Source organism: Natator depressus, chromosome 9 (genome assembly GCF_965152275.1).
Source record: "Natator depressus isolate rNatDep1 chromosome 9, rNatDep2.hap1, whole genome shotgun sequence".
Lineage (NCBI taxonomy): Eukaryota > Metazoa > Chordata > Testudines > Cheloniidae > Natator > Natator depressus.
The window spans coordinates 29,731,789-29,839,936 of record NC_134242.1 but is presented as its reverse complement, the minus strand read 5'-3'; the positions used below and the strand labels follow the sequence as shown (position 1 = coordinate 29,839,936).

The 108,148-nt window shown below is 39.8% G+C and overlaps 1 protein-coding gene across 2 annotated transcripts; it reads right to left on the bottom strand.

Moving 5' to 3' along the window:
• Window positions 1-30,151: 30,151 nt before the first annotated feature.
• PLOD2 (procollagen-lysine,2-oxoglutarate 5-dioxygenase 2) lies at window positions 30,152-107,361 on the bottom strand. 2 transcript variants are annotated; one of them, XM_074963814.1, is made up of 20 exons: window positions 107,020-107,361; window positions 85,055-85,146; window positions 82,723-82,859; window positions 75,763-75,926; window positions 71,557-71,669; window positions 68,998-69,061; window positions 68,099-68,196; window positions 65,776-65,877; window positions 60,534-60,659; window positions 58,515-58,636; window positions 46,789-46,893; window positions 44,606-44,731; window positions 43,214-43,355; window positions 41,913-41,975; window positions 39,843-39,956; window positions 39,357-39,422; window positions 33,785-33,889; window positions 33,383-33,529; window positions 32,880-33,005; window positions 30,152-32,173 (listed from the first exon to the last, which is right to left on the bottom strand). In XM_074963814.1, the coding sequence occupies exons 1-20, from the start codon at window positions 107,132-107,134 to the stop codon at window positions 32,018-32,020; spliced, it is 2,283 nt and encodes a 760-aa protein (XP_074819915.1). In that variant the 5' UTR covers window positions 107,135-107,361; the 3' UTR covers window positions 30,152-32,017. The 2 variants fall into 2 exon arrangements, with proteins under 2 accessions (XP_074819915.1, XP_074819916.1); XM_074963815.1 differs by lacking the exon at window positions 41,913-41,975.
• Window positions 107,362-108,148: the final 787 nt, after the last annotated feature.

The window sequence follows — 108,148 nt, the reverse complement described above, 5'->3', positions numbered from 1 at the left end:
GAATAAATGTAGAACTACTAAGCTGTGTATCAGATTCATTAACCATATGCTGCCAAAAACTATGGAGATCACCTTTTAGTTTAAGTGCTAGGGACTCATTTTTTTAAGTCAGTGGATCCAAATTTTATCCTCATGGCCACCATGAAGCTGTTAGTATTCAGCCTAGTGATAAGTCAAGTGTGAAGGGCCTTCTCAGAAACTGCAGTTTCACAAAATACTGATTCATGTAGAGTTAATTTTACAAGATATCTGGTGCTGCACCCTTGCCTACATCACAGCTAGAACTGGTATTGCTTCCTAGTAGAGTACTAGGAAATATCCTTAACATGATGATCATATAGTTATGTCCTAATTGAGCTTTTTGACTTTTAATAAAAATTTTCTAATAAGGGGCAGTAGGTATATATAAAAATAATAAAATTAAATGCTTCCCCTCCCCAAGCATCCTTTCTGCTTTGAACATTAGACATAGGCCCCTAGTAATTCTCAGATTCTGGAACCATGGAACTTTGCATAGAATCCACTCCTTGCTCCACAAATGCAATCCAAAAATCTAAGCTTCCATAAATACACACATACATAAAATAAAAATAATTTTAAAAATAAGTTGTTCTAGCCTTTATGGTTGTGGAGAAAAGCTAACATGAACCAAGTGTAAACTGAGGAAGTGTTAACTACATGAATCTGCAGAGCACCCGGAAAATAGCTCTGAGAGTGTCCTGTTAATCTCCATTGGGTACAAATACTTAACCATAATGTTGACAATGTAAGGACTTTGTGGCCTATGTAACTGGCTACCTGGGAATTCCCCTGGCATAGATTCCCTGGCTTAGGGGACATGTCAAAGGTGAAGCTTAAAGAAAGAGGGCATGCTGGAATGCTGCTGTACTCTTGCAGTCCTTGGGTGCATTCATGGCTTCTTTCTCTCGGTATGTGATGAGACTTCATTATAAGTTTTATTTAAATTCTTCATATTCTTGAATATATCCTAACAGGATCTCCAACTACTAGTGTCATTCAAGTCTGAAATCAGCCTATTTATTCATCCCCTTACACACAGGCATGTTCTATAATTAACCACTGCAGAGCTTTGATGCCTCCTAACATTTAGGTTATTTATGTATATGAATCTGCATAGAATAGTTTGTATTTCTCTTTCTTTTCCATTTAACTTTGACTCATTCTTCACAACACACATTTCTTATTGGCTACAGATGACAAAAGGCAATTTACAACAGTTTACAGATTAATCACAAACACAACCAAACATGAAGTCAGTCTGAATGCAGACTGATACATTATTAAATATCTATAGTCTATAATATGTTTAAATTAGCTAACTTGTTTCAATTCATTAATTTTTCAATTAATAAATTGTACACCTACTTTAGCAAAGCCTGTTAGCTTTTAACTGTAGCTCAGTGTTGCCCTCCTGTGGGCTGAAAAACGGCCAGGCTGTTGTGTTTATTTAAGGCATTCTAAATAGTACATTTGAACCTCAGGTTTACACCTAGAGTGACAAGATAGCAGGTGTGAAAAATCGGGATGGGGGTGGGGGATAATAGGAGCCTATGTAAGAAAAAGCCCCAAATATCGGGACATCTGGTCACCCTATTTACACCTCAGGAACAGAGGTTGTTCGTAGCTTTGAAATGTTTGTAACTCTGAACAAACGTTATGGTTTTTCTTTCAAAAGTTTACAACTGAACATTGATTTAATACAGATTTGAAACTTTATTATACAGAAGAAAAATGCTGCTTTTAACCATCTTAATTTAAATGAAACAAACACAGAAAGTTTCCTTACCTTGTCAAAAAAAATTTTAAACTTTTTGCTTTTTTTGTTTTTAGTAGTTTATGTTTAGCACAGTAGTACTGTATTCGGGTGGGTTTTTTTCCCTCTCTCTACTGCTGCCTGATAGCATACTTCCAGTTCCAAATGAGGTGTGTTAGTTCTTACTGATTAGATACATTTTCACTTTTAATTTGATGAAGTCCTTCTGAAAATGTTGGAATGGGATTGTCCGGGAAAGGCTCTCTGTTATGTTTATTTATCATTCATAGCAGTCCCTGTAGCACATTCACAAGTTAAATCAGCGAGCTGGATTGGGTGAATTTGGGGGCAATTTTAATTATGAACCCTGGAGAGAGCTAAATACAGTGATATTTAGTAAAACTTGTAAGCATGTGTGATAGGCCCAGTCTAGTCACTGGCATGCAGAGGATTAATTCCAATCATGCTTCCTTGTTCCCCTCACCCGCTCCCCCTAGTTCTTGTGCCCAGTGGTAGGTAAAGAGGCAGGACCTGAGGATACAAGTCAGCCAGCTTTCCTAGCAGAATGGCTGCTTTGGAGACAAAGTAGATGACACTTTTGGAATTACAAAGACTCCCCAGCCAATCTCTACACAACCGAGGCAATAGTCAGCAAACAAGAAGAAAGCATCCAGTCTGGGCTAAATAGGAGCAGTTTGTGCTTCTTTGTTGTATATATTGCCCACTGATGAGCAGGAGGCGTGATAGCTGTGAGGAGGAGAGGATACCAAAAGACTTTTCTCTTGCTATTCAAGATGCTTAATCCCTCTGTAATTGCTAGGGAGGAAGCTCTTGGCCTAGCCATGTTTTTCAGTAGCAGAGATCGGGATCTGGAGGAACAACTGACTCACACTAGACACAGCCAAGACCCACAGGATGTTAGTGAAAGGAGGAAATGCGGGTGGGGGCGGGGAGGGAGCCAGAGCACTAAACTACCCTCCTATTTGTCAAGTGGAACAAAGGCTCAGGGTTCTACTGGGCTCATCAGTATCCAGAATGCCCATGTAGACTGGTGCCTCCTTCCACTTGCAGCTTGCATCCTGTCCTCTCCCATGTGGATCTGGCCACAATGAGCCACATGCTTGACATTGTCAGACTTGATTGCTGTGACTAACTGTATCTGCAGATGAAGGTGGAGGTGACAGAGGATCCTGCATGTATAGAATATGGCAGTCCATCTCTCCAGTGGAACTGAGCATGAGTACGTCTTTCCAGTGCACAATGCTCTCTATCTGCAGTTCAAACAGAGCTTTTTTCCAATATGAAAAAGGTAAAATGTATAATACTCTGTGAAGCTCAATCTGCAAATGTAAGTTACCTATGCCATGATTGTTCACCATAATGATGAAAAATGAATAGTTAGATAGGGAGAGAATGGAAGCTCATCTTCGTCTTTCTGACAATAGAAAGTACCCAAATAAATCACTGAGATAGGTGGTATTATTATTATATTATAAAATAGTTTAGATAGAAAGAATACAGTGAGCACAGTGTCAACAGGAAACTGCACGCTAGCAGATGCAGTTAGCTGGTGTCACAGAATAGGTACAGTTGGTTCGGGAAGGTATTGGTTCAGAAAAATTCACTTAGGTTTCTTGAGTCCTGGTGGAGGATGCAACCCAGTAGCCTCTCCAGATGGATGGGTGTGTAAGTCAATCAGAGAACAGGTTTCCACTCTAATTATATTTCACTGCAAATAAGATTCAGAAAACTGCAAGCACCATGCTCTGAATGTGAATATTCATTACATTTTGTGGAAATCTACAGCACATATATAACAACTAATCCACTCACCTGTTATAAATAAGTACAGTTATGTGTTTTGTTCCAGTGTGTAGCCCGATCTATAGATTATGTATTAATTTTGTAGATATTTAGGAATTCTCAGTTATCACTCTGAGGTTTGACAGGTTCTTGTCCCTAGATTAAAATTATTGTTTAGTTGGGAACCCTGCTGCTCACAGCTGCAACACTCATACTTTAGGAACCCTTCTGTATTAACAATAATTTAATATATTTAGCAAAGTCACAAACACTCTAGTTTAACTCAAAGTAGATAAGGTAATACAGACCCTACATCTGAACATCCATATACTCACAGCATCCATTGTAAAAGAACCTGAAACGTTAGCCATTATCTTCCTTATCACCGTCACCTTCCACATCATTGCCACCAGCCATCATTCTGGCATCTCCCAAGGGCTAAATCTCTCTCTCTCTCTTCCCTCCTGCACACAGGCTGGGATACTACTTTTATAATATGTTACGCTAATGCCATTATGTCTAATGCATATTCAGGAGGGGTTTCTCACTTCATCCTTATTTGTATTTCCTCACCCTACTAATGTTGGGTTACCCTTCTCCTATAGGTTAGTATATTAATGATCTCAATTTATCATATATGTCAATTTGTTGCCATGGCACTCTTGTGGTCAGACATCTTCAGATGTTCTATCCTAAAATGTCCAAAAGCTGGTGTTAGCTCATGTTCCTGTGGTTGGCTAGTGTTGTTATGGACAAACTTTCCCTCTTAAACATTTTATTCCCAGTTCCCCAAAACTTAGGGGTAAACATTTGGCTCTCTGTGCCAAAGTACATAGGCCTTATGCTAAGTGCTGAAGCCTTACAGGATACCACTGATGAATAAAATAAAATAAATGTTAAAGCTAGCTCTATGGGCTACAGGTGCAAGAAACTCCAAGAAGAACATGGGACTAAAGCAAAACAACAGACCTGAAGAGCCCTGAACTTTAGGGAAGTTCATATCTGAACCTAGGAATGAACTTCAGGCCTGACCAACGATGAGGCAAAAAAACCTCCATGTCCAAACCACTTCAAATTTGGGGAAGATGAGATCTGACATTTGTGGCTTGAGCTCATGTCTAGTTACTATAGAGTCAAAGGCTTTTCTCTGAGGAAAACTGAGTGTTAATAACCAAGGGAAGATCCAAGTACAAACAAGGACTTATGGAGAGAGGTCCAGAAAAAAACATCTGGAAGCAGTAGTGAGCTGTGGTCAGACGTTTTAGTGCCAAAGAAGAAACAATAGTAATGGCAAGGGAGTCCCCCCCCCCCACCTCCCCAAATGCAAAGAACATCAGCATAGGAACTGTGTAGAATGAAAGGTTAGTAATGGAAAGAAAGTGCGTGCATGAATAGGGAACATCTGCTTTAAGAAGCCATTTGAAAATCAATTATGAAATAGCAGGGGAAAAGACAGCAGTTTAGTTTGTAGTAGGTCACGGTCAGGCTGCCCATTAAATGGTAATCATCATATGTATACGCCTGCCTAACTATCCCATAAGATTTCTTAGCAAGTAGCAACTAAATTTTATAAGCCACCCGCTACTCTTAATTGGTAAACAGTATTTCACTTGTGGAGCTCTGAAAATCTGAGCATCACAATGAATATGTTAATGAAGCTTCAGGATAACGTAAGAATTTCAAAATCATGAAACCCATTTGAAGTCAACAGAGATCCATGTTTTACACTAATAGGAAGAACAACACAATTACATTTAAACGAGTTCTAGAGAGACCTAAGTTGATTTCTAAAGACAGGAACTGAAAGGTTTAAGGGAAACGGTGAAGCTAGGGCAAGTTTTTAAAAGTGACATCCGGTACTAGATAATCCCTGACAGTTCCTAAAAATACAAGTGTTGCTTCACTGTATGACATGATCACTAACCAGTCCTGAGTGCAGAGAGCTAAATTCCAGTCTTGTGCAATTTCCTTAATTTCATCTGAATTGAAGCTGTTTATGCTAGCTCTGATGCATCCGATGAAGTGAGCTATAGCTCACGAAAGCTTATGCTCAAATAAATTGAGTATGCATCCGATGAAGTGAGCTGTAGCTCACAAAAGCTTATGCTCAAATAAATTGGTTAGTCTCTAAAGGTGCCACAAGTACTCCTTTTCTTTTTGCGAATACAGACTAACACGGCTGTTACTCTGAAACCTTCTTGATATGCAATCCAAAATGCTACCAAAATAGGGAGTAAAGAGATCTGCTGATTCTGCACAGTATACTGTTTAATGTTAGGATTTATCTGAATTTGCTATACATTTAACTGCAGGTACAGCATATACAGAGGATAGAAAAAGTATATTTCCCAATCCTGAGAAACGGGGACAGAAGTACAGTGGAGATGTTCCATCTGTTCCAAGATCTAGGGGGAGAAGATTGGGAGGAAACAGGAGACTCATGGGATTCTCCTCCTCTTAGTTTTTTGTTTCCCTGTTTGTGCACCACAGACCTATGAAGAAAGCCAGATGGGTTACTGTTTCTCCTCTAGATTTAACATTCCAGGCCAGTATTGCGTGTTCTATGTCAACAGGGATAATGTTCTTGTCACATTCTCGGGTGCAGCCCAGACCACTGACGGGTTGTGTCACCACCTGTCCTGTAACCCTGGGTGCCTCACAATGCTTTGCTGCTGTAGCTCCCAACCTGGGCCACTCACAACTAGCCTAAATATGTGTCTCTAGCTGCAGCCCTGACCCCAGCAGCTTGACAGATATACCAATCACACTCAGGCTTCTACCAGTCTTGGTTACTGCACATACTCAACACACACTCTGTCCTGGATTTCCCCCAAAACCTGTATTCTGCAATGTCCAGCCCTCTCCTGGACAGTTCAGATCTGTAAAGAGTCAATATTCAACAGCTGAGTTACCAAACAGTTCAGTTTAAACACAGTACTGGATTCAAAAATAAAACAAGTTTAACATCAAAACAAGATAGGGTTTTAAGTAAATTCAAGTATAAGAGATAAAGTTAGAAATGGCTATAAGCAAATAAAAGTGAAAACACACATCTGGAAATCTAAAACTTAATCTAGTAAATTTTGGTTCAAGGCCATCTGAAACAAAGCCTATCTTGCTGGAAGCCGGGAGCGAGAAAGTGACTGAGCCTTTCCTTGGTCAGGATCTCTCCCAGACACCCAAAGGTTCTGGCGACATTTCCTTTTTAGGTGAAAGAGAGAATTTGACATCCTCTGCCACTTTTTTTTTTTTTTATAGCCAGTGAACCTTTGACTTGGAGTCTTCTGAAGTTACCCTTCACAGTAAAGTTTAGTCAAGCAGTAAGGAAGGCAACATAGAGACTAATGGTGAAGGAAGTTCCCTGCACTTTCTTCCCCCACCGGTGTTTGCTAAAATGCAAATGGTTCCGTTTTCTGCTATCTACTACCCTTGCTGTTTGGAGGATCTGTTTATTACTTACATGTATATTGAGGTAAACACACATTCCTTTGTTTAGCATAGGCCTGTTTAGCAACTTTTGCCTAGGCAGGGCTGTGTGGTTTTGAACATGTACTACTATCATCATATAGGGGGAATTCATAACTTTACATATAATGTTGCTACATGTATTTCACTGAGATATTATTGACCAGCAAGTGATTAGTTTTCAGATGATACCTCAAAGGGCATATTTTGTATGAACATTATTGCAGTGGTGTGTAGGGGGTGAATACAGGGGTGCTTTCAGAACTAGTTCTGTACATGCCTTTAATCTGAGGTTCCTTTACAAGGGCTACAAATACAGAACACAGGAGCCAAGTCCACTCAGTCCCCTCACACAGAAGTTAAAGACTCCATAGAAACCCATTGTCCATATATATACACACTGTGACAGGGTCGGGCCAGATGGCTACAGGAGAGTGATCCTATTGGGATCCAGGAAGTGGTCAGGCTGCTAAAGGATCCCCCAGCATAAGAGGGGGATCCACAGGACCTGGAAACCAAGTAATTCCAGGGGACAACTAATGAAACAACAGGGACAGGAGTGAGGTCAAAGGGTCAAACTAGTTGAACCAGATGGGGACACTGAGCAGAGAACCCCGGACAGCGCCCACTGCTCCTCGAAGGTGTCAAGGGAGTCAGTGGATGCTGCCCAGAGGAACTCTGCCCGGATACGCAAATGGACGGAGGATTGAAAATAGGCCCCACAGTCACAGGAGACTCCATCGGCCAACCTTCTCACCCTGGTTTTATAGATGGCCATTTTAGCCAGGGCCAGGAGGAGGTTGGCCAGGAGGTACCGTGACTTTGTGGGGCCACGGATAGGGAGTGCATAGATAAGGAGGTGAGGGGAAAAGTGCAGCCAGAAACGTAACAAAATATTTGTGAGGAGCCAGAATAGGGGCGGCAACCTGGCGCACTCCAAGTAAACGTGCGCCAAGGTCTCCCTCACACCACAGAAGGGGCAGGTGTCCGGGACGGGGGTCCAGGAGAGTGATAGAAGGCAGATATATTAGCCCCAGGTTAAGCAGGTCCCTTTTCCCTGGGTAAGATAACAGGGGCAGTTCCAGAACAATCAGGAACTTGCTGGAACCAATTAAGGCAGACAGGCTAATTAGGACACCTGGAGCCAATTAAGAAGCTGCTAGAATCAATTAAGACAGGCTAATCAGGTTTAAAAAGGACTTCACTTCAGTCAGTGAGGGGTGTGCAAGGAGCTGAGAGTGAGAGGGTGTGCTGTTGGAGGACTGAGGAGTACAAATGCTATCTGGCATCGGCAGGAAGGACCTGTGGTGAGAATAAAGAAGGTGTTGGGAGGAGGCCCTGGGGAAGTAGCCCAGGAAGTTGTAGCTGTCACACAGGTGTTACATGAAACACTGTAGACAGCTGTGATCCACAGGGCCCTGGGCTGGAACCTGGAGTAGAGGGCAGGCCCGGGTTCCCCCCATCTCCCTGTTGGATACAGGAGGAGTTGACCTGGACTGTGAGCCCCACCAGAGGGAAAGGTCCCTGGCCTGTCCCCCGACCCACTAGGTGGACCAGCAGAGACTGTGGGGATTGTTCTCCTTCCTTTTCCCCATGCTGCCCAGTGATGGAGGTTAGCTGAGTGAACGGCAGGTTTGAGACACTAGCAAAAGTGGCCAAACTGAGGGCTGCTGTGAATCTCTGAGGCAAGCAAATCCGTCAATAAGCGCAGGACCCACCAAGGCAGAGGAGGAACTTTGTCACCACACACACACACAGTGTAGCTAGTACTGCCACTGAACGTGCTTTTCACTGTCTGTCAAGATGCTTAATGACACCAAGCACATTTTCTGCCCTTTTGTGACCCTGCTGGAAGTCAATTTGCTGGTTCTGAAGCTTTGCAACATCAGCTCAGCTCCCCAGTTAAAAAGCCATATCTGAAGTGCCTATATCCAAATTGCAATTAAAAGAGCATTTAAAATGCGTACATTGATTTATATTTAAGAGCATCCTTCCTTGGTTGATAGATATTTTGCATATGTGTATGCACTGGAATTCTGAGCAAAGATGTACTGCAGGGACTTAACTACAAGGCTGGAACTGATGAGTAAGCAGCTGTTTCATTAGCAGCTGTACAGGTCTTGATTTAGAGGTTTCATTCACTTGGAGCAGAGGAACATCTATTGTGCCTGATGCTATAAATGTCGGCAATGAGTAAAAACTGAAACATGACATTTTCATTGTTTCCTTCTAGTCTTGTCATTCTGGACCAATGGAGTTGAAAGAATGGTACGAGACACTGATTCTCTAACAGTGGTGCAGTAGACATTCCTATTCCCTTTCTTTCCTCTTCAGTGAAAAAACTAGGTAGGGGGTAGTAGAACATGAAAACAAAATGGGTCACATCTTGTTTTGGCTCTACAAGCTCTCTCCCCTCCCCCCCGCCCCTCATGGTGAAATCCTGCCCAATGCAAAACTGGATTATACCCTCTTATCCAGGTTGTTAGGCCTAAATTCACACAAGGACAGGATCGGTCTCTTTTTAGAATAAATATACCAGGGATTACAGTACACTAAGCAAGACTGTATTGTAGTGTTGACTATTAGAATTTGCCAGGATTTTTTTTATGTTTTTTGTCAAAATATCAATGTGTCACAACAGCAAGTTTTCACAGACCCATACCAGATTCAATTAAACTTTCATCAGGAAAGGTTTCTCAGAACCAGGATGGAATTTCAGGTCACATTCAGAGAGAGACAGAGAGAGACAAAGAGAACATTAAGCTCACTCCAGAATAGCCAGGTGATGAGGGCACTCACCTGGGATGAAGGAGAGCCAGGTTGAAGTCTCTGCTCTGCCTGATTAAGGCCAGGATTGTGAACTTGGGTGTCCCATATCCCAGATGAGTGTTCTAACCCCCAGGCTGTCGGCTGCTCTGGGGTGGGTTTTTGCTTTCTCCCCCTCTCATCCCCTTTTCAGGGGTGCATGGGTCTCTCACATTTTGCACAAAAATATTTGTAAGGTCTCGTTTTCATCTTAACGAAGAAGAACAGGAAAATTTTGGAAGTCTCAAAATTTTGCAGGATGGGACAACCATTGTAATAAGTTTGTAAATTGTTGCTGCATCTCTCACGCTTGCATCTGAGGACAAGTCTTCATCCCTGTCTGTTAGCGTTCCTTGAGGAGATGGCATTTTCTTTCAATGTAAAATCAAATATATTTAGCCTTGTGGTTTCTGGTGCATTAACTCTTTAGAAGAAGCAGAAACTTAGCTAGCAAGCAAACAAGATAAGTTAGACTTATCCTATGTAGGTTCTTTCAGGCTACATTAGGAATTTGTTTGTATTCCAGTTGGTAATAGGAAGAATGCCCTCACCCTGAAGAATGTCACTCAAAAAACACAGCAGCTCATCTACGCTGTACCACAGCTCACCATGATCAAATTCTCTCATTGCTCTATTCTCTGAACTGGCTCAGCATCAAACTCAAAATCCAAAGGATAGGGAATGGCCCATTCTAACTGCAAGAGTGCCTCTCTTCCCAGATAATGACCTTCCTCAACAACGAGGTTTCACTGGTACAACTGAAAAAGGATTTGTGAGCTCCAGAGACAGAGGGTGAAATCCTGGCCCATTACAGTCAATGGCACAACTGTCATTAACTTCAACTGGCCGAGGATTTCACCCAGAACACTTGTGGGAGCCAGATGTAGTCTAGAAAAACATACACAGGAGAGAGACAGGAATAGCCACAAACTTCAGTATTCAGATCAAAATGTAAAACCCACTTTTTCAACTTTGCTTTCCATCAGTAGTTCTTTAAACCCACATACTTAGCTAAGCCACCCACTGAAACACTACAGGAGTCTTCACTTCATGTTTAAGGGTTGTTTTTTTTTTAAACTTGGTTAGAGGGATTAGGGACATCTGCCAAAGCAGAGCTTTTTCCACATGAAAAGTATTCCTGTCAGAACATAGGGTCTTGTCTAAATCAAAATTTTCTATAAGATTATTTTTAATTGAAATCGAATTTTTATTTTTTTGATTGGTAGAATCAAAATGAAAAAATATCATATTGACATGGTGAATTGTTTTGATTGAAAATACTGAAGTTTTCCATTTTGATATTTCCAGTTCAAAACTTCATTTTGTGAATATGTTTGATAACTCAACTTTTTGCTAAAATTTGTTAATTTCCTACAAGAGGGAAGTTCAATTTTTTTAAAAAACATCTCTATACCAAAGACAAACTTTTGACATTGACATTAAATATCCGATGCGACTTTGTTTGTCCAGTTCTCCAGTTTTTCTGGAGAATGAGTTAACAGAAATCTTCATAGTAATTAGTGGTTTAATAGAAACTACAGATGCTTTTCATATTTCAGTCATACCCAGTTCATACATATCAGAACTTGTTTTCATTCTTTATGAGTCCTAACGTAATAAAAGCTTGAAATGGGGAAAAACCCTTATGAACAAAAATGTTTCAGAGAGGGAAAATATGCCACATATGGGTATCTAGGAAAAAAAGAGGGTCTGAAATCTGAAAGACTAAACAGCTGCCTACTCCAGAGAGAGGGAGAAAATGTTAAAAGAAGGGAATGTAGCACCTAGACACAGAGATATTCAGCAAGGCCAGTGTCATTAACAACAGAGCTCAGAAATGAACCCTGCAGCAGGAAAAAAACAAAAACAAAAACCCACTAGCGAGGAAGGACTGGAGAAAGATGTCGACTCTCAAAACTCATTTATAAGAAAAAATGAGGTTTTTCAATATTTGTAGTCAGTTCGCTTACTACAGTTTTTCTAGTGTGAAAGCTTGCTGCATACCTTCTCTGCAAGTAGAAATTAAGATTGTTTAAATATCTCAGACAGCTGTATACAGCTTTACTTTCCACAGCACAATGGTTTCTAGTCATTAGTGTTTTTATTATAGTAGCACGTTGGGGTCCCATTGTGGTAGGTACAAAAAATAGTGGCTGAGAAGTAGGTGTCGTGCATAGAGCACTGGACTGGGCTTCAGGAGATCTGGATTCTATTCCTGGCTCTGCCACTGACCTGCTTGGACATGTGACTTCATGTCTCAGGATCCCATCTATTAAAAAAATGCAAATAATAATATTGGCCTGCTTTGAGAAGCACTTTAAGTTCTACAGATGAAAAGTGTTGTATGAGAGGGAAGTATTATTATTGTCAAAGCCTTTATTCAGCTCCACAGAGGGGTAAGTATTCCTTTACTCTCCTGCTCAGATTGTGACTCCAGCCATGGTGGAGAAATTTGGGGCTACTCACCTATTAAAGCAAGTAGGTAGGGAAAGTGTGATGGTTCCCAAGGTTCCCTGGACTGAGTCACCTTGTCCCCCCACCTCCAGCGAGAGGAAGACTTGTTCGTGCTTAACTGGATGTCAGCTCCCTGACAGCTTCAGTCTGTTAGCCAACCAAACAATCTCCTCTGGGCTATGCCAGCCCTTCCTTTGCCTTGCAGGTTAGCAATTGGTGCACCCCAGTCCCTGAGCTCCTTTGAAGCATTTGCCTGTAGTTTTCAGCCCCTTTTCCCACTGGACACTCATTCAGGTTTGCTCTCCCCAAGGGAGAATGATCCAGCTTGAATGATTCAACTTAAGATCAGCTCCCATCATAATATCACAGCAGAGAGATTTATAGTGAAAACAGTCATAAATTTATTCTCAGAGGTTAAGATTTAAAAGATAGTGAGTAAGGATAATGGAAAGAGATACTACATATTAAAACAAAATCATAACACGATTCCTAGAGAATAAACTTAACTTTAACCAGGCTACCCATCTGTATAAAGAAGCTCCTCTCACCCTAGATGTCTTTTCCAGCATTTCAACCTAGCCTGCTTGAGATCCACATGAGTTCATATTCAGTATGTGGATCTAGTTTGCCACAGAACCCGGGGACGTAGCATACTGAGGGAGAGGCTGGACAATACACATCCTTCCCCTTCCCAGAATCTGAGCCTGATCCTCTGACCTCCTAAGTGAGTCCCCAACCACCAAGCTAGAGTCATTGCCTCCACCCATACATGCACACACCATTTCACCTGATGATTAGTCATGTATTTTATACAAAAATGAAACCCTATAACCTAGTGGTTAGACCACTCAGCAAGGAGGTGGAAGCCTAAATTCAAGTCCCTGCTTTCATGACTTTTCAAGTATTTTATATAAAGTGATTCAAGACTTGGGGAACCAAGTAATTCAGGGTTCACAGGGCAGGACAAAGAGTGAGTTATGGTTTTGAATAACTTCAGCTGTGGCCTAATGTCTTAAATCCAAAGTCATCCAAATCCAATACTTATATATTTTACAACCAACCAGAATCATCAGGAAAATGGTTGCATCATTTTCTGTAATATTAACCACTACGGAGACTTCTATTTACTGAGATAATACAATTAAACACTAGTGAACCTGTAAATTCAGTACTTCAGTGACCTTCATATTTGAAATGGAGACGTTGTGAGAGATCCTAGGGGAAAAAGAGAGGTACACTGTGGATAAATTACTTAGTTATTTTGAGATCTTTAGTGGAAGCCTGCCAGGAAGGAGAAGATTCTAACAAATATTGTTCCATGGTTTCTTAGAAGTGTTTACATAGATGTTGAAAAAAATATCTTTCAAACAAATATTCATAGCAAAGTTTACATATATTGTCAGAAGGAATCTGCCACTAAGCAAAAATTAGGCGCATACTTCACTAAAGGGAGAAGACTACATTCCTTGACAATTTCTAAATTTAGTATTTGTGAAGTGCTTATAGGTTGAGACCATTTTCTTCTGTAAAAAGATCTTGAATGAAAGATTTTCCCCCATGGAGACCATATTACTATTGTTGTCCTTCACTTCCTATCCTAAGTTGCTGCTGGAACCATTGTGTGTTCTATTTGTGATGTCTGCATTTTAGGGGCTGATCCTGCAAATGCTTACACACCAGAATAATTTTACTCATGGGAACAGTCCCATCAAATTGACCTTCAAGACTATAAGCTCTTAGAGGGAAGCACCAAGTTATCCTTGGTCTAAGTACTGTCCTGGAGTACTTTATAATTATAGTGTAAGAGTTGAGAAAGATCCAGCCCACCTGTCAGAGCAGGAGACACCAATGGTGCATCTCCTCTTAGTACCTGTTATGTACTGTTGAGTGTTTTTTATGCCCCTCCACCCCCATCAATGCTGCCAATAACTGGCTAGTGCCTCCATGTCCGTTAACCCTGCTCTGCATGGGAATTTACTTTCACTTTGCAGCCCCTTTGCACTGTCAGAGTGGTGTAAAGGACCCTTAGACCACCTGAGAATCAGGACATGTTCAATAATTACTGAAAAACCAAAATATTATTGCACAGGAGTTCACATTCAGCATGGATATGGGCAGAGGTGGTGACCAAGAATGCTGATGGAGGGATAGAAGGGCTGGGTAATGCACATCATCCCCTTTCCCACTCAGTGGAGATTCACTAGCACTGTGCAACAATAACTTTTCAGTAGTATCCCCCTCTGTCATTGGATCCCCCTTTAAGGGTAGTCTCCAGGGTGCAGAACCCACCAATAGATTCCCTAGTAGCAAGCTCTATAGCCATGAGATCAGAAATGCAAGGGTAGGGGAACAGATCGTGCCAAACATAACTGCAGTGGAGGCATGGAAAGGCTCCAGGGCCTGTGCCGCACACAAGCATAGGTGCTCATCATCTGCTTGAAGGAGCACTTCGTTGAGTGGCTGAGTTGATCACCTGGAACAAGACCCAGAGTGGGTTTTTCCCCCAAATCCATAGGCTAGAAAGTAATTGTGTGTTTTTCAATTAGTCAGAGATACAGTGGGTAGAATTCATAGGCTATGTAATTTAGAGGGTAAACCTTCATTTGTTTTGATTATAAGCAACAAACGTTAGGGTTCTACATATCGATAGTCTTGTCACAATGCGAAGTAAAAAATGAGGGCTAATAGCCCCCCACCTACCCCAAGAGAGGTCACAGCAAAAACAAGGGTCTTATCTAGACTACTGCTTCAGTCGATGTAACTTACGTCGCTCAGGGGTGTGAAAAATCCCCGCCCCCCCCCAAGCAATGTAAGTTACATTGACTTAAAGTGCTGTCTATACCATGCTATGTTGGCCTCTTGTTGAGGTGGAGTAATTACGTTGACGGGAGCTCGTCTTCAGCAGACGCCCTGCATCAGCGTAGCTGCAGCAGCGCTGATGTAGCGCAGTAGTGAAGACAAGCCCCGAGTCTCTCTTAGTACAGGACTTTCTAACTTCTCAAACACTAAGGACTTCACAACACTGTAATAAAGTCTGAGAATTGGTGGCAAAATAAATAAATAAATAAATAAATAAATAAATAGAGGGGAACCTAGCAAAAGATATAGCAAAATACGAGAAAGCCACAAGGAATACCTGCCTAACAATGATCACAATATAAAATAGTAGAGACTCCACCCCATTCATTCCTTAGCTCTACAGACCTTTGCTGGCTGTGCCAAAATGGAAAGCAGACTACAGACTTGTTTGGGGACCGCCCAGATGTAACAAGATACTGGCGAGAGAAGTGTCCGTCCCCCGTCCGTCCCCCCACCCCCCCGCCCAAAAAAAGTCTTCCTAAGAAGCTAGATAACCAGACACATCTTCACAGTGGATACCCAGAGAATCCCAAAATTTCTCCCTGGATAGGAAGACGAGAGGTGATGACAATGCTTCTAGTCATACGTGTACAGTAACACACGGCCTCTGGAAAGAAAAGAATTCACTTAGCTACCCAGAATGGCAAAAATCAAACAAGATCAACATACAACTCTCCCTGCAGGACAATGGGGGCAAATGCAAGGAAATTTAGGTGTCCTTTGAAGACTGTATATCCTTTTTAACTGGGATTATTAAACTCATCTAGCTAAGCATCTGATTTACAGCAATACATTTTGGATTGTAAATAACGCAAAGACTCAACAAGACAACTTTCAACTCACAGTGCCCCATGTACTAATGCATTTTCTGTGTATTACTAATTCCTCTGCCTAAACATGTCTGGCCTTAAATTATTTCATTAGAATACCAAATAGTTGCTTAACTACCCAAGGGTATATTCTCGGAATAAACTTCTGAGATCTGAGCCAGGAGAGGAGGTGGGGGTGTCCCCCAGTGAGAACCAGAGATGCAGGGAAGATGGTGTTCCAGTACCTGCTGCTGGTTATTGTTTAGATGAATGTGATAGTAAGAAGTTCTGGAGCCTGTAATTTCAGGGGGAAGAGAGCCTTAAAAAGATGCAAGACAGGTCAGGGAGGGTCTCACAATATTTCCCTGATTTTTCTTTCTTTCCAGGAGTAGCCTGTGTGGGTGTCACATGAATTATCCCACTTATATATTTTAATCCCCCACCACTCGGCTGTCAATGTGTTTAATTCTACAGACCACCAGGAAGGGATCTAGGGATCACAGTTGGTCTGACGAGCTCAGTTCAAGAACCACTTGTCCAGTGGTTAAAGCAAAAGACTGCAGGGCAACCTGCCTGTTCTGAGCAGTGCTGTCAGGTGACACTGACCTTTCCCAGTTTGTAAACTGGTGAGGATACCCACTTCATTGTGAGAAATTATGCTTGCAAGCTACTTTGAATATCTGTAGAAGTATTGTTGTATTAACTGGAATTGTATCACCCTCTGTCAAACAAGACTGTATTACTACCATCTCAAGGGAGGTGTATATATGTAAGAGCTACAAAAGTGCTATACACACACACACAAATGAATCCTTAATAATCAGGGTCTTTTATTTGTAGAACTAAATATTTAGAGAGAAAATATCATGCATAAGAGAATTAGGCTATTTGCAACACTAACACATCCCTTCAAATTGAATGTGCCAGTTTGACCACAGGATGGCAGAAGTATAGAATCAAAGCATTATTTTTAACTCCACTTGTTCCTTATCCGATGAAAGGTGTATATAGCAATGCCTTTTGACTTACACTGCCTCTGTGTTCTCTTGCTCAGTAAACTAGGCTAAATACGTCAACCTCCGCAGCCAATTAAGAGAAGGAGTTGCACTACAAAGTTTATGATCCTTACTCTAGAATTCAGTCAAGAAATGTCATTTCCAAGAGGTAACGGAAGTCAGAGGCTGTACAGAAGCTCAGTAATTTACAGGCATGATGCAACAACTGAGACTACTATTTTATTTTCCATATCAAGTATTGTTTTGGTTGCAGATAAACTGGAATTACCATGGTTTATTTTGTATTTAACAGATCTTTGTAACATTGCCTGTTAGTAATTCAAACTAACCACTGAATGAGAAATTAAGACTTTGTCGTCGTGGCATGTTTGCTGAATACATATATGTAAGCTTGCATCTGGGCTAACAGGATGAATAACCAGAGCAGAACATCAGTCAAAGAGCATGTCACGGAAATATCCAAAATGTAGTCTCAAATTATATCCCAACTTTTATGGGTTGATTCTTGGTCCAACTTTAGCAAATTCATGAGACTTTTGATGGAATCCTGCCCTGAATTTTTGTAAAAAAGAATACTAAACACCAATGACAAAATTCAGAGAACTTTGCTTGGGTTTCATGTGTCCTTCTGAACTCACTGCATCACAATGTACTTAAATTTGAAGACAGTAACAGTTTAATTCAAACAATTGTAATGATCCCTTAAAATAGGGATTGTCTGAGTGAAGTGCAAACTCAACATTTTGCCAATCAGTACGCTTTGTGTATCTGTTTCCATTTCAAAAAGCAAAGGAAAGGGTTTTTTTAGTCTATATTTGGTCTGAAGGAAGATAGTACTGCAGTGAAGAGGGGACAGCAGGGAGAGAGAAACAAGAGACAGTGGAAGAGTACAGCTATTTCTTATTAATGAACATGGAGAATTCCTTAGTTTACGTACTTACAGAGTTGTACTCTCAATTATGCCAGCTATGCCTCTGAGTGTTTTTCCTCTGCTGCAACACCTTACCATAAAGAAAAACTGTCCTAATTCAAAAGCTGAGAGGTTGGGAAGCTAGCTGGAAAGGATGAATATTCTTTGTATCGAGTTGTGCAAAGCAAGGGTTACCAGCCATTTTTAGTAAAGCCACAGGTGTCAATGCAAAGAAGAAATGCTTTATCTACAACTGGCTTCCAGGAGTTTAAAATAAGTAAACAAGTTAAGAAAGAGGTAAGGAAGGACTGCAGTTAATCTCTTTAGCAGTGGACAACAGACATTTTAGAAAAAGATGGGTTAAAGTGAGAAACTGGCACAAGGTATGGAAAAGTGCCATTCACCAGCCAAGTGGTATTGGAGAGAGGAAGTGTCTTAATATTCCACTTGCAGTTTCCATGGAATGCACACCTAGCAATTAGCAGGAGCAGGATGTAAGTATAACAGACTAAAGTCATTAAATACGGAAGTCAAGGAAGTAGGATTACCAAAGTGAAGGCAAATAAAAGCTAGGAAAAAGCTAAAATTTCTATCAATCACCTTACATACCATCATCAAAGACATAGTCAAAGGATCCTGTGCAAGTGATTGAAGAAATATTTGTTGGGAATCAGGTTTCTCAGACCAAGGCATTGTAGGCAAAAAGAGGCTTTATTAATCTCTGAAGAGCTGTATTTCTTTGTTCACCAGAGATTAGCAACTGGATTGACAGGGCTGTCTCTGTACTTCATTATCGCTATTTATGATCAGGCTAAGTTGTGTAGAATTACTTATGGTCTTAAACCATCCCTTTCACTTCCATAAAAAAGCTCTTTAGATGTTCTGTAATATCTAAGCTCTAGAGTTTTGAGAGTTAAGATTATTACTGCGTCATCAATGGAATTTCCTTTATTTTATATGTTAGTGTAAATTGGGTTTAGCCACAAAACCAGATATCCCTGAGAGAAAGAAAGCAGGCAAAAATGAGTTTCTTTTGATAAAACAGGCCTAAATAGTTCTTTTGCATCACCTGTAAGCTTCATTACTTGTGGAAGAAACAACCCTGTTGTCAGCAAACTCTTCTTACCTCTTCCCACAGAGAATGAATAGATAAAAATCCAGTAAAGCAATGTCTACATGAAATGAAACCTTTTGACAGGTCAAAGTCCTGTGGAAGATATTCGAGCCAAATAAGCTTTTTAGGTTTCACTCTTTATAGTACAGAAGCAGCATTACATACCCCACAGCATATGAAATCATCAGCTTGAAGTTAAAACACTTTAAAAAGAGACACCTAAAGCAGAATATTTATATACGGAGAAGATAAAAACCAATCTGCATTTTTATGAGATACATTCATATACAAATAATTCCTTATCTTTTCTTCACAGACCAGTCTGCCTGTATCGAATCCTAAGGGCAAAATCTTAGCACAACTGTAATTAGTGGCAAGACATACACTCACTTTAATGTGGCCAGGATTTCACCCTAGGCCTTTTGCAACTCTAAATTCTGTTAGATCATCTAGCCTACCTACTTGCCAGTACATGGTTTGTACCTACTGTATATGGTTTCATTCTGGACATGTATGAAAGAAACCCAGATCCAGGATTGCTCCAGCCTGTGCTTATCCTCTGCCCAGAACATCATGCCTTAAAGCTTCTGACTGGGAGGGAGAAAAAGATACCCATACAGGTGCAATTTTTAATATTTATAAAATATACTGTTATCCAGGAGGAATAAAGATTCCTGACCAAGCGGCCCTGGATACAGTCCTTGGCACCCAGTCTTAAGATTTACTTGCTAAATATTGGGCTGCTTACAGATGCATAAGACAAGATTTCACTACTTTTTCTTTTCTTTTCAAATAAACAGGTTTTAAAATAGCTGAAAACAATGTACAGGAGCTGGCAGAGTTTTAAGAAAAAGACTTGGACAATATTCATCATAGTGGAATAACAAACACCCTGATGATTATTCTAGTAAAATGTCTTTGCTTATGCTACCTATGAAGTTTATGATATTTCCACCAGTAACATTGGTTTCTCCAAGGTTTTCCCATATACAGCAGCAGTTTCACTGAACTGTGGCAACTTCAGTAATAGTTTCCATCCTCTTCCACATGTAAGAGCAGCAACAGGAACACCACAATAGTCATCTTCTCCCCAGTTTCTTTGTGAATGGAAGAGGATTTGTCACTTTTATTAAACCAATCCTGCAAACCTTTATTCATGTAGTCCTTACTCTGTGCATTACACAAGTAGGCCAAATCAATCTGTAGAGTTCTTTTCAAAACAAGACAAAAGCTTCCCTTATTAAGGACTTTCTTCCTCAATCATTTCCTAAGGGGCTCAAAGGAATTTAAATTAATTTCCAATCCATCCTCAAACGAGGACTACACCCAGTTTTTGGGAATAAGCCTGGCTCCTTCTAGAGGGGTTGCCTTCCTGTTGTTTCTTCAACTAAAAATTCCAGTGTATAAAAAATGAGCCAATAAAATAATGATAAAAACCCAAACAGGCAACACAGGAGGATTCTTAGCTCTTCCAGCTCCCTCCAACTCTCTCTCTCTTTCAAGATTACAGAGTTCCTTATCTACTGTGCCCTACCCAGCAGGCCTTGCAGGAACCCTGAACTATAGCCTCAGCTGCTCTGAGAAATAAAACTCCCAACCTGCTCTGCTCTTACAGTCTGTTGGGTGGAAGACTGGTTGGAAACAGTCAGTCAACTCATTTACTGAGGGGAAGGGCAATTTCAGTTTCCCAGGTGCACTTTTGGGTTTTCAACAGGGATAGCAGCCTCTCAGCACCCACATTCCCTCTGAAAGATATTTCTTCCAGGATACCATAGAACAGTGTAGTTTCCCGCATTAGAATTAAAGGGGTCAATATGTTACCAGTAGAACAGATTGCAGGGAGCGGGGATGGAGGGAAGTTAATTTAAACATTTATTTCCAACAGTAACCAAAAAAACCCAACAACTTTGGGGTGGAGGGAATGTCAATTTTGAAAACCCAGAAATTTAAAGATGAAGTTTTAGTAAAAATTCTCAGTTTTCAGATTTTGAAAACCAAAACAATTTAAATTAAAAAAAATTCTGGTTTTCAAAAAATAAACCAAAATAATTTCATGTAAAATTTACAAGTTTTTAAAAACTTAATGGAAAAATAATTGGCTCTAATTACAATTGCATTTTGGGATCACATTTTGAGTTATCAGGTTTATGAAAAGAAAGTGATGTAACACCACATCAGTTCATAGCAGATATGAACAAATCCATAGTCCAACAGACCTTGATCACCCTTTTTGTTCTGTAAATAGGCTGTTTTGCTATATTTCCTGTGTTTGCTCTATTGACTCTGACAAAGAGACCTCTGGCTTTCCTATGTGGGCTGATTCTGCATGCCGTTGAGCCTCCGATTACTATGGAAGTTGATGGGACTTAGTAGCTGGTCAGTTAGGGACTGATCCTGCTTTCATGAGAGTTTTTCCTTGGGACTTGAAAAGGAGCAGAACCAAGCCTCCAGTAATAAAAGGAACACATCTGAAAGTAGGTTTTGTACAAAATGTGATAATTATACTTATTGCACAGCACCACGTTAAGAGACCATTCTGAATGTGATGGGAAGTTTACATATATGTACATTTTCCTGGCTCATGCTCCCCTTAAACTTCAGAGTTTCCAGAGTGTTAATCTTAAAACCAAACATTGCTACAAATTCCAATATTTCTGGCATTTCACACAAAATGCCCAAACTTTTTTTAGCTCAAATTTCATCCTCTGTGTCCAAGCAAATGATTTGTATTATTTGCTATTGCCAGAAATCCTTTCAAATCTACAGGAATTTCACTAAATCTTCATTCAATTTGTAAGGAAGTCCTTCAAAATAAATTATACTGAGGCATATAAATAAGCCTTCCAGTGTTAGAGGAAATGGATTTTGCTGTTTATTTATGGAAGTTTAATAACGTGAACAGTCACACGAGAGAGAGAGAGAGGATATTCAATAGGACAGTTTCTGTATTATTTGACTGCTTTACTGTTTTCTTTGGGCTCAGACCAGGAGGACAAATAGTATTGGAGACCAAATGGTGCATCTGGAAACCTGTGTAGCAGAATTCCTCATTGCAGCACAAACTCTAATTTCTGACTAGATAAAGGGTGGTCAGTGTTTTAACGGCCAAACTTATGGCTAATATAAAGTTAGAGAAAAGCCTGAAAGTTCTAACTTTCCTAAACTGTAAAGCAAGAACAACAATATGGCATCCTAGATTTTCTTTTAAGATTCCAAACTTTCTTGTAAAATATTAGGAAATCTTTGGAGTTCTATAAAGTGGCATTAGCCTTAAAGCAAATGAATGCACTCACTGTGGAAATGGACAGTGCACAGCATTCAGATGGACTTTTTCTAAGCACTTGGGAACCACAACCCACTGAGCAGTTCATAGGATCTGGAGATTGATCCTACAGCAATAGAAGTTAATGGACAGTGGGAGAAGAATTAATTTCAGTGGGAGAAGCAGCAGACCCTTACTTACCAAATACTTGAATCTGCTCAAAACAGCTGTCCTAGTATGCGTCAATGTTTTTTTAAATTAGGTTAACTTGTTTACCATACAGTTGTATGTGTAGGTTAGTAATTAGACCTACAAGCAGTAAGTACATCAACTCAGTGAGAGCTTTTCTCTCATAGGAGAAAAGCTAAAAGACTATGGGATTTGGCCCCAAATTCATGAATGATAATATATATGCTCACCTAAAGAGTGAGATTTCCTGGAAGTTCACACTTCTAACCAAAAATGTAAAACACCTCAGGAGTGATGTTAGCAGCCTAGGAGTCCTGGCCATTCAATTTTTAAGATTATTTTTCTGGAAAGATAAACTTGGTCAAAACCAAACCAAACCAAACTAGGCATTCATGCTGCGGTTATTTGAGGACTCTGGTACTGCACCTCTTCTGGTTTTTAGTTGTTCAGTGTTCCATTTAGGCCAGTGCAATGTGTCAATGCTTTAATGGCACAGAGGTTACCTCTGCTCTGCAATAAAATTGCTGTATTCCAACCATGGTTTTTTAAAAAAATAGAATTTTGATTCCAAGTGTTTCAACAGTGCTAAATAATCAGATTGTCAAAAGTATTTCTACGTTTCTCTTCCTTTTAGACTGAAAACAATTAAAGGACACCACATTGCCAAAAGCAACTAAATGTATTTGCCAAGACAAAATTTCAAGAGCGTGTGTGTGTGTATCTGAATTTTGAAACATGATTTTAGATCTTTAGCCCTGTATTTAACATACAATATTAAAGAATGAGTTAGACCCAAGCCCCCATTAGCTGTACATAACCCAACTGGGGTTCAGAGAGCAAAGCCCCTTTTAAAATCTTTTCCTGAGATAGAGACAGTGCTGGTTGTTCCAGGAAGGTGAAATGCTGATTGTTTCAGGAAGGGAGGGGGTCGAGAGTGATGGGGCGGGTGAATGTGGGCCTGTAGCTCCAGAGAAGAGGGCTATAGTGAGCAGACCCATATGTAACAAAGCAGCTGAGACCGAAGTCCAGGAGGGACAGAGTGGCTGACCGGGGGACGCCCCAGAATGGGGACCAGTAGGAGCACCATACCAGGAAGGAATCACCTGAAAAGGACAAACTGGAGCTGAACCCAGTAGCACCATCCTCAGAACTGTGCAGGGCTGTGAGCACTGGGGCTTATGACTCCACATTGGGAATAAGGAGAATGGTTGTAGCTAGTTGAATGAGGAGGTTGTTGCTCTGTGTGGGTTTGCAGAGCGCGGCAAAAGGCGGCACCGGAAGGGCTTGTTGGGGAAAGTTCACTGGTGCCAAAGGCCAGGACTCACTCCCAGATTGGAACTCTGCCCAGGAGTCCTGAACTCTGAGGCTAGACGCAGTACTTGGCAGCTATCCATTTATACTGTGGTAGCACTGGGCCTTGTGTTGAATGTAACCCTGTTTGACCACTCCCTCTGTCTTCTCCCCGTCCTTTTTCTCCATTCATACCTCTGTAAATAAATATTTTCCTTTCCTGCATTTGTTGTACTGTTCCAGTATGTGTTTACTCTGGGAGGTTTGGATAGATGCCCCTGGGGTGGAAGGCAAGTTCCCTGCTTCATTCACCTTTTCTTGGTTGGAGCCACCCCCACAAAGTGGACTCCAACTTGGTCACAAGTGGACTTCAGTTACATGTATCTGTGTTACCAACTTTTCTCCCTTATTCTACATGGGGATGGAAGTTCCTTGGATTGCATAAAGATCATAGTCCTCCCTTTTAAAACTGAATAGGATCTTGTCCTACCATATGGATCACTTGGGAACTAAAAGATTTTGAGACCGTTATCCAGCTGGTCTACAGAAAAATTCCCAGTGCCTACCACTGCTTTTTAAAGATAGTTAAATCGTGCCATCTTATTCCACTGGTATGCTGACTTGGTTTAGTCTTAATTTTAAGAATTACCAAAAAAAAGGTTCCAGTACAGAACGGGGAAAATAAAGGTGGCCTTAAAATAAGGCGTTTATTAACAAGCAGAAAGCATGCATGAAGGGCACATAGCCAGGTGGCTACTGATCAGATGTGCAGAAAGCGGGAGGGGCGGGAAAAATCTTCATTGCAAACTGCAGAGCATCCATGAAGCCATTTTGATGAGCCATTTCTTGCCTCATTCAATGGCTGATATTGCATCTACAGGCTTGTATAGGGCTCCTTACAAGGTGGGTAGGATCAAAAAAGCAAAAGAATCTTCCAGTTCCACCCTGTCACCTCCAACCTCCTATACTGTAGCAAACAAAGCTTATGAGAAGCTGAACTCCGTTCCATGTTGGCGCACATGCTACCTGTGCAGCCTCCCAGTCCTTTTCTTTATCAACTGGAAATAGAGTCCTGTTGCCAAGAGGCTCTTCATGGCCACAGAGGAGGGAATTAGATTTTGCATTTAAAATAAATCTCATAATAAATAACAGATGCCTTGCATTTGTCTCTCTTGCTCCTCACTTTCTTGTCCAGTTACACGATACTTTGGATAAGAATAAGCCTGGAGTGGCACAATATAGTTATATCTGCCCTGGAAAGTTGACATCTGGTAAACAGATGACAGGTGAAAGGAATAGCAGTTTAAGCCAGTGGGACATGTGCAAACATGGAAGGGGAACGTAGGGATGGGCCATGATGTCTGTTATTTATTAATATTGTTCTAATTTATATTCTTGCTGTATATTGTAATACATTTAAGCAAAATAGCAGATACACACATTATTTTACATAAGCCTACATGAACACCTGTATTCATTCATCACACACTGATAATGCTTTTCTGTTCATTAAGGCTTTGCTAAGTGTACAGTCTGTGTAGGTGTATGGGCACTAAGTGTCTGTGTTTTTCTTATTGCAGTGGTGCTGTGTAAAGCTTTCTATCCTGCAGCAATGGCATGGTGTATTCTTTAAGAACAGCCGGTCTGTGTCAGACCAAAGGTCTATCTAGCCCAGTATCCTGGCTTCGGAGAGTGGCCAATGCCAGGTGCCCCAGAGGGAATGAACAGAACAGGTAATCATCAAGTGATTTATTCCCTGTCGCCCATTCCCAGCTTCTGGCAAACAGAGGCTAGAGACACCATCCCTGCCCATCCTGGCTAATAGCCATTGGTGGACCTATTGTCCAGGAACTTATCTAGTTCTTTTCAGCAAAGCAACAGTTTAAAGGAGGAAATAGTGATATTTTTATCCAGAATAGGATACCTCAGATTAAAATTAGTGGTGTCAGAGTCCTCAAGTTTCAGGAGACAGTTTGAAAAATAAGTTTGTTCTATATTTAATTTTTTTAGTTTATATATTTAAATTTTAGCTATAAGTGAATTCTCCAAATAGAACTTTAAAAGCCCTACGGAAGTGTCTCTCTAACTCAATGGGTCTTGAACATCTGGGGTAAATGTGGGATTTTATTAGACTAAGACCTTGGATGTCCACACCTGTGTTTCTTGCCTCGCATTCATTTGCGCATGCTCGGAACCACAAGGCTGCTCAGAAATAAATCCACAAGAATGACCCTGGGAACTGCTCAGCCTCTGTTGTGAATCACAGCATGAACAAACATGGGCTGTGCCACAGGCCTATCATTAATTTACGAGGATGAAATTTAGGACATCAGCCCCCAAGATCTTAGACTGCGATTTAGGTGACGCGCTATTTACTTAACTCCTTTGAAAAGCCAAAGCTAAGTAGTACTAGTGCACGTACCGCTAGTTGAGATGAACTGCTTTACACAATGATTCTTACCCAGCCTCTCTGCATGCCTGTTGCTGAAGGGCATCTGTCACCTAAAGGAACTAGAGTATCATTCCCTTACGCATGGGGGAGTAGTCTACTTGCACTTCCTCATTCTCACTCCTCTCTCACATGCACATCCTGTTCAGGGTCAGGGAACAAGCTGCTCCAAAGTCATTAGTATTTGACCAACTCCTACTCACAGCTGGATAAAGGTCTTCGAAATAGCAGGAATGCTGGTTTCAGGCCAAATAAACAGTTTCTGTATAAACTTGCTGTAGAGTGACATCATACTTTTATGCCCTACTCCAGAGACGGTAAATCATCTAAAAATAATCAGAGGAATTTCAAGACTGTGGATGCAGTGAAGAGAGCAGATATATAGGGAATAAGATTCATGTTTCGGACCATGTAAAGGCTTTCTTGTTTTTTGTTTTAAATAAACTGGTATCATAGCAGGCACCACATTGCTCTTGAGCATCAGTACTGGTGTTGTTAATGTAGGGCCAGAATGTCAGCCGGTAATTTCAATGGAGCTACATCAATTTACACCACCGGAGGATTTAGCCTACAGATTGCAACCACTGTGGATTGAAATCCTGGGCTGCAGCTGTCTTTGGGATGTTGCCATCTCCTACTAATACAGTGAACTACCTTCAGCTGAATATACTTTGTCTGCACTTTTTATGCCACACAAGTTACTTACATAAAACCATCCCTTGGAGTATCATTGTAAAAACACGGCCAACTTACAGCTCTTTGCAGAACAAAAAACATTTGAAGTCCCATCCAGAACAAATTGTCAACAAATATTATGAGATAAACAAGGCAACCTTCTCTTTCCCATCATGTTTACAGACCTTGGCATCATCTCAAGAGGCCTATCACTACCCCACATCATCTGCCACGAGTCTGAGGGAGAGGTAGCCATAGGAGCACAGTCCAGTGTCTGAAGTGAACTTTGAGGTTTCCTGAACACTGACACTCCTGTCCCCACTCCCAGATCTCTTTCATAAATAAGTACACATGCTCACAGCTCTTCCTGCTGCGTGTGTGCGCGTGCGCGCGTCGTAGGCAGTTAAATGCACATAGAGCAGTCTATGATCCTCTGCTCTTAAAGCTATATGTTAACTGTAATCAATTAGTCACTTCTCCCCTGAGAGGAAAGGAATCTTCCTGCTTCAGGACTCTTCCCTCCTCTGGCCATATCCTAGATTTGCCTTGCAACACGTAAGATTTTGATTAAAATTTAGTATTACACAGCATGACTTGCTGCATAAAATAAAATGAGTTTCCAGGAAGCCAGGATATAGTGCCATTGGACTGGATCTGCACTCTAACTCTCAACATTATGATACAGTGAAGATTCTGCAGTATGGAATCCCCCTCACTTTCAGTTTTGGCTGGAGCCCCAGCAAAGCTCTTTCCTGGCAGAGCTCCTCCAGGAAGAAAAAAACAACAAAACAAAACAAATAAAACCACCATACTTTGGGCTATAGTAGGAAGAGAGCCTGAAACATAAGGCCGTGTATGAGAGGCCTGAGCTAAAGTAGTGGTCAAAACTTGCTGCTATAAAGCAAGGTTAAGTTGTGAGCAAGAGGCAGGCCCTGCTCACAGAATCTGGCAAGAACAGGGCTGATATTGCAGAAACACATTCTTAAGAGGTACTATGCACAAAAACATACATGTAAACACATTCCAGGATGGTGCCAGAACACCCTGATACCAGAACATTCTTCAAAAGTAACAGAAACATACTGACCCATCCTAAAGATAAGGTCAGGATGACAGCATGATGGATAGAGATGTTTTGATCGAACCAACAGGTACAAGGTAATGGGTGGTGGTTAGCCACATCAAAGCAGTAATACATAACTTGTTTGTATCTGTGGATAAAGATGTATCTCAAAGGCAATGTCTTTGTCTGGCCTAGGGGATTCACTGAGCCGGTCCATTGTCACGGGCATACATGCGTTTGTGTACCTGTAACCATTGAGCCGGGGCATTAGCACCGTGCCTCATTGGCAATAAACCTGACCAAGTTCCTTCACTGAAAACCGAGTCTGTGGATTTACTGGGCGGTTCGCTCAAGGTCTACCGTGCCAGCTATCTATGTAGAGCTAGGATGGCACACATGGAGAACACACACACGCAGCTGAACATCTGACCGCATTGGCTTCTTAAGGCTAATGAATGGATCAGTCAAAAGAAGAGTTGCAGTCAAAGACAATGGGCCGGGGACCTGATGTAAAATGTCATACCTCCATTAAAGTCAGAGGAGCTACAATAATTTACACCACCTGAGTCTCAGACTCAAGATATTCTTTGCCCCAGTTAAGGACAACTGCTGACAGCCTGAAAATGATTATTTCAGAACTAGTGCAATGACTAATGTTGCTGTCTGGAGCTCAGCTACATCACCCAAAAAACCTTCAAGTCATTCAGCTGATAGTTTAACCACTCACAGGGCTCTGGAGAGGAGTGAATCCATTCATGCCATTTATAAGGCTAACAAGCAGCCTACTACTTTCATCCCAGAAAGACACAACCCAGTGGCTCCACCCCCTGCTTTCTCAGCCTCTGGATCCAGGCTGGAGCATATCAGAGATAAAGATAAAAGAATAAAATAAGTATGTTGCTGTGGCTGAAAAGAATTCATACAAAGTTTACTTGCACAGATGAAAATAAATTCCCATCTGAATGTGGTTTTGGAGGGGGTTTGGCAGAGTCCTCCCCAAACTTCTGCATCCTTTTCATTTCTTTGTCTCTATTTCTATAAGACCGACAAAAGGAAGGCTTTCATGTGGATACCCTGCTTTTGATTAACATATATTCCATCCATACACTAAAACCACCGGGGGGGGGGGGGGGGGGGGCTAAACATTCACACTTGAGATGAGGTCAGCGTTTCCACATTACTGAAAATCCATCATTTCTCTTTGTGTTTAACTATGCTCTTATTCCTGGCAGCAACAGAAGAAAATGAAGTGAGTGACAAGCCTATGCTACAATAGCTTGTGGCATGGTGGCTTTAATGAGGGCTACATATGTTTTGTAACCCCCCCCCCCCAAAAAAAAAAAAAAAGTCAACTGATATACTGAGTGTTATCCAGTACTTTGTCCACAAGTAGTGCTGGAGGGTCACAGCAGCTCCCACACCAATAAAGTGGATTAAAAATAGTCAGGCTTGTCATTTTGTTAAAAAATAATTAGAAATTGCCCTCTCTCCCATCACCCCTACCACTGAATCTAGAATTCATGTCCGGTTTATTAGTGAAGAACTAGGCTTGAACATAAGCAACACCAATCAGATAATCTGCAAATGTCTCATCTACTGCAGTTAAAGAGTCCACCTTTATGTCCTTGTACTCCTAGTGTCTTACGAATACTGCCAGAGGTTAGGCTGCATTTTCTCCATGTTACTTATCTTGTGTCTCAGCTCTGTAGTCTGGCATTAGGAGGGTCAGACATCTCTCTCAAGGCTTGCTTTACAGTATTACTCGTGAAAATTCAATTCAAATGAGCTAGTTTACTAACAGTACATTAAAGCTAACAAATCATATCTAAATTCATTGTTAAGACCAAACATTTGTGCATTTTAGATTTTAATGCCCATTGGAATTTGCCTATTCTTCCAATATTTGGTCAATGCAAAGAAGTGAATGAGTGCTCTGTCTCAACGTTGTAACATTCCTATCAGCCTGAAAGAGATTTAGTAACCTCTATGGTTGATTAATAAGGTAAGGACTCTAGTAATACGAGTCTGAGTGAGGTAAATGTGTCTAGCTTGTTGAAAGAGCTCACAGCTGAAAGAGTAAATGAATGAAAATCTAGAAGTTTAATAATCCAAGTCTTCAAAACAAATAAATCAAAACAGAGTAAATCAGTGAAAAACAAAATCTAGAATGTAGAAGCAAAAATTATGCAGAATGAGCTCCAAAAATCTCCCCCCGTGTCCTGTTTTCAAGTATCTCTTTATAAAGAAAGCTTTATTACACTGACCTATATTAAACTGACCCAGTCTGTTTTCCATGCCATCCTAACAGACCACAGGCAAACACTCAGAAAAAAGGTAATTAACAAAGGAAGCTTTCATGCCATAGAGTCCTGATGATTTTCTGAATTTTATCCTTTGCTTAAGTGCAACCTACACCCAGTCAAAGCAGCTCACTCAGGCAAAGGTATCTGCAAAATTGGAATTTACTGACATCAGGAAACTCAATGTGCTGGTGCATTTCTGAAATCTGTAAGCATCTGCTTGAAATGGAGAGAAGTTAGGAATATAAATACAGGAAACGACAACTCAGAGAAAACAAACTGGTCTTAAAACCACTCCGACCGACATACAGTACTGGTGGTGAATTCCCTTCAACACAGCATCAGTCAGGATAGTGGGGGAAAGGTTGCTGCTTAGATCACTACAATACCCTGCTTGCCAAAAAGGATTATTACAACAGGCAGCAGACACACACACTGCTGTTGAAGCTCTTAAAACTTTGCCCATCTTGATAATGACCGAGACACCAATTAATGACAGACATTATTCAAGAGCAACAAGTAGCTAGTGGTGACTACTCAGAATATTTAAAAAAAAACTTTTGCCAACATAAAGTTGATCATGCTCACCATGATACACAATAGTTCCTTTTAAAATTGTTAAATACACTACATTTTAAAGATAACAGTTTGGGATATATTGCCATCTTCACTAAGACAAACAAAAACTGTTACATTAATTTAAAATTACCTTTTATTTTTCACAAGTTTTTAAACACATTGTGCACTCCGGCACCTTAGGTTCCTTGGTTTAGAGTTTGCTTCAAGTTTCTTTAAATTACAAACAGTAGATACAGTAGGAATATTTAAAACTGATTCCTTTAAAATAAATGGTAAGTCAAACCTCTTAGGTTTAAAAGAAAGACTTCACCAATTTCATTTTCCTGATACAAAATTCAAGTAATTTTAAACAGAAAATTGTGTTTACAAAACATCCTGATATTAAAATTTAGCAGTGTTCTGAAAATAGAATTTAAATTTCCAGTATCAACCTGGTGCAACTATACATTACAAAAATAGCTCATTTTAATTGAAGAACACTTGGTAAAGAGAAGTAACCTTAATGGGACAAGTTCTTCTTTAAAACACATACTTGCAGTTCTTGATAAAGCTATTTAAAAAAAAAATAATGTATTCAATCTATTCCTCAAACTTTGTAATGCATATTTTCTTTAGGAGGATATAGATGTTGATATTTAATATAAACTAAGTATTTTAAAAAGTTTTACTGGGGTGTTGCCAAAGTGCACATCAGCACACAAAATATGCTTTTGCTTAAAGCCAAAATTTGTGTGCAATTCTGCTAGGCTATGGGATTCACTTGATGCTAATTCTATATGTGGTTCTTCTACTGGTAGTTATAAAATATGCACAACACACAACTTCATCTGCATCATTTTACTGAATGAAAACCACAAGAAAAGATTTGGAGATAATTTTGTATCTGGGAATTTTTCATAACAGAAAAAAAAATATTCATTTTAAAATGCATTTCTGTTTTCCCTCCCCGCCCCACCTTTCAAGACAGCAGCGTACAAAAATAAACAGGGCATTTTTACTTTGTGACGTAAGGCTCAGAGCAGACATTTGGAAGCGTCCATTTTTTAAAGTTGTTTTTTCAATCTTTTAGCTCAAAGTAAATCTGCTGTCTAGAGGAAGTAATTTAAAGTTTTTTATCACCATCTTCTGGGAGGAAAACTATAAATAAGAGTTTATGTCATAAAGAACCAACCACTGGTTTTGAAGAGGCAGGAAAATAAAGTTAGGGATCAATAAATGATACTGCAATGTATCTTGTTCCATTTAAAATGGGAAGTCCTTCGTGTAAATGAGTAAGTCTTCCTGGATGCATGAAGCTCCATCCTTTCCTGGGTGACTCAATGGAACAGTTGTATCTAATAAATTTACATCCACCTCCCTGTTACAAAAAATCAGAAGACAGATTTCTTAGTTTGGGTTATAATTGCATTTTTCCTTTTGTCCAACAATCAGAATGTTTTATTGTTATTAACAGATACTTAACATCAGAAGTTCTCTATCCATACTAGTAAGGCATACTTCTTAAGGAAGGTTTCCTTTGCAGCAATACATGTGGCAACACCACCTGGTAATAGGGATTTCAGTCCCTCTTATTTTGGTAACCACTGCAGAGCAGCTCCTTTGAACAGTCTTAGTGGTATATTTGTTCCCAACCAATCAGCCATTCAGTAACATTACTGTAGATGACAGATTAGTTAATCACTCTTTCTAGGCCTTGCCTCAGGACAGCTTCTCTCTTTAGGACAGCACGTTAGCCCATGATCAAGTGTTTTCCTTTATCAGGGGTCTAGAGCCAAAGCATCATTCCTCAAGATAGCAGTTTTGAAAATAATCTAAATAATTTAAGTATAGGAATGGAAAAATACACTGCATGCCTTGATGGTCAAAATGGAACAAGTTGTTCTACCTGTGGATGAGTTAATATGATCCAGAGCCAGATTCTACCACCAGCAACACATTGCTACATGTGCTGCATGTCTTCTCCTCTTACACAGGGTCCTAACCACGTCTATTTGGACCCAAGCATGGAAATGATTTAGATAAATTGAAGAGCAGCAATATTTAGTGAAATGACTATTGCTTACCTGAAAATCTTCTCCTCCTTTGTTGAGAGCAATGTTGATGGTAAACGTAGAAGAGTCATGATGAGGTCTGAGGGAACGCTGTCTGTCCGTAGTGTATTTTACAACAAAATTCAGCATGGCATATCCCTGAAATAAATGTGTAGCAATCAAAAGGATTTCTCATCAGTGTGTGAATTTCGAAATCAAATACGTGCTTATTCGTGGGAGCTGAATTTTAAAAGCTACTCACTGGCAAATGTTTGTGCTTCAAGTCCGAAACAGTTACAACATTGGATTTATCTTACCCATCACGACAAAGCAACAGAGCTCAAGTCTGGAATATTTTCAATCAACACACGAAGTAACAAATTTTTTTAAATATATAATAAATAAAACTGAGAAAGGTGTAGCCTCCTCTAAAATATTTCATGAGCAAGAAGATTCTGGGATTAATCTCATAAATCATTCCGTACAAATTAACCACTCAACTCAACTATTCACCAATAATAATTTTAAAAGTTTACCTTTGTATAATAGCCAGCAAAGACTTTTAGTGTTACTGGTGCAATGAACTCTCTAATGAAATGTAGCCATTCACCATCCAGCCCGATTTGCTTCATGTGAATATCATCAGTTGGGACATTTTCATAACCTCCAGATATACGACTATCCTAAAAACCAGAAAGGGCCTCAAAAATGTGGGTTTTTTCAGTACTTATATAATACAGGTTTTAATTTATTTGAAAACTGCAGGCATACAGAATAAAACAAAGGCAATAAAAGTATCATGTTTAACTAAGTTTTCAGTAGTTGCAGACTACACCACCCAGTGCACTTTCTAATGAAGCATTTATTTAAAACATTAAAGTACATGAAGACCTGCTAGAAAACAAGTACTAGTTTTGTTTACAAGAGGTGACACTTACACGATGTTTTCCTCCAGACCACTGTCCATAATGTTCCATTTCCTCTACCAGTTCATCACAGGCAGTCTCCGAAAATATGGGAAACCAATACACATCTGGGCATGGCTATAAAAAAAACCCACAGCATTGTTTTAGAAGTCATATTTATTACTGCAGTAATTTTTAAACAGTTTTAAAAAAAGAGCTAGGTAGATCAATAAAATAGTGCCACTATTTCCACTAAGTCAGAATTCAGATATATTAATGAAGAAATTCCTGATTTGTAGCTGCATTTTCACTGAAGGTGGCAAAAACTAACAACCAGTGAAATACATTGTGTCTTCATTTCACTCTGAAGGGTTATTTATTGTGTTTAGCTTGTGTTCCTGCTGGGAAAAAATGAGTTACAATTACTTTCAGCTCACCTTCATTCATAAAGCATTTTTAGAAATACAGGAGAAAAAAAATTGATCTATAAGATCTAGGATTATTGTCATCTAAAACGTGCAGATCTTTGAAGAAATTATCTTTGGAAGGCAAAACCTGCATAGAATCGTAGGACTGGAAGGGACCTCAAGAGGTCTTCTAGTCCAATCTCCTGCACTCAAGGCGGCTCCGGGAGGCCCCTGACCATCCCTGACAGGCGTTTGTCTAACCTGCCCTTAAAAATCTCTAATGATGGAGATTCCACAACCTACCTAGGCAATTTATTCCATTGCTTAACTATCCTGACAGGAAGTTTTTCCCTAAAGTTCAACCTAAATTGTCCTTGTTGCAATTTAAGCCCATTGCTTCTTGTCCTATCCTCAGAGGTTAAGGAGAACAATTTTTCTCCCTCCTCCTTATAACAACCTTTTATGTACTTGAAAACTGTTATGTCCCCCTCTGAGTCTTCTCTTCTCCAGACTAAACAAACCCATTTTTTTTCCAATCTTCCCTCACAGAGCATGTTTTCTAGACCTTTTAATCATTTTTGTTGCACTTCTCTGGACTTTCTCCAGTTTGTCCACATCTTTCCTGAAACGTGGCTCCCAGAACTCGACACAATAATCCAGTTCAGGCCTAATCAGCACAGCGTAGAGCAGAAAAATGACTGTGTGTGTCTTGCCTACAACACTCCTGAGGATACATCCCACAATGATGTTTGCTTTTTTTGGGGGGGGGGGGGGGGCACAACAGTGTTACACTGTTGACTCACATTTAGCCTGTGATCTACTATGACCCCCTAGATCCTTTTCCACAGTACTCCTTTCTAGGCAGTCATTTCCTGTTTTATGTGTATGCAATTGATTGTTCCTTCCTAAGTGGAGCTACTTTGTATTTGTCCTTATTGAATTTCCTCCTACTTACTTCAGACCATTTCTCCAATTTGTCCAGATGATTTTGAATTTTAAACCTGTCCTCCAAAGCACTTGCAACCCCTCCCAGCTTGGTATCATCTGCAAATTTTATAAGTGTACTCTCTATGCCATTATCTAAATCATTGATAAAGATATTGAACTGAACAAGACCAAGAACTGATCTCTGCAGGACCCCACTTGACATGCCTTTCCAGCTTGACTGTGCACCACTGATAATTACTCTCTGAGAACGATTTTCCAAGCAGTTATGCACCCACCTTATAGTAGCTCCATCTGGGTTGTATTTGCCTAGTTTGTTTAGGAGAAGATCATGCAAGACGGTATCATAAGCCTTTCTAAAGTCAAAATATACCACATTACTGCTTCCCTCTATTCAGAAGGCTTTTTACCCTGTCAAAGAAAGCTATTATGTTAGTTTGACATGATTTGTTCTTGACAAATCCATGCTGACTGTAATTTACCAGCTTATTATATTCTGGATGTGCGCAAATTGATTGCTTAATTATTTGCTCCATTATCTTCCCAGACACTGAAGTTAAGCTGACTGGTCTGTAATTCCCCGGGTTGTCCTTATTTCCCTTTTATAGATGGGCACTATATTTGCCCCTTTTCCAGTCCTTTGGAATCTCTCCCATCTTCCATGACTTTTCGAAGATAATTGTTAATGGCTCAGATATCTTCTCAATGATCTCAAGTATTCTAGGATGTATTTCATCAGGCCCTGGTGACTTGAAGCCATCAAAGATCTGCACGTTTTAGATGACAATAATCCTAGATCTTATAGATCAATTTTTTTTCTCCTGTATTTCTAAAAATGCTTTATGAATGAAGGTGAGCTGAAAGTAATTGTATTTCAGCAATTACTTTCAGATCCTACCACATTTTCACTGGCATTCACTATGTTAGATGTCCAATCGCTACTAAACAGTTTTGTGAAAACTGAAACAAAAAAAAAGTCATTTAGTCCATCTGCCATTTCCACATTGAGTAACAGGCCTACCCTGTCCTTGGTCTTCCTCTGCTTCTAATGTATTTGTAGAATGCTTTCTGGTGACTCTTTAGGTCTCTAGCGAGTTTAGTCTCATTTTGTGCCTAGGGCTTTCTAATTTTGTCCCCACATACTTGTGTTATTTGTTTATATTCATCCTTTGTAATATGACCTAGTTTCCACTTTTTTGTAGGACTCTTTTTTGTTTCAGATTATTGAAGATCTTATGGCTAAGTCAGAGTGGTCTCTTGCCATACTTCCTATCTTTCCTACACAGTGGGATAGTTTGCTCTTGTGCCCTTAATAATATCGCTTTGAAAAACTGCCAGCTCTTGAACTATTTTTCCTTTAGACTTGCTTCCTATGGGATCTTACCTACCAGCTCCCTGAGTTTGCTAAAGTCTGCCTTCTTGCAATCCATTATTTTTATTGTGGTGTGTTCCCTCCTACCATTCCTTAGAATCATGAACTCTATCATTTCATGATCACTTTCATCCAAGATGCCTTCCACTTTCAAATTCTTAACGAGTTCCTCTCTATTTGTCAAAATCAAATCTAGAACAGCCTCTCCCCTAGTGGCTTTCTCCACCTTCTAGAATAAGAAATTGTCTCCAATACATTCCAAGAACTTGTTGGATAATCCATGCCCTGCTGTGTTATTTCTCCAAGAGACATTTGGGTAGTTGAAGTCCCCCCCATCGCCACTAAGTCCTGTGCTTTGGATGATTTTGTTAGTTGTTTATAAAAAGCCTCATCCACCTCTTCTTCCTAGTTAGGCGGTCTGAAGTAGACCCCTACCATGTGTGAATCAGGGATATTTTAAGGGGTCTCTCCTCTGATGCCAAGTACCCACCCTAATATATGGTATCCGCAATGAGCATTGCTTTGGGAGTTCCTATTATCTAGACCAACTAAAGGTTTGTAGGATAGGGAATTTTAGTTACTTTAGTTCGATTTCTCTTAGGTATTCGTGGTAAAACTTCTCCCTTCCACCGCTGCCCTTTAGAGGGCTCAGAGACAGTTACGCACTAATGTGAAGAAGACATGAGAGGAAGATTATTTTGCCCTGGTCTCTCAGCACATCATTATTGACCTTGGACAGCTACCCACTACACATTCTCCTTTTTACAATTTTGTCCATCATACTTTTTTGGGGTGATTACTCAGGGCTGGATTCTGCCCACTCTCACTCACACTAAGCAGTACCTTGCTCCTGAAGTACTCCAGTTGATTACAGTGGAACTACTCACAGAGTAAGGCAATACTCAGCATATATAAGGATGACCGAATCAGGAGCAGTGAGAAGTTTTACAGACAGGGAAGATCCTTGCAGTGGAGTGCTCTGGCAAAACAAATGCTCTTTTAGGACACAGGCCTCAAAATGTGTGGATTTTTCTTAGTTCCACCTGCTGGGATGTTAACCAGTGTCCAGTTTCATTTAGTAGGGACTAGGACAAAGCAATTTATCAGGGATAAATTTTAACCCAAAAGTTAACCCTAAACTCACCTACTCCCAGTCCCATGTTCAATGATAAAGTCCTGCATTGTATGCTCGCACTCCCTCCACTTAACACTGTTGGGTAGAGAGCACTAAATCTCTCTCTCTCTCTCACACACACGTACGTATTTATCCGGCTCCACTTCTTCAAGTTTATAAATATATATTCCTATTCTACAAAACAACAACAGTTGTCTTCAATTCCCAACCGCTCTTGCTGGTGTTCTGAATGTCAAGCCACTGTCAGCATAGCTTGAAGACAAATGAGAAGATATGGTGGAAGTTTGCATGCTTGAATTGCCACGTCAATCAATCCCATCTTCCTTAGTTTGTTTTATTTGGACTCCCCAGCTCATCAGCATGGATTTTATGACTGCCTGATAAATTACATTTTAGTTAGGTCTAGTCTGAAGTCTGCCAACTTGACAGTATGTATTCAAGTTTGGTTTGGCATAAATGTCCATATTCTTTTTCCCATCATTCTGGACCACTCTTTTTTCCCCCCCCTCATAAGCATCCCTAGCTCTTTACAGTTTGCAAGTGTATACTGAGGGTGGACTTGTCAAATGCACTCAGCACTAACTCCCACTGACTTCAATTAGTCTAGAGCTAGGCCAGTGCTGAGCCCTTTTGAAAAGCCCGCCCTAGCTACCCATGCACTCATAAAAACCCTCTAACACATCGTCATTAAACAGAAACTCCATGTGCCAAACATCTACAATGCTGAAAATCAACCCAAACATTGCCCATTATCAACTTTGATGGTAAAATCCTGGCCTCACTGAAATTAATGGGAGTTTTTCTATTGACATCAATAGGGCCAGGGTTTCATCTCCAGCACCAACCTAGTGATTAGTGTCAACTTCTCAGGGACTGAAAGACTGAAAGTCTACATTATAATCAGTTCTGCCATCATCCATGCTACTTGGACATTTTCACTGTTGTCTGGTAAAGTGATCTTTATTTTAAAATAATTTGTATAAGGTCACTACAAGTGCATGTGAAACAACTTGGCATTGTGAAACAGCCAAGGAATCGACAGGGTTTCTGTTTTGTTTTTTTAAGCAGACTAAATACAAGGATCAAACAATTCTGAGGTGCAAATGCTAAGCATTTGGCACTAAAATCACTGCACAGTGGGATCTACTTGTTACAAAGAAGGGAATAAAGAATACATTTTCCAATTGAAACAACTGGGGGAATTTAAATAAAGGGGTGGAACAGAAAGTGAAATTTCACCAGAACGTTGGGATTGACACTCTTCCTCTTGCAGAAAGTTCCATGGGGATCTCTTTTGATCTCAAGTACTCTTCACATCAGTTGTAAGTCTCACTCAGAAAAGAGTCCTTCCAACAGCACTTAGCATCACGTGGGGTACTGACTCAGTAGCCACTCAGAGGAAGGAGTGCCTCCTACCTAATAAATTCTGGCCACCACTTGCTGCACCTCAGTTTTCCTTGGACACCTCCCATCCAACTACTGAAAAGGATGAACCGTGTGAAGCTTAGCAGTAGAGAAAGTTCCACAATGCAAAATTCAGTTCTGTGGCCATTCCTCAAAATCTCTAATTTTGTGAGGTGCTAACTTCCATTTTGTATTAGGTGCATATACACGCTGAGATCTAACAAGATCACAGCTCAATGTGATACGACAGTCGAAGCATTTATTCTATGCCAGTTCATTGAACCAAAACTTAGATAATTTTTTGTTTTTTGTCTCTCTCATTTTAATAGTATTAATACTAACCTGTTCCACTAGATTTTCAGTGAAGATCTTTGAGTAGTTGGGATTTATATAGGTTTCCTTCCAGTCCTGAAAAGAATTATTTGAACAGATTAAACAGCTCACTTATTTCATTTTTTTAAAATGTACAACAAAAAATATAGAAATTAAAAATGAATTTTACTACTCTGCAAATTCCTTTGATTTCTTCCATTCAAATCATTAGAAACAATTAGAGATGTTATTCTATCTGTAAATTAACTCTTGATTCTATTATCTCAGGAAACATTTTGGGATATATGGGTCCATTTTTGACTCAGGCATGCATTTCTTTTTCCAGATTATGAGTCATATTTTATATGATATGCAGATACTGAATTTATTATGATATGCGCGCCTCTTAGTAATATTTGTCAATATATAGTAACCACAAAAAGTTATAATTTTCCATATGGTCATATAATGATTTTTAAAACCTATTAACAGTTTTATGCATAATGTGATATATACCACAGGATTTTCAAAAATCTGCCAGAGATCATTGTTGTAGTGGGAGGTATTGTAGTTGGCAGTTGAAATAAGTCTCCCAAATTCATGTCTGTTGGTAATGTACATAAAGACACCCTGTATCAAACAAAGAAGAAAAATGATGTTAGCAACACTGTAACAATAAGAATGATATTCGGCTTTTAAAATTTTATATATATATATATATATCCCCAAAACACAGACATGTAGCTAAAATATGGTATATATAATTTATATTTTACCTGTATATTTATGTCTCTCTCATACACATGTTTTAACTACCTCTGGGTTTGTTTTTTAAGGAAATCTTTAAACTTTCACATGACTATTTCTGATCACAGCCTGTATTACTGATTCCTGAACATGTGTTTTTACTATGATCCACATTAAAAAAGACACATTTGGTATCATTTGTTTTCTAATCACGTTAAGGCAACAAAATGTTTTGTAATAGTGCAAATATGCAATTGGAAAAGAAAAACAATTTAATAGCTTTTGTTTTTTTCTTCAGTAAGCCTAGAAAGACCATATATTAAAATGTTCAACCCTCCTGAAATACCGGTTTTCAAACAGAACTCTCACACAAATTAAACTGAAAACAAAGTCTGGGGCTGGGGATTTTATCTGAAAAAAGCGAACTATTAGAAAAAAGGTTTAAGTACTGTCAGAACACCAAACACGTAAGTTCTGCGCTGCTTCAGAACATTTATTATTAAGTAATCCTTTTGGTGAATTGTCCTGAAATAAAAATATCTGAAAATACAATGCATGTTAGAATTACGATGAGGAATAAAGAATATCTCAGTGATATAAAGACCAACAATTAAATGTGCTGCTACACTGGTTCATAAATAAAAGCTAGGATATCAACAGGGCTCCCTTGATTAGAATTAGTAGCAGAAAATATTTTTGTTTAAAAGAAATTGGGGTTTCTTTTAGTTTAACTGTTTTTCAGACCCAACCCCATTTTAGAAAGTTTTCTCCATTTTAGATTTGCACAACACAGAGCCATTCTCACTTGTTTGCTTGTATCTGGACCTCAGTTTTAGGTCTGAAAAAGTGTTAAATTGCTAGCATGATAAAACGTGTTAAACATGTGCTCAGTTCTTGGCTCTTATCAACACATTAAATAGCTACAGCAGGGAAAATAAGGAGGGTCTGGCAAAAGTGGCTACCCAATGCTTATCACAAAAAGCTTTCCTATACAGTATACCCTGGGTCTGATTCACCACGTTGTTGCTCCAGTTTTATTCAGTGTAACTCTGATTTCAATAGAGTTACATCATAATAAATATGGAGAAACAAAAATGTCAATCAAGCCCTTTGAGAAGGTAAACTTAAGTTTATTCTGGCTTTAGAACGATTTTGTATTCTTGAAATGAGGAAATACTGCTAGTATCGCTAGGACCAGAAGCAACTTTTTAAGTGTGTCCACCACTCATGTGGTTGTAACACACCATTAGTGCTTGCTTCCTTTTCCCGAAACATGACATTGAAGTAATGGACACACTGAGACCAGTTCTGCAATAGGACTATTCATGGGAGTAAGCACTGCAGAATTTTGCCCAATGGCTGCACAAACACAAGCGGTAGCAAAACTGAACAAAGATTTTACAAATAAGACAGGCTAGACAGGTCAGAGAAACTTTGCACTTTGTCTTTTTTTTGTGATTTTGGGTAGTATTCAGAGAGGTTTTGAATCGTTTAACCAATTTCATTGTACTAATAATGCCAATAATTAAGCTGTAATGGCCTAAATCCTCAAAAAATGACTAGTGACATTGGTTATATTGATTTCCGGGTGCCCAGATTCAGACATCTTAAAAGGAGCCTGATTTTCAGAGCATTAAGAGCTCTCACCATGAAAAATCAAGACTTAAGATGTTTTGATTAGGCACCCCATATCACCAGTCGCTTTTGAAAATGTAACTTAAGACTAAAGAGAAAGGTATAGCAACTTTTACTAAGGTAAGTGGAGAGAGGGGAAGGGTTTTCCTGTGGTAGAATGATACTGCATAATAGTAACAACTAATGAATAAAAAAAAGCAACACCTTTGGGGGTCTGAGCATATGGAATGTTTCCGAAGAAGGGGAGCCTTTTTCCCTTTGTAAACTCTAAAATGAAGGAGAAGCATCACATCAGTTGACCGATATGTGGTCTCTCTCTCTTTGTCAGAGATATATTAGGTTTTAGGGTTCCACAGTTACATTAGGTAAATAACAGCCTTCGATCAAAAGCTGATATTCCAAAATAGCTTTTAAGGGCAGCATGCATCTCCAAGCAAAGCTCCTATGTACATGTTAAAGCTGTATCCACCAGCCCCTTATCTGCTGCAATACAAAAACAAGCACGTACCAGACGGTCTCATAGCACAGGTTGAGAAAGAGAAAGAGAGAAGGCAATTCTCTGACGAGCCACAGAGTCAGATTAGTTTAACAGGAGCACATGGTAAGCACAAAGTGCAATAACTGCTGCTTAGAAGGTTGAAAACAAGAGTATGTTGATTGGGTTGTTCTGTAGAATGAGTACAAACAAATGAAATCATGCCTTGTTATGGAGGGAATAAAAAAAATTATACTTGCCAACTTTTCTTGTTCAATTCAGCAAGTTATTTTTCAATGCTATACTGTCTGGAACTAGCTGTGGTTTACCTCTTATTTGTTTCTGTTCTGAAACTACTGTAAATATCAGTACAAATATGGTTTTGCATATTTATACTCCTAATATAAATCAATCTTCATATTACTGACAGCATAATACAAGTAACACTAAATAGTATAACACCCTTTAATAAGGGTATCACCATTCTGAAAATGGCTTAAAATAAGATTTGTATATTGCCAGCTTCAATCATTAACTTTAAGTATTCTCATTTAAACATAAAACAAAGTGTTCCACCTAACTTGTTATAAGTTCCAAATTGTGCAGATTAACTAAGACATTTCAAGACAAATGGAGATACTCAATGATAGCTGATATATTAACAAGGTGGCCACTGAGTCCGCCTTCATGTTATACAATTGTGCCAACAAGTAAGGTAATTTATAGTACCTATGAATTTTAACTGTATTTAAATAGAAATAAATATGCTGTCAGTGCACCAGTCCACTGGTCTTGAACCAAATGCTTCCACTGTATTCTTTTCAATTATTTAAAAAAAAAAAAAAAAAAAAAAAAAAAAAACCCCAAAAACCCCACAAATGCCAGTATCCCACAAAAAATTGGCTAGTACTTGTAATTAGAAAGAAGTGAACACAATTCAAGACTACATACATACACCTGTAGCAAGCACGTTAAAAAAAAACAACTGCATGTACTATTTAAAAGCAAGCCATTCATCCATCCACCTTACCATTTCCCTGGCATTCCTGCAGAGTGCCATATCAGGATCCAACTTATCACGAACAAAATAGTTTCTCTCTCTCATCTCTGATCTGAGAGTCCGTCCTTTAATTAAGTATATATTAGCCATATAAGGGATATTCCAGACTCCTCTGTAAAAGAAGTCCAGGGGAAAAGGTTTAAGACTATGAAAACTGGAATTTATTGTACATTTTACAATTTGAACATCAGGATTTTATTATTTACTGAAAAGACCAGGCAAAGTTCAAGGCAATGATGTAAGGTTCCCAAGGTATCTGAAAAGCTACAGCTGGACTTGAAGGGAGCATAAGCAGCAATTCAAATTTTATGAGCTTTTATCACGAAGAAAGTAATTCTACCAAATTCCTTAAAGTGGGTTTTAAATATATAAACACGTCCCTTTTCAGACTAGGTCAAGGCTATCAATGAAATTCCTTTATATTATAGCATTAAGTTACTCAGTGGGATGGAGAAAACTATTAAACAGATTTTATGTTAGTTTAAACACCCAATCGTAGCTTCTCATAGACCGTCTGACTTCTTTACACTGATACCCGGCGAATGCAACAGGCCATAAATTTAATTCAGTTGAGCCAATATCAACAAATAGGCATCTCCATAGGACAATGCACTGCTCTACAAGTTTTCTGTTTCCCAGAGGCTGATCTATAAAACCAATACATAACTGTAAAGGAGTATCAGGCCAATAAGACCTTTTCGAATTGCCAGTGTCAAGTAAAGGGCCATTGGCACATATGAGAATCAGGCCTCAAGTAGTTTAAAGTACGTTCATTTTGGGGAAAAGTTACGGTATGTGAAATGAAAGTATTTCTCATCTGCTTTGACTTTAGTCTAACATTTCTGGGCTGTTACAAGGATGGAAAGTAGACAGCATATAATGGAACAAATACTGCTGTATCAAAAATGGTTATTAATTTTAATTTCAGCTGCTGATTAAATACTGTGCTTGTCCAGAACAGATGGGGAAACACTACTTGTTACACATTTGATGAAGTGTCACTAGATTATTTTTTGGCATAAATTCACAGTATAACTTCTTCAATTTTTGCAATTAATTACAGTTCATTTTCATAGCATAATCATATTCAGTACTGATGACCATCACTTATTAATTGTGTGTGCTGTGATACTACCTAGGACCTCATTGTGCTGGGCACTGTGCCTTTCTATTCCAGGTTGCAGAAACAGAAAGTAATCCTGGATTATTGAAGAAATTCATCAACGTAACTGACATTAACGGTTCAGAAATTCTCTCTCTCTTTACATGAAAAATATCAGTATTTGCTGGGCAAGGAAAGAATATGTCACTAAGTACTGTCCAATGATATCTGGTGTTAGTGATTAGTTTAAGTTAACTTACACTCTGTTCCCTTGGACAATATCCACATAATCTTCTGAGCGAGCATAATAGCCATCAGGGCTCAAAGCACCCCAAAAGTTGGACCATAGCTTCCCATGGCGAGTTACAAGTGGAGCAATTATCTTCCTGTAAAAACAAAATATTCCATACGAAAATAAAACATGAACTTTGATTCTGCTAGCATTAAAATAGTTGTAATGGCTGCCTGTGAACATCTGCAGTGTATCGATGGTGCCTCTCACTTCTGCACTTTTTGACACAGCACCAGAATTGAAGGACCATCAAATCTAGAAGCAGCCATTCTACACTTGAGCTGAAGGGAAATATTTTCCATTAACTGCTAGTTTCCAAACCTCCAGCCACCCAAAGGTGAGAGCAACAGACAGGAATTCAGCTGCCATGCCCAGGATCCCTATAAATCATGGAGTTTTCAGGCAGAGGAAAATACTCTTGTCCTCTTTCTGCAGACAGAATTAGCACAAGTGGGCAGCCTTTAACAAAAGCTTAGCTAAGGATTTTTTTGTAGAGGCAACAAAAACAAAAAACGAAAAAAGCAAAAAAAAAAAGTAGATGATTTTGAGGACGGAAATTATTCCAAATGGAAAAATAACTCAGCAGACATTGAAAACAGGTGAGAAGGGAAATGTGAGGTGGCTAGAAATGGAAGCAAAATAATGGAACTTCTTTTATAAGTACTGTCCCCGGGTAGGCCTGTTTTGTGAAGCTTATGCTACTTCTGTCTGCACTATACTGGGTCCTAAACTTCTCTTTTACAAAAACAACCAATTTCAGCGAAGAAGTAATATAAGCAAAATGACAAGCCAGCTACGCCTCTATCTACAACTCCGTCCTCGTCATTAGGTAAATGCAAGTTTCCAACATATGGTGATGAAATTAATACTCTGCCTCTTTGTCTGACCCACCTGAAAAGCCTGGCATTACCACGCACGGCCAAATCCAGTGTACTTTACTCACATGGGAATTCACGAATTTTCATGAGTAAAGCAAGCAAGATTTGGCCCTAAAGCAGGAAAAAACCCAATATGAGCTGTGAATAGTAGTCAATATTGGATCTTTTCTGGAAATTGTGAAAAGCTAACAAATATTATTTGTATTCGTATTGGATGTCAACATTTAGTTTGTCTTGTATCTTGTGAAATTATTTAACAATGAGAAACAGCTTGTAAGAGCAAAAACAACGATGTTCTATCTCCAAGAATAAATCTCTTTTTTTAAAACTCCAAATACTAAGACTGAAACAAGGGGGCTTTTTTTATGCCTGAATTGTACAATTTCTGATCAGTCAGTCTTGGAAATCCTGCTTCATTTAACAGAAGGCAATGACACCACACAGCTGTCTTCAGAATGATTTAGATTCTTGGATGTTCAGACTGGGAATTGCTGTTTGTGCATATTCTTCTATGCAAAAGATTTTGCGAATGGTTAACTCCCATGCTTAGTATAAAGAGTGATAATCAGTACATCTTCCTGGTCAACATGAGCTAGATTCACAAGAGGACTTAGGTGCCTAGCTTCCCCTTTAGTTGCCTAAATTTCAGAATCAGGCCCCATTGGAATTCACAAAATCCCCATCTAGTTGCTGCTGAACCCTGTAGGTGCCAAAACTTGCTTGACACCTACCTTTTTGTAGTAAAAGTTCCCTAGGTGCTTATGTTTCTGCCTCTGCACATGCACACTGCATCCTCACTCTGGGCATGCAGATGCCTAAGCCCCAGAGTGATTCCTCCACCTAACTGGCCTGCAGGGCCCAATCCAGTGAGCATACTCAGTTCACCTACCTTTTTCACTTCAACGTTTTCAAGTGAGAAAGTGTTTCCATTAACCAAATAATTAGGTCTGATTATTTTTCCCCACAGAACTCAGCATTCCATTAAAGCAGGTTTTTTTGGCAAACAAGCAGCCAAGATTAATTACAGAGTTAAAGATGTTTGCCACTGGAATGGCTTAGTGGTCTATTGGCACCACATAGTTTGCAGTAACATGATCACCTGATGCTCCCTCAAGTAGAGTGGAATGCTGATAAGCTCCAGAGGGAATTGAGCCAAACTTCTCTTATAATAATGCAATACCATAGAAGGGACAAGTAAAAGGGGATCCTGGAGAGCGCTTCCAGACTAGAAAAAATGAAGATCCTCAGTCTGTAAGACAAAGTTATACTGAACCTGTTCTGCTCTATCAGAAGTCTTAAAGTCTTCGGGTTTGTCAGCACAACATCCGCATCTATGCTGAAGTAATAGTCACATGCTTTATTCTGGCGACAAATGTCCCTGCAAAGAGAGAAAGCAGCTCTTAGCACAATCAGTACATCCTCGTGTGATGTTAAAAATAAGTTTATGTGAAAAACTCAAGCACATTTAATAAATACTTGATAAAACTTTTCCAACTTAGGTGCCTAAAATTATGTACTTAAATCTATTTAGATGCTTAAATAAAAGGGGTCTAATTTTTGAAGGTGCTGCGCAATCTCCAGGTTCTGTTGTCTTCAGTGGGAACTGTAAGTGCTCAACATCTCTGAAAATCTCCAGTTTTCATTTAGGTGACTAAATATGGATTTAGGTACTGAAGTTTGGGCAACCAAGTTTGCAAATGTTGGGTTCTGTATTAAGGATCATTTAACTGGGTGTCTAATATAATCTCAACCCATGAGCTTTGCTTGAACAAAGGAGCTACATATGTGATCTGCTGATTTGAATGGTGAAAGAACTCCCTTCCAGAAAGCTGTTAACTAAAGCCATTAGCAACATTGGGGGGGGGGGAGGGGGAAGAGGGGGAAATCAACTGAACTTCTTATACCCAGTTGATTAAGCAAAACGTTTTATCTAAAAGAATAAGAATGTAATTGTTAAAATACTATATGCACCAAAATCCCAACTGAGGTGACCACTGATCAGTGTAAAAAAGGGAACTCATGTCTACACTGCTGTGCAGTTTGGACCACAGAGGTATGAACTGCAGTGAGTACAAAAGGGCTGCACTGTAACTCCCCTGAATGGATGCTTCAGGCGCAAACTTAAAAGTTGCTAGTTCACACTGAGGTAGTCCTGTCAGAGTTCACGTTCTCGTCTGCCGCTTCCATACAGGGGAGTTACAGTGCAGCAGTTTGGTGCATGTTGCAATTCAGACCCTGGTAGTCCAAACTGCAGGGCAGCACATACGTGCCCTTAGGAGGTCGTCTTTGAAGCAATCTATCACCTAAGTTTCTGATATCAGAAAAGGAGGAAATAGAAATTTCTGCATGTCCCTGTTCTCAGAAAAGTTTCACTGAAAGGAGGAGGAATATTGTATTATCCTTTAATATAAATGTGACCAATTACAAGCGCAGAAGAATTTTTTTTTTTTTTTTTTTTTTTTTTGGCAGACAACTCTCAGGGCCAAGTTCGGGTATCGGTGAACACAGCTCCATTGAAATCAGTGGAACTGCAACAATTTACATCACCAATGAATTTGGCCCTGATGTCTCTATGGGAATGTGTTATTTTAAAAGATGGAATATCACTCTGAGGCAATAGCTTCCCTATGCAGCTTACATTTATTGTGCTGGCTTGTACGGTCTCACTACAGATTCCATCTTACCTGCACACATTTTATTTCACTTATTCCACTTTCTGTAAAAATTCTAATAAATGCTACTTTTGTTTAATCTAAATTGAACTGAGTTTTGACTGATATCTGGGTAAATTAATGGTGATTTTTCATGAAGCCAACAGATCTCACAAGAGGAGTCAATGAAAAGTGAATGTAACAGACTACAAACAAATCAAAGCATGGAGAAGACTGCAGGTCTTTTTTTCCAATGCAGAACCACAAAACTATATCCTGTTCAGTTTACCATGGAATTCAGCCTGCGGTATTTCTCCTGCAAGCGTTCTTTATCAAGGACTGTCACCCTTTTGATTATCAGGTCCTCTTGTGCTCAAACTGGTACCTCAAGATCTTTTTGTGGAACTGCACTGGAAGGTAAACGACATCCTTCTCCATTCCATTCCATTGACTTAAAACCAAGCTAGTCACTTAGTCAACACACCGTTGCAATAATCATTTGAGCTGAATTTCTAAAATAATACTGAGTTAACAGGAAGGATATTCAATACAATGAAGAATTCATTGAAGAAGAGGTTTTTATGCACAGGTCCATGGTTAACAGTCTCGGGTGAAAGTACTTAACCAGCACTTCCTTCATAGCCAATTTTCCATCATATGAATGTCCTACATGTTTGTATCAGGTTGTGAACTATGATTTCTGAATTCTTTACACTCATTATTTCCATCTGACACTGGCAGAGTTTATTTCAGTCTATTAATTTGCTCTGTCCAAAGCTTTGTAACTCTGCCATAAAATTCATTTGGCTTTATTATTAGAAAATAAAGTCTCAGATAAATATCACAGGGAGTTTTCTTTTAACCAACATTTGAAAATAATCTATATAGATTTATTTTATGTAGCATATAATTAAAAACAAACAGAAGTAGCAACTTTAGATTCATTTTTGAGCAGACGTAATTGGAAAAATTAAGTCTCTTCCAATAAAATTTTGCAGGCAATTTGTGGGACTTCAACTTTTTTTTATTTTTACAAAATAAATTGCCAGAGTATTCTGTTAAAATTGGCTCTGTCTAGTTTTACGAATCCTTCTGTACTGTATTCAAATATATTCATCTAAATGACAGGCTATTAGACATTTGAAAAGCTTCCAAGTTAACATATACCAAAATACTAGTGATCTATTTGGAAGCCTTTAGAAATATTCTATTACCTTAAATATAAAGGGAATTCATTTGTAATAAAAGTTATAGGAATATTTTTAACCAACAAAAACCCCCACAAGAATCTTCAAAATTAATGCAGCAAATCCAGTTGGGACTTCCTGACCTTAGTCTGAATCCTTCCATTTTTTAACTCTTTCCTTCCATTCTCACTATAGTATAACAGGCTGGATCGTTAGGTTAGAGCTTCACTTTTAATTAAGAGTTTCCTGCATTTCTGGAATTTTTGTAGGAAGCATGGTTCTTACCTATTCACTTGCAACCACCATCAACAAAAACTTCTATAAAATTCCCTAGCTTTGGATTATACATACCATGGACTTATAAAATTTCTCAATACTAATAAAGGAAACCTGCTCATAATAATGAAATTCAGATTTACTTTTCTGAGGCTTTCAACACAGTCTAGAAGCTCTCCCTAGGAAACACAAATGGTCTTTGATAGTCTTTCTGCTTCAGGATATTACATTTTGATAATAGCCTAGTCTTTAAGGACACAGATATGTAAGGATAACACGTGACCCTACTCCTTAATTCAAGTAGGAGATAGGGATAGCAGTGACAAATGGGCTGCTTGCTTTTCAGAGCTGCTTAACACCACTAAAATCAAATCATATCATTTTTGAAGAACTTTATTTCCCTGGCCTCAGTACATTTGCTTAGATTTATCTTAGTAGTATAAACGTGAAAGTTGAAAAGATTTTTTTTTTTTGTACACAAGTTCAAGAAGCTGTTTTAAAGCAGCGATAAGAAGTGGTCACTAGGAGAAGACAAAGATTCTGAGAGAGGATTAATACTACTGTTTAACTCTGCTTGTGAAGTACTGGCTTATCTGTGACAGTGAGTATATCTTAGGAAAAGGAAAAATGTTGCTGTTCTTTTGTGAACAAAACTTTCCACTAAGACCATGTGATCCTAACCCACAAATTGTTGGGAAGAGACATAATCTGTTCAATTTCCTCTAGCAAACAGCCATTTAAAAATCTATAAACATGATTTGTATTTGAAATTGAAGCAGTCTATCATTTTCTGTCCTTCACAGTTTGGAAAGAGAATTGCAATTCTGGAATAGATGACAAGTTTTAGGACAGGGGTTGGCAAACTTTTTGGCCCGAGGGCCACAACGGGTGGGGAAATTGCATGCAGAGCCGTGGCAGGGCGTTCGGGTGTGGGAGGGAGTGCGGTGTGCAGTAAGGGGCTCAGGGAAGGGGGCTGGGGTGCAGAAGGGGTACGGCATGTAGGAGGGGGCTCAGGGCAGGGGTGCAGGGAGGGGATTCAGGGCAGGGAGTTGGGGTGCAGGAGGGGTTCAGGCTCCAGCCCAGTGCCACTTAGCTGGAGCGGCTCTGGGGTGGCAGCAGCATGCCCTGGGGCCAGGGCAGGCTCCCTGCCTGCCTATCTGCCCTGGCCCCGCGCTGCGCTGCTCCCGGAAGCGGCTGGCACCACGTCCCTGCAGCCCCTGGGGGAGTGGGGACAGAGGGCTCCGCACACTGCCCTTGCCGTGCCTCCAGGTACCTCCCCTGAAGCTCCCATTGGCTGCGATTACCTGTTCCCAGCCAACGGGAGCTGCAGAGGGTGGTGGTGGTGGTGCCTGGAAGCAAGGGCAGCGCATGGTGCCCTCTGCATGCCCCCGGGAACCACAGGGACCTGGTGCTCGCTGCTTCTGGGAGCGGTGTGGGGCCCGCGGCGCCATGGGGGGGTGGGGGGGGAGAGACAATCCCCTGGGCCGGATCCAAAGCCCTGAGGGGCCAGATCCAGCCCGCAGTTTGCCCACCCCTGCCTTAGGACATATTCAGACTCCTCTTTATGAATACTACAGTTTGAGAAACACCTTAAAAATGGTGCCTAGTAATATAAGATGACAACACTTACCTCTCCGCGTGACTTATGAAGGACAAAAATTAACCATCAGTACTAATGGCCATTTGGTGAATGTGTGTTAACCAATGCATTATATAATTTAGTAATTCCTGCTCAGTTGGGAGCTGCATTGAATACATGGAGTGACTTTTCCATAAGATATTAATAGCATATAGTTCCAATCATGCCATAGTTGTGTCACCTAGAACTACACTTGGCAATTTCTGAATATCCTTAGTGAAATCTTTTGATTCCTTCAGAATAGTATATACCAACACTTCTGTCCCAAAAGAGGTAAACATATCTAACCACACAATGGATAAAGGGCTAACTTTTATTTATGAAATTAAGCCTGAAGAGCAGAACTACTGTAGTAGCTCTACTACATCCTGAAAAGCTACTAACACCTGTAAAAATTCCCTGAAGTGAGAGGGGGAAAGTGGGGGATCATCCAATAACAAGATTCTAAGGACTGATAATCCTATAAGGAACTGAAACAAATTACTTCTTACATTTATTATAGCCTGAACATATTCATCCTTAATCTCTAGAGTTTTCTGTTACACCAAAATCTACAATAGCTCGTTAAATCTGGTCTCCAAATCGCAAGGATGAATAAATCCAAGTTCACAGTTGAACTGGAAAGGGTGGAAAAAATGACAGTAAAATATCACACATGTTCCTTGAAGACAAGGTTTTTTTAAAAATGAAGAACAGAAATTCCAAGAGATGTGCATACATAGGCAGAGTGCCCAGCTGACTTTACATCTCCTTTTTTTCCATTATCTTCCCTCCTTCCACTCTCATTTTGCTTCTACAACTGGTGCAAAGAATGTCATTTTGTGTTCCCAATACAGATAACACTCTGGAATTATATCAAAAACCACTGCCATCAATGCACCAACCATACAGAGCCTTAAGGACAGCCAACACTGCCACCCAGTTGTCACAATATCCGAGAGGTAAGTATACAGATGGAAAACAACTCAAACTTATCCCATATAAGACATAAGAGGTAAGAGGGGGGACAATCCTTTTAGGAATCTAACTAGGAAATTAACTTCAACAACTGTTAAGGTGATCTGGCCTCCAATCTCCATGGTTTTGGGAGTCCTACTGGACTCATTATTGATCCAGAACACTCAGATTGCAACACCTTCCACCTTTTCTGGCTATGATTATATCTCCATGATTATATCAACTCCACGTTAAATTTCTGCAATTGACTGTACCTAGTGATGAAAATGGAAGCCAAATGAACACTTCAGATTAGACTATCACACAGTGGATTGCCCCTTAAATGTACTTTTAAAAAAATCTAACACCACATGACAGTGATGTCCATGCTCTGGCTCCTCATATGAAACTAGATGAAACTCTCAGTCTTGGTTCTGATAATGGTCACAATGGAAAGCAGTGGGGTAGGGGAGAGGAATGTAAACCAAATGGGTGAGGTTGGTTAAACTAAGGAGAAGAAGAGAGTAACATTCCTGGAGGAACTGTTATGCAATTCTTAATTTTGTACCAGGGATCAAATAATGGGCACACTAGAAGGACATGGATAGAAGAATGAAAATCTACCCAATATAATGAACGTGCCAAAAGATTGCCAAAAGTAAAAACAGGAAAGTCACAGGACTCCATAAATTTTATACCTTAGAACGGTCGGTAGGACTTTGCATACCCTTTCTCAGGATATTCTTCATAGTGATAAAAAACAAGTAGAAGATAATATGCTACATCATGGATTTGATATAGCCCATGAGTCTATGGATAAAGTTAAGGACATTGGGTCTATTTCTCAAAAAAGCTTGGATACAGAAGTAAGAGTGGTCCATTTGTATGGAACTCTGGCATGTGCACACAACCAACGTTTACTGCTGATAAGGGAAAATAAAATACTTAAAATAGACTGACTAGAAAATAAATCCAAATTAAGATGTCAGAAACTGAAAATAGCCATTCAGTGGTCAAGAATTTTGTGGAATGTTGATTGGTGGATTATTTCTATTTGTTCAAACACATATTCCACACAAGAAATCTGTTTAAGACAATGGGCCAAATTCAGAGGTGAGTAAGAGAATCCTAAGAGAAGCAAAGCAGTAAAAGCAACTTATAAGAGTTGTAAGTATAAGTGTAAGTATCAATTGATATTACAGATACTGAGGTGGCCAGAAGATGTGTTTACACTACTTTAAATCACTTTTGAATTTGGCCCCGAAACCCTCCGATTTTTAACAACTGCGTGAGCATTGCTTGAGCTATACAAGCAAAACTTGAAAAAAAGTCAGATTTGTGAAGAGTCACTCTTTTCAATGCATTCACATTGGAATACTAAAGGGAATGGAATAAAATTCTGAATTCCAGATGGAGAAGAAAAGGCTGAGAGCAAGCAGCAGATATAACCCACAGGGAATTTGTGTCACAAATCTAACCCAAAAGTTTAGTTGGATTTATCAGAGAAAAGCAAACATACATTTTTCAGATGTCACAGGGAATCAGATTAATTTCAGGAGGGAGTGGAAACAGACCTTGAGGATAGAAGAATACATAGTTGAACCTGAAATTGACTTAGAATTGATTTTAGGTTGAATTAAGGTGCTCTGTCAATTTATATTTGCATTACTCACTTTAAAATTCCTACTTTTAATAGTTATCATTTGAGCACAATGCAGTTCTCTGTGTTGGCTTGTATATGATTTTTTACACTTTCCCTTTATGCTACCCATCCCCTGGAGGACAGAGACTGTTAGCAAGGGGCATTTCAGAGGAGAAACAACATGGGCCAAATTATATTTGTATTGCGGTGGAAATAAGTATCCACTGTTATGTATCACATACTCTTATCTTACAAAGGGGAGTTTGATAGAATGCTATGCAACACTGACAAACAGGTAGTTTTGTGGGGCTCTTTTTAATCTTCTGGTGAATGGCTAGTTTATAGCCACCACTACTACCATCCATTTAAATTATTTATAATCCGCTAGATCGCAAAGAGTCTTAGGGGCTTTTGTATGCAGTTCTGCTTTCTGTCACATTATGCTACTGTAAGCTTCATGAGAGGAGGCAGAGATCTCTAAGCTCTGCAACTGAGATCTGGAGCTTAGTGTTATAATATGATATAAGCTTATTACTGAAGATAGCACTTCCCTTTTACACTTATACAATAATATAAATGGGGAAGGGTGGAAGATCCTCTAGAGCTGCACGTACAATAAACCAGTTCACAAGTTTTCAAGTGCAGTATGTAATAGTGGAGAAAAAGGAGAGAATATTTATTTATTTATTTTTTCAAACCTGCAAACCTCAAAAGAACAGCACAGAGTAGACTTCATGATCCTCTCTCTACCTCATAAGGGTAGGGTCAAGCCTAAAGATGGATGAAAGAATAAATCAACTGGAAATCAAAATTAAGGTTCCAGGGATTACAGGTATTTCCTAAGTGATATTTAGACCCATTAATTCAAAAGAACTTAAATGGGGATAGAGGAAGATAGATCAATGATTCTCAACATTAAACTAACAATCTAATTTACCTAGATTTCAGTAAGGCTTTGATACTGTGCCACATGGGGAATTATTAGTTAAATTGGGTAATTGGGGATCAATAGGAAAATTGAAAGCTGGATAAGGAATTGGTTAAAGGGGAGACTACAACAGGTCCTACTGAAAGGTGAACTGTCAGGCTGGAGGGAGGTTACCAGTAGAGTTCCTCAAAGATCGGTTTTGGGACCAAGCTTATTTAATCTTTTTATTACTGACCTCGGCACAAAAAGTGGGAGTGTGCTAATAAAGTTTGCGGATGATACAAAGCTGGGAGGTATTGCCAATTTAGAGAAGGACCGCGATATCATACAGGAGGATCTGAATGACCTTGTAAACTGGAGTAATAGTAATAGGATGAAATTTAATAGTGAGAAGTGTAAGGTTATGCATTTAGGGATTAATAACAAGAATTTTAGTTATAAGCTGGGGACGCATCAATTAGAAGTAAAGGAGAAGGACCTTGGAGTATTGGTTGATCACAGGATGACTATGAGCCGCCAATGTGATATGGCTGTGAAAAAAGCTAATGCAGTCTTGGGATGCATCAGTAGAGGTATTTCCAGTAGAGATAAGGAGGTTTTAGTACCATTATACAAGGCACTGGTGAGACCTCACCTGGAAGACTGTGTGCAGTTCTGGTCTCCCATGTTTAAGAAGGATGAATTCAAACTGGAACAGGTACAGAGAAGGGCTACTGGGTGATCCGAGGAATGGAAAACTTGTCTTATGAAAGGAGACTCAAGGAGCTTGGCTTATTTAGCCTAACTAAAAGAAGGTTGAGGGGAGATATGATTTCTCTCTATAAATATATCAGAGGGATAAATATCGGAGAGGGAGAGGAATTATTTAAGCTCAGTACCAATGTGGACACAAGAACAAATGGATATAAACTGGCCACTAGGAAATTTAGACTTAAAATTAGATGAAGGTTTCTAACCATCAGAGGAGTGAAGTTTTGGAATAGCCTTCCAAGGGAAGCAGTGGGGGCAAAAGATCTATCTGGCTTTACGATTAAACTCGATAAGTTTATGGAGGAGATGGTATGATGGGATAACATGGTTTTGGTAATTAATTGATCTTTAAATATTCATGGTAAATAGGCCTAATGGCCTGTGATGGGATGTTAGATGGGGTGGGATCTGAGTTACCCAGGAAAGAATTTTCTATAGTATCTGGCTGGTGAATCTTGCCCATATGCTCAGGGTTTAGCTGATCGCCATATTTGGGGTCGGGAAGGAATTTTCCTCCAGGGCAGATTGGAAGAGGCCCTGGTGGTTTTTCGCCTTCCTCTGTAGCATGGGGCACGGGTCACTTGCTGGAGGATTCTCTGCTCCTTGAAGTCTTTAAACTACGATTTGAGGACTTCAATAGCTCAGACATAGGTGAGAGGTTTTTCGCAGGAGTGGCTGGGTGAGATTCTGTGGCCTGCGTTGTGCAGGAGGTCGGACTAGATGATCATAATGGTCCCTTCTGACCTTAGTATCTATGAATCTATGAATAATAGCTTGGAGCCCTGTATGATGCAGTACACATTTTCACATGACCATATATTACACACACATTTTTAACCTCTTACATCAGGATACATATCTTTAGTGGTAAGGGGGTGGCAATGAAATATTTTTGAAACATCTCTTGGTATAACTACCTAGGCATGCAGAGAAAAGGCAAGGAATATACAGTGGCTGTCAGAAAAAGATGCAGGACAAATATGTAAATACACAAAGGCCAAAGTCAGCCCTGGCGTTGGGCATGCAACTCCTCTTCACGCCTAACCAAGCGGCACCGGGGACGCATTTGACCTATAGATGCAATCAAAACACTACTGGTATCTTCACTTACATTTAACAGGCTCTAATAAGCCAAAGAGGGGAATGTGGTCGATTAGTCATCACCACTAGTGGGGGGGAGGGAGTTGCCAGCAGACAGGAAGTGTTTATTTATCTAACAATTTAGTGGTTGATTCTTACTTCCAAACTCTGATTGTTTAACCTGTGGTTTAGCTGTGCTTCTGGAGTTGTGTTATTCTATTCTGAAACTTAAATGGTTTTATAGTGAGGGTCCTTTTCTTAATTATTACTATGCCTCCAAGGTAATAAAAGATCCCAGGGAATACCCAACAGCAGGTAAGACTGCCAGAAACACATCGGTAATATGGAAGTGCCCTTTTGGGGACGGAAAATATCTATAATCCCCTAAATGATGTTTAGACCACTAAGTCAAAAGAACTTAAACATGGACAAAGATAACATCCACTGGAGGTTTTAAATCAACAATTTTCAATATCAAAAACAGCAACTAGGAGCCCTGTATGATTCAGTTCCTCTCCCGTAAGAATTGTTTTGCAATGTCCTGAGAATAATCACGATTGCAATTTCTCATCAGAAGTACCATGAAATACAGTTTTAGAGGCCATTAAACACATGGAAGCAGACGTAAAGTTGGAAGTAGCTGCATATACATTTAGAACAAAACATGGGAAAAAGTCAAGAAATCTGTTAATCCTTAGCATCTGATGTAACTCTACACAACCAGAAAAAACAAACAATAGCACTAAGGCCCTCCCCAATACAAATAATCTAAAATAATGAAAGAAAATGTACTTTTACAGAATAAAATGGAAGTAATTGTAAACCCACTGAGTGGGAATGTATATATTTGATATTAGGGAAATGAAATGGATTATTGAGCAGTTTCATCTGAAATTTAACATAGTCTCTGTAGACTGAAATCTCACTGTTACCTAGAGAGACTAGACCAAACCCATAAAATACAGATCAAAGCTCAGGTTCCAGACTACACCCACATATAAAGCTTGGGGGGGGGATGTTCAGAATGGATCTGAACTAATGAAATACAAATTAATGGAACAGGAGCCAGATGCAAAATCTGGGTATGGGTTCAATTTCTGAACCCCACCCTACTCCATACACGCAGAAAGAGAAAATTATGGTGTGTTCATATTCAGATCTCTCTCTAGTTCTACACTAAGTTTAATTTTACTATAAGAAACAAGATGGAAGATGTCGAGTACAAGAATGCATAGAGTTGATGCATCTTTGAATGCAAGCTGTATTTTTTTTCCTTGACACATCAGTCTATATTAACTTTGTTTTAGGTCTTGAGCATATGTGCACCCCTGAAAATAGTAGCAGAAAAAAAATACTTTTTTCAGAAATTAACATATCTATTTAAACTTGAAATAACAGCCACACATTTCATATTGTAATGTAGTATAAAGTTTAACTAGTACTTTATGTTGCATCATTTACCTTGTTTGCATAGCATGCTTCTTTTCAAAATCACGAATTTATATTTGGACAGATTTTATTGCTCATCATATATGCTTAGAAATATGTTCATGTTCCTGCCAGATATACTTCATGAATAATCCACAACATCTGTTCCACTCCTACATAATCTATTACTCCCTATATTCTGAAAGCCTTCATCTGAAGTCCAAATGATAGATAATATAAACAAAGCTAAATCCAAGCCAACAAGAAATGCCTACACAAATGAACAACAGCTTTTTATATTAAAAACAAATAATGGTATACATAATGAGGACACATCATAAAACATTCAATATTCCACTGTGTGTGTCTAAATACAGTGTGTTATTCCATGAAAATCTTTGCTTAAGTGTCTATTTATCCTCTGTTGAAAATGTATAATCTAACTTAACGTTCATATACAATTTAAAAAAAAAATTAATTACATTCCCATGTTCCTGGCTTCTGCTTGACTCAGGTTCTCCTCAGGTCCAACAATTTTTATACTTCTGATAGCCTTCTTGGCTTTCTCCCAAAATTTCTTGATGTGCTTTTCGTGATAAACCTCCTGTAATCATGTTAACATAATTCAGAGTTAATGTAAAATACCAATTGCTGTGCTGTAAGACACAAAGAAGAAAACACTTAATGTCCAAATGCAAATTGTACTATCACAGGAAGAAAGAAGAGGTGATTACAATTTTTGCAGATATCTTCAGAATATTTTCAAGTACTAAAACAAGCTCTTTTGCTGAAGAATTTAGAAAAACCTCTGTGGTGCAACAATGGAATTCGTATAACTATTGTGGTCTAGTATTGGGGGAGTCGCAAACTGTTTAAATGATAATTTTGCTGGATGCATATTTTGCAATCTATGGCCCCAAACCCACAATAAAATCTGCACAGATGAACCCTTATGGCCACGCAAATGCCCGTGGACTTCAGTGGGCTCTGTAGAGATGTAGGGGTCTGCCCACACATATCCAGTTGCAGGATGTGGGCTTAGAGCTTTATAAAATGCACGTAGGGATCAGTGTTTGGATCTTAGGTTCAGTCTCTCACTTTCAGGTTAAGAATGCTATAGAGTTAGTGCCTCTTACTGCTCTCCAATGATCCTGGTTGGCCAGTAGGAGGAGAGCCACAAAACTTACTCTGGCTAGAACCACATCCATCCTTCTGTGAAGTTAGGAAGTTTGTTATGACACGAGGCCTTTTAAATGGATGGAGGTGGAGAAACTGTTTGGACACACTGACTGAAAAAACAGAGTGTTTGTGGGGAGGAAGCAGGGTGGAAGTTGTGCAGAGCATCTTCACCCAAGTTGGTAAAACCAACATTTCTGTGTATATTCATAGAAGTGCTGAATATTTGATAATTCTCTCAGAAATGACTTTCTAATTATTATTTCTCTTGATTGCTAATTTCCTTGGCTATGCCTTACAGTTTTCTACAGCATGCAATAGTTCTAAGCCAACTCTCAGATAACATGGCTGGCTTTAGAATAATTAAAAAAAAAAAACAGCCCACCCAAATTCTCACCAATTTCCCCCCTCTTTATATTAAAAAGGAGGATAACCAACTTTTTGATAATTTCAAAGGCTATTTAACTTCTGATTGGCACAATGAGGCATTTGTTTTGCACAATGATAAAAGCCCATAATTATTACTGGTATATAATCTGCATATCTTTTACTATCCCCCCACAAAAATATTCATAAAGCTTGAGGGCCAACTCCTTATCAAGGCATGCTAGCTATGCCATTGATGTCAATGGACTACATGCCGGTGTAAAGAGAGAAAAATACAGGGACCAATCCTATCATCACATCACTTATGAGCCAATCCTGCGAAGACTTGTGCACATCAGTAACTACTCATATGATTAATGCTACTGAAGTCAATAGGGCGTAAGTCTTGCAGGATTGAGCCCTTAGATAAGTGGTTCATACAATGTGCTACATGGGCCGCATCCAATACTACCTGTATGTCCCTGAAGATGTCACATGGGCCACAGCAGGGTGCTGACTGGGCTGCAAGCGGCCCATGGCCAGAGGTTGAGAATCACTGCCTTAAATGAATAGCAAGGAGCACTCAAAGTAAAAGTCAGCCCAACTGTTCTCTCCTGTGTATGTTTTGGAGACTCATCTCTTTCACTTTAAGGCTGGGAGCTTCATGGAATACAAATGTTATGACAAACATCAGGAACCCGAATTGTAATAAAATAACATTGAGGTCTTGGCCACAGAAAGCAGAAAAAAACTAATCCAATTCAATTAAAGGTTCCAGAAAGTGCCTCTTGAACTTAATCAAATAAACTCCTTGAGAAAAGTGCTGTTGCTCCTATTTAACATTATATCACCGCATATTTTCCATTGCTGCTTACCAGAGTACGCAAAATCTCAATTACATTTTAGCAATTGCACCTGAATAAAAGTAAAACTGGTCCAGATAGTTCCCCCGTACTTACATTATTATGAATGAAGATACTAAGTGGTTCCTTTGGGTAATCCAGAGTCAACAGTCTGTCTAAAAATTTAGGTAGGAAAGGAGTTGGTTGTTCAATGAAAACAGCAATTGTAACCCTTGGATATTCCTAAAAGAAATAATATGTTGACACAAAATACAACCAGGAACATTTGCCTCCTCTCTAAGATGACAACAGCATGAGCTCAGTCCTGCTTTTAGTACAGTTGATCTCAACTCCGTATCTAAAAATCATCATGCTTCTGTGTACATTCACTATCTGATTTTACAAGATACTAACATAGATGTCCAGTAAACCAAATGGATTTAGTTTTATTAGGATCTGGGAAACCTTTTGGGAAATGAGGAGCCTATACAGGAAGGATGAACTCCATCTAAACCAAAATGGAACCAGATTGCTGACATGTAAAATTAAAAAGGTCATAGAGGATTCTTTAAACTGAGGGCTGGGGGAAAGTCAGAAGGTGTGAGTCTGGACAGACACATTCCTTTTGGCCAGGATTTATGAATAGGGATAGAAGTTAATAAAAGTACAGATAAGAACTGAAGAGAAACAGTCAAATGAAAAAAAAGAGGCCCATTTAATTATCTCACATGAAGGCAGACAAATTAATATTGACACATTTTATAAGTGCTTGTATGCAAATGCAAGAAGTCTAAATACTAAGATGAGGGAACTTGAGTGCCTGATATTAAAATGAAGCTATTGATATAATAGGCATCACAGAAACTTGGTGGAACGAAAATAATCAATGGGGCATGGCAATACCAGGGTAGAAAATATACAGGAATGACAAAATAGTTTACACCACTGGAGGCGGGAAAGGATGGCACTATGTGTGAAAGAAAGCAGAGTCAAATTTAGTAAAAATCGTAAATGAATCAAATAGTTCCATAGAATCTCTATAGATAGAAAAGCCATGCTTGAATAATAAGCATATAACACTAGGAATACACTATTGACCACCTGACCAGGATGGTGATGGTGACTGTGAAATGCGCAGGCAGATTAGAGAGGCTACAAAAACAGAAAACCCAATAAAAGAACAGGGGATTTCAACTATCCCATATTGACTGGGAACACGTCACCTGAGGATGGGATGCAAAAATAAAATTTCTAGATACCATTAATGTCTTGGAACAGCTAGTCATGGAACCCATAAGAGGAGAGGAAATTCTTGATTTAGTCCTAAACTGGTCCAAAGAGGTAAATATAGCTCAACTGCTCAATAATGGTGACCACACTATAACTAAATTTAACATCCTTGGAGGGAGGAAAATACCAAAGCCACCACAGGAGCATTTAACTTCAAAAAGGGAAACTACACAAAAATTAGGCTAAGTAAACGAAAATTAAAGGGAACAGTCACAAGAGTTAAATGCCTGCAAGCTGCATGGAAGCTGTTTTCAAACACCATAATAGAGGGTCAAACTATCTATACATACATACATGAATACGCACACCAAATATATATATTATAAAAATATAAAAGAGAACACCCCCCCCTCCCCAAAAATGCCATAATGACCAAACAGAGTAAAAAAAGGTTGTTAGAAATTTAAAACAATATCTATTAAAAATGGGAAGTCAGATCCTACTCAGGAAAATAGAAAGGAGCACAAACTCTGGCAAGTCAAGAGTCAAAGTATAATTATGCAGACCATAATGAATTTGAGGAACAACTATGAAAAGACACAAACACTAACCACAATTTTTTTTTTGAAAGTACATAAGAAGCAGGACACATCACAATCAGTGGGGTCATTGGACCATCGAGATGCTAAAGGAGCACTCAAGGAAGACAAGGCAGTTATGAAGAAGCTAAATGAATTCTCTGCAACAATCTTCACTGCAGAAGATGTGAGGGAGAGTCCTACACCTGAGCCATTCTTTTTAGGTGACATATCTGAGGAACTGTCACAAATTGAGGCAACAGCAGAGCTTGTTTTGGAACAAACTAACAAACAAAACAGCAGTAAGTCACCAGGACCAGATGGTATTCAGCCAAGAGTTCCGAAGAAACTCAAATATGAAATTGCAAAACTGCTACTAGATGGACTATTGATCTGACCAAATATAGTCATTCTTATGTCCTTAACTAAATTCTCTACAAGTTAATTTCAGTCTCAGTATAGCTACTGAATATTGCAAGTCAAGGTTTTAAATTACTGACATATGAAAGAAATGCATATAAACATTAGAAAAACAATATTTCACAAAATAAATTTTAAAAATAGTATGCAAAATCTATAAAGTTAATGTTTTAGCTATAGAAAATATATTTTAGTTGTCTAAAGGAAAACAGACTGATTTTAAAAATAAATTACATAACTGAATTTATGCCACAAAATATTTTACTCATCCATATTATACGAGTTCATTAATGCATGGAAAGCAGCCAAAGACAGGCAAGGCATAACAGCAGCCTTCTCTACTTCCTTATTAACTGATTTATACTCAAGGAACTATTGATGGGTCAGCTATAGTAGATATGCATTGTAGATACATTTTACTATAGTTCATTAAAATAAGAATTTTATAATCATGCAAATAGATGGTTAAAACTTGCTCGTTAGCATTAAGCAAAAGTTATTTTTCTGTTTGCAATTTATGGTAACAAGAATAATTAAATAATTCATTAAAAACAGAAGAGAAGAGAAGTGTTGTAAAGCCAGGCAAAGGCTTTTATACCATTTAAATGCTAAAATTATTTTGGACTTTTGGTTTAGAACAGTAATATTAAATTACAGGAATGTTACATAAAAAGACCACCACTAAAACAAAATTAGGTAACTTTTTATCTAGAACAGGTTTGTAAGTTATTTGAGATAGACATCTAAGCTTTTAGTAATGTACTCCTACACACAAAAATGTATCATTAAAAATATTTTTCTACTTCTAAACCGGACAATTAATATAAACATTGTTAAAACTCACTGCAATGGACTTCAGACAGAAACCAAATATGGGTATAAAAATCTTCAAGTTAGTTCTCTTTAAGCAAGTCTACATTCACTTACAGTGCGTCTGCACAAGATATCAGGATGTGTTGAAATTTCAGTGTCATTGTCCAAGTGAGAGACAAGGTGGGTGAGGTAATGTCTTTTTTATTGGACCAACTTCAGTTTGGTGAGACAGACAAGCTTTCAAGCTACACAGAGCTATTCTTCAGGTCTGGAAAAGGTACTCCTAGTGTCACAGCTAAATACACAAATAGTGTAGCAAAAGTAGCGCATATTCTAAGGAACCATTTAAGGTGAAATAGCCTGTTAACACCTCTGTAGTCATGAGGACAAAAAGGGGGGTTAGCGGATTCAAAAGCCATAAATCCAGTCTTTATTATCGTAACTTTGCTAAACACTAAAAATCATGATCTTACTAAAAAGAAAGCTGGTGACTCACACCAAACAGAAGCTGGTCCAATAAAAGATACGACCTCACCCACCTTTTCTCTCTAATAACCTGGGACGGACATGGATACAACACCACTGCATACAGCACTGTTTCTGGATTTCACACATTATTAAAATTTCCAATCTACTGTCATTCTGGCAGGAACTGCTCTACTGAGACTCGTGTCAGGGTAACTTGTATTGTTGATTACAAGCAAATGTTAACCACTCTATGAAGAAGATTTATCAGTGAAGTGCACATGCTGTAATAAAATGCATCATTAAGCAGGGCATATGTAATTGCTACCAATAATAGAAAGCACACACAAGCAAGACAGGCAATACAATGGATTTTGCATATTTTTCAAATTCCATGGGATTATTCTGGGGGGGTGACACTTCAAGATAGCCCCACATTCTCCAGGAAGAAATTCAGAAGCAGCAACCACATCATCAGCACCAGGGAACAGGACTAGAGGTAGGCAGCTGAGCCTTCCCACCCCCAATGCAAACGGAAGAGATGTGGTCCCATAAGCCCTTTTAAGGAAGCAGCACCTTTACAGCCTCATTATTTCTTATCATGGTCCATCCACCCTCCCTACACCTTACTCAATTGTTGCATCTTGCCTTTAATTAAGCTGTAAGCCCTTCAAGGACAAGGATCTCCTCTCTCATGCACAGCACCACACACACACACGCACAAAGTGCTCCAGTCACCACTGCATCCTTTGCTCATTACACAAAGGAAAACAAAGGACTAAGGTGAAGGAAATCTCCTTGAGGATTTATTTCACAGAGATTCCCCACCACTGTACTGCTTTTTTGGTGGGTGAGAGGGATTTGCCCTCCTCAAGCCAGAGAGAGACCTGAAGGGCTCATCTGCAAATTTGGTGGATCCTGGTGAGTCCCAAGAGATCAGGGCCAGCCACAGAGTTCTTGGGCCTCTGCATTGGTGGTGACCTCCTGGGCCCTCCTCTGCTCATTGGCTACAGTGTTCCAGCAGAGTCCTGCTACCAGACACTCCCACAGGGAGTCTTGGGGCAGCCAAGATAGGTGGTGACGGAAACAGCTATGAAAAGAGAGAGTATGTCACTGGGCATGGTGGGGAGAATGTATGTTAACAACCCCTATTCCTGGCCTATACACTCCTTCCCCTTGACCTCTCCCATTCTCTACCCTCTCCCACAGCATGGGCTCAAGACCCACCCTTCATAGGGGTCCAGAAGGCAGCATGGGGTGGGGGTGAGGGAACAATGACATTGAACTGGTGTGATTCCCCCTTCCACACATAGATAGTCCCTCCCATCCTTCCACAGACTTGTAGCTGGTTGAGGGGCACAATCTGTAATCACCTACACCTATGCAAGTAGGGTTGCCAACTTTCTAATCGCACAAAACCGAACATCCCTGCCCCTCCCCCTCCTCTTCTCTGAGGCTCCGCCCCCGCTCGCTCCATCCCCACCCCATTCATCTCTCACTTTCCCGCACCCTCACTCACTTTCACCAGGCTGTGGCAGGGGATTGAGGTGTGGAGGGGATGAGGGCTCTGGGGTGGGGCTGGTGATGAGGGGGGAAAAAGGCTCTGGGGTATGCCAAATTATAACTAATATGAAAATATTGACATTTGCCACTTAAAATAGTACTACTAAGTTTGTAACTCATGAATCTATTTCCATTATTATTTTGTATAATATCTAACATATGAAAACAGCCTCAAGTGTGCTTGAAATGTAACATTATGTACTGGAGCCTTTTTGTCTCAGAAAAAGCACTATAAGGGCACTGAAATTCATGTATTATAAAGTGTTCAGTTATACTTGAGATATACTTACTTTAACCATTGATAGGTCTAGTAAATCTAAATCACAAACACCACATCCAGTTTCACGTGTCCAAGCATTAGGGATATAATTTCCAAAGTAACTGAGGTGAATCTAGTAAGCAAAAGAACAATTCACATTTACTATATGTAAATGCAACCCATCCCTGTATCTTAACACAGAGATCAACACATCAGTGTTAATCCTCAATATTGGTTTAATAATTTCTGTATAGGTATGCTTTTCTTCCTTTAAAACAAAATACACACAAAAAAAACATCTGCTAAAAGCTATTTTGACCCCTTTTACAAGATACAGCGATAACATCCTCTGGAATTTGTGGTCACAGATTCAGGAAGCTGAACAATTGTGGTGGGCATAATAAAACACATACTGCATTTCACCTGTCTTTGAAAAATGCCATGACTGATGCCATGCCAAAAAAATATTAGCAGAACCAAGTTAGTACCCTTCCTGCAACTGATGGTCACTGGTATTTATGGGAAAATAGAGATGGGCAAAGGGCAAAACTTCCTGGGAAGGGATATATAAAATTTAGAAGATACAGGTGCACAGATGTCAAATGAATTGGACTGAAGCTTTTTCAGCTATTCCAGGACCCAGAAAACAAACAGTGGAACACATTTCACTGATGCACCTGGCTCTCCGACGGGTTCTCGGGCATTTGTGTTGGCAATTTTGGAATTGGCTCCAAATCAGCTATATAATTATTTGAAGGTTAGGCTGTCTAGGGTGCCATATGTTCCTGGATGCCATATTTTATCCATGGCCACATTAGCAAATAAGGTCCCTTCCAAATTCATATTACCATTCTCATGGGTTAATGCCCTACAACCACCCCTATCATACTCAGTGAGTAGGCAGAACATAAATTTCCCATGTGAAAACTGCTCCATGATAGACTCAAATATGTTACAGTTTGCTTCCATTTGTTTATTTCTTGATATGTTTATTTCCCTCTTCTTTATCAGATGTAGTCAGTGGAAAATATTTATCAAAATCAGACAAAAACTAAATCGTTACTGGACTTTCAGATACCTAAAAATAAATCTGTAAGAGTGCTTAGCCAAATAAAATAGGACACCAATACAAAGATAACTACACTAAGGAAAAGCGTAAAGAACACTTTACATTATTGCTATAATTTTGCTCCTACCTTTTAGATAAAAAGTAATCCACTAAATCCTAATCTGAGTTAACAGAGCATGTATAAAATAGAAGTTTCTTGCAAATACTAAGTATTTTAGTTTTGGAGATTATTTCCATGCATGGCCATTCCTCATCTGGTGAACGTTTAAATGTTTTTCTAACCTGTTCATCACATTTATGTATCTCTGCTTAAGCTCTATTGCCACTGAAGGGCACAATCATAGACTATGACAAAATGTTTCAGAGAAACTCATAGTAGGATTATTTTTTTCCTGCGTCAGTAGGTTTTTAGACTAAAATCCTTAAAATGCTTTTGCACCGTGACAGAAGTAGGGTAAACTGCTGTGTGACTATAAACAAGAAACAAGTTTTGTTTAATACAGAATATTTTGGGAATTAGGCTTCACCCGATCCACTTGTCACACACGTTACTTAACAAAACAAAAACGGAAAAATACAATTGTATCTGAGTGTTGACAGCTAAGTAGAGGTACTAATTAATGCCAAATACAATCAAAGCAAATATTTGTAAATGGAAGCCATATGGAAGAAATATCAGCTATCTAATATGTATTTTAGAATTAAGTCAACCATAGTTTACAACATCTAATACAGTAGATATTAATTTTAAAAGATGAAATGCTAGGAGGAAAAAAACTAATAGTCAGTAGTCGCTGGGATTTTAAAATGATTAGTTTTGGCAGGATGGCAGTTGCAGCCTTGAGGCGTTATACTCCACTTCTGTGCCCTGCCTGGGACTTCTCTTCCCCCCCAAAGCCTCTACATACTTCATTTGAAAAAAGCCCCACTATGCATAAATCACCTACTGTGATTATGAATAAAATCTAAGTTCTCTACTTGCTGTTCAGCAATGATGATAGTTCAATGAAAGCATTAGCTTCTGAAATCCACAGCTGCAATCAGTTTGCTAAGCAAAGAGTGAGCAATTGATATAACTTGTTATCAACATAGTGGCAATGGAATAACAGGCTGACGAGTAAATGACCAGCACAATATATGAAACTTTAGCCACGACGCTTATTAACGTTAATCGGAAAGTGAGCCCCTCATTTACCTGTGCTATGCTGAAAGTTTATTTCAGTTTCTTTTGTTGTCTTATTAAAACTGGTTCTTGATAGAAGCTGAAAAAGTGACTGTCACTTACTTTAGTGGGGCCATTTCCATGCAGAGTGATGGGCAGCGTCTCATACACTGAATTCTTTGCTCTTACTCTTCCTTCTTCAAATTTTAGAAGAACTTCATCTACACATTAACCAGCATGTTAACAATACGAATGAAAATAGTTAATTGGAGGATGCTCAAGCGATTGGTGCTGTGTCACAATTAACAGACTTTAAATATATTCTGGTCCTGTAAGTAGTCTGGCCCTAGTCCAGTGCCCTATGTTCAAGTCTTGGCCCTGCCACTATTTTGCTGGGTGAGTGAGGGAAAGTGCCTTTCTGCCTTATGCCTCAGTTTTCCCTCTGTGAAACTGAGATAAGATACTGACCTCCTCAGTAAATGCTTTGAGGTCTGTGGATGAAAAATGGTATATAAGAGCAAAGTATTAATTTATTTATACTACTTATCTAATGGGCATTCTTATTACCTTAGTCTCTAAGCACTGCATAGGTAAATTAGACATGGAGAATAAGGTCTACATCCTTCACATGTTTTAAGAAGCTTTGCTTAGAGCTTATAAAATAGCATAACTTTAACTTTCCATTTACAAAGGAATTCAATTTTGTTGTTCCACAGTTGAAGGTCAAAGGTGGAGGTAAGGAAGGAAGTTCACTGTTAGACAAACCTAGTTTTAGATATACCAAAACTATCAAAACTTTTGCTAGTGATACAGAAAAATCAATTGATATTGTACATATCAGATCTGAGAGGCCCGATAATCTTATTAATGTGTTCATCATGGAGTAATCTCTTGCATACATGTAAAAATTTATTTATTTAAATAAGGGAACTATTTTCACTTTGAAAGCAAACAAAAAAGGAATGTTAACGGCAGACACATATGCAGTACATGCCAATCAATATACGTGCTAATGCACATACCAACAGCTCCATTCAGGGTCTGGAAAATTCTGCACTTGTGGTCCAAAGTAATGTTAATACGTGCCTAAAAATTAAAAACAGCAAAGACACTGAGGTGTTATAGAAGTTAGCGTAGCACATGTTTAAATGTATTGACAGATGTTTACCAGTTAAAAGTTACAGGTTTTTTAGGTTTCATCTGTTTTCGGGATCTAATTGCAAGTTTTTAATCTTTCAATACTCTTCTTTTTCAAAGTCTCATTTAGCTTTACAGCTGACAGTTACTTGCACACGTATTCCCTCCAGAACATCTGATTTATCAGAAAATTGTTTAAATTGATCTAGTACATAAGTAGGGCCCTACCAAATTCACGGTCCATTTTGGTCAATTTCACAGTCATAGGATTTAAAAATCGTACATTTAATGATTTCAGATATTTAAATCTAAAGTTTCATGGTTTTGTGATTATAGGGGTCTTGACCAAAAAAGGAGTTTGTGGGGGGGGCGGGGGAGGGGAGGAAGGAATCACAAAGTTATTGTAGGGGGGTCTGCAGTACTGCTACCCATACTTCTGTGCTGAAGCTGGCGGCGGTGCTGCCTTCAGAGCTGGGTGCCTGGCCAACAGCCGCTGCTTTCTGGCTGCCCAGCTCTGAAGACAGCGCAGAAGTGGGGGGGGTGGGGTTGTGGTATTGCCACCCTTAAAATAGCCTTCCAACCCCCTGCAATTCCCTTTTGGGACAGGGCCCCCAGTTTGAGAAATGCTGGTGTTTTCCAGGAAATCTGGTCTTAGAATCATAGACTTTAAGGTCAGAAGGGACCATTATGATCATCTAGTCTAACCTTCTGCAAAACGCAGGTCATGGAATCTCACCCACCAACTCCTGTAACAAACCCCTAACTTGTGTCTGAGCTACTAAAGTCCTCAAATCGTGGTTTTAAAGACTTCAAGGGAGCATTTTGAACAGTAGTGGTAAGTCCTTGACACTTGATGCCTAAAAATGACGTTTGTACAGTTCATTGTTTCCTTTGCTTCATTTCTATTCCATTTGTTAAATTTGATAGAGAATGTTCTTGTTTTTTTAATTTGTAGCTAATGCTTAGATTCAGTCTTGTGTGCTTTTACCCTATACTGTACAGATTTCATGGGGGGAGATCAGATTTCACAGTCCGGGACACATTTATCATGGCTGTGAATTTGGTAAGGCCCTATACATAAGCAATGAGTTTGCTTTAAATTATGTAAACTCAGCAAATGGACGTCATGACTTTCCAAAGGAATCAGTTTGTCAGTATAAGCTAGAGAGAAGTCTCCCCCCATGTCCTCTCTCGGACTAAAAAAGACTAAAAAGTCATAGCCAAACAGGATTAACATTTAAAACCAAACAATCCCCCCTCCCCCATACACAAAATAAAGCAGATTTCTTCAAATATAAAAGTTAAAACTAAGGTTCTTGATATAATACAGTATCAGTAGCTCTAATACACACAGCTCTACTAGAACTGAAGTTTCTACACTGCCCCTAGAAAATAATTAGGGCTTCTTTGTATATTTCATTGAACACCCCAAGCTCTCCTTGGCTTCAGTGGAGTTTAGGGTGAACAAAGAATTCAGTATCAGGCCTAAAAGGTGACCTGCAAATATTTTTGAAGTATTTCATTGCTGTGAAAAAAACAGCATTTAGCAAGGATCAAACAGGAATTCCGCGCTGCAGCTCTGATTAACTATACCTCTGAAACTCAGGGTATGAGTTAAATTTCTAATTACAGATTTAGGTGCCTGGCTGTAGGAACCCAAAATTAAAAATGTTGATCTAGGCATATATACTTCAAACAGAAAAGATTCATATTCAGCTTTGAATTACAGTTCTTCCTTTGGGCTCTCCAGATTTCCTTACATATTTTGTGACTTGGTTTCACAAACTACTGTTTGATTTTATATACATTTCAAAGGACTTCACCTCTCAGTAAGCCATTTCCTTTATCCCATGTTATAAACTCCAAATTACTTCTGAAGCATGACCTTCTGAAACTTTGGCATGTCATTCTGGTTCCCAGACTCTTCCACGCTGGGACCTCTCTTGCCATACCAGGACCACCCTGTGATCTCCTCATTTGCTGGGACTTGATTGGAACTCCCATTTACCAATATGGGATGGATAGGGGCTTGTGCTCCCCATGCTGAGAATCCAGGCTGTAATCCGATTAATTCCCCCTTTGGGTGGAAAGTTGGAGAGCAAGAGGTACCTGCAGAGTCCACAGGGTCTTTACTGAGATTAATGGGGCTGATCACATATCTCAGAGCTATTATTTTAAGACAATACAGTGATGCCTGCCAAGATCCGCAGACAGCCTGAAACAACACTCTGAATCATGATCCTCCTGAACCCTATTTGTGACCCTCTAGGCTGACAGCCCCTGCAGTACAGCAACCATCTTTGCACTATGGCATTCACAGCTAATTACACAAACTTTTTTCATTCTTAGTAAGTTTGTAGCAGCCTTCTGACACTACAATTGAAGCAGCAAGTTATTTCAAGTAGCAAGAACTACTATTAAGGGGAAAATGAGTCACTACATACCCTCTGCAGTGGGTCAATATAGATTTTGGTATAAAACAGCTGGTCATCATCATTATCTTGCAGGTTCCATTGCTGTACCATTTGGTTTATATATGGAGCATAACCAATAAATCCTGCAATATCACACAAGAGAATTTATTTCTACTTGAAAACTGTCTTTCTGATCATTCCATTGCACGTCAGATGGCAGTGTAACCATTCTCTGCCATCAATTTCCATCTCCAAAGATCTGTCTTCATGGTACATATTTTGAATCGCTTTCACCTGTTTAGTTAGTTTTCCTTATAATGGTATATTAAGAAACATGAAGGATTCTGGGATCTGTTTTAGACGGCTAGAGGAAGAGCTCAGACAGTTCCAAGGTTTGGGTCTGAGGCTACGACTGCTGCTGAGAAAGAAGGGATCCAGCTGTGGAAAATGGCATGAAGCTAAGCCTTAGTGTTGTCAGTCTCTCCTTGCTGGCAGGAAAGTATAAATCCAACATGCCACAACAGTACAGGAAATTCAGCTGAAACTTGCCATACATCACATTTATTTCAAAGACAAAACAAACCAAAGCAGGGGCTAGGTTGCATGGGGGGCGGGAAATGGCATTAACTCTCAAAAGCTGTGTCTATGAAGCTCCACCCACTCATGAGTCCAAGAGAAGCCCAAGACAAGATGCCATGCACAACAGATGGTGCAGGTTTTCATAGTCAACGTATTTCCTTCTTCTCAGCAATTAAATGGTTCACCATGCTGACATTTAAAGTGACAACAGTTCGGCTTCAGAGTTAGCACTTCACTGAAATCAAATAGCAGTAGGTCACACTTCTCTCAGAGCTATTGCTGCAAGCTGCCTGCAGACTCATAAGGACCCGACCTTCTAAGGCGCGTCTACAGCCCAGCTGCCAGGGCAGCAAAGCTACATCATTTGCAGCCGTGCTGCTGTTGAGCTAAAAGGCAGATGCTTCCTACATTGGAGGGAAAGATTCTTTCCGTTGATGTAGTTAATACACTTCTCGGAGAGGCAGTAGGGAGGTCAACACCAGGGTTTAGGTCGATTTAACTACATGGCTCAGGGTGAAAATGTTTTCACAGCTCAGAGCAACATAGCTAGATCAATCTAATTTTTAAGTGTAGACCAGGCCTCAGTTACACTTGGTTTACATTTTGTAGGTCATCTTTGCAAAAACAAAGTCTAAAGACTTTGCTGCTGGTTTTTTTTAAAAAAAGTAAATCAATCATAGAATCTCTAGCAAAAACATGGCAGCCATCAGGGAAAAGTCACCAAGAAGAAACCCCATCCTGGCAGCTCCAGAGCCAGAGTTTATCCAAGCAAAGTTTTTGCTAAATAAATATTTTAGCTCTCTCAATTCAATAACCCTCCTTTCCCCCTCACAAATTAGCACACGTCTTCCTACGCATTCCTGCAAAAGAAAATAGAGAATACTATTACAAAAAGTGTTGTGACCCAAGAACCTCTCAATGCTAACTGACAAAAGAGTTATAGAAATCTCGTGAATCTGGTGTGTGCATCCTAGTTTTCAATAGCATGTCATGTGAAATCTCAAATGAAAGCCAGCATCACACTGGTCATTAATACCACTGTGAAAAGTGTGTACAGATACTATGTAAGGAGTTACTTAAACATACACTGAAAATTCATAGATGGAATCACAGAGTCCAAGGCCAAAAGGGACCGTTGTGATCATCTAGTCTGACCTCGTGTATAACAGGCCAGAGAACTTCTCCAAAATAATTCCTAGAGCACTGATTTAAAAATTGTGAGTGATGAAAAATCCACCACAATGCTTGGTAAATTATTCCAATGGACAATTACCCTCACTGTCAAAAATTTACACCTTATTTCCCGTCTGAATTTGTCTAGCTTCACTTTCCAGCCATTGTACTGTGTTATACCTATCCTGTGTATACCTTTCCTCGGTTGCTATCCAGTGTACTTCACTGCCTGGCCAGTTCATGTGTCTTTTATGACTAAGAACATACCAGGTTGTTGCCCTTTAACCACATATTTATTCTAGCCTTACAAAGTATAACAGCATACTGAAGGCTTACAGGAAGAAGCGGCTTCCACATAGCCTTCTCTGCTCAGCCCCAGCCCACCCTCTAAGCTTTTCCCCTGCTTCCTGTTCCTCCCAATTACAGAGCCAATTGTCCCATTAGCCCAGAAACTGCCAAATGTCAGTAACCCGCAACAAAAATTGATTAATTGGCTTCAGTTAAGCCTGCACTCATCCCAGTGCTGTAGCAACCTCAGAGACCAGGGTGCTACTAATAGTGCCCTGTCACAATCTCTCTCTGCTAGATAGAAGATCCTGTTATTTAATATTTGCTCTCCATGCAGATACTTATAGACTGGAATCAAGTTACCTCTTAACCTTCTCTTTGTTAAATAGATTGAGCTCTTTGAATCTAATGTATCACTATAAGGCAGGTTTTCTAATCTTTTAACCATTCTCGTGGCTCTTCTCTGCATCCTCTCCAATTTATTAACACCTTTCTTGAATTGTGACCAGCAGAACTGGACCCGGTATTCCAGCAGTGGTAGTAGCAGTGCCAAATAAAGAGGTAACAAAACTTCTCTACGCCTACTCAAGGGTCCTCTGTTTATGCATCCCAGGATTGCAATAGCTCTTTTGGCCACAGAATTATATTGGGAGCTCATGTTCAGCTTATTATCCACCAAGACACTCAAATCTTTTTCAAAGTCACTGCTTCCCAGGACAGAGTCCCCCAGCCTGCAAGTATGGCCTATATTCTTTGTTCCTAGATGTATACATATACATTTAGCCATATTAAAACGCATATTGTTTGCTTGCGCCCAGTTTACCAAGTGATCCAGATCACTCTGAATCAGTGACTTGTCCCCTTCATTATATACCATTTTCCCAAGTTTTGTGTCATCTGAAAACTTTATCAGTGACAATTTTATGTTTTCTTCCAGGTCATTGATAAAAATGTTAAATAACTTAGGGTCAAGAACCGATCTCTTTGGGACACCACTGTAAACATACCCATTCAGTGATGATGCCCTGTTTACAGTTACACTTTGAGACCTATCAGTCCATCAGGTTTTAATCCATTTAATGTGTGCCATGTTAATTTTATATCGTTCTAGTTTTTTAATCAAAACATTGAACATATCAAGTAAAATGCCTTACAGAAGTCTAAGTATATTAGATCAACCCCCATGTTGGCCACAACACTTTTTGAGTTAGGAAATGGTCATCTATAATGTTTAGAAATTCAGTATTGGCAGCACAAGACCTTCACATGTATTTTAAAGTCTGTATAAATGTATTAGTTACCAGCAAAGATGAAAAACAGGTTTTCCTTCTGCCAGGAGGTAAGAAATGTATATCCCTCTTTCAGGATGTAAATTAAGAAGTATAAGCTAACACAGTGGATGCTCATTTATATACAAAGTCAACACAGAAGCAGCATGCAGGGGGTGGGGGGGAAGGGAAGCAAGCCTCAGGTGGTTATCCTGTCTATGAGCAAAGACAATGAACTTTGAGGCTATATGGGATCTCAGCGAGCCTTCGTTGAAAACACTGCAGAGGACTTTGGGTGAGATGAACTTATTTAGACAAGTGGTTAACCTGTTAGTTAAGTTTAGTCTCTAGAAAGCATGTTACAGTTGTGTTTTATATTTGTTTCCAATATTTTTACTCTATCACTTGAATCTTTGATAATAAATTTATAGTGACAATGAGAATAAGTTTATTGAAGTGCTGTGATATTAAGCAAAGTACTGATCTTGAGCTGAATCTTACAAACTGATGAGTTCAGTTAGCAACAGTGGACCTGGTAGCTCTGTGAATAGCCCATGTGAGGGGATCACTTCAAAAGGGACTTGAGGACTGGGCTGAACCTGTTAAACTGTAAGATAAAGTAAGAGCTGGCATAGCCCAGAGAAGAGCTCTTGAGTCGCTAACAGGCTGGTGATGTAATGAGGCTGACACCTAGCTAAGAATAAAGCAAGACTCCTTCATGCTGAAAGAAGAAAGGAACAAGGTGATTCTCAGTCACAAGAGTGAACAAAATTTTTTCCTCTAATGGTGATTTAGGTGCCCAAACATGAATTTAGGAAACCTGCGCTTTAGGTTAGTTGCCTCCCTACACACACACACACACACACTATGAGAACAACAGAACAGCTAACCTTAATTAACCTTTAATATGTACAACAGTCATACCTACCTCCTGAATTAAGGAATCGTTTTCCACTCCGGACAACAGGATACTTCTCTGCTAATCTTTTATCGGGCCATATTAGTCCATCTGCTGCAAATACTACTTTATGATTAGCTTGCTGGAACTTCTTTAGCATCTCTTCAGGGCCACCCGCAAAGATAACATCATAGCTAAAGTAATGGAGAGAGACCTGTTAGATAGCTCTGATTTTAAACAAGAAAATTCAAATCAGAAAAGCTTTGGCTTATTCAGACCTAAAACCATGCAGAGTTAAATAAACCTAAGAGTGGTCTCTTAATTTTGATGTAACTGTTTCATTCAGAAACATGGCATATTACCATACTTTAAGTTAACACCATCTATAGATCCTATTTCTTATCAAGATATGACCAATCACTATCTTAACCACTCTACATATATGTATCCCCTCCCTGATCACTTACATACAAAATTCTCTGAATATTTCACTTTTTTGGCTGAAATGTTTAAGGCTTTGCCTCTAATTTGGAGGGGGTTTTTTTGGTTTGGTTGGGTGTTTTTAGTTTAAGGAGTTTTAAATAATAATAATAATAATATACTTTTTCCAATTGTAAAACAACTTTTTAAAATTATTTTATTTATTGGGTAGGGGCTCAAGAACTGACACAGATTGGGGTTGAAATCTGGCATAAAATGGCCCTTGCTGGAAAGCAGTGAGTGGTCTTGTTCCAGAAAGCAACTGGTTTTGATTTGATGGGGTGACTATCTTTAAAAAGTCACATACTGAGCACGTACAGTAGCCCTACAGTTGTAAACCTAGAGAAACTAATGAATGCATCTACCTTAACACTAATACAATGAAATACTGTCTACATCTAATGACTAGCGCCCTTGTTTATGCACACTTTAGGTGCTATTCCAGTCAGTAAGTGGGAGGCTAGGATGCCTGCTTTCCTTAGTGACAATTATAGAGGTTTGAATTTAAAGCAATTACATATGCAATAAATACCATGAATATGTTGCATAGCACAGATATATGCCCTGTGGTCTGAGTCTTGATCTATGGGTTTTTTTACTATGCAATCTAGTCACTTACTTCAAAAAAGTAAACCAAATTAATAGGAGCATAGGAAATAAAAACTGCTGGTTGAATTAAATCAGTAGTCCATCTTGTCCAGCAGCCTGTCTCCTAGCGTGGCCAGCACTAGATGTTTCAGGAAGGGGAAAGAAGCCCTTCAACAGACCAGTCTGAACTACTTGCCCATAGGAGAAGTTTTGCCTAAATCCGGTCAGTTACTGGATGGCTATGAAAGAGAAAGTCTTTTATTCCTTGTAATCCCCCTCTCCCGCTGCCACTGTAACGTTACTGTGGATGTTCTCTTTAACCATGAGAATGTCCAGTCCTTGAATCCTGCTAAGCTCCTGGTCTCAGTGATATCTTGGAGGAGTGAGCGTCACAAGTTTATTGTGCATTGGAGGGCCGAGTAGGGAGCGGGGAAACAAACTTCTCAGTTTGAAGATTGTTGCCTTTCAATTTCATTATGTTCTTGTACTACAAAAACTGGTAAAAAGAAGCTCTGCATTTAACTTCTCTATCTCATTCATCATCTGGTATTAAGCAAACATATCCCTTCTTCTCCCTCACCTCTAAACTAAATAGCTCCAGTGTTTCATTCAATCCTCATAATGAAATCTTTCTATTTCTAGTAATATTACTCTCCCAACTCTGAACACCATTTTCCTGCTACAACTTTTTGGAGGTTGGTTGAGCAGAACTACACTGTATTCCAGGTGAAAAGAGACATATCACTGAGAGCATTATAATATTTTCTATCCCATAGAAGGGTTACACATCTTAACCTTTTGTTTTGACTGCTATTGCTTATTGAGCAGAAGTTTTCACTGAGCTGACTACAATGATGCCCAGGTCTCTTTCCCAAGAGGTTACAGTTAATTTTACAATAAGCAATGTTTATGTGTAGTTCTATTTAAATTATTCCTGCCAATGTGCATTTCTAAGTTACATATCCCTGTCACTTGACAAGGCTCCGATTCCTTTAAGGCCTTCTCTAATCAGGTACAGCAGTGAGTGACCAGCCATTAGTGTAGCTGTACCATTACCAATACCCAGTATAGCCAGCAAAGCAAAAATAAGATACTCTTTGAAGTAGTGCAGCTTATTTTACTTGAAAGTGGGACTAATTGCACTTGTTTGCCTTCCCCTTTTACACTAAGGATTTGTACCAATGAAGCTATACCAGTTGTTGAAGTCCTCAAGACCTGACTTAGTGCTATTGTTACACCTGCCCCCAACCCATACCATACAATGCAGTTAGCTTCCCCACCTAACTTTGACTTTCCTGTAGATATGGGCAGTGGAGGGCACGATATCTGCCCAAGTCCCTATTCTCCCTAGATTAAATCTAAGCATGCATACACTCTGAAAATTAGTGGCATTTATCTTATTTAATCTAAAGGAAAATACTGTTTAAGTAATAAAACAGCTGTTGAAAGAGGCATTTATGAGAAATGGGTTTTCAAAGCATCCTCTATAAAGGAAGAGCAAACCACTGGCAAAAGCTACTTGTTATGAACCATAACAGAAGCAGCAAAGTCCCTTTGCCAAAAAAATGCCTTATTCCAAAATTGAGAGACTTGGCATAGCTGCATACTTTCCAGCTTATTTCCTATGGGGGAAGAGGGGAAGGAAGAGAGACTTCAAAAACAATCTCAATCTATCTGCCAGGATGAGGACACGGTAATAGCAAGAACACCATTTTCTGGAGTTAAGGGAAAAAAATCCTTGCCTCAAATTACTCTGAAGACAAATGAGTAATTTAAAAGGAAACTCGTTTTTCTGATAGTATCATCTTTGGGGTCCCTTTCTCTTCAAGCAGGTGCAATTTCTTGCTGCACTTAACTCCAAAAGGCATAAGCATATACATTAGGGGAGAAGGCATGCCAGAGCGTACTGCACAACATCTATTCTTTGCTTCCCAGCGATCATGGGAAGCAGAGTGTCAGAGCAGCCCGAAAGTCATTCTAATTTACATGGGTTGGGGCAGGCAGCAGAGGCTGAGTAAGCCCCGCAAAAGGTATAATCAATTACTCAGACTTTAAGGCCAGAAGGGACGATCATGATCATCTAGTCTGACTTCCTGCACATTGCAGGCCACAGAACCTCACCCACCCACCCCTGAATTAGACCTCTAACCTCTGACTGACTTACTGAATTCCTCAAATCATAATTTAAAAGACTTCACGTTACAGAGAATCCACCATTTACTCTAGTTCAAACCAGCAAGTGATCAATGCCCCACACTGTAAAAGAAGGTGAATCCCCCCACACACACCGCCAGGGTCTCTGCCTGAAAGCTACTTCCCTCCTCAAATGCAGGAACAAACTAAAGGAGAATCCATCCACTGAGTACTACTCTAAGAGTAGTCCTTTGAAGTGAAGGGGATCTACTTACAGAGTAGGAATAAGGGTGCTGGAGTCTAGTCTTTACAGACTTTTCTAAAAGGATTTAAATTTATGATGCTAAAATAAAGTGCGTCACATCCAAGTATCTTTACATTCACAGAACTTCTTAATACTCATTCCAATTTTGCAATTGTATAAAGAGCCTTTAAAAAAGGTAATCCTATCCATTTGGCTTGGTAGACCTGACCAACACAGCCACCACTAGTTTGGAAGAGGAGGAGGGCTCTACAGCACAAATCAGAGTAACTGGTAAATACGCACCCCAAGGAAAGGAAGTGTGTTACGTAACGTATAGAAAACTGGTTTGCCCTCCTGTAGGTTTGTCACAAGGCTTTATGAAAAGAAGTATGTGTTGGAGCCTCCCCTGCCTTACAAAAATTATCTGCCTTTGCCCAGAAACATCCTTCCCTCCTCTTCCCATTCAAATTGGTGAAGCCTGATTCAGAGCTAGGATACAGCAAGACAGAGGGGAAAGGCTGATGGGGAGAAGAAAAATGGGGGTTGGTCAAAGGCTTTAGCCCAGTAGTTTTATGGCAGGCTGCACTTTTCCACTTTGATCAAATGGATCTACTGCAGCATCTTCCAGCTGAGGACAGGAGCCAGCTGCATCTCCAGAGCACTGCTTCCCAAGCAAATTTACTACTGCAATAACAGGTTTATCAAAAGTGGCTCCATTCCTCCCTCATCCCCAGAAGAGTAGCGTAATGCCCTGCACTAACTATTTGTGAAATGGATACGCTGGCCAGGACTCAGCAAGTGAAAGAATAACCCACACAGGTGTTTATGGCTTTAAAAAACAAACTGAAGCTTTATTAGTCAGTGTGATTAAACTTTATTAATAGTGAGCTTTAATTTAAACACCACCACCACCACAACGGTTACTCAGCAACACCAATCCATTGTGGAGCTCCAATTTCCACTAACTGAGAGGGCTCTCTTATCATACAAGGCAGCTTCACTTCTGATCCAAACAAATGCCAGCATTAGGGATTAACCATCCTTCTAATGCTCCTCTTTCATGGAGAGAAGTGCTAAAAATACTGATAATGGATGAGTGAACATGTGCACAATTTAGATGCCCAATACCCGTCTGAGTCCTCATTGGCTCCTGGCCCATTGCTCAGGGTTGAAGTAAGCAAAGGTCCTTGCAAAAACTACCCTACTTTCCTGCAACATTTAGTTACATTTATGTAACTAAATCTTGTCACTGACTGTATCATTCATTACATGCCATGCCTGCCTGTTACTTCAAGGAAAGCAAAAAAAGAAAAAGCATCTTGCAGCATGGGAAAAATTCCTTCCCAATTCTACACAGGTGTTCAGCCATAGCTTAGATTAATACCACAGCCCATTTCTAGCTAGAAAACTGAACTTGTTCCTACATGAAATTACAAGACTGCACCAGTAGTTCAGAGTATCTAACTGACCTCTCATGAGCAACAGTGGGATTTGAACCTGGGACTCTGAGAATTAGCAGTATGAGACTTTAATACTCAAACTATCGGAGTAAGACCTCGTGACTTTTACACCCACTTAGGGAGAGGGCAAAAGCAAAAGGACAGACTTTAATTCAAGAAATATGAAATGGGGGGGGGGGAATCCCTCTACAATCAGTATAAAAGTTTGAGATTACACTCACACACCTCCTAAGTAAAGATATCTTCAAAATTAAATTTTAAAATAAGTTTCACTAGTACTTGCCCAATAGGGCAGACTAAATTACGCATTTTATCAAACCCAAATAAGGTTAACTCCTTTTAAAGAATGAAACAAACAATTGCTCTCAAGATGCATTCCATTTATCAAAATACAGTAAATTGGTAATAAGGTTAAATATGAAAGAAAGTGTCTGCAAGTAGCAATTTCATATCTGAATGGGTAGCTTATCCTACCAATCGTACATCACTCTAAATGCAAATTAAATGTAGGAGAGTGAAAATATTTAGTCCCCTGTCAGTTCTATTACAAATGTTGTTCATAAAGCGGGTAAACTGATTTCTGCTTTCCATTTCTAACTACTTCTTGCATATCACAAAGAGAAAAAAATGAGAGAATGTAAGTCAAGTCATAAAACATGACTGCAAGGTTGAGAATCCAGTCGAACAGCTGCCCTAACTCATAATGTAATCAGAAAAGCATGAGAACTTTTGAATAAATAAGATAATGCAGGGAGATCACTCTCTCACATATGAACTTTGCTAACCTAGCCCCTCCATATCTGTTTAACTTGCAAAAACACTCAAACTTTAAAGGAAATCCAAAATTGCACAGAAGTTATACTAAATCAAAAGAGAAATTAACCTGATGTAAGTCCAAGAGGCCATTGCATTGTGGTCTTGTTTAGAATGTGTGTGTGTGTAAATGACAGACTGAGTGGTTTTAAAGATGAAAAGAAAGAGAAAAGAAAAAAAAAGAATTGTAGTATGTCTGCCAAAAATTTTATTCCAAACTGACAAAAGTCTGCATCAGATAGGACATCACTGTCAATAATAAAAGCAGCAGATGTTACTCAGCTCACACAAAACTTCTCAGGGTGCGCAAACTGAAGCATTTCTGCAATTCCCTACTTTGTGATTCACTCTCCTTGCATCCACCAAGGCAACTGCTTTAAAGGTTTGACCTCACTCTGACAGAAGTTGACAGGGAAGCTTCTGTAGAATTCCATGGACCAGATTCTCAGTTACACCAATCCTGTCCTTAGGGAAGGAACAGGAGGGATTTGGCGGGTGGGGAGGGTATAGGGAAAGATAGCTTCAGGTCACCTTTGTGTGCTCCTTGTATTCTGGTCTGAGGGACCTACCCGGCCCCCAGGGAGGTTGCTCTAACTTATACTTTGCTATGGACCCTGGGAAGCAGAAAATCACAGTAGTTCAGTGTGCTGCAGCATGTTACATCCCTGTTGTGGGGCTGTCCGCTCCCCATAGGCAGTAGAATCATGGCTGGTGAGGGGGCCCTTACTGCAGCTCTACAGCAGTTGGGGAGACCCCTCACACACGAGATATTTTCAGGGAGCATTTCCAGCCTATTTAAGACCCCTTTAAACTGCCAGACCAACATAAAGGGGCTTTCGTGTTTTTGAGAATTATGCCCCAGCGGTCTACTGGCCACCACTTCAGTTTGAAGCTGCTTTTACCACTTCCTCACACACCATTTCCATCTCACAATCACCTTCTGTTAGAACAGCAACAAGACAGTTGCTTTTTCATGGGAAAAGGTAAACTAATAACCAAATGTTTAGTCAGTCAATGGGTTTCACAGCTTGTTCGTGCAATAACATTGTTCATAGTACAGCAGAGCCATGGCCCTGAGACAATTTTTACATCTGTAAATCTGACAAAAACCAACATCTGCTCCAATTGCATAATATTTTTATGAATGGAAAACTAGAAGCTAACTTTCTCCGATAAAAACTAAAGGAGGAGAAAATATCAGCATGCCACAAGAGCTTTTATTAGCATCCTATACAGAATAGAGCATGAAAGCAACAAGCAGAATTTGCTTACCATTCAATAAACATTACAATCAAGTCCTCTTGATCAGCATAGCTGTCTATTCCTTCTTTCAGCAATCGCACTTTCTGTCCTCCTCCAATAGAGTTAATTAACTTCCCACCTTTCCACTCTTCACCTTTACCAAGAACCTGGGAACAGGGAGAAATTGTATTTTTTCACTTGTACCCAGAGGGTAATTTTTAATATAACCTTGTTAAAAAAATGGATGTCAAAGCAGAGGCAAGCAAGCAAACACCAACTAGTCGATGTTATAGCATTGTAAAATGCAGTGAGCCAGCATTTCAAGCATTGTAAGTTTTCCATGTCTCAAGTAGAACTGAGCACAATGACATCATTTCAGAAATAGGAGAGACAATTCCTAACCAAATAAGAACCCAAAGATTACTTTCCACTACATCTCGTATCTCTCTCACTTAGGAAGAGAAGATATGTTGATGGTAATATTCCTCTAAATTGTGTATTAAAACAATTCACTCACTACATGACCTTTAAACATTGCTACAGTATTTGGAGGTAAAGAGGGGTAAGAGAGCATAGAAGGGACATGACAATGGAAACTATAAACATTTAAGTGGCATATGCTCCAATACTTCTGTTAGTCTATAAGGTGCCACAGGACTCTTTGCCGCTTTTACAGATGCAGACTAACATGGCAACCCCTCTGATACTATAAACAGTTTCCACAGTATGCATCCGATAAAGTGAGCTGTAGCTCACAGAAGCTTATGCTCAAATAAATTGGTTTGTCTCTAAGGTGCCACAAGTACTCCTTTGCGAATACAGACTAACATGGCTGTTACTCTGAAACCTATAAACATTTAGTTGTTTTTAATGCCTCAGGCCACTCTCACACACTACAGGTTTAGGATGGATTCCTCAATGTATGATAGGCAATTAAATCAACAGAATTCCATCCTTACCAAGTATTGTAGGGAATCATATCAACAATAACCACCTAAATCTTTTGTAATCCTTGAAAATTTAAACACTAGATTATTATTTTTCTTGAACTACTAAATATCAGAGGGATTACAGCAATATAGTTGCTATATAACAATCAGCAAAATTACAAGCAAATGGCACTCTCCAAAGGTCAGTTTCCTAGGATTTTTAATATATTATTGTTCAATTAGGAAAGATGATTTTTCCTCCTGTACTTTTTCCGGACTTGATGGTTGAAATAAACAGACTGCAGCATTTCAACTTATTTCTAAAAGAGAAATCAATGGGCCAAACGTCATGAATTGGTCTCTTGATTTATAGTTTCAATAGTGTGATAAGAAAAGGAGTACTTGTGGCACCTTAGAGACTAACAAATTTATTTGAGCATAAGCTTTCGTGAGCTACAGCTCAATTCATCGGATGTGATAAGCATGGATAATGTTTTATCAAAGATACATTTCAATCCCTTGGTTTTGTCTTGAGGGACTGATTTATGGAGAAAAGTTTTAAAAAATGGGGGGAGGGGGGGCTGATCATTCTCCTGTGAGATTTGCATGCAGGAGGCAGCTTCAGGATACAGATTCCTTCATTCTGCATTGGAAATAGTAGTCCAGAGTAGGCCAGCAAGAGGATTGGGCGATCAAAAGTGGTGAAAGAGTGATAAGGGAGGAGTGGGAAGATTTGTATTGTCCTCTCACCAGCTCTACAGAGATTCCCTGGGAAATATAACACAGCTAAGGGATTTATTAGGTTTCTATGCACCCCACTTCCCCAATAGTAGGACCCATTTAAGAGGTATGGGACCCTGAAGGCATCTTCAGCTTCATGAGCTCTGTCAGCACAGCTCCTATGGGTTTTGCTGCAGGAGGGATGATGAGGTAGTCAAATAAATATAGCTTTGCTAAGCAAAGACTAAGATGTGACATGATAATCTACAAACACTTGAAGGGTGTGAATACTGAGGGAAGGGTGGCATGCTTAGAATAAAAACGTGTAACAGCAAAATAGCTAGGAGTAATAACAAATGTGGTAGTAATGGAATGAAATTAAGAAAGAAAACACGCTTTCAGAAATGCCATTCTAACAGTGAAATCTATGAATCTGTGGAATAATTTCTCAAGGTCAGTGGAAGAAACCCCATTCCCTGGCACATTTAGAAACAGACTAGACAAAACACTAGCAAATGTCTAATGGGAAACATATCCTGCAAGGATACGGAACAGATGACCTAAAGGGTTGTCTCCATTGCTAGGTTCCATAACTGTTTTACCTGACTGCAGCATAATCATGACACATTGTTTCTGTGTTAAGACTATTTCATTTCTGAGTTAAGGCTATAAAATTATGTCCAATATTCAGCATGAGTGACAGCATACAGTACCTTCACTGTATAGTTGAAGTGCTTTGCAGTTTGCATGAAGCGGTGAAAGCCATCTGTTTCTTTAGTTGCAACAGTTAGAACTAATAGTTTATCTGGTGAGGGCAAAGAGAGATAAGATCAACAACTTTATATCATAAAGCCACAGTTTATGACAAAGAGGCTGACTATCAGATTTTAATGCATATTAGCTTTCATAGTCCACACTGAGCAACACGGTGGTGTTACTAAAGTACTTGTGCCCCTGTGTGTGTCTGATTTAGAAAAAAAAAAAGGGGAGGATGTCACATTACAGGATTATAACTTCAAATGAGGAACCAATGACTTCAGATAAACAAAAACCCCGTGTTCTTCCATATGCCCCAATGAAAAAAGCAGAATATATCTAAGACACAAACAAATGGAATATAAACGAAAAACAAGCTAAAGAAAAAGGATGCAATACGTTTCTAGTCTGAATTTGAACTAATCCTTTGTCTGATCACCACACAGCAGCAATGCAGTACAGAATTTTGTACCAGATCCCAGCTTAACAAATCCTTTAAATGTAGTTGGCAGGCACAGGGGCTTGGAGACTCTGTTTATAGGTTAACATGTATACAGTTCTAGAAATACACTGCTGGGAGTAGAGTCCCCTGGAAGCTTGCATTCCTGTAACTGATTAATTTTTTTTGCCTTTAAAACATGTTGTCAAAGAGAAAAACTGTTCATTCTTATTCCAAGTCGGAGGTTTGTATGACACCTTGTTGACTACTCTGTACTTTCAGTGGCATGCCAGCAAATGACAGTACAACAAACTTTCTTGTCATCGCCTTTGCTTTTGACTGAGAAGTCCCTATCTTGAACGGTTCAGATGAAACTGTGAAGCTCCGAAAGAGCTTGGCATTGCCCTGACTCAACTGTTGAGCAGTGCTCTGTACCATGGCCTCAATACCATGGCTATGCAATAAAGGTCCACACTGAGTTATGGGTACTTAATCATGCAGGAACCCTATCCAACTTTAACTTTCTAGTCAGACTGGTCGGTCCGCCAGTGAGTATTTCAGTTCTCTAGTTTGTTTCAAGCCACAGCTGTTTGCTAAACAGAGCTTGTGAGATCAACCCATCCAGAAATTCAAAATGATCTCCTCCAGACGGAGTTCATGTTGCTTCACTTCCACAAAAATCCCCTAGTCTTATCTTCAGCGGTGATGCAACATCTGTTCTAGGCAGAAGCTGTGACAACATCCCTACTATGATTGCAGCTCACTCCAGGACAGACTGATCATCCCCTAAACACACAGGTCTTCAACATGTGTGTATTTGATTGGTCACCTTCCAGTTGGCATTTTGTTTGGCTTGGCAACAATCAAATTAACAAACCATGATGTAGTAAATATACTGCTTATCCATTTCTGTCACTTGCCTTGTAGAAGGGATGCATATCACTAGTTACTGTTCCCTGGGATCAGCGCGCTTCAGCAAACCAATTGAGCTATCACTATTTCATTGCTTCTTCACCTACTCCTTTGATTACTGGGTGAGAGCTAGCAAAATAGCAAAAGGAGAACTAGGAACAGAACAACAGGGCCCAAGAAAATAACATGATTCGCTAACCACATCGAAGGAGAAGTGGAGTTTTAACCTAGAGTGTTCATGAAGGGAAGTGTTTCCTTTTAATTCAACCCCACTAGACTACAGAGATTGGCCTCAAGATCCATATAAATAGGAAATCAAAATTACACCTCTGACTCCCCTTGTGCAGTGCCTTGCCCTGGTTGTCCACCTAGCTACTGCCTTCCCTCCCTTGTGTGGCTTTATTTCAGTGATGGAGTGGTGTCAATAGTTTTAAATTAAAGTATTTGGAAATTATTTTGGATCAAAGAGCCAACAGAAATGTAAATGATATTTTAAGTAAACAGTAGCATTTAATAGAGATCAGTGAAGTAGTACAGATAAACTAAGAACTGAGTGGACAAAAACTTCTGGAGGTTAAAAAAAAAAAGAATTATTTCCCACTCCTCCTTGAGCATCTTCATTTCCTGGATCAAAAGTACCAAAATCGTGCAGGAGAGGTGGCTCTGATATCCCCAGCCAAAGTGGAAACTGGAAATTCTTCAAGTGTGACAAGAAAAAAAATCAATTTGAGATTTACAGACCGAGAAACATCCAAGCTTTAGGGTGCTTAATCAAATATTTTTAAATTTCTCAAGCTTTGCAACTTAAAAATATTTCAGCAGCCTTTTGTAAAAATACAGTCCCCATGTTTTAAAATGTATGGGTTATTCTCACAATAGGACTTCAATGCAAAGTGTCCATGGAAGTACTGACCTACAACCACATACAAAATGTGAAATAGTACTTCTATATGACTAAAAAACTGTTTGTTTAAAAGGACAGCCAATCTAAAGTGGTTATAAGGGAGTCAATATAGAATGAATAAAAGTAAATCCTGGACCACGACTAAAACAAAACTGAAGAGAAAAGGGTTGGGTTTTTTCCCTGTGGAATGAGAGTAAATTATATATTAATTTAAAAATACAGCACTTAAAAGAAATAGAATGCACTGGAAAATGTGATCATACTAGACCATTACAAAGCCAAGTTAATCCTACATGACCTCTAAAGAATTAGCTACAGACTTACAAGACTTGGCAGAATTTCATTTGGGGCAGACATATTTTACATCTACCCTTTCTGGCAGAATGTTAACGTCAAGGATTTCAACATCTGTACTAGACACGATGATGTAAGTGCCAAGCCTGGGCTAGATCAGATTTTTTTAAATATGCAATTCAACTTAATGACTCAGAAAAAAATTCAAACCAACATATGTTCTGACAAGCACAAGTTATCTAGCATAGCTAATTGGGGGAGGGGGGGTTGTTTGTTTGGTTTTTGGTACAATGAAAGTTTGTATAAAGCCATCAGCACTTTGTGCGAAGATTTGGGGCATGCAGTCCAATATGCACTGTGTTCATTTAGCCCAACATTCATTATACAGCACAGTAATGGTCCAGTACATTTTTCTAGACTCATTCAAGATGGGGGAAATGAGCAAGCATGCTGGCATATAAATAATCACAACCTGTGACTGTATAAAATGGGGCAATGTAGGCAGCCAAACTGAGGAACAGTTGACACTGATTTTCAAGAGGACCTACAAGATGGTTCGTAGTAATTGAAACCACAAACTGATTACATTATTTAGTGTCTCAAACGGTGTCATATCAAAATGACGCTATAGGTAATATCTGCAATAAGAATATTTTGTCTTTTGGTATATTTGTCCTGATTTGAACACACATTTTTTATATTACAGCTAATGAGTTGTTGCATACTCTCATTCAGCAGCTCTAATCCATTGATCATACAAGGGTACAAGTTGTTAGGTGTATGTGATCCTTAAAGAGTTCTTTTACAAACACAGTAGCAACTGCAGCTACTGTGCTTTGAGTTGGACTCTGTTTATGCAATAGTTATCCTTTGAAGGGTTTTGTTTTGTTTTTTAAATTGGGATCTGTCTGAAGAAAGCAGACAGAATGCGCTGTCATCCTGTCTATTGTGTCTGGAGAGGCACTGCAAAAATTTATCAGATTACAGTTATATGGGCACACAGCTGAAAAAGCAGCTCCCTTTTCTTTCAAACCAATAAGTTACTAAAAAAATACTCGTGTAATTCATATAACTTCATAGGCCTTATTCTGATCTCATGAACTGGCATAGCTGACGTCGTTGGAGCTGCTGCTCACTTATTCCTATATAAGTGAGGGCAGGTCTAAACTACAGCCTAAATCAATATACCTTACTTCGCCCAGGAGCGTGAAAAAGCTCCACCCCTCCTGAGCGATGCAACTTTCGGGCTGTCCACACCAGCACTATGTCGGCAGGAGACACTCTCCCATCAACATAGTTTCTACTTCTCGCCAAGATGGTGTCATTATGCCAACGGGCGAGCGCTCTCCCATCGGCATGATGGCATCACCAGACCTATTGCAGCTGCACTGATGTAACTCTGTAGTGTAGACTTGCCCTGAGAGAAGAATCAGGTCCCTCTGTAAAAGAAGAAAAAGACCTAAAAAAAATTATATTCACACATCACATTAAATTCCTTATGAACTCATCTTTAATGTCAATTTCTTCGACAATTCTCATTAGTTCTATTTGAGAGCAATTTTAAAAAGAAAAAGAGCCTGGTGGCTTTAACACATTAGTCCTGCAAAACAGCTACCTTCTAATGTCAATTCCAATTAAAAATTTCTTGAAATCTGCTATGAAAATGTAAGAGGTAAAATGAGTCTTACTTAAAAGGGACCTGAATTCACTAATTTAGTCATTCAGATGCAGCAAGTCCTTAAAGTCAATGGGCCATATTCTAATCTTATACTGGAATAAACCTGAGGTAACTCTACTGAAGTCATGTTGAAGTCATAAAACTAGTGTATGTGATAAACAGAATCAGGACAGGTAAGTTTAATCAAGGTGTCTTTTGATTCCAAGATGTGATGCCTCTGAAACCTCAAATTAACAAATAAAAGACCACATAATGCAATGGCCTCAGTATGTTTCTAGCAGATTTCCACATATCACAAAAATCATCATGTCTCACGCCCTGATGGAAGACTAAGCCATAGATCAAGGATTGAATGCTACACTTAGCATCTGGCTCCCGAAGGTGATCCTTCTAAATAAGGGTTAGGATGCATTGATGAAGCAATGTTGGGAAGATTCCTCTGTCACTGTACTTGATATCAATTTTCCTGGGCCAATACCTAGCCTCCTTACTCACGTGAGTAGTCTCCTTTACTCCAACAGGGCTACTCACTGACACCAAGAAGGACTTGGCCCTGTGGATAAAAGCAGGACTTATATTAAAGTCTGTGAGTTCAGTACCTTTAACAAACTATCATTTCACTTAAAAAGCAGGAGGGGGAAGGGAAAAAGAAGAAACAGCTAAAAAATCCTCATGTTAAAACTTAGCATTTCATCTCCATGAGACTACATAATAATGTGCTTGTAATTCAGGGTCACCCAGCGTGGCTCTATCCTGCTCTAATAGCTGGATCGCTAGAATTCATACAGCCTTTGTGCTAACAGAGCGGGGTCTTTTAGCTTAGCAGTAGAGACTTATGTTTTTAGATCTAGAGGGCCTGGGTTTGAACATTGCTACCGACAGGACACCCATGGCATAGCGTTACAAACTGCTGAAATTAAAATGGATCCTATCTAGTTTCTGGAAACTTCCAATACCACATGCAATTTACATGCACAATAATATTTCGGACAACAAACATGACTGTGCCCCCCACCCAGATCTATACATGTAGGGAACCAAAGCAACTGCAGGAGACCAGTGATATCCATGCAGGGGGCAAAGGGACTCTCCATGAGCATTGCTCATCCACCTACTCTTTGGCAGTATGCCTCCATTGACATACAAGCTGTCACTTGCACCTTGTCTGTCACCAGAGGGGAGTATCAGGCCCAGTGTTTTGTTATACAGCAGACTTAAGCAGCATGTAAACAGGAAGCATGTGATCCTATAGCCCAACGCAATACCAAAGTATAAAAGGATGTGTGCAGACCGGAACTTCAATCCAGCTGAGCGTGCTAAACTTAGCAGAGTGTTACTATAGAGGGCAGTCTGACAATTACATTAATAAAACAGACCTGCTTTCCAGAGACAACCACTGAGAGACACTCAGCATTTAGCTGACATAGTATCTCCAGAGGCAAATGTGCTCATTTTTAAATGCAAATTATAACTTTACCAATAAGGAAACACTTGGCTAGTCATGTCGACAAAGCCAAGGTTGCATACAAAGGTCTTTGTAACTTATTAGGATTCCTAATGAACATTTTACATCATCATCTAATTTCCCTTACATAACTGACTTTTGGGCTGCCATAATCAAGGATCTGACAACACTCCCATCATAAATTTTTGTTTTCAGGAGTCAGAACTATAATTCAGAATGTTTGCTTTGGGCTGAAGGTTAGCCAACAAGGTCTAAACCAGGAACCGTTCTGCCAAGTTTAAGTAACAATGTCCTCCGCCCAAGCCCCCTGCCAAACAATGTGTGACTAGCTAGACTTTTGCCAGTCTTTGACCCACATGGTTTTAATTTTTATTGAATGAAGACACACAGATTTGCACCAGTGCTTGTGGACACTTTCAGAATTGTTTTAGGAGCAGCCAAGACCCGGAATACCGTTCGCTACCATATGATGACTGAGGTTCAATTCTTAGATCCAAACCTTGTAGACCTATTGACACAGACATGCTTGTACTCTCCCCAAGTACAAAAGGGATAATGGCTCTCTGAGCCACATACTGCATAGAGTTTTAAAGATTTACAATTACAGAAATATAGTTCCACCCCTAGGGTTCTAGAGACTATGTAAACCCAAAACAGAAGTACAGCTGTATAACTGGTAACTTCTTTAGATCTATATTCCTCTGTTTTTGGGTGCAGAGGAAATCAAAGAGGCACAAATACCTGCCAAAAGTGGCTAGAAGGCAAGAGACAGGGAATGGGGGAAGAAGAGTGCCTAAGACTCCAGGGAGAAAAGGCACAGCCATGGAGACAAACACAGGCTCATGTCTACACTGCAATTAGATACCCACAGCTGGCCCAGGACAGCTAACTTGGGTTTGCAGGGCTCAAGTTAACAGGTTATTTAATTGCAAAGTGGGAGGGTCCTGGAGCTTGGGCTAGGGTTGCCAAATTTCTAATTGCACAAAACCAAACACCCTTGCCCTGCCCAGAAGCCCCACCCCTTCTGAGGCCCCACCCCCAGATTACACCATCCCCCCTCCCTCCATCATTCACTCTCCCCCACCTTCACCGGGCTGGGGCAGGGGTGCAGGAGGGGGTGAGGGCTCTGGGGTGGGCCAGAAATGAGGGGTTCAAGGTGCAGAAGGGGGCTCTGGGCTAGGGCAGGGGTGCAGGAGGACCTGAGGATTCCAGCTTGGGGTGTGGCTCTGGGGCAGGGCCAAGGGTTTTGGTGATGGGAGAGGGCTCAGGGTTGGTGTGGGGAAAGGGGTGCAAGGTCTAGGAGGAAGTTAAGGTGTGTGTGGGAGGTTTGGGGTGCGGACTCCAATCAGTACAGTACTGTATTAAATGTAAAGTACTAAAAAAATAAAGGTAAGGAAACTTTCTGTGCTTGTTTCATTTAAATTAAGATGGTTAAAAGCAGCATTTTTCTTCTGCATAGTAAAGTTTCAAAGCTGTGTTAAATCAATGTTAAGCTGTAAACTTTTGAAACAACCACCATAACATTTTTTCAGAGTTACGAACATTTCAGAATTATGAACAACCTCCATCCCCAAAGTGTTCATAACTCGGAGGTTCTACTGCAGTTGCTAGCTCATCCTCTCCCTCACTGGAAGATCAGACAAATTAATAGGTTCCCCTCCCCTTCATTTAAATATTCTAAATTACTGTTTTGAAACCTGGTACCGAGTACTCTAAGGTCACAACCAATAGCTTAAAGTGGCTAAGAGTTCCTACAGCTGCCTTTCTGATCCAATTTCCATAGAAAATGAAAACAGAGGGAGAAAAAAAAGTTTCTCTAAACCCTTGTTCGCTCCCCAGTTGGATGCTCATTTCCATGGATATGGAAGCAGGAAACAGCTGAAATTATTAAGAGTCCTGACTCTGTTAGTCTACTTTTGTTCCTTCCAACTCCTGCATCCACAGGAGTTGGAACAGAAAGGTAGCTAATAACCTGTAAAAAAAAGGAACTCCACCTGGTCATCTACATCAAGCGGCAGTCTAAAAGTAAAATAAATAAAAATTGTCTTCAGAATTCGGATACCTGCACTCCCAGAATTTTTAGTACTTTGTATTTAGAAAAAGCTGCTGGTGAACTTTCCCTACCCCCCCCCCCCCCTCTGCTGGGCCTTGAACAGAGGTATTTTTTAAAAAAGTTTGGAATGGATAATTGGTTAGTAAGTCCATAACTGTGCTTATAACCAAGATATCTGCACAGCCAGCACCTTCTCCTGATAGATTCCTTCAGGCATGACACAGTAGACAGTTTTATTTTTGTTGCTCTCATATATGTGCTGTCTCGCAAACACAACAGTAAATATACAGGGTAATGGCAACTACTGAATGTACTATTAAATCCAAACCAACGTGGCACAAAGAAGTGATTCTTGGGTTTTGGAACTACTGAATAGAATTCAAAACTCAAAATAACCCAGAACTTTATGATGAGACTAGTAAAGATTGATAAGGAAAACTCTTAATAGCTTCTTTGTGATACAATCTGTGTATTTGAGAGTTACATTTTGTAATCGGTGTTACAAATCAAGTATTTTTTTCTGGAGCATATCCTGGAAAATGTAAGGAACTCTACAACAATTACCTTGCCTCATACAGAAAATAAGTTGCTAGCATAGGCTGAAAATAAGGTACTATCCAATATGTTTTAAATCAGCCCTAATTGTTTCCCTCCTTTGAAACCACACACAAAGTACTCCTTGCCCATTTGGATAAGTATAACTCAGAACTCTCACATGTACTTTTAAAGGAGCACCTAGCAGGCATTTAATTTTATTACAGTACAAAGGAATCCGAGAAAAGACAAGCCTTCCTAGACATACAGCAACATTGTAGGTTGTCACTGTTTCAAGAAAAGGAAAGCCTTTCATGAGAAAGGGTCTAACCCTGAATTTGTTTACTCTGGCTCAGCCTAAAACAATTCTATTTTTCTTCCACCACTGTTGGAGCCCTACATGACTATAAGGTCCTGTTGCGATGAGACTGGCTCCCCTACTCTTTCCTTCCTAATACTGATCACAATACCACAAACTGCTACCTGGATGGGAAGTGAAAGACCCTAGAAAGTACTCCCCCATTCCAGATCTCTAGTGTGACATTAGTTTGCACTGCCTATTGCTCATAGGAGCAGTCTTGGCCTTCACAATAGGAAAATTAAATGTGTTAATACAAGAGCTGGAATGCTCCATTATAATTCTGCCAATAAACATGAAAATTAGTGATTTATGACAATTGTAAATCTGATTTTAAAGTAGTATAGGATTTAAAACTTGCAAGGACCAGATTCTCTGGGAAAAAAAAAAAGAAGAGAAGTATAGCAGCTGGATAGCATAAAAAGGGGTGATTCAGGGGAGCCGTTAGTCAAACTCATAACAATTGTTACGACAGATACTATGGTGATATATACAGATCTATGTAAGCCAGCAACAGGTATCAAGATCTGGAGTGCACATGCAATACTTAACACACATTTCAGTACTGAAAGTGAGGGAATTAGCCTTTATTATGAGACATTTACATTGTCAAAGAAAGCAGTAAACCAACAAAAGAATTTCTTGTTGAAGTATTCAGCATATTACAGGAAGAAGAATGGAAGCATTTGACTGAGACTTTTTCCAGGATTCTTAACACCAGAACATGCTGAAATATTTTGTCTAAAGTAAGAACCATGTATTAAATACCTCAAATTAACGTGTGAGACAGATATTGGTGTGCCTAGAGAGTATTACTGCTTAGTTAGATCAGACTACATACATTTCCAAGACCTTGCTGTCCCCCTCTGCTGATTCTGCAAGTTGCTGAGTTCTTCTGAGAAATGCAGACTATCTTCAAATCCCATTAACTTTCGCATACAATACCTAGCAGGATTGGGCCCCAGGTGGTTTTATTAGCATTGGAGGATTGACAGTTACTCACTTTTGTCTTTAAAAATACACCGGGGGGGGGGGGGGGGCGGGAAGAGATCATAAACATTTTAAACAGAGTTGTTAAAAATAATAAAAGCTGTAAAGTTAAAGTTGAAATTATGTTCTGAATTCTAAAGCACAGTTTGCCTCAGCTTTGAAGTACATATTGAATAGCATTTCATGCACCAATACATACTTACATGCCAGACAGCTGGTTGAATTACAGCCACCACTTCAAATTAAACATCTGAAAAATCTATCCTAAAGAGCACAGTTCCCTATGTGGTAAAATCTATTGAAAATCTGGCTATAAGTGTTAAAATGGGAACTACTGAGAGTGTTAAGCTCTTTTGAAATCTTTGTTTTTATCTGCATCACAAACTTCACAATAATCACGCTTTTGTGCTGTGTACGCCAAACGTGTGCCTCACTGCAAAATAGTCAGAACTGGCTAAAATATTTATGCAGCACCCTAAAGAGTATCAGATGTTTCTTTGCTAACCAAGACCAGTCATGTACTTTTACCACTAAAAAAAAAAAAAAAAAAAAAGTAACCCCCTCACAATATCACTTAAATATATGTAAGAAAGTAAGTAAGCACAACTGTTTTCGCCAAACAACAATTTATAAGCGGTGTATTTTGCACTGCAGGTAGCACTGAGCATACCCATCCCACAGGAAACGAAAAACTTAAATATCCAGTATTTGTATGTTTATTAGTTTTTCCACAAGCTTTTTGCCTCTAGGAATCAACTATAAGCCAAAAACATAATATTAAGAAAGTAAAATAAAACTCAAGGCCTGGTCTTTTGATGCTATTTCAACCATCCAGGGACTCAAATGTTGTAGAATCATCAAGAGGTCATCTAGGCCAGTCCACTGCACTCATAGCAGGACTAAAGTATTATCTAGACCAGTGGTTCTCAAAGCCGGTCCGCGCCGCTTCCCACAGCCCACATTGGCCTGGAGCGGCGAACTGCAGCCAGTGGGAGCCGCGATCGGCCGAACCTGCGGACTCAGCAGGTAAACAAACCAGTCCAGCGCGCCAGGGGCTTTCCCTGAACAAGCGGCGGACCGGCTTTCAGAACCACTGATCTAGACCATCCCTGACAGGTGTTTGTCTAACCTGCTCTTAAAAATCTCCAATGATGGAGATTCCACAACCTCCCTAGGCAATTTATTCTGGTGCTTAACCACCCTGACAGTCAGGAAGTTTATGAAAGGTCCAGGCTCATACTCTCATTTGGCTGAGCCATTCTTGGTCAAGCACAAAGGCAGTTGATTGACACCTTTGTAGCCTCCTGATCCTGGAGGGGTTGGGGGGCTGGTTCAAATTCCAGCAAAGCTCCCAAAAATAGTAACTCCCATAGATCTAAATGGGAGTTAGTAAGGATTTGAACTCTTTAGAATATTTCCCTGTTATGGTCCTTCAGGCAGAAATTAGAACATATTGTTCCTGAAATATGGGTCACTTTCCAGATGCAGATACTGGCTGATAACTAGTATTCCTGCAAATGCCTTAGTAACTGAGCCATAAGTGCTGCCTGAATGTAGCCTGGTATTTTGTTCCCTGCATCCCACTGCTTCTTTTTAAACAAAACAGAGCTGGGATAATACAAATAAAATGCTTACTTTAATTAAAAAGTGCTTTGAATTTGCCATTCCTTCCCCACTCTGAACTCTAGGGTACAGATGTGGGGACCTGCATGAAAGACCCCCCAAGCTTATTCTTACTAGCTTAGGTTAAAACTTCCCCAAGGTACAAACTTTTACCTTTTGTCCTTGGACCTTATGCTGCCACCACCAAGCGTGTTAAACAAAGAACAGGGAAAGAGCCCACTTGGAGACATCTTCCCGCCAAAATATCCCCCCAAGCCCTACACCCCCTTTCCTGGGGAAGGCTTAATAAAAATCCTCACCAATTTGCACAGGTGAACACAGAACCAAACCCTTGGATTGTAAGAATAATGAAAAAGCAATCAGGTTCTTAAAAGAAGAACTTTAATAAAAGAAAAAGTAAAAGAAAAACCTCTGTAAAATCAGGAAGGGAAATACCTTACAGAGTAGTCAGATTCAGAACAGAGAATCCCTCTAGGCAAAACCTTAAGTTACAAAAAGATACAAAAACAGGAATATACATTCCATTCAGCACAGCTTATTTTATCAGTCATTTAAACAAAACAGAATCTAACTAGATTGCTTATTAACCCTTTACAGGAGTTCTGGCCTGCATTCCTGCTCTGGTCCCGGCAAAAGCAACACATAGACAGAGAGAACCCTTTGTCCCGTCCCCCCCCATCCAGCTTTGAAAGTATCTTGTCTCCTCGTAAGTCATTTTGGTCAGGTGCCAGCAAGGTTATCTTTAGCTTCTTAACCCTTTACAGGTGAAAGGGTTTTTTTCCTCTGGCCAGGAAGGATTTAAAGGTGGTTAGCCTTCCCTTTATATTTATGGCAAGGGGGAAAAAATGAAAAAAAGACTATTCCTAGCAATGCAGAAAGCCTTTTTAGTCTCACCCAAAATTATTTTTTTAAGAAGTACTGGCTATAGAATATTTACAATTATAAATATTAGAATGATGGCCTCCATTCAGGAGGATGCTTATCCACACACCAATTTTAAGCACGAGTAGTTCAACTGAAGTCTGATTTATGGGTAGATTTAGACTATACTGATGTATTTACCTGACACAGATATACACAAAGTGTGTGTGAGAGAATATCACACTCCTACTTATCACATACTTTCAGAGGCTGCATAGATAAAATATCTGAAGCGTTTAGACAGACTTTCAATGGCTTAAATCTAATCAGTTGATCAACAGTGCTAAAGATAATTTAAAAATTTGTCTATGATGCAATCATTAGATACAATTGCAAATTAGATAGACATACCCAAAGTAGCTTTAATCTAGCTAGCTCATGTATCAAAGCAGTAGGGTGACCAGATGTCCCAACTGTATAGGGACAGTCACAGTATTTGGAACTTATCTTATATAGGTGCCTATTACCCCCCACCCCCGTCCCAATTTTTCACACTTGCTGTCTGGTCGCTCTACAAAGCAGTGAAGATGCAGTCGTATAGACTTCAATGCAGGCTGTACAAACCCACCCAGAACTCCGGGTAATTACTCAGTTCACTAGCCCATGCTGCCACAGCTTCACTGCTCCAGTACCTCAAGATAGCTAGATTAAAGCTAATTTGAGTATGTCTACACAAGAATCACTATTGGCGTGTAAAAAGAAAAGGAGTACTTGTGGCACCTTAGAGACTAACCAATTTATTTGAGCATAAGCTTTCGTGAGCTGTAGCTCACGAAAGCTTATGCTCAAATAAATTGGTTAGTCTCTAAGGTGCCACAAGTACTCCTTTTCTTTTTGCGAATACAGACTAACACGGCTGTTACTCTGAAACCTATTGGAGTGTAGGCATTTCCCCCCCGCCCGCCCAAAAAGAAAGAAAAAAAAAAAAAGAGTAGTGCTCCACAGAACTAGGCAAGTACTAACACAGAATAAAAGGACTGTTGGGTATTACATCCACCCGTGAATATCCCTGCCAGTTTTTATGGTTTAAGAGTTTAGGTTCCTTTCCTTTTCCCTGTTTCTTCAAACAACTGAAAAAAGCTGACTGACTAAACAAAAGGAAAAAAGAGAAACTAATTGTACCCAGAGTGCCAAATTTCTCTACTTGCAATAGTAGTAAATGTTTTTCAGAAATAATTTTAGATTTTCAAGTTGATGTTGCCCATCTTCTAAAAAGCATACACAGTGGTTTTCCAGTAGCATTGAGTGTACAGTCAACAAAGCCTTATTAAAGAATTGCATGTTCACTAATTAATCTAGTGTCATTAAATGGATGAAATGGATGTCACAGATAGAATGTTGGCTCCGCGTCAGTGCTGGCTTCCACTCTCACGCAAGATTTTCACCACTTTGATATTTAATGAAAACCAACTACTAGTGTTAGAGGATGAAATTCTTTCCATTGACTTAATTGGTCTTTGGATCAGACCCTATCTACTCAATGAAGTGTTTGTTTCAAGCAAGCATAGGACAGGTCTCAATTACCAAACTAACAAACAAAACCAAAAAAAACAAACCATAGTTTATTTGGTATGTTATGTCATTATAATGCACGAACCAGCTGCTCCTTAAACAACTGAGGAATTTCTTGTAAATTGTCAACAGAACAGCTTTTCAGTGGATAGTCTGAAATTGACATAAGCGGCACAAGTGAGCAAGTTTATTCAGCTCCTGCCATTTTGACTGTTTACAATATCAATAACAAATTTCTTGTCCTTAGGCAATTTCTTTATGAGGCCACCTGTTTAAACAAGGTCAAACAGAACAGTGAGAATCTTACCAAAGACCTTCTTCCAATTCCCTACAGCTAATTTATCAATGAAGTCACAGACTGAGATTTGCATTAATGACCCATGCTGAGGTCCGTATTTACTTGAGAAAAGAGGAACTGGAGCTTTAGCAGAGCTGAGGACACACAAAGCTGCCTCCCTACAGTCATTACAGTTCCCATTTTCAAAAAAGCTCAGCACCCACAATATAGGCCAGATTTTCGGAATTGTTACACTCCCAATTAAGCACCAAATAAATGATAAAATTCTGAGCTCTTTTGAAAAATCTGGCCAGAAGTTTCACACTGGGAGCTGCTAGGCTGTTAACAATTTTAAACATCTGGCCCCAATTGTAGGTGCTAAGCACCTGAAATTCTGGCCCTGAGCTCTTTAGAAAGTCTGGCTTTAACTATTTACACAGTTACACAGGCTGCAAGAAGTTCATCTTCACAACCATACAGGACAGAAGTGTTTCTTTCTGAAGAGCTCCTTTATTCTACACAAATGGGTGGCTCTCAACCCCAACTTGCCACGGAAAGCTAATATTACTTGCCAGGGGGGGCAAATGGTGTTTCAAGTCCTCATATAGCATCAGTGAGAAACTGCTCCCATTCTACTCCTGGAGCGAACACTTGCCAGGACTCTTGTAATGGAAGTCAGCACAGAAAAGCAGGAGGATACCTAGCCCACCTCTAAGACTTCGTATCTTACCCACCCTTACGCTAGTGACTGAGATTCTTTTTAGTAAGTTCATGTGCCTGATTCTGATCTCACTTACACTATTATAAATGAGGATTAACTCTATTAAGGTTACTGTTCACTGATGTAAAACAGGTGTAAGGTCAGAATCCAGATCAGTAACTAAATAACACGTTGTTATAATAAGAAGAGTTCTAAATTAACACACACTATGGAACAAAGACTCTTAGTTTTCGCATTTCATGGAATGGCCCTGCTGGAACTGCTTTCATTAGTGGAATTTGATTTTTCCTGCTCGTGGGCACGAGTTGGCTTCCACTGAGCTCCATGGAAGCAGGACAGGCCTATGGAATCTGATCCTATACCATCTGGAAGTCAATAGAAACATTCCTATTGACTTCAATGCTGAACTTAGCCCATAATGAAAAACTAAGTTTGTCTAGCACTTTTCTCTTGTTCAATCTTACATCTCAGATTTTAAGGCTAATGGTACTTTTTCTGCTTTAATCCTCACATTAATTACAAATATAGGAACTCATGCCGGATTTTAAATACAACAGTGATGTCAAAAGAATGAAATTAGCACTGCTATCAAATAAAAATATTACACTTTACATTCTTTAACTCTCATCTCCCAATAAGATCCTTCAGGTCATTAAATCATGATCTTTCAAACCCCATGTCACACTTGCAAGAAAAATCCACACTGTAAGTCCTCCAAGTTGCTTCTACAGCAAAAAAAATTCAAGTTGTGTTAAAGATATGCTAGTGGATCAAAAAAGAAATACATTAATTTTGTTCATGGTTCCCATATAAAATTCCAGTTTAAGGTTCCTAATCAAACCAGAGTTGTATTTTGTTGCTTTAAACTATTTCGGAAATCAGCCTTAAATTACTCTGTGCTTCATCACAAAAATGATCATAATTTACAATAAAATTATACAGCAATACATAGTGCACCTTTCATTTTGGTTTCCATAGAAAAGGATGAAATGGCCAAATATTTTCAGTATAAGGTTTTTGAACATTTGTCAGCATGTAAGACGTTCTACAGCCACAATATTGAATTAAAACGAACAAAACAATATAAAGGAATGTATATACACATTATAATAACGATATTGGAGTGTAAAGAAGTCAGGATGTTTTGAGAAGAGCCAAATGCAAGATATTGTTGTGTGTCTGAAACAGTGTACTGTCAAGTAACTACTGAAAATTGTGGGTGTAGTTATTTATTGGTGGAAAGTGACCTATTTTGGAATTATGCTTTTTAGATGCTTCACTTCTGTCCGATCAATATGGGCCAGATTATGATACCCATACTCACCTTGAGTAGTATCTTATTCCATGAACAGTCAGACTACTCATCTACTCATTGAATAGGGTGCTCCTGAATGTGAGCAAGGCTATCAGAATCTGTTCTTTAATGATTAAATATACCCCCTCCAATGAAACCATAATCTAACTATTACCTAAATATTTCCTACACAGTTACAATACACTCCCATTAGAGAAATGTCACCAAACAAGATATTTTTATGCTGCAGAAAAGTAAAATCACTGTTTAAATTGAAAAGGGAATTATTCCTCTCTCCGTCATTCAGTCTATGACCCTCTCAAACATAATTCTGAGGAGCACTTTATTTTTGCATTTTAAAATCAAATATTTTAAATAAAAACCTACAGATGCCCTTACAATGCCCATACCTATTCTTCATGCAAAGTAACCAATTCAAGCACTGGGCAAAGTAAACTTTAAAACAGTAACAGTTCCATAAGAACTAGAGGATATTTACATTGATTAACATATTTTAATAGTACAATTCACTGCATAAATTGAATGGTCCCTCAATGCCAACAGTCCAGTAACTTTTTTGTTTTTAAATGAGTAATTAAATTGGCAGAGAAGAAATCAAAACACTTAAGACATGATCTAATCATGACATTTCCAAATATTTTAATTAGTGCAAATAAATACTTCATACGAGACACATGCGGCCAATTTAGACCCTAATCCTGCAAGCTACTTGCACAGAGCCCCATTGACTTAAAATGAGTAGCAAGCCGGCCAAGGTACCTGTGCATTGCAGCTTGCAGGATCAGGGCCTCAATGATAAATAGGCCGATTCTGCCACCTTTACTCACATGGAGTAGAAACTTGTTCAGTGAGTAGTTCCACTGAAGTCTGCTTTGGTATTAGTGTGTTTGGGTCAGATTTTTGCCACACTTATTCATTTTACACTTGCAAGTTGCACAATGAAATCAATGGAACTAGTTGCACACTAAGTTGTTTCTCAACGTGAAGAAGGGTGGCAAAATCTTCTCTTAGTCTATAAATGTAAGATGATTTGAAATTTCCAGCACTAACTAGCATACATCAAAGCACTTACTACGCATGTTAACACACTCCACCCTCATTATGTCACGTATCCTGAATGCTATAAAAGGCTTGCAATATGTGTCAAAATTATTTTGCCAGGGAAGCCTTTCAAAGTTAATCCAACAATATTTAAAAGTTAAAAAGTAACTAGAAATGTGACACAAAAGCAACTTTTCTGATCAGCACTCCAAGAGCAACCATGTTTATTTATTTACAGTTATCTTCAGACACACACACACACACTTCCCTGCTGCACACCCACAGTAGTCAGTTATCATTCTGCATGTTTTAATCTAATTCAGGGCCAGATCTTGCCAACACATCCGCAAATAATCATTACACATGGGAGCAGCCCACATTGACTTCAGTGGCTCTACTCACAGAAATAGGGATTTTTCACATAAGTAATTTTTGCTGGGCAATCCAGTGGTTTAGGGCAGCAGCCTGACACTCAGGAGACCCAAATACAACTCCCTGCTCTGCCAGATTTCCAGTGTGATCTTGGGCAAGTCAACTGTGGATCAGGATCCAAAAGACTACAAAGTACCTAGGTGCCTAAACACCAGATTTAGCAACCTAAATCTGTTTTAGACTCCACTGCAATCCATAAAATTCCTGCTGAAGCCTATAGGTGTCCTAACTCACTTGGGTGGGTTATATTAGATGACAAGATGTAGACATTTACTAAGTTTGACACAACAAGAAATGTCTTGACATCAAACTGTGGCTTCATCATGCACAGAGTGGACTGAGTTAGATACTGATTTCAACTTCGCTCAGTATTATGTATCCAATTGGGACAATAATGGTCCCTATGTACTTTTTTTTTTATGGCTGAAAAAAATAGCTGAGTTTTCGGGGGGAAGGGGCGGGGAGGAAGATGGAGGGAGAAGAGTTTTTGTTTTAACTAGAATTGACCCCCCAGTGTAGTTCTTGTAACTTTAGCTGCAATAAACTGCACAATTCTGGTCTGTTAACTATCTTTTTTTTTTTTTTTTTTTACTCTTCATGAACATTTGTAATTCTGTATTAATGAGACATTGGCCTTTTTGATCAAGACGATGTTTGAAAATAATAGAGGAAGATAATATCTGGCAGCCACTTTTCCTCACTCCTGTTACAAATGATTTCCAATGTAAGTAATATTGATGTTTTGAAAATTGTGTTACACACTGAAAATTACATACTGTTCCACAAAATACCAGCAACCTAGAAATTGAGCTCAAGACTGATATAACACAAAAGTGAGACGTGTCAAGTTCTATTTCTCACTGAGCAGCAAAACATACTTAATAGAAGGCAATAAATGTGCACAGAATAACTCAGGAAAATCACTGCCGGTTAGAACTGGAGTCTGCAGCTAACAAACAAACTTGCTATATGTCTGGGATCAAGAAACTCAAGGAGCAGCTTCCAAGTCAGCAGTCTGTTATACTTCAGTACAGATTTTCTTAATATTCATGTTAGCCAGAATCCACTTTAAAAAAAGGGGCAGCCTCCATAATACAAATAACTGTTTTCTATTAGTGTTGTTCAAAATTAATAGTTCAATCCTACTTCACAGAGCTATCACCAGGATTAGTTAATGTAATGCCCCTACCAAATTAGTTAAGTATTCTGTTAGATCATAAGGAGTACTTGTGGCACCTTAGAGACTAACCAATTTATTTGAGCAAAAGCTTTCGTGAGCTACAGCTCACTTCATCGGATGCATTCAGTGGATTGCATCATCAGGGATCTACAACCTATCCAGAAGGACGACCCATCACTCTCACAAATCTTGGGAGACAGGCTAGTCCTTGCCTACAGACAGCCCCCCAACCTGAAGCAAATACTCACCAGCAACCACACACCACACAACACAACCACTAACCCAGGAACCTATCCTTGCAACAAAGCCCGTTGCCAACTTTGTCCACATATCTATTCAGGGGACACCATCATAGGGCCTAATCACATCAGCCACACTATCAGAGGCTCGTTCACCTGCACATCTACCAATGTGATATATGCCATCATGTGCCAGCAATGCCCCTCTGCCATGTACATTGGTCAAACTGGACAGTCTCTACGTAAAAGAATAAACGGACACAAATCAGATGTCAAGAATTATAACATTCATAAACCAGTTGGAGAACACTTCAGTATCTCTGGTCACTCACTTACAGACTTAAAAGTCGCAATATTACAACAAAAAGTCTTCAAAAACAGACTCCAACGAGAGACTGCTGAATTGGAATTAATTTGCAAACTGGATACAATTAACTTAGACTTGAATAGAGACTGGGAGTGGATGGGTCATTACACAAAGTAAAACTATTTCCCCATGTTTATTCCCCCCCCCCCCCCCGTTCCTCAGATGTTCCTGTTAAATGATGGAAATGGCCCACCTTGATCATCACTACAAAAGGTTTTCTCCCCCTGCCCCACTCGCCTGCTGGTAATAGCTCATCTTAAGTGATCACTCTCCTTACAGTGTGTATGATAACACCCATTTTTTCATGTTCTGTATGTATATAAATCTCCTCACTGTATTTTCCATGGAATGCATCCGATTAAGTGAGCTGTAGCTCACAAAAGCTTATGCTCAAATAAATTGGTTAGTCTCTAAGGTGCCACAAGTCCTCCTTTTCTTCTTGCAAATACAGACTAACACGGCTGCTACTCTGAAACCTGTTAGATCATAGTACAACACTAACTATCCGTTAAATCTTGAGATCCTACCTCTAACACCCACCCTGAAACACTTATTTATCTCAGTTAATAAAATAGACACATATTACAGTTTGAAAACATGCTTTTATAGGAAGTGTACTTGAAATGGAATGAAATGCAAGCAGTTTGCTATAAATTGACACACACTGCTGACTAATATAAAAACAGCAGTGCCAGCACACACACACACACACACACACACAGAGAGAGAGCCTCTGACAGACTGCAATAAACTGTGCACAGAGCAGCTTTGTAGAAAATCACTAACGGGACTAAAGCCAGAATCGCAAGCTAACAAGGCCAGCACTGTCCATATAAGGAAGCTACAGATGAGCAGGTTCACACGTCTACAGTCTGGTATAGGTCAACAAAAGATTTTGTTACATTAGTTATTACTCAAGCTCCCAACAACCTTACCCGATACAGTCTCATCAAACGGGGTGAGATTTACAAGAGTCACTCCCCAAAAACTTTTCTTCTGCATAGTGAGAGAATTAAACCAGGCATTAAAATAACCTTATTATCGCTTTGAACTTGTCAGGACTCTACCTATTTTTATCACCATGTGAAATCCATCTAGCAGGATAGGATACCTTTCCCATGCAAGATCCAGTGAGAGGTTCAAAATTACAGCAAACCTGTAACAAGTGACTCCCTGGAAGCACAGGCAGCATTTTGACAGACGCTTCTGACCACTTTTTCAACCGGTTTTGGGCATAAATTCTTTTTGCTATTGTTTTACACACAAAGGATTCGCAAAAAGAAAAGGAGTACTTGTGGCGCCTTAGAGACTAATTCCTTTTCTTTTGGCGGATACAGACTAACACAGCTGCTACTCTGAAACACTAAGGATTGAATTTCTTGCTGCCGTCTAGCTTCTTGGAACATTACAAGATTCAAGCGGCAGAATGTGAACAAGCTTTGAAGCGAAAGCGAGGGAGCTCAGCCTTCCAATGTGTTCCGCTAGGAGAAAACTCTTATGAAAAAACTAAGCAGCGTAGCTTCACTGGATGTAAGTTACTAAGTTGGGTCATCAGTGAGTGGCACCATCTGCTCTTCCAGGAGCTAGGAAGTATGTGGCCCATCAACACCTTGTCTGGAGTCTCGGGCTATTCATGGGGGAGAGGAAGGAGAACTGGTGATTTGAGCATTGGCCTGCTAAACCCAGGGTTCTGAGTTCAATCCTTGAGGGGGCCATTTAGGGATCTGGGGCAAAAATTGGGGATTGGCCCTGCTTTGAGCAGAGGGTTGGACTAGATGACCTTCTGAGGTCTCTTCCAACTCTAATATTCTATGATTCTATGACTGATTACTTTACAGGGAAAGGGGAAGACAGGGGCAAATCTCTTCCCCCATGGGGGAAGATCCTGGCTTTGGACATTAGCTTTTCAGCCAGTGTAGGTCTATATTTGTGTGGTTTGCCTTACTGTTTGCTAAATACATTATGATCCTCTATTTATCCACTTGCTATTCAAAAACTGGAAGATCTTTGAATAGTTCCTCCCCAGCAGGAATTTCATGATCAGTAGATATTCATGCACCATGAAGAAAGAGCTACTCCCTCCTCCAAATAAAACTGTTTCAGAGGTTTAAAAACATTTCCTTTTTTTTAAAAAAAAAAGTTCCCTGTTTCAGCATAAAGCGGTCACCTAGGGCAAGTCACCCAAGAGCCTGGAGGAGGTTAATCTTTCAGATGGATGTTGCACCGGGGAGTAAGCAGAACACACCAGCAACCAATTCCGCTGAAACGCACAAGCCCAAAGCCAGAGCTGGCGATGCTCTTGGAGAGCATTTCAACAACGAGGCTCACTTAGCAGCGCCAAGCTGAGAGAACCATCGGAGGGTTTTCAACGTCTCATCAAACCACAGCTACCTATAAATCATCGTCATCCAGCCACTATCGGGGGAGGGGCAACTAACTTTCCAGGTTTCCTCCCAACTTCCAGTTCGCCTCTCGCTGCAACACCCCCAAGCGCCGAGAATTCACCGCGAGTCGGAAGGGACCTGGCGAGCCTGGGGCAGCCCAGCCGGGCGGGCGGGCAATTTCCCCGTGTCTCTTGCAGCGGGGCCGGTCGTGAATGAATGAGCCCTGAGCCCTCCCGGAGCGCACGAAGAGGGGCTGGAGCGGCCTCCCGCCCCCCTCACTCACCTGCGGGGATGGGGGGCAGCGCTGTGTCCGCTGCCCGGCTTGGCGGCGCTAGCGGGAGAACCAGAGCCAGCAGGAAGAGGAGGCTGGGGGGCTGCCTGCTGCCGTTCAGCGCCATCTTCGCCCCTCCAGTGGGACGCGCCGCCAGCAGCTCCCGTTTGCCCAGCCGCAGCCGGTCACGCCCCCCCGCGCCACGGGAGGCGCCGGGCGCCGCGGAGAAGGGGGCGCTGCCGGGGAGGGGCTGAGTTGGGGGAGCGGGCACCGAAGCCCCCCTCGCGAGCTCTCCGCCTCCACCCGCTGCAGCAGTGGGCCGCCCGTCTCCTCCTCCGCTCAGGGCAATAGGCAAAGGGCCGCCCCAGGGCGGGCGGGGGCTTTATGAGCTTAGCGGCAGTGGGAGGGTCCGGGCCGCCGGCAGACCCCCGGGGCGGAGATGGGAGCCGCGGCTGCTCCTCCTGCAGCATCCCCGCTATTGGCTGCGGGAGCGGCACTGGCTCGGGGGCGGGAGGCGGCTGCGGCTCGGGCCGGCCCGTGCGCGGGGATCGGGCCGCGGCAGAGCCGGCTCCGGAGCCTGGGGAACAGCAGAAGCGGCCCGGCCTCCAGCCAGCCGGTGGGAAGCCTCCGCACGTGCCCGTTCGCAAAGCGAGGCCGGAGAGCGAGAGGGGGAGAGCGAGGGCCCCGCGGGGTCAGGCGGAGCCCAGGAGCTGAACAGGGCGATCATGGGGACACTAGGCCAAAACCTCCACGGGTGCAAGGGAGCCTAGCACCGTGGGTCTGGGTCGGAGGGGGGGGGGGGGTAATTATCCTGCTACGTTGCCTGCTGCTAAGTCTAGTGTCCTAGCTGTGGCTGCCGGGAGTGCAAGTTGCCGTGCCTAGCACTCTGCCAGAGGCACTGATCTTTGCTATTTCAGAGGCCTCTTAAGTGTCATGTGAAGAAGTCGTGTATCTAATAATGTGTTGTCTTATCATCCAGCTGAACAGTATGTGCTTCGGAGTAGGTGCCTGTAGGATGCCAATATTATATTTAATTAATGGCTTGCAGCTTTGGGTTTTATCTTGTTTCTGCAAAGCATTGCTGTCCATCTAGGGGATAGGCAGTGAGATATACACTGTGTTCAACTCCCTTTTATTATAT

Bases quoted from the DNA above. Each gene is read 5' to 3' on its own strand.
- PLOD2 (XM_074963814.1), bottom strand. From the start codon at position 107,134: ATGGCGCTGAACGGCAGCAGGCAGCCCCCCAGCCTCCTCTTCCTGCTG. The intron at 60,660-65,775 runs GTAAGTATATCT...TATTTCTTTTAG, and splicing joins TAGACCTATCAATGGTTAAA to GAATATCCAAGGGTTACAAT. The intron at 39,957-41,912 runs GTGTTGCTTTTT...TGTTTGATACAG, and splicing joins ATATGCTCAGACCCCCAAAG to GGTGTCTTTATGTACATTAC.